At 47.6% G+C, this 121,896-nt stretch overlaps 1 protein-coding gene and 1 pseudogene across 1 annotated transcript; one reads left to right on the plus strand and one right to left on the minus strand.

The window, feature by feature from the left end:
- Nucleotides 1-71,503: 71,503 nt before the first annotated feature.
- On the plus strand, nt 71,504-117,282 carry POP5 (POP5 homolog, ribonuclease P/MRP subunit). The gene is made up of 5 exons (XM_063913113.1): nt 71,504-71,820; nt 71,905-72,047; nt 98,127-98,276; nt 116,831-116,914; nt 116,990-117,282. Exons 1-5 carry the CDS (start codon nt 71,750-71,752, stop codon nt 117,085-117,087), a joined length of 546 nt encoding a protein of 181 aa, XP_063769183.1. The 5' UTR covers nt 71,504-71,749; the 3' UTR covers nt 117,088-117,282.
- A 1,459-nt stretch (nt 117,283-118,741) lies between these two features.
- LOC134954386 (5S ribosomal RNA) lies at nt 118,742-118,860 on the minus strand (annotated as a pseudogene).
- Between the last annotated feature and the right edge of the window lie 3,036 nt (nt 118,861-121,896).

Below are 121,896 nucleotides of genomic sequence, written 5' to 3' on the forward strand. Positions count from 1 at the left end.
AGAGAGCACGTGGTAAGGGCAGAGGGAAAAAGCTGCATAACACAGCTAGTTCCCAGGAACAGAAGTCCTCCCCGGCCTCTGCAAAATCCACCGCATGACGCTGGGGCTCCCCTGAGGGAGTCATCTCCTGTGGGGGCACGTCTTCGACTGTTCAGCCACGTCTGGGTCCACTCACAGGTGGATCCATGGGCAATAGAAATAGTTTCCCAGGGTTACAAGCTGGAATTCGAATAAGTGCCTCCTCGCCGGTTTTTCAAATCGGCCCTACCGAAACAACCCCTGGAAAGGGAGATAGTGTTACATGCGATTCACAAATTGTGTCTTCAACAAGTGGTGGTAGAGGTTCCCCTGCTTCAAAGAGGGCAGGGGTACTACTCAACTCTGTTTGTGGTTCCGATGCCGGACGGTTCGGTCAGACCCATTTTAAATTTAAAATCCCTGAACCTTTACTTAAAACGGTTCAAGTTCAAAATGGAATCGCTCAGGGCGGTCATCGCCAGCCTAGAAGGGGGAGATTTTTTGGTATCTCTGGACATAAAGGATGCATACCTGCATGTCCCCATATTTCCTCCTCATCAGGCGTACCTGAGATTTGCGGTACAGGATTGTCATTACCAATTTCAGACGTTGCCGTTTGGGCTTTCCACGGCCCCGAGAATTTTCACCAAGGTAATGGCGGAAATGATGGTGCTCCTGCGCAAGCAGGGTGTCACAATTATCCCATACTTGGACGATCTCCTCATAAAAGCGAGATCACGGGAGAAGTTGCTGAACAGCATATCACTTTCACTGAATGTGTTACAGCGGCACGGTTGGATTCTCAGTATTCCAAAGTCGCAGCTGAATCCTACAACTCGTCGGCCCTTCTTGGGCATGATTCTGGACACAGACCAGAAAAGGGTTTTTCTTCCGAAGGAAAAAGCGCAGGAACTCATGACTCTAGTCATGAACCTGTTGAAACCAAAACAAGTGTCAGTACATCATTGCACTCAAGTTCTGGGAAAGATGGTGGCAACATACGAAGCTATTCCATATGGCAGATTCCATGCAAGGACCTTCCAATGGGACCTATTGGACAAATGGTCTGGGTTGCATCTGCAATTGCATCAGCGGATCATCCTGTCCCCCAGGGCCAGAGTATCTCTCCAGTGGTGGCTAAACATTGCTCACCTTCTAGAGGGCCGCAGGTTCGGCATTCAGGACTGGATCCTGGTGACCACGGACGCGACCCTCCGAGGTTGGGGAGCAGTCACACAGGGAAGAAATTTCCAAGGACTTTGGTCAAGTCAAGAGACTTGTCTTCACATCAACATCCTGGAACTAAGGGCCATATACAACGCCCTACGTCAAGCGGAGATCTTACTTCGCAATCGACCAGTTCTGATCCAGTCAGACAGCATCACCGCAGTAGCTCATGTAAACCGCCAAGGCGGCACAAAGAGCAGAGTGGCAATGGCGGAAGCCACCAGAATTCTTTGCTGGGCGGAGAATCGTGTAAGCGCTCTGTCAGCAGTGTTCATTCCGGGAGTGGACAACTGGGAAGCAGACTTCCTCAGCAGACACGATCTGCATCCGGGAGAGTGGGGACTTCATCAGGAAGTCTTCGCGCAGATTGCAAGTCGGTGGGGACTACCCCAAATAGACATGATGGCATCCCGTCTCAACAAAAAGCTACAAAAGGTATTGCGCCAGGTCAAGAGACCCTCAGGCGGTAGCTGTGGACGCCCTAGTGACACCATGGTTGTTCCAGTCGGTATATGTGTTTCCTCCTCTTCCTCTCATACCCAAGGTGTTGAGGATAATAAGAAACAGAGGAGTGAGAACAATTCTCATTGTTCCAGATTGGCCACGAAGGACCTGGTATCCGGATCTGCAAGAAATGCTCACAGAAGATCTGTGGCCTCTTCCTCTAAGGCAGGACCTGTTACAACAAGGTCCCTGTCTGTTCCAAGACTTACCGCGGCTGCGTTTAACGGCATGGCGGTTGAACGCCGGATCCTAGCGGAAAAAGGTATTCCGGATGAGGTCATTCCTATGCTAATAAAGGCTAGGAAGGACGTGACGTCTAAACATTATCACAGAATATGACGAAAATATGTTTCTTGGTGTGAGGCCAGGAATGCTCCTACGGAAGAATTCCATCTAGGCCGTTTTCTTCACTTCCTACAAAATGGAGTGAATTTGGGCCTAAAATTAGGCTCCATTAAAGTTCAGATTTTGGCCTTATCCATTTTCTTTCAAAAGTAATTGGCCTCTTTACCTGAAGTACAGACTTTTGTGAAGGGAGTACTGCATATTCAGCCTCCTTTTGTACCTCCGGTGGCGCCTTGGGACCTTAACGTGGTGTTAAGTTTCCTTAAGTCACATTGGTTTGAACCACTTAAAACAGTGGAGTTGAAATATCTCACTTGGAAGGTGGTCATGTTGTTAGCCTTGGCTTCGGCTAGGCGAGTTTCGGAATTGGCGGCTTTATCACATAAAAGCCCCTATCTGGTTTTCCATATGGATAGAGCGGAGTTGCGGGCCCGTCCTCAATTCCTACCTAAGGTGGTCTCATCCTTTCATATGAACCAACCTATTGTCCTGCCTGTGGCTACACGTGACTTGGAGGATTCCGAGTCCCTTGATGTGGTCAGGGCTTTGAAAATTTACGTGGCCAGAACAGCTAGGATCAGAAAAACAGAAGCACTGTTTGTCCTGTATGCAGCCAACAAGGTTGGCGGCCCTGCTTCAAAGAAGACTATTGCTCGCTGGATCTGTAACAGCAGGCGCATTCTACGGCAGGATTGCCGTTACCGAAATCGGTTAAGGCCCATTCCACTAGGAAGGTGGGCTCTTCTTGGGCGGCTGCCCGAGGGGTCTCGGCACTACAGCTGTGCCGAGCTGCTACTTGGTTGGGGTCAAACACCTTTGCAAAGTTCTATAAGTTTGATACCCTGGCTGAGGAGGACCTCCTGTTTGCTCAATCGGTGCTGCAGAGTCATCCGCACTCTCCCGCCTGTTTGGGAGCTTTGGTATAATCCCCATGGTCCTTACGGAGTCCCAGCATCCTCTAGGACGTTAGAGAAAATAAGATTTTAAACCTACCGGTAAATCTTTTTCTCGTAGTCCGTAGAGGATGCTGGGCGCCCGTCCCAAGTGCGGACTACTTCTGCAAGACTTGTATATAGTTATTGCTTACATAAGGGTTATGTTATAGTTTCATCGGTTTTGGGCCGATGATATGTTGTTCTTCATACTGTTAACTAGATAGTATATCACAAGTTATACGGTGTGATTGGTGTGGCTGATATGAATCTTGCCCTTGGATTACAAAAATCCTTTCCTTGTACTGTCCGTCTCCTCTGGGCACAGTTTCTCTAACTGAGGTCTGGAGGAGGGGCATAGAGGGAGGAGCCAGTGCACACCCAGAGTCAAAGTCTTTCTTAAAGTGCCCATGTCTCCTGCGGAGCCCGTCTATCCCCATGGTCCTTACGGAGTCCCAGCATCCTCTACGGACTACGAGAAAAAGATTTACCGGTAGGTTTAAAATCTTATTTTTACATTTATGTCGACATACACAACAAAAAAGAAAAGAAAAATGCTTGTTGACTTTTTTACCTGGCAACAAGAATTGGGGAAAAAATCTGCACTCTAATTTATAGACTAATCAAGTGAAATAAATCACTCACATGGACCCCAAAATCATTTTGATTTAATATACATGAATTCTGGGGGTGTTACCTAAGACAACCAATAAGTACCACATGTTAAAGAAGGAAGAGAATGGGGTTGTACTGGTAAGGTGCACAAGGAGAATTATAATTAAAATATAACTTTTATTATATCATTAAGAGCCGTATCGGTCAGCAAGGCGAAATATATGGTTAAAATGACAGATAGAATATAGAAAGATCAAGTACTCTAAGATAGAAAAGTGATAAGATTTAAAAAGTATTCCCTCCGATGAATACAGAAACTACCAACAAAGATTAATTAAATTACTAGTCCATTGACAGATGAATCTGTTGTGTGTACCTTTAAACGGATAGTAGAGCCTCAGTTAGTGGCTATTGCTAACTTTCAGCTCCCAGTGTCCTCTATAATGTAGATGTTATTATAAGATTCTTATTCTGAGTCAAATACTCAACCATAAGCTAACTTTCAGCTCCCAGTGTCCTCTATGCTGTAGATGTCGTTATGAAATTATTATCCTGAGTCAAATAATCTAACGTACACAGCTTACATGTGTCCAAAAGAACATTTAGAGTACAAATTTAAGTGTCCTGAATCAGCTATCTTTTTTCCTGGGTATTCACTCCCCGTGTCTGCACAGCTATATCAACAGTAACATAGAATCACCTCCACCATTTTAATATATGGGTAATAATTTTTTAATGCATATTTGTCACTTATTCTACAAATACTGTGTATACAGCTATTGCTGCCATTACCCCACCTTATCAGGAATGATTTATATCTGGATGGGGTTAATTGAGCCTATCTACTAATATTACAGTATATACGCAAGAGTGGGCACCTTCATTTGTGTCCAAAAAATGGGATAATCTTTTATTCCCTGACACAGATTATACGTGATTCTGGAACAATATCTAGTGTGCCTCACTTTGAAAATATAGTAAATATAGTAACTTCACGTGTTACACTTGCTATATGTAACAATAGTGTATCCACTGGAATTCATTGATAGACTCCGGTCAAATGGTATCTTACGTTCATGTAGTTGAATATAATTATCGATAGAGAGAGTGTTTGGTGTAGGTAGGCTTGTTGTACAATTTTATTGAACGTCCTATTTTTGCTGTCTAATACAGTACCCTCAATGTAACAGCCTCCCGTGAACATGAATCAATGAATAGATGGAAACAGAGGACCCCTCAAGTTTTTATAGCAGCATATGTTGATGTAATATTGATATTAATCACTTTGTGATGTAATCACATTTGCTGTTATGGGAACATAAATAGTCAAGTGATTCTAGAGGCGTTGATGGCTTGTGAAATATAAAGTGAATGGCACACATTCAATTTGCATTTATGTGTCTGTTGAAAGATGTGGGACTGTGGGACACAAAGGTAAGTATGCTATACCGGCATATATTCGCATCAATTTGGGTATTCCCGTGATTGCCGTATAGCAAAATATCAACCTTCTGTGTATATACTGGCAAGAAAATAAATCGGACACCAGAGACTATGAGAGTGAATATACTGCAGCGACACCTAGTGAATCAGCATTTGTCCGATTAACGGGCATTCCCGTTTGCCGTGCAATATTCCAACCCCCATACTCACTGAGAGGAAACAGGCTATGAAAAACAGAGGTACATATGCTGCCACGGTATGTGTTCAATTAACATACATAAAGTCAAGCATTTCCGTATTTCCGTGTAGCAAGGTATCAACCCTCTGTGCATGTGCTGAGAGAAAGAATAGTTCAGACACTGGAGACTATGAAGGTGGACATGCTGCAGCGGCACCTAGTGAATCGGCATTTGTCCGATTAACGAGTATTCCCGTTTGACGTGCAGCAGTTCAACCCCCGTGCCAATATCGAGTAGGTAGTTAATGTAAGAGCATCGGAGCGGAGAAGAAAGCCTTTCTTGGTGCAGCTGCAGCATGTCCACCTTCATAGTCTCCAGTGTCTGAACTATTCTTTCTCTCAGCACATGCACAGAGGGTTGATACCTTGCTACACGGAAATACGGAAATGCTTGACTTTATGTATGTTAATTGAACACATACCGTGGCAGCATATGTACCTCTGTTTTTCATAGCCTGTTTCCTCTCAGTGAGTATGGGGGTTGGAATACTGCACGGCAAACGGGAATGCCCGTTAATCGGACAAATGCTGATTCACTAGGTGTCACTGCAGTATATTCACTCTCATAGTCTCTGGTGTCCGATTTATTTTCTTGCCAGTATATACACAGAAGGTTGATATTTTGCTATACGGTAATCACGGGAATACCCGAATTGATGCGAATATATGCCGGTATAGCATACTTACCTTTGTGTCCCACAGTCCCACATCTTTCAACAGACACATAAATGCAATTTGAATGTGTGCCATTCACTTTATATTTCACAAGCCATCAACGCCTCTAGAATCACTTGACTATTTATGTTCCCATAACAGCAAATGTGATCACATCACAAAGTGATTAATATCAATATTACATCAACATATGCTGCTATAAAAACTTGAGGGGTCCTCTGTTTCCATCTATTCATTGATTCATGTTCACGGGAGGCTGTTACATTGAGGGTACTGTATTAGACAGCAAAAATAGGACGTTCAATAAAATTGTACAACAAGCCTACCTACACCAAACACTCTCTCTATCGATAATTATATTCAACTACATGAACGTAAGATACCATTTGACCGGAGTCTATCAATGAATTCCAGTGGATACACTATTGTTACATATAGCAAGTGTAACACGTGGAGTTACTATATTTACTATATTTTCAAAGTGAGGCACACTAGATATTGTTCCAGAATCACGTATAATCTGTGTCAGGGAATAAAAGATTATCCCATTTTTTGGACACAAATGAAGGTGCCCACTCTTGCGTATATACTGTAATATTAGTAGATAGGCTCAATCAACCCCATCCAGATATAAATCATTCCTGATAAGGTGGGGTAATGGCAGCAATAGCTGTATACACAGTATTTGTAGAATAAGTGACAAATATGCATTAATAAATTATTACCCGTATATTAAAATGGTGGAGGTGATTCTATGTTACTGTTGATATAGCTGTGCAGACACGGGGAGTGAATACCCAGGAAAAAAGATAGCTGATTCAGGACACTTAAATTTGTACTCTAAATGTTCTTTTGGACACATGTAAGCTGTGTACGTTAGATTATTTGACTCAGGATAATAATTTCATAACGACATCTACAGCATAGAGGACACTGGGAGCTGAAAGTTAGCTTATGGTTGAGTATTTGACTCAGAATAAGAATCTTATAATAACATCTACATTATAGAGGACACTGGGAGCTGAAAGTTAGCAATAGCCACTAACTGAGGCTCTACTATCCGTTTAAAGGTACACACAACAGATTCATCTGTCAATGGACTAGTAATTTAATTAATCTTTGTTGGTAGTTTCTGTATTCATCGGAGGGAATACTTTTTAAATCTTATCACTTTTCTATCTTAGAGCACTTGATCTTTCTATATTCTATCTGTCATTTTAACCATATATTTCGCCTTGCTGACCGATACGGCTCTTAATGATATAATAAAAGTTATATTTTAATTATAATTCTCCTTGTGCACCTTACCAGTACAACCCCATTCTCTTCCTTCTTTAACATGTGTGACTTTTTTACCTGTCGACTTTTAAATGTCGGTATTTTAACCTTGTCAGTATTTTAAATGTCAGTATTTTGACCTTGTCGGTATTTTGACAGTTGGTCAATTATTGTCGGAATTTGGAGCTTGTCAGTATTTTGACAGTCGGTCAATGGTTGTCGGGATTTTGACTGTCGGGATTTTGATTGTAGGGATTTCATTCTAAACCCATGCTAAAGTGGTCAGAGCAGTATGCAACTCTGAATCAGCCCTTTAATGGAGTACAAAGATGGGAGCAAAGCCAGGATTGTATTGGCAGGATTGCACCTCTACATGTAATCACAATCACAATGGCCAACATGTAATAAATGCACATATGTATCACAACACATCATACCAGCATGTGCCCCAGCACACACATTCAGGGCGAAAAAATCGAGGCGTGGCTTCACAGAGAAGCGGCGTGGTCAGTTATGCGCCCTGTAGAGTTGTGCCCCCTAGTTGCGCCATGCCCCCAGTACTGTGCCCCGTGTAGAGTTGTGCCCCTTAGTTGCGCCGCTTAAAAAAATAAGATTTTACTCACCGGTAAATCTATTTCTCGTAGTCCGTAGTGGATGCTGGGAACTCCGTAAGGACCATGGGGAATAGCGGCTCCGCAGGAGACTGGGCACAACTAAGAAAGATTTAGGACTACCTGGTGTGCACTGGCTCCTCCCTCTATGCCCCTCCTCCAGACCTCAGTTAGGATACTGTGCCCGGAAGAGCTGACACAATAAGGAAAGGATTTTGGAATCCCGGGTAAGACTCATACCAGCCACACCAATCACAACGTATAACTCGTGATACTATACCCAGTTAACAGTATGAAAAATAACTGAGCCTCTCAACAGATGGCTCTAAACAATAACCCTTTAGTTAGGCAATAACTATATACAAGCATTGCAGACAATCCGCACTTGGGATGGGCGCCCAGCATCCACTACGGACTACGAGAAATAGATTTACCGGTGAGTAAAATCTTATTTTCTCTGACGTCCTAGTGGATGCTGGGAACTCCGTAAGGACCATGGGGATTATACCAAAGCTCCCAAACGGGCGGGAGAGTGCGGATGACTCTGCAGCACCGAATGAGCAAACTCAAGGTCCTCCTCAGCCAGGGTATCAAACTTGTAGAATCTTGCAAAAGTGTTTGAACCCGACCAAGTAGCAGCTCGGCAAAGTTGTAAAGCCGAGACCCCTCGGGCAGCCGCCCAAGAAGAGCCCACTTTCCTCGTGGAATGGGCTTTTACCGATTTAGGATGCGGCAGTCCAGCCGCAGAATGTGCAAGTTGAATCGTGAAACAGATCCAGCGAGCAATAGTCTGCTTAGAAGCAGGAGCACCCAGCTTGTTGGGTGCATACAGGATAAACAGCGAGTCAGTTTTCCTGACTCCAGCCGTCCTGGAAACATATATTTTCAGGGCCCTGACTACGTCCAGCAACTTGGAGTCCTCCAAGTCCCGAGTAGCCGCAGGCACCACAATAGGTTGGTTCTCATGAAACGCTGATACCACCTTAGGAAGGAATTGGGAACGAGTCCTCAATTCCGCCCTATCCGTATGAAAAATCAGATAAGGGCTTTTACATGACAAAGCCGCCAATTCTGATACACGCCTGGCCGACGCCAGGGCCAACAGCATGACCACTTTCCACGTGAGGTATTTTAGCTCCACGGTCTTAAGTGGCTCAAACCAATGCGACTTTAGGAAATCCAACACCACGTTGAGATCCCACGGTGCCACTGGAGGCACAAACGGGGGCTGAATATGCAGCACTCCTTTAACAAAAGTCTGAACTTCAGGCAGTGAAGCCAGTTCTTTTTGGAAGAAAATGGACAGAGCCGAAATCTGGACCTTAATGGAGCCCAGTTTTAGGCCCATAGTCACTCCTGACTGCAGGAAGTGCAGAAAACGACCCAGTTGAAATTCCTCCGTTGGGGCCTTCCTGGCCTCACACCACGCAACATATTTCCGCCATATGCGGTGATAATGGTTTGCGGTCACCTCTTTCCAAGCTTTAATCAGTGTAGGAATAACTTCCTCCGGAATGCCTTTTTCTTTTAGGATCCGGTGTTCAACCGCCATGCCGTCAAACTGATAAAGCCTAATCTATATCCTATATTAAACACTCTAAAAGGTTAAAGGACACAGTACGCAATTTGCGTATGGAATACCGTAAGAGTACGCACGTAGCGTAACGAACGCTTAGCCGTGGACGAGACGCACGAGCGGCGCGTTCGCTCACGGCTTAGAGCGTAAAGGCAAGCACGCTATAGGCTGCCGACTAACGTAATGATACGCTATCAGCGTAGCGGACGCTCAAGACCACGAGGAGATCACAAGCGGCGCTGACGCTCACAGAGTTAAACCTTTATAACAATATTATAAACAATGTACTTATAATGTAAACCTTTGTGCAGTGATAAGGTGTAAATGCAACACAGTGTAACTTTGTTAGTTTAAAAGCTGTATGAGCGACTCTTACGCTCTGAGAACCCTTTAGCAATATAATAAACACTCAAATACCGGTCTAAGGGTCTAACACCTTTTAAGGGAAAAGAATGAACGTTCAATCGCAAAAAGAATACACAATACCATAAACTTCTTATGTCCATAACTATACGCACGAGCGAGTAATCCGCTTCAAACCAACACCGGAATATTGCTACTTATATTCTCTTCCGATGGATACTAAACACCACTGTGTAACCCCTGTCTGACCCTTCGTATCAAACAAAGAGGAATCTCTTTGTCCCCGAACATGCTATATTAACTAAACTTTCAGATTCTATCAAAGGGACCATGATCTACAAAATCCATTATATGACTAAAATATGTTACGATTGAGTCGCCCGCTAGACGCACACAAACTCTACCGTAAATGCCCATACCGTGCGCCTGCGAGTGCACGTGACTGCGAGTATACGCATGCACGGGAGAGCTCATGCTCGTGCAGCGGGCACACGCATGAGGTGCATATATGGCAATGTGCAGCGTGATATTTTTCTGACTTTGACAGTCCACCCTTTGGCAGTCACCAATAACTGCCACTTCCTAAAACAGTTCAAAAAGAGAAAAATATATGTCATGTATAATACATTTCTATGATTGGGTAGGGGAGAAGAGAAGAAGGTGAGAAAAAGGTATGATCTAGTGAGATAGTAGAAGTATGTATGTATGAGTCCATGTTTGAGGGGTCATGTATCATCGTGCCGTACGTGTTTTAAATCAAGCTTCGAGGCATTGCGAAGTATACATTTGAATTCCTTCTTATCCCGTGGTACGGGTCTGTGGATGGGCTGTCAAACTTTACCGAGCTCTTTTCGGCTTTTGGTTGCAACAAAATGGGGGAGCACATTTTAGTTGATGATACATGAATGGGGGGGATATGTGAGTGCTGATATCTGTGCCTGTATTCCCTATCGACTATGTGTGTCATTACCTGAAGGTTGTAGAAATGAAGATAAAGAGCAATTATGGTAAATGCAGTCATAAACTATGTGAGTTTAATATACATTTGCCGATTGAGGTCTTGTCTTGTGTCTTGTCTTGTCTCGATGTACATGTTGACTGTAGTCTCCTGATGCTTTTGCTATAAACGGTGTGCAAAAAGCTTTTTCAATGTCCATAGACTTACAAAAAATGTTGGGCTAGCGTAAAGTTAAAGTTACTAGGGATATGGGGGGTCTATGGCATAGTCCATCAGTTGTCTGTGTAAAAGGTTGTCAAATTCTTCTTCCAAGCGGATGTCTTTTTACCTTGGAGGAAAACAAAGGAGAAACGGGTGAAAGAAACGGACCGTGGAATCACATTTTCATCACAACATTGTCTCTATCGTTGGGTCATAAACCAAATCAGTCGTTGTTATTACAGTATCTTCACTTCTTAAACTCATCACTCGGGCGCTACGTTTACACTTTGTTAAAACCCGAACGCATCTAAATATCAGACCGACCAATATGATGACACCCAGAATACACAAAAGAAATTTCCCTACATCCATGATAATTCCTTGAGCCCATTCTCCTAAACCAGAGAACCAATTTCGCGGGTTCAACCATGACACCCAACCGGTCAGCTCATTTCCCACAGCAGCGAGGGTGAGGTTGTGTCTCCTGCGGAACTCCCACTTTAATTGGAGAATGTCGTCCATCTTTTTGTCTATGACCTCGACCGGGTCCTCGGTGCTATTCGTAATATAAGTGCAGCATTTTACGCCGTACTGCGTTGCCAGTGTGACACAATATCCACCCGTCACTGCCGTGAGATAATTAAGAACCATCCTATGCTGAACCAGTTCTGTTTTATAAGCTTGGAGCTCCCTTCCGGTATACCTGAATGTGTCATCATACATTTCAGTGATATTGTCTAATAAATTTGCGAGCGCAGATATATATTTATAATTTATCACTCCTCTGGCGGTACGAGTGATATCTAACGCGATTAGGAATTGAATCCCGGTGGATTCATGGATCAGGTCAGAGGCCGGATGCTCTGTTCTTTCTATTCAGGTGCCGTTTAACGATGTGCTCGTAATGAGTGTGAGTATAAGGAGCTTGGGCACTGCGGTGAATATCCTTCATTTTAGTGTGGGATACGGTCATTACCTCAGGCAGTACTTTTCCAATATAACAAAACCCTTCTGAGTTTGGGGCAAGCCACTTATACGCCTTCCTCCCGCATATGAAATATGCATCATCGGGGAGAACATATGGGACGGAGTAGGACATAACCATATTACACATTTTCCATATGAAATCTCCTAACCCTAATTCTCCCATCTGTTTAGTACACGTATCAGTTTGTACGATATGTGCACAGTATCCTGGTGATACTTCTCCAACTCTCATGATCCTACTTCCTAGGGTATACCTATATCGGAAATATTTTCCACTACCGGCTATGTGGCGTATAAGTTCTGTATCTGTAGGCATTCTATCGGCTCTGTATGAAAAGGTCATGGTTTGGTTATTCCATGACACTTCCCAATTTCCCGGCTTTCGGGGATTGGAAATGTTAAAACATACTAGGGATCTATCCACATGATATTGGTGGAGCTTCAAACTAGGAGGACTGGAGATATTAAACCTCCTGTCCACCGGCCTCCCACCACTTAGCTCAAGTACCTCCTCTATAGTTAAAGGGAATGGCACTAATCCTGATTTGCTATGGCCTTGAGGTACTTGAGAGCATACCCAACAGTCTGTCGTATTTAACACTTTACCCACTAATGAGTGATAGTCACTCAATGGATGCCGGTCCATGTGGATATTAAAACTGGACTGACATTTCTTGATGCACCCATCCTCAACTATCACAGTGTCTACAGATACAGTTCTTTTCAGTTAACATTCCTTCACAATGTTTACAAATAACATGGCTGCTAGATCGTTTCCGGTACTCGCCTTTGCTCGGTGATTGTGTTGCTATTGGAAATTTACACCTCCGTCTCAGTCATCAGAAACCCTTCTGGATCCTTTCTCGACCTCACTGGTACTCTCACCGAAACAGACTGCTCTGGTCAACATCATGGTCAACAGGAAAATCCATATCACAGTCTCTTGGGGCAAGTCCATCTTACAGGAGGAGAAAAGGAGAAATTTGTAATGGGGGTACAGAAAAACAGTTTGAGGGGGAGAGAAACTTGTTACGATAATTAGTTCTCTAGTCTTGTTGTTCTTCTTGTTCTGCTGTCATCTCAAAGGTGCTGTCTTTCAGTCTTCCAACCGAACACTCCGGTGATACAATATTTCTTCCAAACCAGCGATCTTTCTGTAAGGAGCAAAAATCTTGCATCACCATTTGTCTAACTGATGTGTGACATACCATCTTTAAAACATGAAAACATGAGTGAGAAGAGAGAAAAAAAAAAAAAGAAAAAAAGAGAGAGAACAATTCATATATATATATATTACATAAACCAACAATAAACAACAACAGGAAAAAAAACATTTTTCAAACATTTTAAAACATTGTCAGATCTGCCGTTCATCATCAGGCTGTCATATCTACATGTCCAATGGTATCCTTGCGCAGTCCCTCCCACCAGCACCTCCATACTCCACCCTTTGTATCTGGCCAGGATACATTGATGCGGGTAGGTCATGCTGGGGTTTGGTAGACTTCTGCAAAGACCAAGTAGCTATGCAATGTTTGAGTCCTGCTGATGACCGTCAGAGATGGGGGGAAAAAAAAACATTTTCAGATAAATTTACAACGTTTCACCCGGTCATTCCTGTGTCTTCAGGGAATGGCCTCCCAATTTATTAACTGTTACCTCAGGCTTACCATCAGTCCTAATGATCACCTTTCCTGACTACATATCATGGGTGTGGCCCAAAATTTCTTCCTATATGATCCCTGATTATAATTTGGTGTGTCATAACTTTGCTCATATCTTTGTCTAGGGGGTCTGACTTTATGTGGGCTGTTGCAGTTGCTGGCATAATGCCCTTCTCTTTTACAAAAATAACAAACCCTTGATTTCCTCCATGTGCCAATGGCCTTGGGTTTTGGTTGATTTGATGTCTCCTCTAATGTTTGGATGCCCATCGCCATCAACCGCTTTCCCTGTACTTCCATGATTCCTTGGATACCATGGTTATGTTGTTGTCTAGGGGGTTGATATGACTTTTGTCTACTTCTTGATCTACAATCTCTTGCAAAATGTCCCTCTTTGTGACAATGGTAACAAACTACCACATTTGACTTTCTCACAGGATTTTGGGTCTTAAGCTGGTGTGGCTTCGTTGTCAGAGCTTGTCTACTGATTGTTATTTGCTTACTGCCCTGTGACTCCAGGTGTCTTTTGATGCTCCACTCGACAACGGCTGGGAAATATTTTCCTAACTGTCGGTTGATCTGCTTAATACATTCCTGATTGTGTTCCTCCGTACAAGGTACTTCCGTGTCTAATTTACAATCAGAAATAAATTTCGCAGGGTCAACACTGGAGGGCAAACATGCCCTCAGCACTGTCCGCCAATCTTTGTTGGTGGGTTCTGTGGAGTTTCCTAGTTCTTTAATAAATCTCTGACATGCAACTAGATCTTTCCTAGGATCAGGGAATTCAGACATAATTGCTCTCAATTCCATCCGGGACCAGGGACGGCGCATTGCACTGTCCCTGGCGGGAATGATTCCCTGAGCGTCAGTCTTCCCATTGGGGACTGTGATCACCCTGACAGGACTAAATTCAATTACATCATCTTGCGTTGGTTCTACAATATGAGGTACATTTGTTTGTGCGTGATATATAACACCGTACGTACCTGTGGACACGACCTCACCTGACCCTCCGTTAGGGGGTTTGATTACTGCCTTTACCGAATTGGTCGCGTCCACCTGGATGTCTAGTAGGATGGCTACTGGAAAAGGTTCCGACATCATGCTGGGCCCACTTTCTTGCTGGTGATCCTGAGGGAAGTTTAACATGGGGTGCAACTTGCATGGGTTAATAGTTGTACATTTAACAGTATTACGATTATTCTTGTTACATTTATTACAATTGTTACTTTCAGTCTTAATACAGTTACTAAGTGCATTTTTATCGTACACCATTGTGCCATTCTCTGCAGCCATAATCCTCCCCATTGCCATGTCTCTCCTCCCAAGATGAGAGTCAGATATGTAAGTTAAATTTCTTTGCATTTCACTTTCCTGTTGCCACAATTTTAAATAGTCATAATGTCTAATACGCCTTTTTGAAGATTTAATCAGGCAAACTCTTCTCCTTAAATTCTGTAACACTTCTGGGTTAAAAGTACCTACCCGGGGAAACTTTTCCCCGTCATGCACAGTCATCCCATTCATTGCACAACTTTTCTGTGTGATGACCATATTGGTCTGATTTCTCACACATGACCTTGCCGACCTGATTGATCGGTTTCAAATCAACCAGAACCTGGGTTGATCGCCCCTTACCTGAACAAATGGCCCCCATCTCTGCAGGTGCTGCTTTCACTACCTCTGACTTCAAATCAGGGTCTTCGGCAACCCTTACAGAAAACCAAGATGTCCGGGGTAAGGCTGCGGTGGGGGTTTTGCAACGAGGTCCGCCCACTTAACTCCGCCCACGCTGGCCAATACGGCGACCAAAGTTCCCAGAGGTTCCGTACCCAACCTAGGGCACCTAAGTACATCTACTTGCTCGGGCGTGTGGGAGTGTCTTACCCTCCCCAGCAAGTGTCAGTCGCTGGAATGTCCCTGAGTGATCAGGCTACTTCCCTTAAAATAAAAAAATTACACAAATCACGTTAACAATGTGCAAGTAGCGTTCTTCTGAATTCAAGACACGCTAATGCACACAATCACATGCGGTACAATCGTATCTGCACACAAGCAACTAATCTTATGTGCGGAACGATCAGTGGAATCGAAAATTTCTGCTGCGAATTCCTTCAGCGATGAGCTTCTTTGGCCTATATGGGTCTCGCACCAACCCTCTTCGGTTGTGCTTCTCTACTTTTAGTCTGCTGTACCTGTCTGTGACCTCCTGGTCTGTGACCTCCTGGTCTGTTATGTACAGCAGACTCTACTGCTCATTAATATGTCGAGACTAACAAGGGACGCCTCCCAAGCCACCCCACGATATCACTCTCGCTGGTGTACCTCTTTCTACTGGCCTATGGTTCCCACTTCCGTAATAAAAGAGAAATCTTATATATACACACTCTTACATTCGAACACTCTTATTTCTGTACAGAATTCCTTTCATTCAGTAATAGTCTAACCCAGAAGAATTGCAACAGAGAAAGTCTTTTTCTTTTAACTTTAAACTTTTGGATTTGAGATAGATTTGTGTTATTTTCGCGTTACTTCCTTATCGCCTATTAAAATAATACTATCGTGCGGTTTGTATTATGTGGGCGTATCCGTACGTTCCGTTGCGTAATATACGCTCCGTGCGTCGACCCTTGCGTTGCGTACGCCCTGCCCTTGTAAGGACACGTGTACACAGACCAAGTACGTCCACAGTAACACACTACACGTTTATCAATGTGAATGATCTTTAACAGTAATCCTTCACCGGACACCACTCAAATCTCCCTTGTATTCTAGGCGAGATTGTGTGCGTGCCTTTTACAATTATTCCCTTAAATATTACTTTTTTATCTTTTAACTATTAATAACAACAAATGTCTCAGCACGTTTATCACTAGTGTGTGGCAATCAGGAGAATGAGGTACGGACAAATAATACTAAACAAGAAATACAGGTGTGTGTGCTTATGCGTACGTTCGCAAAACAGAAACTAAACAGGTTTTAAAAGACAATAACGTACTGTTCTTACCTTCCGGTTCCGGATTCCTTCAGCACTCCTTACTAAGCGAAGCAGACGCTTATCTGGTCAGCACTACGAGGAATATTACCTCCCGCCTTTTGCTGACCGATAATGTCTGCTGAAATTACCTAGTGCAGATATGTGAAGAGCGGGCGAGTCCCCAATTGATAAAGCCTAATCTATATCCTATATTAAACACTCTAAAAGGTTAAAGGACACAGTACGCAATTGGCGTATGGAATACCGTAAGAGTACGCATGTAGCGTAACGAACGCTTAGCCGTGGACGAGACGCACGAGCGGCATGTTCGCTCATGGCTTAGAGCGTAAAGGCAAGCACGCTATAGGCTGCCGACTAACGTAATGATACGCTATCAGCGTAGCGGACGCTCGAGACCACGAGGAGATCACAAGCGGCGCTGACGCTCACAGAGTTAAACCTTTATAACAATATTATAAACAATGTACTTATAATGTAAACCTTTGTGCAGTGATAAGGTGTAAATGCAACACAGTGTAACTTTGTTAGTTTAAAAGCTGTATGAGCGACTCTTACGCTCTGAGAACCCTTTAGCAATTTAATAAACACTCAAATACCGGTCTAAGGGTCTAACACCTTTTAAGGGAAAAGAATGAACGTTCAATCGCAAAAAGAATACACAATACAAGTTATACACTACCAAACTAACATAAAATACCTAACCGAGTTACTACACGTTAAAATATAACAAAGACACAATTACATTTAAGGGGGAAGGAGAGAGAATGGCTTACAACAAAATAGGAGATAAATATGGTTGCAGAGAACTTACGCACAAGGGGAACAATCGCAAGCGCCTTTCTGGATATCCAGCTCCCGATTATCAGTGATGAGAACCGTTGAGAAGAGTAGAGAGCTGGCCCAGATCGGCTTGTCTTTTTATACACTACACACAATACAGTACAATGGTCCCTACATTCTTATTGTTCATTGGACACAGGAATTCGTCTCTGCATTATAACAAAAGGTCATAGGTTGGTTCATACAGGTGGGCTGTGACTATTTCAAACTGCTCAGGTGGGAGGGAAACTGGGTTTCCCGCCGCATGGGTAATAAAAGTGCAAATATAGTAAATGTCCATAAACTTCTTATGTCCATAACTATACGCACGAGCGAGTAATCCGCTACCTTGACTATCACCTGCTGCGAATACAGCTTGTGAATTGCCTCCAGCACTGCCTCCCTGTCCGAGGGAGCTGTTGGCAAGGCAGATTTGAGGAAACGGCGAGGGGGAGACGTCTCGAACTCCAGCTGGTACCCCTGAGATACTACCTGTAGAATCCAGGGATCCACCCGTGAGCTAGCCCACTGGTCGCTGAAGTACTTGAGACGGGCCCCCACCGTACCTGGCTCCGCCTGTGGAGCCCCAGCGTCATGCGGTGGACTTAGAGGAAGCGGGGGAGGACTTTTGTTCCTGGGAACTGGCTGTATGCTGCAGCTTTTTCCCTCTACCTCTGCCTCTGGGCAGAAAGGACGCGCCTTTAACCCGCTTGCCTTTCTGGGACCGAAAGGACTGTACCTGATAATACGGTGCTTTCTTCGGCTGTGAAGGAACATGGGGTAAAAATGTTGATTTCCCAGCTGTCGCTGTGGAAACGAGGTCCGAGAGACCATCCCCAAACAACTCCTCACCCTTGTAAGGCAAAACTTCCATGTGCCTTTTAGAATCAGCATCACCTGTCCACTGCCGAGTCCACAATCCTCTCCTGGCAGAAATGGACATTGCGTTTATTTTAGATGCCAGCCGGCAAATATCCCTCTGTGCATCTCTCATGTATAAGACTGCGTCTTTAATATGCTCTATGGTTAGCAATATAGTGTCCCTGTCTAAGGTATCAATGTTATTTGACAGGGAATCTGACCACGCTGCTGCAGCACTGCACATCCATGCTGAAGCAATAGCTGGTCTCAGTATAATACCTGAGTGTGTATATACAGACTTCAGGATAGCCTCCTGCTTTCTATCTGCAGGCTCCTTTAGGGCGGCCGTGTCCGGAGACGGTAGTGCCACCTTTTTTGACAGACGTGTGAGCGCTTTATCCACCCTAGGGGATGTCTCCCAACGTGACCTGTCCTCTGGCGGGAAAGGGTACGCCATTAGTAACCTTTTAGAAATTACCAGTTTCTTATCGGGGGAAACCCACGCTTCTTCACACACTTCATTTAATTCATCTGATGGGGGGAAAACCACTGGAAGCTTTTTCTCCCCAAACATAATACCCTTTTTTGTGGTACCTGGGGTAATATCTGAAATGTGCAACACATTTTTAATTGCCGTAATCATGTAATGGGTGGCTCTATTGGAATGTACACTAGTGTCATCGTCGTCGACACTGGAGTCAGTATCCGTGTCGACATCTGTGTCTGCCATCTGAGGTAGTGGGCGTTTTAGGGCCCCTGATGGCTTTTGAGATGCCTGGGCAGGCACGGGCTGAGAAGCCGGCTGTCCCACATCTGCTATGTCGTCAAACCTTTTATGTAAGGAGTTGACACTGTCGCGTAATTCCTTCCACATGTCCATCCACTCAGGTGTCGACCCCGCAGGGGGTGACATCACATTTATCGGCATCTGCTCCGCCTCCACATAAGCCTCCTCATCAAACATGTCAACACAGCCGTACCGACACACCGCACACACACAGGGAATGCTCTGACTGAGGACAGGACCCCACAAAGTCCTTTGGGGAGACAGAGAGAGAGTATGCCAGCACACACCAGAGCGCTATATATACAGGGATTCACACTACCCACAGTGATTTTTCCCCTATAGCTGCTGATATTACACAGATTGCGCCTAAATTTAGTGCCCCACCCTCTCTTTTTTACCCTACGTAGTCTGGAAACTGCAGGGGAGAGCCTGGGGAGCGTCCTTCCAGCGGAGCTGTGAGGGAAAATGGCGCCAGTGTGCTGAGTGAGATAGCCCCGCCCCTTTTCCGGCGGACTTCTCCCGCTTTTTTATATGTATATCTGGCAGGGGATTTTACACATATATAGTCTTAATGACTATATTATGTGTTTATTTTGCCAGCAAGGTACTATTATTGCAGCCCAGGGCGCCGCCCCCCCCCCCCCCCAGCGCCCTGCACCCATCAGTGACCGGAGTGTGTGGTGTGCATGGGGAGCAATGGCGCACAGCTGCAGTGCTGTGCGCTACCTTGATGAAGACCGAAGTCTTCTGCCGCCGATTTCCAGGAACGTCTTCTTGCTTCTGGCTCTGTAAGGGGGACGGCGGCGCGGCTCCGGGACCGGACGACCGAGGCTGGGCCTGTGTTCGATCCCTCTGGAGCTAATGGTGTCCAGTAGCCTAGAAGCCCAAGCTAGCTGCAAGCAGGTAGGTGCGCTTCTCTCCCCTTAGTCCCTCGTAGCAGTGAGTCTGTTGCCAGCAGATCTCACTGAAAATAAAAAACCTAAATTATACTTTCTTTTGTAGGAGCTCAGGAGAGCCCCTAGTGTGCATCCAGCTCGGCCGGGCACAAAATTCTAACTGAGGTCTGGAGGAGGGGCATAGAGGGAGGAGCCAGTGCACACCAGGTAGTCCTAAATCTTTCTTAGTTGTGCCCAGTCTCCTGCGGAGCTGCTATTCCCCATGGTCCTTACGGAGTTCCCAGCATCCACTAGGACGTCAGAGAAAACAAAACAAATATATATATATATATATATATATACACACACACACACACACACACACACACACAATTTATACATATATATATATAAATACTTTCAATCCCCGCTCCTGCTTCCCGACAGCTGCTGCCATCCGTCTCCGGCCGCCAGCGCCGCTCCTCTGATCTATGGGAGAGACGTCATGACGTCTCTCCCATACCACTGCATGAGGGCAATTATGACCCCTAGTGTCTATGTGCCGCTCCCACAATGCAGTGCGGTGCGCGATGACTTCATCGCGCACTACATCTACCGAGCACCGGGGGGGTACCAGTAGCGGATCTTGCCATGTCGGCGGTGCCCCGGCAAAAATCCTGCGTGCCCGTAGCAAGATCCGCTACTGCACACATTGTAACTTGGGTCACTTTTACACAGCTTTCAGCTTCGAGACTCAGTCCGATCCCTCTTCAATTCACCTCTATTAGATTGTTCATTAATCAATGTATACATTTTTCTTTCAAGCGTATTTATTTATCAACATTTATTCATATAGTGCCCGGATATACTACTGCACATTACACATGGGGAAAAAACAGTAATAAAACAAGTCTGGGCAATAACAGACAGAGAGGTAAGATTAAGAAGGCCCTGCCCATAAGCTTACAATCTGTAGGGAAAGAGGAAAAAGTGGTTAATGGGGCTGTATGATTTCTCTACTTAAAAAAACCTTCTCAGTTTTGGTTTGAGATGGTTGTTTCAGTGTAGAAAGAGAAAACATGTAAGCTAGTGTGAAATATATAAAGGTATAGTAAATGGATAAAGTAGCTCAGGCAGTAAAAAGGATAATTTGAGGATTTAATTTGCTTGCCTGAAGAAGTGAGTTTTCAAGGAACACTTCAAGCTTTGGAGGCTAGAGGAAAGACTTATTGTATGTGGGAGGGCATTCCACAGAGTGAAACAAATCCTGTAACCAGGAATGAGAGCATGTTATAAGTGTGGATGTGAGTTGAAGCTCTTGCATACAAAGCTGTAAATAGACATTTTGGTGTCCTGTGCCAGAAAGAGAATTAGTGCCCCCCTATATTTATAATAGGGACAGTGCACGCCAAAGGCACGTGCCAAAAATATAGGGCCGCAGCTTCATGGGGAAGGTGCGTGGCCACAGAATTGTATTGTACCAATTCACATTACACCGCACAGTAGTGTCTCTTAGTCACATTACACCGTACAGTAGTACCCCTTACACACGTTATACCACAGTAAAGCCCCTTACACACATTACGCCAGGTAGAGTCCCTTACACACATTACACCAGGTAGAGTCCATTATACACATTATGCCAGGTAGAAACCGTTACACACATTATGCCAGGTAAAGCCCCTTATACACATAACACCAGATAGAGCCCCTTATACACATTATGCCAGGTAGAGCCCCTACACCTCATTTCTCCTAATTATTCATCTCCCTACAGTGAAAAGTAAGAACAAGAGAGAGACAGAGAGAAAGTGAGTGTGTGTAACTTATAGCATTAGAGACAGCAGTGCTTCAGTGTTTTTTGTCCTGGCAGTCCACTTCTCACACTGCACTGTGAGCAGCTCTGGGACCCGCTAGTCTACATCTCACAAATAAATAACACTGATAAATACACTACTCAAAAAAATAAAGGGAACACTAAAATAACACATCCTAGATCTGAATGAATGAAATATTCTTATTAAATACTTTGTTCTTTACATAGCTGAATGTGCTGACAACAAAATCACACAAAAATTATCAATGGAAATCAAATTTATTAACCCATGGAGGCCTGGATTTGGAGTCACACTCAAAATTAAAGTGGAAAAATACACTACAGGCTGATCCAACTTTGATGTAATGTCCTTAAAACAAGTCAAAATTGGGCTCAGTAGTGTGTGTGGCCTCCACGTGCCTGTATGACCTCCCTACAACGTCTAGGCATGCTCCTGATGAGGTGGCGGATGGTCTCCTGAGGGATCTCCTCCCAGACCTGGACTAAAGCATCCGCCAACTCCTGGACAGTCTGTGGTGCAACGTGGCGTTGGTGGATGGAGCGAGACATGATGTCCCAGATGTGCTCAATTGGATTCAGGTCTGGGGGAACGGGCGGGCCAGTCCATAGCATCAATGCCTTCGTCTTGCAGGAACTGCTGACACACTCCAGCCACATGAGGTCTAGCATTGTCTTACATTAGGAGGAACCCAGGTCCAACCGCACCAGCATATGGTCTCACAAGGGGTCTGAGGATCTCATCTCGGTACCTAATGGCAGTCAGGCTACCTCTGGCGAGCACACGGAGGGCTGTGCTGCCCCCAAAGAAATGCCACCCCACACCATTACTGACCCACTGCCAAATCCGGTCATGCTGGAGGATGTTGCAGGCAGCAGAACATTCTCCTTGGCATCTCCAGACTCTGTCACGTCTGTCACATGTGCTCAGTGAGAACCTGCTTTCATCTGTGAAGAGCACAGGGCGCCAGTGGTGAATTTGCCAATCTTGGTGTTCTCTGGCAAATGCCAAACGTCCTGCACGGTGTTGGGCTGTAAGCACAACCCCCACCTGTGGACGTCGGGCCCTCATACCACCCTCATGGAGTCTGTTTCTGATCATTTGAGTAGACACATGCACATTTGTGGCTTGCTGGAGGTCATTTTGCAGGGCTCTGGCAGTGCTCCTCCTTGCACAAAGGCGGCGGTAGCGGTCCTGCTGCTGGGTTGTTGCCCTCCTCCATGTCTCCTGATGTACTGGCTTGTCTCCTGGTAGTGCCTCCATGCTCTGGACACTACGCTGACAGACACAGCAAACCTTTTTGCCACAGCTCGCATTGATATGCCATCCTGGATGAGCTGCACTACCTGAGCCACTTGTGTGGGTTGCAGACTCCGTCTCATGCTACCACTAGAGTGAAAGCACCGCCAGCTTTCAAAAGTGACCAAAACATCAGCCAGAAAGCATAGGAGCTGAGAAATGGTCTGTGGTCACCACCTGCAGAACAACTCCTTTATTGGGGGTGTCTTGCTAATTGCCTATAATTTCCACCTGTTATCTATTCCATTTGCACAACAGCATGTGAAATTGATTGTCAATCAGTGTTGCTTCCAAAGTGGACAGTTTGATTTCACAGAAGTGTGATTGACTTGGAGTTACATTGTGTTGTTTAAGTGTTCCCTTTATTTTTTTGAGCAGTGTATATGATATATGCACCTGACATTCTGCATATGTTCAGAACACCCTTAGTGTGCCCAGACTCGGGCTAGAATGCCCCTTCCCTTGTCCATGTTACCTTTCCAGACACAGGCACCATAACCATCCAAGTCTGCATAGGCCTGCATCCATTTATGGTCATATACATGCAAGAAATACAGCGCAAACTGCTCCAACTCCATTGTGTTTACTTACAATGTTGTCATTTAAATCATAATAAAGTCCTGCGCAGGTATATTTTAACATATTAGTTGTCACGAAGCATAGTGTTGGAAGCAAATGCTGCAAGAAGTGAGAGAAACTATGGGGGTAATTCTGAGTTGATCGCAGCAGGATTTTTGGTAGCAGTTGGGCAAAACCTTTTGCACTGCAGGGGAGGCAGATATAACATGTGCAGAAAGAGTTAGATTTGAGTGGGTTATTTTGTTTCTGTGCAGGGTAAATACTGGCTTCTTTATTTTACACTGCAATTTAGATTGCAGATTGAACACACCACACCCAAATCTAACTCTCTCTGCACATGTTATATCTGCCTCCCCTGCAGTGCACATGGGGGGTAATTCCAAGTTGATCGCAGCAGGAAAATTTTTAGCAGTTGGGCAAAACCATGTGCACTGCAGGGGGGGCAGATATAACATTTGCAGAGAGAGTTAGATTTGGGTGGGTTATTTTGTTTCTGTGCAGGGTAAATACTGGCTGCTTTATTTTTACACTGCAATTTAGATTGCAGATTGAACTCACCACACCCAAATCTAACTCTCTCTGCACATGTTATATCTGCCTCCCCTGCAGTGCACATGGTTTTGCCCAACTGCTAAAAAATTTCCTGCTGCGATCAACTTGGAATTACCCCCATGGTTTTGCCAAATTGCTAACAAAGATCCTGCTGCGATCAACTTGGAATTACCCCCTATGAAAAAGTCATACTGATATCCGGCTCTAGGCCATGGGTTATATCAGTCTTTTTCTGCGTTCTTTCCGATGCTAGAAGTAAAGCCATTATTGCCTTTCTGAAAAGTAAACAAGAGGCTTAAAATATATATGGAGGAAGTATGGGCTTTGCTGTTAGATCAATCATTAATTCCCTGAAACAAATAACCTTTGCAAGTCATAGCTTCTTGCAAACCTAGATTTTGTTCTTTGTGAAAGTTTGCCGCCTACCAACAGTGGCTGTTTAGAATAGTCCTCACCTGGTGGTTGCTCCGAGGATTTGTAATCTTTGTAGTACTGCTGATCTCCAGTGGTGTTTAACAAAGGTACTTGTAGAAGACCATCAAATGCCTCTTAAAATTGTAGGTGAAGGGAGCCAATTTAGCAATTGCGTTAGTAGTTGCTGCCCCTCTGACTGAGACGTAAATTAAGAAGTATCTATAGCAGCATGTTTCATTGCTATTAGAATCCAGTCCTAGATTGTATTAACCTGAGCTACTTTATAGTTTTCTTGTTGCACTGATTTAATACCTGTGTGATATTATGACTCAGACTAAATAGTTTTTAACTGTTTTTTATTATGCTGAAACAATGCATAGATTTTTGGTACTCAATTAGGTTATGTTTTGTTTTGTTTTTTTGTACACAGTGCTCGTTTTTTTCTTTTTCTTTTTGAGCATCTTCAGAGCAAGTCCATTTTTTTCCTACAATCCATATATCAAGGAACAATTGTCAAGACTTGCTTTAAACCCCCTTTGGACACCTGCCTAATGGCTAACTAAGCAATTGGAGGTTTCCAATTAGATTAATTAGCCCATACTCACTCACCTTCGGCAGTGCTGTCTGTCACGATAGGCTGGCCTATTCTCCAGATATGTCAATCTGAGAATCACTGCTAGTGATTTATGGGTTACTTAAGAAACGGTAATTGCCACCACCAAAAGGGATTCAGGGTAATAACGCTTCGGTTCCGCTCACAGTATACACTTTAACAATCAGTGGTGTGGGCCTCGAAAGACCGTAGGTCTAAGAACACAGAAATCAGAACTAGAAATTAGGATTTAATATAAAGTATAAGAAAAACTTCAGAGCTTACCATTACAAAAAGTTACAAACTATATATGTTTATTTTAAAAGATACACACGGGGGTGTACTACGATGTACCGATGCTCGGGATCCCGGTGCCAGGATCCCGACCGCCGAAATGCCGGCAGCGTGGCGAGCGCAAAAGAGCCCACACTACGCGCGCCGCACTATTTATTCTCGCTCCAGGAGTGTCGTGGACATTACAAGAGGGAGAATAGTTGCCGGTATCTCAACGCCGGTATGCAGAGCACCGGGATCCATACAGGAGGGATATCGAATGCCTCCCACACACAGGTTATGGAAGATTTCAGAAAATAAAAAGATAAAAACAGAGTTAAGGGTTTACCTTTTGAATGTTCAAAGTCCTGGGGGTAAGGTCTACCCTGATAAGAGTTCCACATCTGGGCCAGGGTGGCTTCCTTAGGCAAATGACACCATCTGTAGCATTTGCCTGGTTAATATACCCATCCTGGCCTGTTCCTATTGCCCAAACATGGACATTTTCCTGTTCACAGGGCATGGGAAGGAAACACAATGTCTGGGAATTAACTACTTCCCTGGTTCCAGGTGTCATCATTTGACCCGCTCTTTAGAGTAGTGTTTCCTGACCATCAAATAGACATGACACCTTGGGACGCGTGAAAATAGGATTTTAATTACCTACCGGTAAAAAAATTTCTCGCAGTCCGTAGAGGATACTGGGGTCCACATTAGTACCATGGGGTATAGACAGGTCCACTATGAGCCATGTGCACTTTAGGAAATTGATAGTGTGGGCTGGGTCCTCCCTCTATGCCCCTTCTACCAGACTCAGTCTAGGAAACTGTGCCCGAGGAGACGGACATACTTTGACAGAAGGATATAAAAGGATAGTAGTGAGATTCCGAACCAGCACTCACAAACTAGAGGAAAGCCAAACTAACCAAACATAAAACCAGGAACAGCAACTGCTGAACCAACAATACTTAACCAAGTAACAGTGCAGGAAGAAACGAAGCACTGGGCGGGCGCCCAGTATCCTCTACGGACTATGAGAAAAGGATTTACCGGTAGGTAATTAAAATCCTATTTTCTCTTACATCCTGGTACTAATGTGGACCTCAGTATCCTCTACGGACTATGAGAAAAGGATTTACCGGTAGGTAATTAAAATCCTATTTTCTCTTACGTCCTAGAGGATACTGAGGTCCACATTAGTACCATGGGGATGTACCAAAGCTCCCAAACCGGGTGGGAGAGTGCTGAGGGTCCTGCAGAACTGATTGACCAAACTGAAGGTACTCAGAGGCCAAAGTATCGAACTTGTAGAACTTAGCAAACATGTTTGAACCTGACCAAGTAGCTGCTCGGCAGAGCTGTAAAGCCGAGACACCCCGGGCATCCGCCCAGGAAGAACCCACCGACCTAATAGAGGGCGCCTGTACAGATTTTAGACACGGCAAACCTGCAGTGGAATAAGCATGCTGGATAGTAAGCCTGATCCAGCGTGCAATAGTCTGCTTTGCAGCAGGACACCCAATCTTATTGGGATCATAGAGAACAAACAGCGAGTAAGACTTTCTGTGACGAGCTGTCCGCTTCACATAGATCTTCAAAGCCCTCACAACATCCAAGAACTTTGAAGTATCAGAGGTGTCGGCAAGCACCAGCACCACAATAGGTTGGTTGATATGAAAAGCAGACACCACCTTTGGAAGAAATTGCTAACGAGTTCTGAGTTCAGCTCTATCTTCATGAAAAATCAAATAGGGGCTTTCGCGAGACAACGCCCCAGCTCCGACACATGCCTCGCAGAAGCCAAGGCCAACAGTGTGATGGCCTTCCACGTAAGAAACTTGACGTCAACGTCCTGTAAAGGCTCAAACCAATCCGATTGCAGGAACTGCAACACCACGTTGAGATCCCAAGGTGCCGTAGGACGCACAAAGTGAGGTTGGATGTGCAGAACCCCCTTCAAGAATGTCTGAACCTCAGGAAGAGAAGCAAATTGTTTATGTAAGAAAATGGATAAGGTCGAAATCTGGACCTTTATAGAGCCCAGATGTAGGCCCACATCCACACCTGACTGCAGAAAAAGGATAAAACGCCCCAACTTAAATCCGCCGCAGGAATTTTCCTGCTCTCACACCAAGAGACGTATTTTTTCCAAATTCGGTGGTAATGTTTAGACGTTACCCCCTTTCTAGCCTGGATCAGGGTTGGAATAACCCTATCCGGGATCCCTTTCCGGGCTAGAATTTGACGCTCAACCTCCATGCCGTCAAACGCAGCTGTGGTAAGTCTTGATAGGCGAATGGCCCCTGTTGGAGAAGGTCCTCGCGAATAGGTAGAGGCCACGGATCTTCTAGGAGCATCTCCAGTAGATCCGCATACCAGGCCCTTATTGGCCAGTCCGGAGCAATGAGAATGACTTGAACCTTTTCCCTTTTTAGTCTTTTGAGAATTTTTGGGATCAATGGGAGTGGTGGAAACACATACACCATCTGGAAGACCCATGGAGACAACAGAGCATCCACCGCCACTGCTTGCGGGTCCCTTAACCTGGAACCTGCTTGAGTTTCCTGTTGAGATGAGAGGCCATCATGTCGACTTGTGGCATTCCCCACCGACGTGTCAAGCACCTGAACACCTCCGAGTGAAGGCCCCACTCTCCTGGGTGGAGGTCGTGTCTGCTGAGGAAGTTTGCTTCCCAGTTGTCTACTCCCGGAATGAAGATCGTGGACAATGCCACAGCGTGTCTTTCTGCCCAGAGGAGAATCCTTGTTACCTCTGACATTGCTGCCCTGCTCTTCGTTCTGCCTTGTCAGTTTATGTACGTTACTGCCGTCACATTGTCTGACTGAACCTGAATGGCTTGATCTTGAAGAAGATGCGATGCCTGTAGAAGGGTGTTGTACACGGCCCTTTGTTCCAGAATGTTGATTGGAAGAATGGCTTCCTGACTTGACCATTTTCCTTGGAACTGTTCCCCTTGAGTGACTGTTCCCCAACCTCTGAGGCTTGCATCTGTGGTTAGCAGAATCCAGTTTTGAATCCCGAAGTTCGGCCCTCGGTCAGGTGGGAAGTTGGAAGCCACCGCAGAAGAGAAATCCTGGCATTTGGCGACAGATGGATCCTCTGGTGCATGTGAAGATGCGATCCGGACCATTTGTCTAACAAATCCAGCAGGAAGGGCCTTGCGTGAAACCTTCCGTACTGTAGCGCCTCGTAAGCGGCTACCATCTTTCCCAGAAGGCGAATTCATAGATGCACCGAAGTCTGGGTTTGTCATAGAACATCCCGCACCATCGACTGGATGACCAACGCCTTTTCCAATGGAAGGAACACCTTCTGCGCCTCCGTCTCCAATATCATCCCCAGGAACGGAAGCCTCCGTGTTGGTTCCAGCTGAGATTCTGGTAGGTTCGAAATCCACCCGTGATCCTGGAGTAGCCGGGTTGACAGGGCAATGCTGTCCAACAACCTCTCCCTGGATGGTGCCTTTAACAGCAGATCGTCCAGGTACGGTATTATGTTCACTCACTGTTTGCGCAGGAGAAACATCATTTCTGCCATTACTTTGGTGAACACCCTCGGTGCCGTAGAGAGGCCAAATGGCAGCGCCTGGAACTGGTAGTGACAATCCTGTAATACAAACCTTAGATAAGCCTGATGAGGCAGACAAATCGGAATATGAAGGTATGCATCCTTGATAGCTAGAGACACTGAGAATTCCCCCTCCTCCAGACCTGAGATCACCGCTCTCAGAGACAACATCTTGAACTTGAACACCCGTAAGTACGGGTTCAACGACTTGAGGTTTAAAATGGGCCTTACCGAACCGTCCGGTTTCGGTACCACAAACAGGTTGGAATAATAACCTTCGTTTTGCAGTTAAAGTGGAACGGGAACAATGACCTGAGTCTGTACCAGTTTTTGAATTGCTTTCTGTAAGGTCATACTTGCTTCTTGAGAATCTGGTTGTCAGACTTGGTTTTGTCTGTGTCCCCGGAGGGGGCGCTAGTGGGTCAGTGGAGGTGGATGGGAGAAAACGAGGAGGCTGGATTATGTTTCTGCGCATGAGCGCAATGATATTTATTAAACAGATGGTTCACAAAACGGCAGCAGAAAATAACAGTAGGAAATGCAAATGTCAATTGTACAGCGTGGCAGCTGAAAGTCTATGGTAACAGAATGAATGGTGACTGATGAAATAATAACCGGTAGTGATGATAACAGATGAGTGATAATTTGGCAGAGAATATTCTGGTATGGGAACCAGAGCAGATTAAAACATGGAACCAGCAGAGATGGTGTTGTATAGCAAACCTGGTAGCAGAGGCAGGAGTCTGACTCACAGTGCAGGTGATGAGGCACTGGCAGCAAGCAAGCTGTATCACAGGTGGAGAGATGGAACACACCTGGAGTCAGTCTCTACTGCTAGGCTGAAGCACACAGAGATGGTGATGAGTGTGAAGCCTGTAGATGGAAGCAGGTATTGCTGGGGCTTGAAGTTCCACGGAGCTGTGAAAAGTAACCAGGAGTACAAAGTCTCAGGTAGAAAGCCAGGAACACGGAACAGCAGGTAGGTATCCAGGTACACGGAGGAAACAGGAACCTGATCCTTACACATGAGTCGCAGGAGTGACACAAAGTTCAGGATGCCTGCAGACTGATCCTGCAGCTTCATATATACCCCTTGTTGAACAGTCATTGGTGGAGTGAGGAAAAGTGGGTGCGGCCAAGCACCGGATTGGCCGCCGTATACTGACTGCTGGAGGCTGTCATGGCGGCGCCCATGCCGCGGCCTAGCGGGAACGCGGCGTGCTACACGCCCGCTATCACAGGAGCGCTCCCAGGCCCAGGATGGCGTCTGATGGCAGAGACGCGGATGACAGATGAACGCAGGGACCCAGGACGGAGTCCGCAGCGGCGGACAGATGTCAGCTTGGTGAGTCGATTCCTGACACTGGTAAGCCTGATTTGAAGAATCTGTGAGGTGGGAGTTCCTGAAACTCCAGTCTGTAGCCCTGGGCTATAAGATCTTTGACCCAGGGATCCTGGCATGACGTTGCCTATGTGTGACTGAAGAATCGCAAACGGGCTCCTACTTGACTGTCTTCCAGGCAGTGCGGTCCACTGTCATGCTGAAGGCTTAGAGGAAGCAGAACCGGGGTTCTTTTCCTGTGAACCTGCAGTTGCTGCTTTTCTGGGTTTACCTCTATTGCCTTTGAAGGCAGTAGAAGAACCTTTGGCCTTGTTTTTAAACTTCGCTGTCCAAAAGGACTGCAGAGTTGGAGCAGTGTAGGATTTCCTAGCCGGGGGAGCAACAGAAGGAAGGTATGTAGACTTACCCGCCGTAGCCTTGGAGATCCACGAATTCAGTTTATCTCCAAATAGGGCTTCACCTGTGAAAGGCAGGCTTTCCACGCCTTTCCTGGAATCCGCGTCCGAAGTCCACTGATGTAGGCACAAGCCCCTGCGTGCTGACACTGCCATGGCAGTGGTGCAAGCATTGAGCAAACCAATTTCCTTTATGGCCTCCACCATAAAGTTAGCATAATCCTGTATATGTTGTAGGAGTAAAATTATCTCTCCCCCCCCCCGTGGATAAGGAATCTAACCAATCAATTAGATTACTTAACCATTTTGCAATGGCCCAAGAGATCCATGTACAAGCTATAGTGGGTCTCTGGGCCACCCCCGCAGCTGTGTACAGAGATTAGAGAGTGGTCTCAATCTTGTGGTCTGCAGCATACTTCAAAGAAGCTGCCCCAAAAACAGGTAAAACTATCTTATGTGACAGCCTAGAAACCGATGCGTCAACTATCGGTGGGTTTTCCCATTTTTTCCTATCTTCCTGAGGGAATGGGAAGGATGTGAGTAACTGTTTTGGGACCTGAAACTTCTTGTCAGGATTTACCCAAGTTGCTTCAAATAGGGAATTTAATTCCTTAGATGCAGGGAAAGTAGCTGAGGATTTATTTTCACATTAAAATAAGATTCCTCTTCGTCCTCTGACACCTTAACAGGAATGTGCAGGACATCTCTAATAGCTTCTATCAGGGCCTGTATTCCCTGTAACAAAGCCTCATCCCTTCCTCCCGAGTCCACCTCACCCTCCTCTGTGTCTGATACATCATCCTCGGTATCTTGCGAATAGGACACTCAGGAGCTCAGTGTCCTGTTCGCGGAAACGGCACCATTAACCCTAGGGAGGATGGGCCGTTCCCCCTCCTAAGTCCGACAAAGCAGGCAGTCTGGTGCCAACCAGACCTGCCTGAAAACAACAAAAAGAAAATAAATGCAGAAAACTCTTCAGGAGCTTCCCAAGCATGACCGGCTCCTCTGGGCACATTTTCTAAACTGAGTCTGGTAGGAGGGGCATAGAGGGAGGAGCCAGCCCACACTATTAATTTCTTAAAGTGCCCATGGCTCTTAGTGGACCCATCTATACCCCATGGTACTAATGTGGACCCCAGTATCCCCTAGGACGTAAGAGAAATATGAAATAATTACAGGATCTCATCTCCTCCTTCCTGCTCTGGCATACTGAGTACACAGGCAACAGATCACCACCAAGTGTGAATTTCTATTTTCCATTCAGCCCCCTGCTAGTCACAACACTTATACAATACACTGGCACGTATGTTTGGCATGCAAATTGGACACAGGACATCTGGTCTGGCTCTACTGAAAATAATGGGCCATATTCACGGCCCGATTTGGGGAGAGATGTGTGCTGAGCGAACCGCTCAGCACACATCTCTCCCACTGCTCAGCACAGCGCGATGTGTGCTGAGCATTCGGGGGGAGACCGGGAGGGGGTGGGGGCACTCATTTCACCCAGCGGGTGAAATGAGCGACATGCTAGCACTTGCGACCTGCTAGCACCAGCGATAGCGATGCACGGGACGCGCATCGATATCGCTGTGGGGGTACACACGGAGAGATCACTGTTTAAAATCTAAGCAATCTAGTAATCTAGTCAGATTGCTTAGATTTAAAGCAGCGATCACTCCGTGAGTAACCCCCTTTAGTATATCAGCCACATCCTCTGCAGCTTAATTAGTTCTTACATAAATGTAAACATTCCGGCTTTCCTATAGCATACACATACAATTGGAACAATACCATTTTTGGGGGGCTGGGATCCATGAAGGAACATGACACTGTCCTTCTCCGCTTCTCTTCTTCTCAGTATCGCAGACAACAGCAGGAACGGGCACAGAAATACACTTACCTCTCACCCTGCAGCCCCTCCCCGCACGGAATACATACCATTTAATAGTCCCTTTCCGGAATTGCCGAGGGAATAGTCCTGTTTTGCTGGGATTCCAGCATCAGTATCCTGACCGATGGGATCCCGACAGCCGGCAAATTGAACGCATCCCTCCTGCACATACTACACTACACTGCCACACACCCTGCACCCCCTCCTTGCACACACTGCACTACACTACTACTCACCTGTTATGCACACCAGTGCCTGCAGGAAAGTACTGGTGTCAGGACTGTTATGCACTCCAGTGCCTGCAGGAATGTACTGGTGTTTGAACTGTTATGCAAAACAAATGGACTTACAGACAGACTGGGGAATATGACATAACGTACACAGAAGGTGATAGGTTAACAAAATACACACAAAGTGAACAGAGAAGCCCAGAGGCTAAGGAACTGGGTATCTCCCTTGTATTAGAACTGCTCAGATGGGAAAAGCAAGATGTTGTGTTTTAATACGTAGAGAACCCGAAATGCTGTTGCTAAGGGCAACAGCAAAACCCTAAAGGGTTACCAACGGGTGTGGCAGTAAACTCCTTGGTCAGAGATGGAATGATAGACACAAGGAGAGTCTCCACAATCCTAATTCTCACTTGCAGTGCACAGGTTCAGCTTACTGCCACTAAACTGACCCCTGACACCTAGCACAGTGAGACAGGATTAGACAGGCAAGTCTTAGAATACAGCCGCAAACTTGCTAAGTTCACAGAGTAGTAACAGAACCCCAGCAAGCTAAACGACTGACTCCAGTCTTACTGCTAGGTCTGGATTGGCAGAGTGTAATACCAAATCCCCAGGCCTATTTGCAGTAAGCAACAAACAAATACAAAGCTACACAGTACTGGCTAACTTTCAGAAACTGACTAACCAACAAAGATTCAGCAGCATCTGCTTACCCTGAGAAGAGGCCTTATAAAGCAGGTGCTGTCCACGCCCCACTCAGACCTCACAGACTGTGAGCACAAAAACCAGCACCGGATCCCCTGCCATGCACAGAGCCTATAACCACTGCACAGCAAAAGACCCGAACCGGAGTATCAGCTGCGCTCAGGTCACTCCGCTAGCACTTGTCTCCCGGTTGCCATGACGACGTGGCAGCACAGGGCAGGAGACCCTAACAGTACCCCCCCTCTGACGAGGGGTCAAAGAACCCCTACCACCGGGTTTATCGGGGAACTGCGAGAAGAAAGAGCGTATCAGTCTGGGGGCATGAAGATCACAACTGCGCACCCACGACCGCTCCTCCGGGCCATACCCCTTCCAGTGCACCAAAAATGACAGCCGACCCCGAACCACCTTGGAGTCAAGAATCCTTTCAACAACAAACTCCCTCTGGCCACGTATCAGAAGAGGGGAAGGTCTTCCACTGGAAGAAGGATTACTAATCGCCCGTTTTAAAAGGGAACAATGAAAGGTTTTATTGATACCCAAAGAACGGGGCAGATCTAACTGAAATGCCACCGGATTGATAACCCTGGTGATCTTATAAGGGCTGATGAACCGGGGCCTAACTTATGAGATGGCTGTCTCAACTTCAAATTCTTGGTAGACAACCAGACGAAGTCTCCTAATTTGAAGCTGCAGGGTCTTTTCCGCTTATCAAAAACCCTTTTGGTCACTAATGACACAGACACAAGGGCTTTCTTCACTTTCCGCCAAATACCTCTAAGGACCGAAACCACAGAGGAACCACCAGGCGTGGAGTCCAGGGGGTCAAAAGATTTGGCCTTAGGATGATGCCCATACACACAAAGGAATGGAGAGATCCCTGTAGCAGAGTGAGCCGCGTTGTTATAGGCAAACTCCGCCATGGACAGATGAGCAACCCAGTCAGTCTGACACTTGGAGACATAACACCTGAGGAACTGCTCCAAGGACTGGTTCACCCTTTCAGTCTGCCCATTAGACTGCGGATGGTAGCCCGACGACAAGCTGACAGAAATCTGGAGATCGGAACAAAATGCCCTCCAGAATTTGGCCACAAACTGGGATCCGCGGACAGAGACCACATCAAGTGGCAACCCGTGGAGACGCACAACATGCAGCATAAATAATTCAGACAGGCGTCTGGCCGATGGCAGCCCAACCAGTGGAACGAAGTGCGCCATCTTCGAAAACCTGTCAACGACAACCCAGATGGCTGTCATCCCCGAGGATTTGGGCAAGTCCACCACAAAATCCATTGAAATGTGGGTCCATGGCTTAGATGGGATAGAGAGTGGATGTAATGGGCCAACCGGAACCCCTCTAGGAGTCTTATTTCGGGCACAGATGTCACATGCCCGAACCCACTGATCCACATCCTTAGCCACCGAGGGCCACCACACCGCCCTAGATAGCAACTCCCGAGTTCTGGCAATACCCGGGTGACCTGCAGACTTCTTGGCATGGAATTCCAGGAACACTCGCTGTCTTAACCTAGGAGGCACAAACAAAAGACCTACCGGAAGGTCTGGAGGAGCCTGCTCCTGTGCTCTAAGGACTAATGATAAGAGGTCCTGGGTAATGCCCACTTTAATACATGATGGGGAAACAATGGGCAACGGCTCCTCGGTGGTCTCCTGGATTGGAGCAAAACTCCGCGAGAGCGCATCAGCCTTGATGTTTTTTGACCCAGGGCGATATGTTATCAAAAAATTAAAGCGAGCAAAAAACAAAGCATATCGTGCCTGCCTGGCATTGAGACGCTTCGCTGACTCTAAATATGCCAGATTCTTATGGTCAGTGAGAATTGAGACCACAAACTTAGCCCCCTCAAGCCAGTGTCTCCACTCCTCGAGTGCATCCTTAATAGCCAACAATTCCCGGTTACCCACGTCATAATTCATCTCGGCAGGTGAAAATTTACGGGAAAAGTAAGCACAGGGATGAAGGCGATTATCAGACACTCCCATCTGAGAAAGCACTGCCCCAATACCCATCTCAGAGGCATCCACCTCCACCACAAAAGGACGCTCTGGATCTGGGTGTCGCAGCACCTTGGCCGAAACAAATGCCCTTTTGAGACGGGCAAAAGCCGCTTTAGCCTCACAAGACCAGTGAGCAACATCCGCCCCTTTCTTAGTGAGTGCCACCAAGGGCGCCACTATAGACGAAAATCCAGCGATAAATCGTCTATAAAAATTCGCAAAGCCCAGGAAACGCTGAAGCGCCTTCAAACTAGTGGGCTGCACCCAATCCAGGACTGCCTGTACCTTGGAACCCTCCATTTGGAAACCTTCTGGGGAGATAATATATCCTAGAAATGCGATTTGCTGAACTTCAAATTCGCACTTCTCCAGCTTCGCCCCAAGCCGGTGGTCTCTGAGTTTCTGGAGGACTAAGCGTACATGCTTCCGATGTTCCTCCAGGGAATGGGAGAAGATTAGGATGTCATCTAAGTATACAACTAAGAATCTATCCAAATATTCCCTGAGCACATCATTCATGAAATCCTGGAAGACTGCCGGGGCATTACAGAGCCCAAAAGGCATCACCAAATATTCATAATGCCCTGAGTGGGTATTAAAGGCAGTCTTCCATTCATCCCCCTCTCTTATTCGGATTAGATTGTACGCACCGCGTAGGTCAATCTTAGAAAAAATGGTGGCAGTACGAAGCTGGTCAAACAAGACCGAAATGAGAGGCAGTGGGTATGAGTTTTTAATCGTGATACGGTTCAATTCCCTGAAGCCGATGCAGGGTCGCAACGAACCGTCCTTTTTACCCACGAAGAAGAACCCCGACCCAACTGGAGACTGTGAAGGTCTGATAAATCCCTTAGCCAAGTTCTCCTGAATGTACTCTGCCATAGCCTGAGTCTCAGGACGTGACAGGGAGTACAACCTGCTCTTGGGAAGCTTAGCATTTGGCAACAAATCAATGGCACAGTCATAGGGGCGATGGGGAGGTAAAACCTCTGCAACTTTTTTGGAGAACACGTCCGCAAAATCTGCATAACACCCTGGCAATCCTGGCAAACTTAGCTGCGAGAGCCTGACTGGAAGGCTCAAGCAACTCCTGAAACAATCAGTACCCCAACTAAGAATCTCCCCCGAGACCCAGTCAAATTGAGGATTGTGGGCCCTTAACCAGGGTAACCCCAACACCAATGGGGCAAAAGTACAGACAGTCACATAAAAGGACAATTTTTCAGAGTGTGTGGCTCCAATAAACAAAGAAATCTGGCTAGTGCAAGAGGTAATTTTACCTTGGGATAATGGTTCCCCGTTTAACCCACAAATCTCAATTTCCGATGCCAGGGGTACTAAGGGAACAGAGTGTTTCAGGGCGAATTGGCGGTCCATAAAAACCCCGTCGGCCCCACTGTCCACAAAGGCCTCAGTCTTGACAGTTTGACCGAGGATCTTCAAGGTCACCGGAATGATAAAAGTCTTCTTGGGAAATTCTGACTTCTGGCCTGACAGGATATTTCCCATCACCCTCAGGCCCTGAAGTTTTCCGGCTTTTCTGGGCATGATACTACCACATGACCTTTATTCCCACAGTACAAACACAACCCCTGCTGTCTCCTCCGCGTCTTCTCACGCGAGGAGAGGCGGGTAGCCCCAATCTGCATAGGCTCCTCTGAAAATTCCTCAGAGTCTGAGGTTCCCTTGGGAAGGAAGGAAATCTCAGTCTCCCTTTCAAGCCTATGCTCTCTCAGCCGTCTATCCACCCGGATGGATAACTGCATGAGCTGATCCAAGCTATCAGGCAAGGGATATTGTACCAGTTGGTCCTTTATCTGGTTAGAAAGACCTCTTCGGTACTGGTGTCTCAGGGCTGGGTCATTCCACTGGGTATCATGGGCCAACCTCCGAAACTCCGTACAGTAAACCTCAACTGGCCTTCGCCCTTGCTTAAGGATCGAAATCTGAGCCTCGGCTGAGGCCGTCTTGTCAGGGTCATCATACAACATGCCCAGTGCCGTAAAAAAAGCATCAACACTTTTAAGCGACGGACAGTCAGGCTGCAACCCATATGCCCAGACCTGTGGGTCTCCTTGTAGCAAGGAAATCACTATGCCCACCCGCTGAATCTCCGACCCAGAAGACTGAGGCCTAAGCCGGAAGTATAGCTTGCAGCTCTCCTTGAAACAAAAGAACTGCGAGCGATCTCCAGAAAAACGATCCGGGAGATTTACTTTCGGCTCCTTAACCCCTGCAGGTGCTGCTGCTGCGGGAGCTCCGCCAGCAGCCTGGGAGGTGTGCATTTTAATGGACAAATCATTAAATTGTCGAGTCAGGACCTGCACCTGATCGACCACCTGTTGCAACGTATTTTGAGGGGTATGCTCCATATTCCCACAAAATTTCAACAGGAGTATTAGGCTGCTGAATATGTTATGCACACCAGTGCCTGCAGGAAAGTACTGGTGTCAGGACTGTTATGCACTCCAGTGCCTGCAGGAATGTACTGGTGTTTGAACTGTTATGCAAAACAAATGGACTTACAGACAGACTGGGGAATATGACATAACGTACACAGAAGGTGATAGGTTAACAAAATACACACAAAGTGAACAGAGAAGCCCAGAGGCTAAGGAACTGGGTATCTCCCTTGTATTAGAACTGCTCAGAAGGGAAAAGCAAGATGTTGTGTTTTAATACGTAGAGAACCCGAAATGCTGTTGCTAAGGGCAACAGCAAAACCCTAAAGGGTTACCAACGGGTGTGGCAGTAAACTCCTTGGTCAGAGATGGAATGATAGACACAAGGAGAGTCTCCACAATCCTAATTCTCACTTGCAGTGCACAGGTTCAGCTTACTGCCACTAAACTGACCCCTGACACCTAGCACAGTGAGACAGGATTAGACAGGCAAGTCTTAGAATACAGCCGCAAACTTGCTAAGTTCACAGAGTAGTAACAGAACCCCAGCAAGCTAAACGACTGACTCCAGTCTTACTGCTAGGTCTGGATTGGCAGAGTGTAATACCAAATCCCCAGGCCTATTTGCAGTAAGCAACAAACAAATACAAAGCTACACAGTACTGGCTAACTTTCAGAAACTGACTAACCAACAAAGATTCAGCAGCATCTGCTTACCCTGAGAAGAGGCCTTATAAAGCAGGTGCTGTCCACGCCCCACTCAGACCTCACAGACTGTGAGCACAAAAACCAGCACCGGATCCCCTGCCATGCACAGAGCCTATAACCACTGCACAGCAAAAGACCCGAACCGGAGTATCAGCTGCGCTCAGGTCACTCCGCTAGCACTTGTCTCCCGGTTGCCATGACGACGTGGCAGCACAGGGCAGGAGACCCTAACATCACCCTGCACCCCCTTCCCGCACTTACTACCGCTCACGCTGCACACAGTAGCACTACACTACTGCTCACCCTGCACCCCCTCCCCGCACACACTGCCCTACCACTCACCCTGCACCCCCTCCCCGCACACACTGCCCTACCACTCACCCTGCACCCCCTTCCCGCACACACTACCGCTCACCCTGCATCTCCTCCCTGCACACACTAGCACTACACTACTGCTCACCCTGCACCCTCCTCCCCACACACACTGCCCTACCACTCACCCTGCATCCCCTCCCCACACACACTGCACTACCACTCATCCTGTACCCACTCCCTGCAAACACTAAAGCTGGGTACACACTGAGGGATCTGTACCCAGCTGATATGTCGGCCATCGGAACCTGGTTACACATCAGAATGATCTAATGAAGGATGGAACGATCACTGTTCTGTCCTACATTAGCATACACCATGTCGTTAGTGACCGCAGGCACCTGCATATCGGGCATATACACTTAGCGATATTCCCGATAAGTCATTCCGATTCGGACAGAATTGACATATTGGGCCAATATCATCTCAGTGTGTACCCGGCTTAAGACTACACTAAACTATCACTCATCCTGCACCTTCTCCCCGCAAACACAAAGGGCGGTATTCAAATGATATATCACGCCCAGTATCCTTTCTAAAGTGATCCCCATTATCATGCATATTGCGCCCATAGTAATCAGGTTTCGCTGTGTATAAGGTTGGGCGCCTCCCTACCCCGGGGGAAGGCAGCTGAAGTGATTATTCCACGCCCATCAACAGAAACAGAATGGGTGTGGAAGGGGGCAGAAAGAATTGAATACCGCCCTAAGACTACACTACCACTCATCCTGCTCCCCCTCCCCGCACATTCTAAGACTATACTACACTACCACTCACCCTGCACCCCCTCCCCGCACATTCTAAGACTATACTACACTACCACTCACCCTGCACCCCCTCCCCGCATATTCTAAGACTATACTACACTACCACTCATCCTGCTCCCCCCCCGCACATTCTAAGACTATACTACACTACCACTCACCCTGCACCCCCTCCCCGCACATTCTAAGACTATACTACACTACCACTCATCCTGCTCCCCCCCCCCCGCACATTCTAAGACTATACTACACTACCACTCACCCTGCACCCCCTCCCCGCACATTCTAAGACTATACTACACTACCACTCACCCTGCACCCCCTCCCTGTACACACTAAGATTACACTGCACTACCACTCACCCCACCCCCCTCCCCCCGCACACACTAAGACTACCCTACCGCTCACCCTGCACCCACTCTCCACACAAACTAAGACTACGCTACACTATCGATCACCCTGCACCCCCTTCCCACACACATTAAGACTACACTTCACTACCACTCACCCCACCCCCCCTTCCCACATACACTAAGACTACAACACTGCTCACCCTGCACCCCCTACCAACACACACAGCAATGGCAGCCTGCTTTTTTTGAGGGGGGAAAAAGACACTTTCAGAGTTGGCAAAATCAGAAAGAGTTTGTTGTGTAAGAGGCATTGGCGATTCTATAATGGGTGCAATGTGTGCGGTGCACACGGGCTCCTGCGTCCAGAGGGGCCCACACCGCACACTTTGCACACATATTTTAATACTTACCTCTCCGGAGTCCAGCATCGGGTGCTGCATCGATGCCAGACGCTACTGCGCCGTTATGAGGAGGGGCCCAACCGGAGTCTGCACAGGGGCCCCCTCCTCTGTTAAAACTCCCCTGGCAACAGGGAATCCCCCAATGTGTTTAATACTGTAGGGAATTATTTTGGAGACATGAATACATCTATGTAAAGCCCATGGCAAAATCTCAAGGGTCTCTTTGCTCAAGGCTCTGGATGGCGTGTGTGCCTCCCATTCTGTTTATTCAGGTGACAATAGTGTGGTTGACAATCTGACCAGGACTACCTTCTCCTGCATTATTTTGGCAAGTGGACAATTCAAGACTGATTACAGCATAAACAGAACTTTTACCTCAGGATAGAGACGCAGGAAAAAAGGTACACGGATTATTTAACAAAATGGAAAGTAACGAAAACTTTATCATATTTGGATAAATGAGGTTGTGGCCCTATTAAAGCTTAAGTATGGATGGAGGAAAGATACTGCATGGATCATTCGTTTTTTATTGGCCCACACAGTCACACTCTCTCTACGTGTGTAGCACCAGCCTTCGCCACTGAAGAAAACATTACATTTAGCAAATACATATAGGTTAAATATAAATATACCATGAAGTACTTGTCAGGAACACTCCAATCTTGGCCAAGGATTACCTATAAATTACTGAAAGTTATTTTTACTTTATAAACTTGGAGAGATTTATGGATAATTAAATCAACTTCCACTTTCTGAGACACATGTCCTGGGTTGCTTAATGTTTATATTGGGTATAGTTACTAAGCGGCCTCCACTTATCGGCAACTATGGCCATAGAATTTGAAAGAGCAATAATATTAAATGCAAAACACTCCTGGTATTGCACTTCATTTTATTGCCTTTTTAAATCCTGTGGCCAAATTTAGGGATGGGTATTGAAAATCGTGTTTGTTCTTGTTAAAGAATGATCTTCATTCCCGATACTACACATCTTTATTGATTCTGAAGACATGATGTATCAATAGGATTGATCCAAAAGTCACAATGTTCTCTTACCTGTTTCCTGGCATTTTTGCTGTTGCTATGCATGTGTGACGTTTTCTTTTTTTTAAAAGCACATGGTCTGACTTCCCCTAACTCCCCAACTGCGCATGTGTACAGGTAATATCGATCCTGAAGAAAATCTATTTTATTTTTCACATTATTCATTTTATTAAACATAAAGATGCTGATAACATATCGATCCAAAAGATCCCTAGCCAGAAACGCCACGAGGGCAACTTAGCTCGGGATGTAGTCAGGTGACCGGCGGTCGGGATCCTGGCGATCAGCATACCAAAGTCGGGATCCCGGCCGCCAGGATGCCGGCAGGGGGCCCAGGGCTATTCCCACTTGTGGTTGTCCACGACACCTATAGAGTGAGAATAGAACTGCGCTCGCCCCCCGCTGTCATTCTGATAGCCGGGATTCCTGCGTCGGTATGCTGACCGCCGGGATCCCGATCACCATTGATAAAGCTGAATATTTATCTTACTTAAAACCCTCTAAAAGGTGGAAGAACACAGTACGCTATTGGCGTATGGTATACCGTAAGGGTACGCACGTTGCGTAACAATCGCTTAGCCGTAGTCGAGACGCTCGAGCGTCACGTTCGCTTACGGCCAAGAGATCACAGGCAGGCATGCTATAGGCTGCCGACTAACGTAATGATACGCTATTAGCGTAGCGGACGCTCGGGACCACGAAGAGATCACCAGCGGCGCAGACGCTCACAATGTTAAACCTTTATAACTATACCATAAACAATGTACTTATACTGTAAACCCTTGTGCAGTGATAAGGTGAAAATGCAACACAGTGTAAGCTTGTTTACACTAAAGCTGTTTGAGCGATGGAGACGCTCCTACTACCCACTGCAATATAATGAACACACACAATACCGGTCTAAGGGTCTAACGCCTTTTAAGGAAATGAATGAACGTTCAAAAAGAATAATACAATACAAGTCATACACTACCAATATAACATAGACTACCTAACCAGATAACTACACATGAAATACAATAGCAGTACAATAACACTTAAGAGAAAGAGAGAGAAAGAGAAGAGAGAGAGAGAGAGATATGGCTCACAATAACAAGAAAGACAATATGATTGCGGAGAAAACTTACGCTCAAGGGAAACAATCGCATGCGCCTCTGGATATCCAGCTCCCGATTATCAGCAATGAGAACCGTTGAAGAGAATAGAGCGCTGGCCCAGATCGGCTTGTCCTTTTATACCCTACACATAGGCCCTCATTCCGAGTTGTTCGCTCGGTAAAAATCTTCGCATCGCAGCGATTTTCCGCTTAATGCGCATGCGCAATGTTCGCACTGCGACTGCGCCAAGTAAATTTGCTATGCACTTAGTAATTTTACTCACGGCTTTTTCATCGTTCTGGCGTTCGTAATGTGATTGACAGGAAATGGGTGTTACTGGGCGGAAACAGGCCGTTTTATGGGCGTGTGGGAAAAAACGCTACCGTTTCCGGAAAAAACACAGGAGTGGCCGGAGAAACGGAGGAGTGTCTGGGCGAACGCTGGGTGTGTTTGTGACGTCAAACCAGGAACGACAAGCACTGAACTGATCGCAGATGCCGAGTAAGTCTGAAGCTACTCAGAAACTGCTACGAGGTGTGTAATCGCAATATTGCGAATACATCGTTCGCAATTTTAAGATGCTAAGATTCACTCCCAGTAGGCGGCGGCTTAGCATGAGCAAATCTGCTAAAATTCACTTGCGAGCGAACAACTCGGAATGAGGGCCATAATACAGTACAATGGTCCCTATATTCTTATTGTTCATTGGGCACAGGAATTCGTCTTCGCATTATAACAAAAGGTCATAGGTTGATTCATACAGGTGGGCTGTGACTATTTCCAACTGCTCAGGTGGGTGGGAAACTAGGTTTCCCGCCGCATGGATAATAAAGTGCAAATATAGTAAAAGTCCATAAACTTCTTATGTCCATAACTATTCGCACGAGCGATTAATCCGCTTCAAACCAACACCGGAATATTGCTAATTAAATACTCTTCCGATGGATACTAAACACCACTGTATAACCCTTGTCTGACCCTTCGTATCAAACAAAGAGGGATCTCTTTGTCTATGAACATGCTACATTAACTAAACTTTCAGATTCTATCAAAGGGACCATAATCTACAAAATACATTATATGGTGAAAATATGTAACGATTGAGTCGCACGCTAGGCGCACATAAACTCTACCGTAAATGCGCATACCGTGCGCCTGCGGGTGCACGTAACAGCGGGTATGCGTACGCACGGGAGAGCGCACGCATGCGCAGCGCGGACATGTATGAGGTGCAAATATGGCAGTGTGCATCATGATATTTTTCTGACTTTGACAGTCCACCCTTTGGCAGTCAACAATAACTGCCACTTTCTAAAACATTTCAAAAAGAGAAAAATATATGTCATGTATAATACATTTCTATGATTGGGTAGGGGAGGAGAGGAGAAGGTAGGAAAAGGGTATGACCTAGTGAGATAGCAGAAGCATGTGTGTATGAATCCATGTTTTGGGGGGTCATGTATCATCGTGCCGTACGTGTTTTAAATCAAGCTTCGAGGTATTGCGAAGTATACATTTGAATTCCTTCTTATCCCGTGGTACGGGTCTGTGGATGGGCTGTCAAACTTTACCGAGCTCTCTTCGGCTTTTGGTTGCAACAAAATGGGGGAGCACATTTTAGTTGATGATACATGAATGGGGGAATATGTGAATGCTGATATCTGTGCCGGTATTCCCTATCGACTATGTGTGTGCTTTACCTGAAGGTTGTAGAGATGAAGATAAGAAACAATTATGGTAAATGCAGTGGTATTCTATGTCAGGTTAATGAACATTTGTCGGTTGAAGTCTTGTCTGGTGTCTGTTGAATGCAGTCTTCTTTGGGCTTTTGCCAAAAAGTGCGGGCAAAAAGCTTTGTCAATGTCCATAGACTTACAAAAGTGTTGGGCTAGCGTAAATTTAAAATTTCTAGGGAAACTGGGGGTCTATGGCATAGTTCATCAATTATCTGTGTACAAGGTTGTCAAAACTTCTTCTTTAATCCATCTGTTGTCTGTATACAGGATCGTCAAATTTCTCTTCCATGCGGGTCTTTTTACCTTGGAGAAAAACAAGAAACAGGTGAAAGAAACGGACCGTGGAAATCACATTTTCATCACAACATTGTCTCTATCGTTGGGTCATAAATCACATCAGTCGTTGTTATTACAGTATCTTCACTCCTTAAACTCATCACTCGGGCGCTATGTTTACACTTTGTTAAAGCCTGAACGCATCTAAATATCAAGCCAATCGATATGACAACACCCAGGATACATAGAAGGAACTTCCCTACATCCATTATGACTCCTTGAGCCCATTCTCCTAAACCAGAGAACCAATTTCGCGGGTTCAACCATGACACCCAAATGGTCAGCTCATTACCCACAGCGGCAAGGGTGAGATTGTGTTTCCTTCGGAACTCCCATTTTAATTGGAGAATGTCGTCCATCTTTTGGTCTATGACCTCGACCGGGTCCTCGGTGCTATTCGTGATATACGTGCAGCATTTTATTCCATACTGAGTTGCCAGGGTGACACAATACCCGCCCGTCACAGCTGTGAGATAATTGAGAATCATCCTATGCTGAACCAGTTCTGTTTTATAAGCTTGGAGCTCCCTTCCGGTATATCTAAAAGTGTCGTCATACATTTCAGTGATGTTGTCTAATAAATTTGCAAGCGCAGATATGTATTTATAATTTATCACTCCTCTGGCGGTACGAGTGATATCTAACGCGATTAGGAATTGAATCCCGGTGGATTCACTGATCAGGTCAGAGGCCGGATGCTCTGTTCTCTCTATCAGGTGCCGTTTAACGATGTGCTCGTAATGAGTGTGAGTATAAGGAGCTTGGGCACTGCGGTGAATATCTTTCATTTTAGTATGTGATACAGTCATTACCTCAGGCAGTACTTTTCCAATATAACACAACCCTTCTGAGTTTGGGGCAAGCCACTTATACGCCTTCCTCCCGCATATGAAATATGCATCATCGGGGAGAACATATGGGACGGAGTAGGACATAACCATATTACACATTTTCCATGTGAAATTTCCTAACCCTAATTCTCCCATCTGTCTAGTACACGTATCTGTTTGTATGATATGTGCACAGTATCCTGGTGATACCTCTCCAACTCTCATGATCCTATTTCCTAGGGCAGGGGTGTCAAACTCAAATTCATCGGGGGCCGCATCAGCAGTTTGGTCCCCATCAAAGGGCCGGTTGTATCTGTAGGTCTATCCAAAATTTACCGCTCCACCTGCCTTATATGTGCCCAGCCATCTGCCCCCTTTTAAAGTGCCCAGCCATGTGCCCCCTTTTATAGTGCCCAGCCATGTGCCCCCTTTTATAGTGCACAGGTCCCCATTTTACACATTGCGGCAGGCACAGGTCCCCATTTTACACATAGCGGCAGGTACAGGTCCCCATTTTACACATTGTGGCAGGCACAGGTCCCCATTTTACACATTGTGGCAGGCACAGGTCCCCATTTTACACATAGCGGCAGGTACAGGTCCCCATTTTACACATTGTGGCAGGCACGGGTCCCCATTTTACACATTGTGGCAGGCACAGGTCCCCATTTTACACATAGCGGCAGGTACAGGTCCCCATTTTACACATTGTGGCAGGCACAGGTCCCCATTTTACACATTGTGGCAGGCACAGGTCCCCATTTTACACATAGCGGCAGGTACAGGTCCCCATTTTACACATTGTGGCAGGCACAGGTCCCCATTTTACACATAGCGGCAGGTACAGGTCCCCATTTTACACATTGCGGCAGGCACAGGTCCCCATTTTACACATAGCGGCAGGTACAGGTCCCCATTTTACACATTGTGGCAGGCACAGGTCCCCATTTTACACATTGCGGCAGGCACAGGTCCCCATTTTACACATAGCGGCAGGTACAGGTCCCCATTTTACACATTGTGGCAGGCACAGGTCCCCATTTTACACATAGCGAGAGAAAGAGAGGAAGGGAGAGGGGCTGACTTACATTTGAAGCGGTTCTCGCCGCTCTTCAGCCGCCTCTCCCTCCTCGTCTGCGCGGCTCCCTTCTCCCTCCTCCGACGGGGTTTCGTTGAATGACGCGTTTGCGCCGTGACGTCACGACGCAATCGCGTCATTCCGCGAAACCCCGCCCCCCCCGAGCTGGGCACTCGGGAGAAGGGGGTTTCATGGCGGCGGCACCGCGGGCCATCAGACGAGGTCTGGCGGGCCGGATTTGGCCCGCGGGCCTTGTCTTTGACACCCCTGTCCTAGGGTATACCTATATCGGAAATATTTTCCACTACCGGCTATGTGGCGTATAAGTTCTGTATCTGTTGGCATTCTATCGGCTCTGTATGAAAAGGTCATGGTTTGGTTATTCCATGACACTTCCCAATTTCCCGGCTTTCGGGGATTGGAAATGTTAAAACATACTAGGGATCTATCCACATGATATTGGTGGAGCTTCAAACTAGGAGGACTGGAGATATTAAACCTCCTGTCCACCGGTCTCCCACCACTTAGCTCAAGTACCTCCCCTATAGTTAACGGGAAGGGCACTAATCCTGATTTGCTATGGCCTTGAGGTACTTGAGAGCATACCCAACAATCTGTCTGATTTAACACTTTACCCACTAAGGAGTGATAGTCACTCAATGGATGCCGGTCCATGTGGATATTAAAACTGGATTGGCATTTCTTGATACACCCATCCTCAACTACACTGTCACAGAGCCTACAGATACAGTTCTCTTCAGCTAACAATCCTTCACAATTTCTTCTATTGTCTATGCTACCAGATCGTTTTCTGATACTCGCCTTTACTCGGTGATTATGTTGTTCTTGGAAATCTACGCCTCCATCTCTGTCATCAGAACCCATTCCAGAACCTCTCTCGACCTCCATGGTACTCTCGCCGGAACAGACTGCTCTGGTCAACATCATGGTCAACAGAAAAATCCGGATCACAGTCTCTTGGGGCAAGTCCATCTTATAGGAGGAAATGGAGAAGAATGAGAAGGGGGAAAGAAATAATTGAGGGAGATGGGATGGGAAGTGGAGAAAAACAATAAAAGGGAACAGGGGATCGACAACTGCCTCCGATCTTATTATTTTCAATGCTCAGGTGCCATCTCAGTCCTCGTGAAACAGACACTCCAGTGATACAACTTCCTCTACCGTCTGTTCTTTATCACAGGACCTCTCTGGATCAGCAACCTTCTTACAATGAGATGAATGAACCCAAGTCTCTCTCTCGGCAACCTTCAATGCTGTCGTGCTAATCAATAAGACTTGGTATGGTCCTTCCCATCTGTCAATAAGGCAACCTGAGCGTAGAAAATTCCGTATCATTACATAATCCCCAGGTTCAATGTCATGACAATTACTATCTGGCAAATCAGGAATCACTAACTTCAGATTGTCATTCTGATTCCTTAGCTGTTTACTCATGTTAACCAGGTATTTTACAGTCACTTCATTGTTACACTTCAAATCATCCTGAGGGTTAATCATAACATGCGGTTGTCGACCAAACAAGATTTCAAAGGGGGACAGATTAAGAGGGGACCTGGGAGTGGTTCTGATGCTGTATAGTACAATGGGTAAAGCTTCTGGCCATGTTAATCCTGTGTCTGCCATAACTTTGCTCAATTTATTTTTAATAGTGCTGTTCACTCTTTCCACCTTTGCACTCGCCTGGGGGCGGTATGGAGTGTGCAGCTTACTATCAATTCCCATCAACTTACACATTCCTTGAAAGACATCACCTGTAAAATGGGTACCCCTATCACTTTCAATTATTCTAGGGATACCATATCTACACACAAATTCCTGCACAATTTTCTTAGCAGTAAACATAGCGGTATTTGTGGCCGCAGGAAATGCTTCGACCCAATTTGAGAATACATCTATACAAACAAGTACATATTTCAAATTTTGACAAGGGGGTAATTGTATAAAGTCAATCTGTATTACCTGAAAAGGGCCGCCTGTAGGTGGGATATGAGATGGTTCTGTTGGTATTGCCTTTCCGATATTCTTCCTCAAACAGGTAAGGCATGACATTGCTCTCTTACCTGCATGAGATGAAAATCCTGGGGCGCACCAATATGCTCTTACCAACTTACACATTCCCTCCTTGCCCAGATGAGTCAGCCCGTGTGCTGCCTCAGCTAAACATGGGAGATGTGCTCTGGGGGCCACTGGTTTACCCTGTCCATCTGTCCAGAGTCCTGAGGACTCCTGGCCATATCCTTTTGCCTTCCAGACTGCCTTTTCCTGTGTGGAACACAAATTTTGCATTTCACACAACTTCTGTGTGTTGATGGTATTAAATACCATCAGTTGTGTGGTGTCTGTCTGTCTGGGGGTACCAGCTGCTAACTTAGCAGCTTCGTCTGCTCGGCTGTTACCAAGTGATACTGGGTCCTGGCTATATGTGTGTGCTTTACACTTGATAACAGCCACTCTGTCGGGTTCCTGTATCGCTGTTAGAAGCCTTTTGATGTGAGCTGCATGCGCTATCGGTGTACCAGCTGCCGTCATGAAATTTCTGAGGCGCCATAGGGCTCCGAAATCATGGACTACCCCGAAGGCGTATCTAGAATCGGTGTAGATATTGGCTGACTTTCCGTTAGCCAATTCACATGCTCTGGTTAGGGCAACCAGTTCAGCAACCTGGGCTGAGTGAGGTGGGCCTAGCGGTTCTGCTTCTATGGTGCCTTGGTCATCTACGACTGCGTATCCAGTACACAAGTCTCCCGAGTCTGACTGTCTGTGACAACTACCGTCAGTGTAGAAAGTAAGATCTACATCTTCCAGTGGGTTGTCACTGATGTCAGGCCTTGCCGTGAAATTTTGGGTCAAATATTCCATACAATCATGTGTGTCATCCTTTGTATTAAATCCTCCTTCCCCACCACTCTCATCCTCCACCCTTTGTGCCTGTCCAGGCACACCTGGGAGATATGTTGCAGGATTTAATGCACTGCATCTCCTTATGGTGATGTTTACGGGGGCCATTAGTGCCAATTCCCATCTTGTAAACCGCGCTGATGAGACGTGCCTGGTTTGGGCAGAATTTAGCAAGGCTGACACTGCATGTGGTGTATGAATTGTGAGGTTGTGACCTAACACTACATCTTCGCTTTTTGTTACTAGCAATGCTATCGCAGCAACGCTTCGCAAGCATGTGGGGAGGGATCGCGCTACCGTGTCTAGCTGAGCGCTGTAGTATGCTACCGGCCTGCTGGCATCACCATGCTTCTGGGTTAGGACGCCTGCCGCGCAACCAGCACTTTCTGTTCCGTACAGCTCAAAGGGTTTCCCATAGTCTGGCATACCTAATGCTGGCGCCTGCGTTAGGCACTGTTTAAGTCTCTCAAATGCCATCTCGGATTCGTCTGTATGCGAAATCCGATCAGGTTTGTTTGATGAGACCATCTCCTGCAAAGGTAATGCTAGAATGGAAAAACCTGGGATCCAGTTACGGCAATACCCACACATTCCTATAAACGTTCTGATCTGTTGCTGGGTTTGTGGCAGAGTCATGTCTCTAATTGCTTGAATTCTATCAGCGGTCAGGTGTCTCAGTCCTTGTGTTAGACAGTGTCCCAGATATTTTACTTTAGGCTGGCATAATTGTAGTTTGTCTTTGGAAACCTTGTGTCCTGTGTCTGAAAGATGAAACAGGAGCTGTTTCGTATCCTTCAGGGACGCTTCCAGTGAATCTGAACACAGTAGTAAATCATCCACATACTGTATCAATATTGATCCACTCTCTGATTGGAAAGACTGTAAACAATCATGCAAAGCCTGTGAAAATATACTTGGACTGTCTATGAAACCTTGCGGTAATCGAGTCCATGTGTATTGGACTCCTCTGTATGTAAATGCAAACAAATATTGGCTGTCAGGATGCAGAGGTACCGAGAAGAAAGCGGAGCAGAGGTCAATAACAGTGAAAAATTTCGCAGTGGGAGGGATCTGCATAAGGATGACAGCTGGATTTGGCACTACGGGGAACTGACTCTCAACTATTTTGTTAATCCCCCTTAGATCCTGCACTAGCCTGTAACCCCTCCCCCCACTCTTTTTCACAGGGAAGATGGGACTATTGGCAGTGCTGGATGTTCTTACCAGAATGCCCTGTTGTAGCAAGCGCTCTATTACTGGGTAAACTCCTAACTCCACCTCTGGCTTCAGAGGGTATTGTGGGATTTTTGGAGCTATCCTACCATCTTTTACTTGCACAACTACTGGAGCTACGTTTGCCATTAATCCAGTGTCTTGTCCATCTTTAGTCCACAGTGACTCTGGTATTTGGGATGTCATTTCTTCTACCTGGGATGGATTCCTATTTAACATAACAGTGTGGGACATTAATTTTGATGGGGAGTCTAACATGTCTCGCACTTCCTGAGCGTTATTCTCAGGTATGTCTAAGAATACACCTTCAGGAGTACAATAAATGACGCACCCCATTTTACACAATAAATCTCTTCCCAGGAGATTAGTCGGTGCCGATGCCGCCAGCAAGAAGGAATGCTTGGTATGCAAAGGCCCTTCTGTAACCTCGGCTGGTTTGCTAACAGGGTAGTGCTGGACTACTCCCGTTACTCCCATGGCTGGAATTGTCTTACCAGTGGTTCTCATGCCCACTGTCGAATTTATCACTGATTTGGCCGCCCCCGTATCTACAAGAAAGTTTAATGATTTACCAGCTACATCAATTGCAATTTCGGGTTCACTTCCAAGACTTGCAATCAATTTTACTGGCTGCAGATTACAGGTGTGGCCACACCCCTATTGGGTATGGTGACCTCCCTGAATCCCGCTGGCAGCAACTACTTGAGAGGGGGTTAACTGGGCACTACCAGAGGCTTGCCAGTCTCTGTTTGGGGGATATCTTTTTGTTTCCCCTGCATGTGGCTCATAACTCCGTTTCTGCGGACCCTGATCCCAATTTCGTGTGTCATGTCGTTGTCTAGGGGGTTGATATGATATTTGTGTGTTTTTCGCTCTACAGTCTCGTGCCATGTGTCCCTGTCTATGACAAAAATAACAAGTTACCACATTTGACTTACCCACAGGGTTTGGTGATTTATACAAAGGTTGCCTTGTGGTCAGGGCCTGTATACTTACGGACATTAACTTATCACTTTGTAATTCCCTGTGTCTGGTGATATTCCGATCATGATCAACAGCTGCCTCTCTCAAAGTAGCCACCGACAGACCTCGCCAACATGGTTGCGTGGTCTGTACCCTTGTCTTTAATGCTTCTTTTAAACCATCCATTAGCACAGATACTGCTACTTCTCTATGATTTATGTTTGTTTTAATGTCTTCTATGCCTGTGTATTTAGCCATTTCTAGTAATGCCCTGTGAAAATATTCTGAAGCTGTCTCTGACTCTTTTTGTTTAATGGAGAAAATTTTGTTCCATTTAACTACAGCTGGAAAATACTCTTTTAATTGTAAATTTATTCTTTTTACATTGTCTTGGTTGTACACATCCGTAAGGGGTACATCCTGATCCAATCCACAGTCAGCTAAAAATTGAGCTGAGTCGACATTGGAGGGTAAACATGCCCTCAGCAATATCTGCCAGTCTTTGTTATTGGGCTCTACAGTGTTCCCTAGGTCTCTGATGTATTTCTGACTAGCAACTAGATCTTTTCTAGGATCAGGGAATTCAGACACTATGGTTCTTAATTCCATTCGGGAAAACGGGCTGTACATGGCAATGTTCCTGACAGGAGTGACTCCTGTAGTGTCAGTTTTCCCATTTGGCACTGCTATTACCCTAACGGGATTAAGTCTACTAACATCCTTCTGAATAGATTCTACAGCTTGTGGTGAAATGGTTTCAGCATAGTGTATGGTGCCGTACTTACCCGTTGATACGACCTCACCTGTCCCTCCGCTAGGGGCCTTTGTTACTAATCTTACGGGTTGGGCCGTGCCCACTGCTGTTTCTGATATGGTGGCTGCTAGAGAGAGCGCCGATATTGTTGTCGATTCGTCCTCTTGATCACACTCCTGGGGAAAGTTTAGAACAGGGTACAACTTGCACGGGTTAATATTTGCATTAGTTAACTTATTAACATTATCCTTAACATTTATACAGTTACTAAGTGCTTGTTTATTACACCCTAGTGCGTCATTCTCCGCAACCAATTTCTCTCCCGTTATGTAAGGTGGCGGTGGTGCCGTGGCTATCAGTTTCCTGATAGGGTTAGATCCCGCCGCCTGAGCCAATCCTCTCTGTATTTCACCTTCCTGTTGCCATAACTGTAAATAATCATAATGTTTGATCCGTCTCTTTGCTGATTTAATGAGACATATCCTTCTCCTTAGATTTAGTAACACATCTGGGCTAAAGCTGCCTACTCTTGGGAACTTCTCCCCGTCATGTACAGTCATTCTTTCCCATTCATCACATAAAACCTCTGTGTGTGAACCGTATTTTTCACACATTACATACCTTGCCGACCCGATTGGTCGGTTTACTGAATAAACCCGAACCGAGGTTGATCGCCCCCTACCCGAACAACTGGCCCCCATAACTTGCAGGTGTTGCTTTCACTACCTCTGACCTTCAATCAGGGTCTTCAGCGAACCCTTACAAAAACCAAGATGTTCAAGATAGGCCGACGGTGGCGGTTTACCGAGTACCCCACTCACTCGCCCACGCCGACCAATACGCCCACACACTGCCTTAGCGCTGGCGTACTCGACCCAGGGCCCCTGCGACCTGAACCGCTATTTACTGGAACATGTGAGGGTGATCCGCAGAGCACTTACTCTTTCCAGTAACTATTGGTTGCTGGATAGTTCCCAAGTGACTGGCGAACCTCCCTTAAAATAAAAAAAAATACACAAATCACGTTAGAATGTACAAATAGCGTTTATGACCCCTTTCGTACGCAAATGGTACTGGGTCAAATTACTAACTAATGCACACAATTACGTGCGGTACAATCGTTCAGCACATAAGCAACTAATCTTATGTGCGGAGCGACCAGTGGAATCGAAAATTGCGGCTGCGAATTCCTTCAGCCTGAGCTTTATGGCCTATATGGGTTCCGCACCAACCCTTCCTGGTGTTGTGCTCTTTACCTATTTATAGCGGACTTCCTTGTCTGCTGTACCTGGACCTCCTGGTCTGTTCTGGACCTCCTGGTCTGTGCTACAGTATGACCTCCTGGTCTGCTATACTCTAATGCTCTTTGTATATTTAACAAGGGATGCCTCCCTAGCCACCGTGCATGTCACTTACACGTATGTACCTCACGAGAACTCGAATTTCCTTTGGTTCAACCTCAAAAAATTGTAGAAACTTATATATGCAAACACTCACTCACCACATGTACACTTTACTTTTGTTTCTATTTCTATTTCTGCGCAGAAATTTCTTTCCTTTAGACCAGATGAGTCGTAAATTAGAGAAGGATCTATTAGTTTAAATTTCAGACACTAAAATTGACTTGCGCTATTTATCGCGTTGCCACCTTTTCGCCTGTTAAAATAACACTATCGTGTGATTTGAGTTACGTGGGCGTACCCAGACGCTCCGTTGCGTAATATACGCTGCGTGCGTCGGCCCTTGGGTTGCGTACGCGAGTCTCAGCCTTTTGTTAGAGACACGTGTATGCAAGGCAGATATCCACCGTAACACAATTAACACGTTTATCAATGTAGGTCAGTGGTTCCCAAACTGTGCGCCGCGGCTCCCTGGGGTGCCGCGGCGCTGTGACAGGGGTGCCGCAGCCTAGCAGCCGCTTGTCCGCTTTTTTTTTTTTTTTCACCTGTCGTGGGCGGCGCCGGGACGTGGTGTGCGGAATGTGTCCGCATGTGGCTACGGGAGGGGAGTACGGGCAGCAGGAGGAGGCAGTGCAGCCCGCTCTGTTAGCCGACGCCGGGGCTAGCGGGTGCTGGCAGTACAGTGCGCACAGTTAGGGGAGGGGTGTCGGAAGGTGAGCCGGAGGGAGAGAGTGCAGGCTGATTACCGCAGCGTGCACAGAGCAGGCGCCCGGTGGGGAGGGCGCAGGGGCAGGAAGAGAGTGCAGGCGGCAGCTGCAGCTGGGCAGTGTGGAGTTAGCCGGCGGGGGAGGGAGGAAGAGGAGAGCTGCGGCTGGCCAGTGTGGAGTTAGCCAGCGCAGAGAGGAGGGGGGGTGGGTGTTTGTGTGGGATGTGCTGTGGCTGTGCCCAAAGTTAGCCAGCTCAGGTGCTGGGGGAGTCACCCTGTGGGGAGGGGAGGTGTTATTGTGCAGTTTGTGACAGGGTGCTTTGGGGAACCTGTGACTGGAATCAGCCGGCAGGGGGTGCAGGTGTAAGCAGGTTGCAGTGGCCGAGGAGTTCCCTGGAGTGGCCGAGGAGTGCGCTGGGCAAGGGTCCTGACGGCTGATTGAAGTCCTGGCCGCTGTGACAGAGGAGCTGGCTGAGAAAGTGAGTAAAATATTAATATTAATATGTGATTCTGTATGTGAGATGCTGCATAGGGAAATCTATAGGAGGGGGTAACTTATACCTCCCTCTGAGCACTAGAGACTCTACAGTGCATGCACAGGATGCCGAAAAAATAGGCGCAGCGCCATTTTTTTGGAGTCCTGTGCATGCGCTGTAGACTCTGGCACTGTGCCAGAATCTCTAGTGCTCAGTGCGCTAGCAGCAGCGGTGGCGGCTACGGGAGAGGAGGGGCCCACATGAACACCAATGGACGCCGGAAAGGTAAGTATCGAAAAATGGGTGCAGTGTGTGCGGTGCGGCCCCCCTCTGGACCCAGGGGCCCGCACACTCTGCACCAGTGGCGGAACTAGCGAGCGGTGGGCCCAGGTGCGACAAAATGCTTTACCCCCCCATCCCATCCAAGTCCACCCCCTCACCCCTGGAGAGGATCTGGTGAGGGGAATTTGCTCAGGGCCAGGGAAATGGATACCTAGCAACAGTGCTGTAACTAGACATTTTAGCGCTGTGTGCAAGAAACGGCATCGGAGCCCCATACAATGTAAAACAGGGGCAATGCAATTACACCAGGTAGAGCCCCTTTTACACATTACGCCGGACAGATTCCCCTTTTTACACATTACGGCAGAGAGCGTCCCCTTTTTATACATTACGGCAGACAGCTTCCCCCTTTTTTACACATTACGGCAGACAGCGTCCCCTTTTTTGCACATTACGGCAGACAGACAGAATATATATAGACAGACAGATAGATAGAGAGATAGATAGAACAGATTATACTTGCAGTCTCCGCTGGCAGTCAGGCTCCTCGATGCAGGCAGTCACTGTCAGGCAGCCGCAGATCCCGGGCAGGGGAGAAGAAGGAGGAGGGAGGGAACTCAGGAGTGGAGCAGGGCACTGTAATTGGTGGAGGCGCTGCTGCAGCTGCCCCTCTCCTTCCCAGCATTCACAGCGGTGGAGGGCAGCCTATGGTGAAGGAAAGGGACAGCAGCAGCAGCGCCTCCACCAATTACAGTGCGCTGCTCCGGCTCCCTCCTCCACCTTCCCCCCTCGTGGCGCAGCGCTCCTCTCCTCGGCGGACAGCGGCATGTAAAAAAAGGGACAGTTCGGTAATTATTTCGGCTTAAGGGTGCCTTGAAAAAGTCAGGAAGACCCAAAGGGTGCCTTGGACTAAAAAAGTTTGGGAACCACTGATGTAGGTGATCCTCGATCATCTACCGAGCACCACACAAGTCTCTCCTTGTATCTTAGGCAAAGCTGTGTGCGTGCTTTACAAATTACCCCTTAAATGTATTACTTTTACTCTTTAACTACTGATAGCAACAAATCTTTCTTAGCCCGTTAACAATTGTGAAATGGCAAACAGGAGAGTGATATGAAAATACACGAATGAAAAGAAATGCAGATATATGCGTGCGTATGTACGCAAGACAGAAATAAACAATTTTAAAAGACACTAGCGTGTTGTTCTTACCTCCGGTTCCGGATTCCTTCAGCACCCTTTACTAAGCGAAGCAGACGCTTATCCAGACAGCACTACGAGGAATATGACCTCCCGCCCTTTGCTGATGGATAATGTCTGCTGAAATTACCTAGTGCAGATATGTGAAGGACGGACGAGCCGCCAATTGATAAAGCTGAATGTTTATCTTACTTAAAACCCTCTAAAAGGTGGAAGAACACAGTACGCTATTGGCGTATGGTATACCGTAAGGGTACGCACATTGCGTAACAATCGCTTAGCCGTAGTCGAGACGCTCGAGCGTCACGTTCGCTTACGGCCAAGAGATCACAGGCAGGCACGCTATAGGCTGCCGACTAACGTAATGATACGCTATTAGCGTAGCGGACGCTCGGGACCACGAAGAGATCACCAGCGGCGCAGACGCTCACAATGTTAAACCTTTATAACTATACCATAAACAATGTACTTATACTGTAAACCCTTGTGCAGTGATAAGGTGAAAATGCAACACAGTGTAAGCTTGTTTACACTAAAGCTGTTTGAGCGATGGAGACGCTCCTACTACCCACTGCAATATAATGAACACACACACAATACTGGTCTAAGGGTCTAACGCCTTTTAAGGAAATGAATGAACGTTCAAAAAGAATAATACAATACAAGTCATACACTACCAATATAACATAGACTACCTAACCAGATAACTACACATGAAATACAATAGCAGTACAATAACACTTAAGAGAAAGAGAGAGAAAGAGAAGAGAGAGAGAGAGAGATATATGGCTCACAATAACAAGAAAGACAATATGATTGCGGAGAAAACTTACGCTCAAGGGAAACAATCGCATGCGCCTCTGGATATTGTTAGGGTCTCCTGCCCTGTGCTGCCACGTCGTCATGGCAACCGGGAGACAAGTGCTAGCGGAGTAACCTGAGCGCAGCTGATACTCCGGTTCGGGTCTTTTGCTGTGCAGTGGTTATAGGCTCTGTGCACGGCAGGGGATCCGGTGCTGGTTTTTGTGCTCACAGTCTGTGAGGTCTGAGTGGGGCGTGGACAGCACCTGCTTTATAAGGCCTCTTCTCAGTTTAAGCAGATGCTGCTGAATCTTTGTTGGTTAGTCAGTTCCTGAAAGTTAGCCAGTACTGTGTAGCTTTGTATTTGTTTGTTGCTTACTGCAAATAGGCCTGGGGATTTGGTATTACACTCTGCCAATCCAGACCTAGCAGTAAGACTGGAGTCAGTCGTTTAGCTTGCTGGGGTTCTGTTACTACTCTGTGAACTTAGCAAGTTTGCGGCTGTATTCTAAGACTTGCCTGTCTAATCCTGTCTCACTGTGCTAGGTGTCAGGGGTCAGTTTAGTGGCAGTAAGCTGAACCTGTGCACTGCAAGTGAGAATTAGGATTGTGGAGACTCTCCTTGTGTCTATCATTCCATCTCTGACCAAGGAGTTTACTGCCACACCCGTTGGTAACCCTTTAGGGTTTTGCTGTTGCCCTTAGCAACAGCATTTCGGGTTCTCTACGTATTAAAACACAACATCTTGCTTTTCCCATCTGAGCATTTCTAATACAAGGGAGATACCCAGTTCCTTAGCCTCTGGGCTTCTCTGTTCACTTTGTGTGTATTTTGTTACCCTATCACCTTCTGTGTACGTTATGTCATATTTCCCAGTCTGTCTGTGAGTCCATTTGTTTTGCATACCTATCCGTTCAGACACCAGTACATTCCTGCAGGCACTGGTGTGCATAACATATTCAGCAGCCTAATACTCCTGTTGAAATTTTGTGGGAATATGGAGCATACCCCTCAAAATACGTTGCAACAGGTGGTCGATCAGGTGCAGGTCCTGACTCGACAATTTAATGATTTGTCCATTAAAATGCACACCTCCCAGGCTGCTGGCGGAGCTCCCGCAGCAGCAGCACCTGCAGGGGTTAAGGAGCCGAAAGTAAATCTCCCGGATCGTTTTTCTGGAGATCGCTCGCAGTTCTTTTGTTTCAAGGAGAGCTGCAAGCTATACTTCCGGCTTAGGCCTCAGTCTTCTGGGTCAGAGATTCAGCGGGTGGGCATAGTGATTTCCTTGCTACAAGGAGACCCACAGGTCTGGGCATATGGGTTGCAGCCTGACTGTCCGTCGCTTAAAAGTGTTGATGCTTTTTTTACGGCACTGGGCATGTTATATGATGACCCTGACAAGACGGCCTCAGCCGAGGCTCAGATTTCGATCCTTAAGCAAGGGCGAAGGCCAGTTGAGGTTTACTGTACGGAGTTTCGGAGGTTGGCCCATGATACCCAGTGGAATGACCCAGCCCTGAGACACCAGTACCGAAGAGGTCTTTCTAACCAGATAAAGGACCAACTGGTACAATATCCCTTGCCTGATAGCTTGGATCAGCTCATGCAGTTATCCATCCGGGTGGATAGACGGCTGAGAGAGCGTAGGCTTGAAAGGGAGACTGAGATTTCCTTCCTTCCCAAGGGAACCTCAGACTCTGAGGAATTTTCCGAGGAGCCTATGCAGATTGGGGCTACCCGTCTCTCCTCGCGTGAGAAGACGCGGAGGAGACAGCAGGGGTTGTGTTTGTACTGTGGGAATAAAGGTCATGTGGTAGTATCATGCCCAGAAAAGCCGGAAAACTTCAGGGCCTGAGGGTGATGGGAAATATCCTGTCAGGCCAGAAGTCAGAATTTCCCAAGAAGACTTTTATCATTCCGGTGACCTTGAAGATCCTCGGTCAAACTGTCAAGACTGAGGCCTTTGTGGACAGTGGGGCCGACGGGGTTTTTATGGACCGCCAATTCGCCCTGAAACACTCTGTTCCCTTAGTACCCTTGGCATCGGAAATTGAGATTTGTGGGTTAAACGGGGAACCATTATCCCAAGGTAAAATTACCACTTGCACTAGCCAGATTTCTTTGTTTATTGGAGCCACACACTCTGAAAAATTGTCTTTTTATGTGACTGTCTGTACTTTTGCCCCATTGGTGTTGGGGTTACCCTGGTTAAGGGCCCATAATCCTCAATTTGACTGGGTCTCTGGAGAGATTCTTAGTTGGGGTACTGATTGTTTCAGGAGTTGCTTGAGCCTTCCAGTCAGGCTCTCGCAGCTAAGTTTGCCAGGATTGCCAGGGTGTTATGCAGATTTTGCGGACGTGTTCTCCAAAAAAGTTGCAGAGGTACTACCTCCCCATCGCCCCTATGACTGTGCCATTGATTTGTTGCCAAATGCTAAGCTTCCCAAGAGCAGGTTGTACTCCCTGTCACGTCCTGAGACTCAGGCTATGGCAGAGTACATTCAGGAGAACTTGGCTAAGGGATTTATCAGACCTTCACAGTCTCCAGTTGGGTCGGGGTTCTTCTTCGTGGGTAAAAAGGACGGTTCGTTGCGACCCTGCATCGACTTCAGGGAATTGAACCGTATCACGATTAAAAACTCATACCCACTGCCTCTCATTTCGGTCTTGTTTGACCAGCTTCGTACTGCCACCATTTTTTCTAAGATTGACCTACGCGGTGCGTACAATCTAATCCGAATAAGAGAGGGGGATGAATGGAAGACTGCCTTTAATACCCACTCAGGGCATTATGAATATTTGGTGATGCCTTTTGGGCTCTGTAATGCCCCGGCAGTCTTCCAGGATTTCATGAATGATGTGCTCAGGGAATATTTGGATAGATTCTTAGTTGTATACTTAGATGACATCCTAATCTTCTCCCATTCCCTGGAGGAACATCGGAAGCATGTACGCTTAGTCCTCCAGAAACTCAGAGACCACCGGCTTGGGGCGAAGCTGGAGAAGTGCGAATTTGAAGTTCAGCAAATCGCATTTCTAGGATATATTATCTCCCCAGAAGGTTTCCAAATGGAGGGTTCCAAGGTACAGGCAGTCCTGGATTGGGTGCAGCCCACTAGTTTGAAGGCGCTTCAGCGTTTCCTGGGCTTTGCGAATTTTTATAGACGATTTATCGCTGGATTTTCGTCTATAGTGGCGCCCTTGGTGGCACTCACTAAGAAAGGGGCGGATGTTGCTCACTGGTCTTGTGAGGCTAAAGCGGCTTTTGCCCGTCTCAAAAGGGCATTTGTTTCGGCCAAGGTGCTGCGACACCCAGATCCAGAGCGTCCTTTTGTGGTGGAGGTGGATGCCTCTGAGATGGGTATTGGGGCAGTGCTTTCTCAGATGGGAGTGTCTGATAATCGCCTTCATCCCTGTGTTTACTTTTCCCGTAAATTTTCGCCTGCCGAGATGAATTATGACGTGGGTAACCGGGAATTGTTGGCTAGTAAGGATGCACTCGAGGAGTGGAGACACTGGCTTGAGGGGGCTAAGTTTGTGGTCTCAATTCTCACTGACCATAAGAATCTGGCATATTTAGAGTCAGCGAAGCGTCTCAATGCCAGGCAGGCACGATGGGCTTTGTTTTTTGCTCGCTTTAATTTTTTGATAACATATCGCCCTGGGTCAAAAAACATCAAGGCTGATGCGCTCTCGCGGAGTTTTGCTCCAATCCAGGAGACCACCGAGGAGCCGTTGCCCATTGTTTCCCCATCATGTATTAAAGTGGGCATTACCCAGGACCTCTTATCATTAGTCCTTAGAGCACAGGAGCAGGCTCCTCCAGACCTTCCGGTAGGTCTTTTGTTTGTGCCTCCTAGGTTAAGACAGCGAGTGTTCCTGGAATTCCATGCCAAGAAGTCGGCAGGTCACCCGGGTATTGCCAGAACTCGGGAGTTGCTATCTAGGGCGGTGTGGTGGCCCTCGGTGGCTAAGGATGTGGATCAGTGGGTTCGGGCATGTGACATCTGTGCCCGAAATAAGACTCCTAGAGGGGTTCCTGTTGGCCCATTACATCCACTCTCTATCCCATCTAAGCCATGGACCCACATTTCAATGGATTTTGTGGTGGACTTGCCCAAATCCTCGGGGATGACAGCCATCTGGGTTGTCGTTGACAGGTTTTCGAAGATGACGCACTTCGTTCCACTGGTTGGGCTGCCATCGGCCAGACGCCTGTCTGAATTATTTATGCTGCATGTTGTGCGTCTCCACGGGTTGCCACTTGATGTGGTCTCTGACCGCGGATCCCAGTTTGTGGCCAAATTCTGGAGGGCATTTTGTTCCGATCTCCAGATTTCTGTCAGCTTGTCGTCAGGCTACCATCCGCAGTCTAATGGGCAGACTGAAAGGGTGAACCAGTCCTTGGAGCAGTTCCTCAGGTGTTATGTCTCCAAGTGTCAGACTGACTGGGTTGCTCATCTGTCCATGGCGGAGTTTGCCTATAACAACGCGGCTCACTCTGCTACAGGGATCTCTCCCTTCCTTTGTGTGTATGGGCATCATCCTAAGGCCAATTCTTTTGACCCCCTGGACTCCACGCCTGGTGGTTCCTCTGTGGTTTCGGTCCTTAGAGGTATTTGGCGGAAAGTGAAGAAAGCCCTTGTGTCTGTGTCATTAGTGACCAAAAGGGTTTTTGATAAGCGGAAAAGACCCTGCAGCTTCAAATTAGGAGACTTCGTCTGGTTGTCTACCAAGAATTTGAAGTTGAGACAGCCATCTCATAAGTTAGGCCCCCGGTTCATCGGCCCTTATAAGATCACCAGGGTTATCAATCCGGTGGCATTTCAGTTAGATCTGCCCCGTTCTTTGGGTATCAATAAAACATTTCATTGTTCCCTTTTAAAACGGGCGATTAGCAATCCTTCTTCCAGTGGAAGACCTTCCCCTCTTCTGATACGTGGCCAGAGGGAGTTTGTTGTTGAAAGGATTCTTGACTCCAAGGTGGTTCAGGGTCGGCTGTCATTTTTGGTGCACTGGAAGGGGTATGGCCCGGAGGAGCGGTCGTGGGTGCGCAGTTGTGATCTTCATGCCCCCAGACTGATACGCTCTTTCTTCTCGCAGTTCCCCGATAAACCCGGTGGTAGGGGTTCTTTGACCCCTCGTCAGAGGGGGGGTACTGTTAGGGTCTCCTGCCCTGTGCTGCCACGTCGTCATGGCAACCGGGAGACAAGTGCTAGCGGAGTAACCTGAGCGCAGCTGATACTCCGGTTCGGGTCTTTTGCTGTGCAGTGGTTATAGGCTCTGTGCACGGCAGGGGATCCGGTGCTGGTTTTTGTGCTCACAGTCTGTGAGGTCTGAGTGGGGCGTGGACAGCACCTGCTTTATAAGGCCTCTTCTCAGTTTAAGCAGATGCTGCTGAATCTTTGTTGGTTAGTCAGTTCCTGAAAGTTAGCCAGTACTGTGTAGCTTTGTATTTGTTTGTTGCTTACTGCAAATAGGCCTGGGGATTTGGTATTACACTCTGCCAATCCAGACCTAGCAGTAAGACTGGAGTCAGTCGTTTAGCTTGCTGGGGTTCTGTTACTACTCTGTGAACTTAGCAAGTTTGCGGCTGTATTCTAAGACTTGCCTGTCTAATCCTGTCTCACTGTGCTAGGTGTCAGGGGTCAGTTTAGTGGCAGTAAGCTGAACCTGTGCACTGCAAGTGAGAATTAGGATTGTGGAGACTCTCCTTGTGTCTATCATTCCATCTCTGACCAAGGAGTTTACTGCCACACCCGTTGGTAACCCTTTAGGGTTTTGCTGTTGCCCTTAGCAACAGCATTTCGGGTTCTCTATGTATTAAAACACAACATCTTGCTTTTCCCATCTGAGCATTTCTAATACAAGGGAGATACCCAGTTCCTTAGCCTCTGGGCTTCTCTGTTCACTTTGTGTGTATTTTGTTACCCTATCACCTTCTGTGTACGTTATGTCATATTCCCCAGTCTGTCTGTGAGTCCATTTGTTTTGCATACCTATCCGTTCAGACACCAGTACATTCCTGCAGGCACTGGTGTGCATAACAGATATCCAGCTCCCGATTATCAGCAATGAGAACCGTTGAAGAGAATAGAGCGCTGGCCCAGATCGGCTTGTCCTTTTATACCCTACACATAATACAGTACAATGGTCCCTATTCTTATTGTTCATTGGACACAGGAATTCGTCTTCGCATTATAACAAAAGGTCATAGGTTGATTCATACAGGTGGGCTGTGACTATTTCCAACTGCTCAGGTGGGTGGGAAACTAGGTTTCCCGCCGCATGGATAATAAAGTGCAAATATAGTAAAAGTCCATAAACTTCTTATGTCCATAACTATTCGCACGAGCGATTAATCCGCTTCAAACCAACACCGGAATATTGCTAATTAAATACTCTTCCGATGGATACTAAACACCACTGTATAACCCTTGTCTGACCCTTCGTATCAAACAAAGAGGGATCTCTTTGTCTATGAACATGCTACATTAACTAAACTTTCAGATTCTATCAAAGGGACCATAATCTACAAAATACATTATATGGTGAAAATATGTAACGATTGAGTCGCACGCTAGGCGCACATAAACTCTACCGTAAATGCGCATACCGTGCACCTGCGGGTGCACGTAACAGCGGGTATGCGTACGCACGGGAGAGCGCACGCATGCGCAGCGCGGACATGTATGAGGTGCAAATATGGCAGTGTGCATCATAATATTTTTCTGACTTTGACACCGGTCACCCAACCCAAAAAGTGACAGAAAAGGTAAGGGTGCTGAAAGGTCAGGAGCATGCCTGACATGAAGAATACTCAGTGCTGAAGTGGTCACTGCTTTCACAAATACACCTTTTTTAGATCAACTTAAGAAAGGACCCAATAAACTTATTCTTCTGATACGGTAATAACTGGAAACCTCCTGTACATGAGCAATACATTAAGCATAATTCGCTAAGGGGAAGTTGTTACAATACCGCTAGTTGGGATCCCGGAGGTCAAAATGCCGATGCCAGGATCCCGACGAGCGGTGAAATGCCGCCGCCAGAATACCAGCACCACAGGCTTTTTCTCCTATTGTGGGTGTCCACGACACCCATAGAGGAGACTATTACCTGTGGCGAGCGCAGCAAGCCACCGTGCCCTCAAGGGGCTTACTAGCGCTCGCCCCGCTGCCGGTGTACTGGTGGCCGGGATCACGCTGTCGGTATTTCATACTAAACTCTCGCTATGAAGTGTATTTTACACTATTTAATTTCTCTGCAATACCACTGTTTATAAATACTGAAAGCTGACATATTAGAGGCAATTTATTTAGACTATAAGCTCTGACATTGATACATACTTCTAATGTATTATTATTAATTGTATTTATAACTTTGTTAATAATATATTATTTTTGTATATACTGTATTAATAATTCAGTATTTCAATCTCTTCTCCCATTAACATAGCTCCCAACTGCCCTCCCTGTTAAGGGGATTGTCACGGTTATCAGGACTTTGAGATGGACAGTTGTGACGGGTTGTTGCCGCATCACCCGTGGACAGGATCTCTGCAGACAGCATCCCGACCACAGACTGCCGGCGGGGGTGGGTGGGGTGTGAGCGCTAGGAAGCCCCTTGCGGGGGGCTTGCTGCGCTTGCCACGGGTTCTATTCCCACTCTATGGGTGTCGTGAACACCCACGAGTGGGAGTAGTCCCTTCCAGTCAGCATGCCGGCTGTCGGTACTGTGAGGGTTTGGGATGCAGGGAGAGTTACTGTGACCGTCAGTCTCCTGACCGTTGGTTACATCATAACTACACCCCGTTGTTACAAATCATGTCCATAAATGAAGCGCATACCAGAGGCTGGTGCGACTGGCATTGCAGGGCTATTATAAATGATGGTATTCTGTGAATACAGGATCATATTGTGTTAGTTTTACTATTGTATAGTTTTTATTGTTAATGTTACACTGAATATGGTAACCCTTTCCTGCATACACACCAAGTATCAGGAGGTGTATCAGATACCCTGCTATGAGTCCAGTGGTTCTTTTCTCCAATCCCCAAGTACCCGCAACAGGTCATGTTTTCCATACCTCCCAACATGTCCCTCTCCAGGAGGGACACAATGCTCTGCTTCTGGATTTTTCTTTTTAATTTAAGATAACCAGTGTTGAACAGGTTAATGGATAAGAAGGTGTTTCAGCACAGGTGATGGCAATCATAAATAAGATTTTACTCACCGGTAAATCTATTTCTCGTAGTCCGTAGTGGATGCTGGGAACTCCGTAAGGACCATGGGGAATAGCGGCTCCGCAGGAGACTGGGCACAACTAAAGAAAGCTTTAGGACTACCTGGTGTGCACTGGCTCCTCCCACTATGACCCTCCTCCAGACCTCAGTTAGGATACTGTGCCCGGAAGAGCTGACACAATAAGGAAGGATTTTGAATCCCGGGTTAGACTCATACCAGCCACACCAATCACACCGTATAACTCGTGATATTATACCCAGTTAACAGTATGAAATATAACTGAGCCTCACTAACAGATGGCTCATAACAATAACCCTTTAGTTAGGCAATAACTATATACAAGTATTGCAGACAATCCGCACTTGGGATGGGCGCCCAGCATCCACTACGGACTACGAGAAATAGATTTACCGGTGAGTAAAATCTTATTTTCTCTGACGTCCTAGTGGATGCTGGGAACTCCGTAAGGACCATGGGGATTATACCAAAGCTCCCAAACGGGCGGGAGAGTGCGGATGACTCTGCAGCACCGAATGAGCAAACTCAAGGTCCTCCTCAGCCAGGGTATCAAACTTGCAGACTTTTTCAAAATTGTTTGAACCCGACCAAGTAACAGCTCGGCAAAGTTGTAAAGCCGAGACCCCTCGGGCAGCCGCCCAAGAAGAGCCCACTTTCCTCGTGGAATGGGCTTTTACAGATTTAGGGTGCGGCAGTCCAGCCGCAGAATGTGCAAGTTGAATCGTGCTACAGATCCAGCGAGCAATAGTCTGCTTAGACGCAGGAGCACCCAGCTTGTTGGGTGCATACAGGATAAATAGCGAGTCAGTTTTCCTGACTCCAGCCGTCCTGGAAACATCTATTTTCAGGGCCCTGACTACGTCCAGTAACTTGGAGTCCTCCAAGTCCCACGTAGCCGCAGGCACCACAATAGGTTGGTTCACATGAAAAGCTGATACCACCTTAGGAAGGAATTGGGAACGAGTCCTCAATTCCGCCCTATCCATATGAAAATCAGATAAGGGCTTTTGCATGACAAAACCGCCAATTCTGATACACGCCTGGCCGACGCCAAGGCCAACCGCATGACCACTTTCCACGTGAGGTATTTTAGCTCTACGGATTTAAGTGGCTCAACCCAATGCGACTTCAGGAAATCCAACACCACGTTGAGATCCCACGGTGCCACTAGAGGCACAAACGGGGGCTGAATATGCAGCACTCCCTTAACAGAAGTCTGAACTTTAGGCAGTGAAGCCAGTTCTTTTTGGAAGAAAATGTACAGAGCCGAAATCTGGACCTTAACGTAACCCAATTTTAGGCCCGTAGTCACTCCTGACTGTAGGAAGTGCAGAAATCGACCCAGTTGAAATTCCTCCGTTGGGGCCTTCCTGGCCTCACACCAAGCAACATATTTTTGCCATATGCGGTGATAATATTTTGCGATCACATCTTTCCTAGCCTTAATCAGCGTAGGAATGACTTTCTCCGGAAAGCCTTTTTCCTTTAGGATCCGGTGTTCAACCGCCATGCCATCAAACACAGCCGTGGTAAGTCTTGGAACAGGCAGGGCCCCTGCTGCAGCAGGTCCTGTCTGAGCGGCAGAGGCCATGGGTCCCCTGAGATCATTTCTTGAAGTTCTGGGTACCAGGCTCTTCTTGGCCAATCCGGAACCACGAGTATAGTTCTTACTCTTCTCCTTCTTAGTATTCTCAATACCTTGGGTATGAGAGGCAAAGGAAGGAACACATACACCGACTGGTACACCCACGGTGTTACCAGAGTGTCCACAGCTATCGCCTGAGGGTCCCTTGACCTGGCGCAATATCTTTTTAGCTTTTTGTTGAGGTGTGACGCTATCACGTCACCTGTGGCCTTTCTCAACGGTGTACAATCATTTTGAAGACTTCTGGATGAAGTCCCCACTCTCCCGGGTGGAGGTCGTGCCTGCTGAGAAAGTCTGCTTCCCAGTTGTCCACTCCGGGAATGAACACTGCTAACACATGATTTTCCGCCCATCGGAAAATCCTTGTGGCTTCTGCCATCACCATCCTGATTCTTGTGCCCCCCTGCTGGTTTACATGGGCGACCGCCGTGATGTTGTCTGACTGGATCAGCACCGGCTGGTGTTGAAGCAGGGGTCTAGCCTGACTTAGGGCATTGTGAATGGCCCTTAGTCCCAGAATATTTATGTGTAGGGAAGTCTCCTGACTTGACCATAGTCCTTGGAAGTTTCTTCCCTGTGTGACTGCCCCCCAGCCTCGAAGGCTGGCATCCGTGGTCACCAGGACCCAGTCCTGTATGCCGAATCTGCGGCCCTCTAGAAGATGAGCACTCTGCAGCCACCACAACAGCGACACCCAGGCCCTTGGAGACAGGGTTATCAGCCGATGCATCTGAAGATGCGACCCGGACCACTTGTCCAACAGATCCCACTGGAAGATCCTTGCCTGGAACCTGCCGAATGGAATTTCTTCGTAAGAAGCTACCATCTTTCCCAGGACTCGCGTGCATTGATGCACCGACACCTGTATTTGTATTAGGAGGTCTCTGACTAGAGATGACAACTCCTTGGCCTTCTCCTCCGGGAGAAACCCTTTTTTCTTGTTCTGCATCCCGAACCATACCCAGGAACAGTAGACGCGTCGTAGGAACCAGCTGCGACTTTGGACTATTCAGAATCCAGCCGTGCTGTTGTAGCACTTCCCGAGATAGTGCTACTCCGACGAACAACTGCTCCCTGGACCTCGCCTTTATAAGGAGATCGTCCAAGTACGGGATAATTAAAACTCCCTTTTTTCGAAGGAGTATCATCATTTCGGCCATTACCTTGGTAAATACCCTCGGTGCCGTGGACAGACCAACGACAACGTCTGGAATTGGTAATAACAGTCCTGTACCACAATTTTGAGGTACTCCTGGTGAGGAGGGTAAATGGGGACATGCAGGTAAGCATCCTTGATGTCCAGTGATACCATGTAATCCCCTTCGTCCAGGCATGTAAGAACCGCCCTGAGCGATTCCATTTTGAACTTGAACCTTCGTATATAAGTGTTCAAGGATTTCAATTTTAGAATGGGTCTCACCGAACCGCCTGGTTTCGGTACCACAAACATTGTGGAATAGTAACCCCGGCCTTGTTGAAGGAGGGGTACCTTGATTATCACCTGCTGGAAGTACAGCTTGTGAATTGCCGCCAGTACTACCTCTCCTCGAGGGCAGCAGGCAAGGCTGAATTGAGGTAACGGCGAGGGGGAGTCGCCTCGAACTCCAGCTTGTATCCCTGTGATACTACTTGCAGAACCCAGGGATCCACTTGTGAGCGAGCCCACTGGTCGCTGAAGTTCCCGAGACGCGCCCCCACCGCACCTGGCTCCACCTGTGGAGCCCCAGCGTCATGCGGTGGACTCAGATGAAGCGGGGGAAGATTTTTGATCCTGGGAACTGGCTGTCAGGTGCAGCTTTTTCCCTCTTCCCTTGTCTCTGTGCAGAAAGGAAGCACCTTTGACCCGCTCGCTTTTCTGAAGCCGAAAGGACTGTACCTGATAATACGGTGCTTTCTTAGGCTGTGAGGAACCTGAGGTAAAAAAAATTTCTTCCCAGCTGTTGCTGTGGATACGAGGTCCCAGAGACCATCCCCAAACAATTCCTCACCCTCATAAGGCAGAATCTCCATGTGCCTTTTAAAGTCAGCATCACCCGTCCACTGCCGGGTCCCTAATACCCTCCTGGCAGAATGGACATTGCATTAACTTTTGGATGCCAGCCGGCAAATATCCCTCTGTGCATCCCTCATATATAAGACAACGTCTTTAATATGCTCTATGGTTAGCAAAATAGTATCCCTGTATAGGTATCAATATTATCTGACAGGGTATCAGACCACGCTGCAGCAGCACTATCCATGCTGAGGCAATTGCAGGTCTCAGTATAGTACCTGAGTGTGTATATACAGACTTCAGGATAGCCTTCTGCTTTTTAAGAGCAGGCTCCTTCAAAGTGGCCGTATCCTAAGACGGCAGTGCCACCTTTTTTGACAAACGTGTGAGCGCCTTATCCACCCTAGGGGATATCTCCCAACGTGACCTATCCTCTGGCGGGAAAGGGTACGCCATCAGTAACTTTTTAGAAATTACCAGTTTCTTATCGGGGGAACCCACGCTTCATTCACTCATCTGATGGGGGAACAAAACACTGACTGCTTTTTCTCCCCAAACATAAAACCCCTTTTTTGTGGTATTTGGGTTAATGTCAGAAATGTGTAACACATTTTTCATTGCCGAGTGCAACGGATTGTTCCTAGTGGATTGTGTATATGTCTCAACCTCGTCGACACTGGAGTCAGACTCCGTGTCGACATCTGTATCTGCCATCTGAGGTAGCGGGCGTTTTTGAGCCCCTGATGGCCTTTGAGACGCCTGGGCAGGCGCGGGCTGAGAAGCCGGCTGTCCCATAGCTGTTACGTCATCCAGCCCTTTACATAAGGAGTTGACACTGTCGGTTAATACCTTCCACTTATCCATCCACTCTGGTGTCGGCCCCACAGGGGGCGACATCACATTTATCGGCATCTGCTCCGCCTCCACGTATCCTCAAACATGTCGACACAGCCGTACCGACACACCGCACACACACAGGGAATGCTCTGACTGAGGACAGGATCCCACAAAGTCCTTTGGGGAGACAGAGAGAGAGTATGCCAGCACACACCAGAGCGCTATATAATGCAGGGATTAACACTATAACTGAGTGATTTTTCCCCCAATAGCTGCTTGTATACACAATATTGCGCCTAAATTTGGTGCCCCCCCTCTCTTTTTAACCCTTTGAGCCTGAAAACTACAGGGGAGAGCCTGGGGAGCTGTCTTCCAGCTGCACTGTGAAGAAAAAATGGCGCCAGTGTGCTGAGGGAGATAGCCCCGCCCCTTTTTCGGCAGACTTTTCTCCCGCTTTTTTTATGGATTCTGGCAGGGTATTTATCACATATATAGCCTCTGGGACTATATATTGTGATTTTTTGCCAGCCAAGGTATTCATATTGATGCTCAGGGTGCCGCCCCCCCAGCGCCCTGCACCCATCAGTGACCGGAGTGTGAGGTGTGCATGAGGAGCAATGGCGTACAGCTGTAGTGCTGTGCGCTACCTTGTTGAAGACCGAAGTCTTCTGCTGCCGATTTCCAGGACCATCTTCATGCTTCTGGCTCTGTAAGGGGGACGGCGGCGCGGCTCCGGGACCGTACGATCGAGGTCGGGTCCTGTGTTCGATCCCTCTGGAGCTAATGGTGTCCAGTAGCCTAAGAAGCCCAAACTATCTCCAGTCAGGTAGGTTCGCTTCTTCTCCCCTTAGTCCCTCGTAGCAGTGAGTCTGTTGCCAGCAGATCTCACTGAAAATAAAAAACCTAAAATATACTTTCTTTTCTAGGAGCTCAGGAGAGCCCCTAGTGTGCATCCAGCTCAGCCGGGCACAAGATTCTAACTGAGGTCTGGAGGAGGGTCATAGTGGGAGGAGCCAGTGCACACCAGGTAGTCCTAAAGCTTTCTTTAGTTGTGCCCAGTCTCCTGCGGAGCCGCTATTCCCCATGGTCCTTACGGAGTTTCCAGCATCCACTAGGACGTCAGAGAAAATTAAGAGAAAAGTCCAGGAACAGAGCATTCTGTCCCTCCTGGAGAGGGTCATGTTGGGAGGTATGCGTTTTCTGTAATTCTTTATTCAAGCACAGGTGAGTTCATCTATTTTGCTAGGTCAGCAATTACCACACCTGAGTCCACACATACAGTACTCCTGAAAATAAGACCAGCTGACGGTTCTTGAGGACTGAAGCTGAGAACCACTGCGCTGACAATTACATAACACCCATCAAAGAGTGGTTTGGCAGGATTGGTAGTTACGACTCAGTTACATGTGCCACAAGCAATATGGATGCCATGAACAGCTGAATGTGCCGGACATGACGCATGAGATCACACGCTACACATGCTCGCAGCTCTGCGCGTTCCTCGTACGTCATCATGCGGTTCAAAAATCGGTACGTACATTATGTTTTAAATTTAATAACTGTGTGTGCCGCAGTGGGCAGTGATGCCGTTACTGACGCGCTTTTCCCGTGAAGGTATTTTCTGTGTGAGTTGGTCCTGGAGGATCCCCGCTGGCGGCAGAATATCACGCATGGCACGGTCCTGCACAACGTGAGAGTCGCTGTGTCCAAGCTACACGGGGACTTCGGCGCTGCGGCATGCTCCATCTCCCTGTCAGGTCAGCACTGGGGGTGGCGGCCGCACTGCACGGGCGAGGCGGGGACACCCCCTCCCAAATACATACATAATGTACACACATGAGTACATCAGAGTTTTTCATTGTCCCGATACTGTGCTGGACGCAGCTTCCCCAGGTATGCCCTCCATTACATTCTACAGAAGTAGTCCTATAACTCCTTAGTAATGTGTCACTTTATTTTCCTATCGGTGTTTCTCTTGCCTGTGCTGCTGCGGTCTCTAAACCTCCTGTACTTTATGCAAATTCACATCTTATTCATCTATGTTTCTCTAACGTCCTAGTGGATGCTGGGGACTCCGTAAGGACCATGGGGAATAGACAGGCTCCGCAGGAGACATGGGCACTTTAAGAAAGAATTTGGATTCTGGTGTGCTCTGGCTCCTCCCTCTATGTCCCTCCTCCAGACCTCAGTTTGAATCTGTGCCCGGACAAGCTGGGTGCTGTTTAGTGAGCTCTCCTGAGCTTGCTATAAGAAAGTATTTTGTTTGGGGTTTTTTTTATTTTCACGGAGCTCTGCTGGTAACAGACTCCCTGCATCGTGGGACTGAGGGGAGAGAAGCAGCCCTACTCTCTGCAGATAGGTCCTGCTTCTTAGGCTACTGGACACCATTAGCTCCAGAGGGATCGTACACAGGATCTCACCCTTTGTCGTCCGATCCCGGAGCCGCGCCGCCGTCCCCCTCGCAGAGCCGGAAGACAGAAGCCGGGTGAAAGAAGCAAGAAGACTTAGAAATCGGCGGCAGAAGACTCCAGTCTTCACTGAGGTAGCGCACAGCACTGCAGCTGTGCGCCATTGCTCCCACACTACACCCACATACTCCGGTCACTGTAAGGGTGCAGGGCGCAGGGGGGGGGGCGCCCTTGGCAGCAATTAGAACCTCTTGGCAAAAGTTGGACATATATACAGTTGGGCACTGTATATATGTATGAGCACCCGCCATAATATTGTAACAAACGCGGGACAGAAGCCCGCCGCTGAGGGGGCGTGGCTTTTTCCTCAGCACTCACCAGCGCCATTTTTTCTCCACAGCTCCGCTGAGAGGAAGCTCCCGAGGCTCTCCCCTGCAGATACACGGTAGAAGAGGGTAAAAAAGAGAGGGGGGGGGGCACATAATTATGCGCAAAAATCATTTTCTCCGACGTCCTAGTGGATGCTGGGAACTCCGTAAGGACCATGGGGAATAGCGGCTCCGCAGGAGACTGGGCACAAATAGAAAGCTTTAGTACTACCTGGTGTGCACTGGCTCCTCCCCCTATGACCCTCCTCCAAGCCTCAGTTAGATTTTTGTGCCCGAACGAGAAGGGTGCACACTAGGGGCTCTCCTGAGCTTCTTAGTGAAAGTTTTAGTTTAGGTTTTTTATTTTCAGTGAGACCTGCTGGCAACAGGCTCACTGCATCGAGGGACTAAGGGGAGAAGAAGCGAACTCACCTGCGTGCAGAGTGGATTGGGCTTCTTGGCTACTGGACACCATTAGCTCCAGAGGGACAGCTCACAGGCCCAGCTCTGGAGCTCGGACCCGGAGCCGCGCCGCCGGCCCCCTTACAGAGCCAGAAGCAAGAAGAGTCCGGCAAATCGGCGGCAGAAGACATCCTGTCTTCCACAAGGTAGCGCACAGCACTGCAGCTGTGCGCCATTGCTTCTCAGCACACTTCACACTCCGGTCACTGAGGGTGCAGGGTGCTAGGGGGGGGGCGCCCTGAGCAGCAATAGAAACACCTTGGCTGGCTAAAAATACATCACATATAGCTCCTGGGCTATATGGATGAATTTTAACCCCTGACAGATTTTCACAAAAAAGCGGGAGAAAGGCTCCGCCCCCTTCTCGGCGGCCTATCTCCTCAGCACACAGGCGCCATTTTCCCTCACAGCTCCGCTGGAAGGACGTCTCCCTGACTCTCCCCTGCAGTCCTGCACTACAGAAACAGGGTAAAAAAGAGAGGGGGGCACTGATTGGCGGGTGATAAACAATACAGCAGCTATAAGGGAGAAACACTTATATAAGGTTGTCCCTATATCTATATATAGCGCTCTGGTGTGTGCTGGCATACTCTCCCTCTGTCTCCCCAAAGGGCTAGTGGGGTCCTGTCCTCTATCAGAGCATTCCCTGTGCGTGTGCTGTGTCGGTACGTTTGTGTCGACATGTATGAGGAGGAAAATGATGTGGAGGCGGGGCAATTGCCTATAATAGAGATGTCACCCCCTAAGGAGTCGACACCTGAGTGGATGGCTTTATGGAAGGATTTACGTGACAGTGTCAGCTCCTTACAAAAGACGGTTGATGACATGAGACAGCCGACTAATCAGCTGGTCCCTGTCCAGGCGTCTCAAAAACCATCAGGGTCTCTAAAAAGGCCGTTACCTCAGATGGTGGATACTGACGTCGACACGGATACTGACTCCAGTGTCGACGGTGAGGAGACAAACGTGACTTCCAGTAGGGCCACACGTTACATGATCACGGCAATGAGAGAGGTGTTAAACATTTCTGATACTGCAAGTACCACTAAAAAGGGTATTATGTGGGGTGTGAAAAAACTACCTGTAGTTTCTCTGACGTCCTAAGTGGATGCTGGGGACTCCGTCAGGACCATGGGGAATAGCGGCTCCGCAGGAGACAGGGCACAAAAATAAAGCTTTAGGATCAGGTGGTGTGCACTGGCTCCTCCCCCCATGACCCTCCTCCAAGCCTCAGTTAGGTTTTTGTGCCCGTCCGAGCAGGGTGCAATCTAGGTGGCTCTCCAAAAGAGCTGCTTAGAAAAAGTTTTTAGGTTTCTTATTTTCAGTGAGTCCTGCTGGCAACAGGCTCACTGCATCGAGGGACTTAGGGGAGAGAAGTTCAACTCACCTGCGTGCAGGATGGATTGGCTTCTTAGGCTACTGGACACCATTAGCTCCAGAGGGAGTCGGAACACAGGTCTCACCCTGGGGTTCGTCCCGGAGCCGCGCCGCCGACCCCCCTTGCAGATGCTGAAGATTGAAGGTCCAGAAACCGGCGGCAGAAGGCTTTTCAGTCTTCATGAAGGTAGCGCACAGCACTGCAGCTGTGCGCCATTGTTGTCACACACTTCACACCATAGGTCACGGAGGGTGCAGGGCGCTGCTGGGGGCGCCCTGGGCAGCAATGTATAATACCTTTTATGGCTAAAAAATACATCACATATAGCCCTTGAGGCTATATGGATGTATTAAACCCATGCCAGATATCTCAAACTCCGGGAGAAAAGCCAGCCGGAATAGGGGGCGGGGCTTATTATCCTCAGCACACAGCGCCATTTTCCTGCTCAGCTCCGCTGTGAGGAAGGCTCCCAGGACTCTCCCCTGCACTGCACTACAGAAACAGGGTAAAACAGAGAGGGGGGGCACTTTTTTTGGCGATATTTTATATATTTAAGCTGCTATAAGGATACAACACTTATATAAGGTTGTTCCCATATATATTATAGCGCTTGGGTGTGTGCTGGCAAACTCTCCCTCTGTCTCCCCAAAGGGCTAGTGGGGTCCTGTCTTCGATAAGAGCATTCCCTGTGTGTCTGCTGTGTGTCGGTACGTGTGTGTCGACATGTATGAGGACGATGTTGGTGTGGAGGCAGAGCAATTGCCGATAATGGTGATGTCACCCCCCAGGGAGTCGACACCGGAATGGATGGCTTTGTTTATGGAATTACGTGATAATGTCAGCACATTACAAAAATCAGTTGACGACATGAGACGGCCGGAAAACCAGTTGGTACCTGCCCAGGCGTCTCAGACACCGTCAGGGGCTGTAAAACGCCCTTTACCTCAGTCGGTCGACACAGACCCAGACACGGACACTGAATCTAGTGTCGACGGTGAAGAAACAAACGTATTTTCAAGTAGGGCCACACGTTATATGATCACGGCAATGAAGGAGGCTTTGCATATCTCTGATACTGCAAGTACCACAAAAAGGGGTATTATGTGGGGGGTGAAAAAACTACCTGTAGTTTTTCCTGAATCAGAGGAATTGAATGATGTATGTGATGAAGCGTGGGTTAACCCAGATAGAAAAGTGCTAATTTCAAAAAAGTTATTGGCATTATACCCTTTCCCGCCAGAGGTTAGGGCGCGCTGGGAAACACCCCCTAGGGTGGATAAGGCGCTCACACGCTTATCAAAACAAGTGGCGTTACCGTCTCCTGATACGGCCGCCCTCAAGGATCCAGCTGATAGGAGGCTGGAAACTACCCTAAAAAGTATATACACACATACTGGTGTTATACTGCGACCAGCCATCGCCTCAGCCTGGATGTGCAGTGCTGGGGTGGTCTGGTCGGATTCCCTGACTGAAAATATTGATACCCTGGATAGGGACAGTATTTTATTGACTATAGAGCAATTAAAGGATGCTTTTCTTTATATGCGAGATGCTCAGAGGGATATTTGCACTCTGGCATCGAGAGTAAATGCGATGTCCATATCTACCAGAAGAAGTTTATGGACGCGACAGTGGTCAGGTGATGCGGATTCTAAACGACATATGGAAGTATTGCCGTATAAAGGGGAGGAATTATTTGGCGTCGGTCTATCGGATCTGGTGGCCACGGCAACTGCCGGAAAATCCACCTTTTTACCTCAGACCCCCTCCCAACAGAAAAAGACACCGTCTTTTCAGCCGCAGTCCTTTCGGTCCTATAAGAACAAGCGGGCAAAAGGACAGTCATATCTGCCCCGGGGCAGAGGAAGGGGTAAGAGAGGACAGCAAGCAGCCCCTGCCCAGGAACAGAAGCCCTCCCAGGGTTCTGCAAAGCCCTCAGCATGACGCTGGGGCTTTACAAGCGGACTCAGGAGCGGTGGGGGGTCGACTCAAGAATTTCAGCGCACAGTGGGCTTGCTCACAGGTGGACCCCTGGATCCTGCAGGTAGTATCTCAGGGTTACAGGTTGGAATTCGAGAAGTCTCCCCCTCGCCGGTTCCTAAAGTCTGCTTTGCCAACGTCTCCCTCAGACAGGGCGACGGTATTGGAAGCCATTCACAAGCTGTTTTCTCAGCAGGTGATAGTCAAGGTACCCCTCCTACAACAAGGAAAAGGGTATTACTCCACGCTATTTGTGGTACCGAAGCCGGACGGCTCGGTAAGACCTATTCTAAATCTGAAATCTTTGAACCTGTACATACAGAAATTCAAATTCAAGATGGAGTCACTCAGAGCAGTGATAGCGAATCTGGAAGAAGGGGACTTTATGGTGTCCCTGGACATAAAGGATGCTTACCTGCATGTCCCAATTTGCCCTTCACATCAAGGGTACCTCAGGTTCGTGGTGCAAAACTGTCATTATCAGTTTCAGACGCTGCCGTTTGGATTGTCCACGGCACCTCGGGTCTTTACCAAGGTAATGGCCGAAATGATGATTCTTCTTCGAAGAAGAGGCGTATTAATTATCCCTTACTTGGACGATCTCCTGATAAGGGCAAGGTCCAGAGAACAGCTGGAGGACGGAGTAGCACTAACCCAATTAGTGCTGCAACAACACGGGTGGATTCTGAATTTTCCAAAATCTCAGTTGACACCGACAACACGTCTGCTGTTCCTGGGAATGATTCTGGACACGGTTCAGAAAAAGGTGTTTCTTCCGGAGGAGAAAGCCAAGGAGTTATCCAAACTTGTCAGGAACCTCCTAAAACCAGGAAAAGTGTCTGTGCATCAATGCACAAGAGTCCTGGGAAAGATGGTGGCTTCTTACGAAGCGATTCCATTCGGCAGATTCCACGCACAAACTTTTCAGTGGGATCTGTTGGACAAATTGTCCGGATCGCATCTGCAGATGCACCAGCGGATAACCTTATCACCAGGGACAAGGGTGTCTCTTCTGTGGTGGTTGCAGAGTGCTCATCTGTTAGAGGGCCGCAGATTCGGCATACAGGACTGGGTCCTGGTGACCACGGATGCCAGTCTGAGAGGCTGGGGAGCGGTCACACAGGGAAGAAACTTCCAGGGAGTATGGTCAAGCCTGGAGATGTCTTTTCACATAAATATACTGGAGCTAAGAGCGATTTACAATGCTCTAAGTCTGGCAAAACCCCTGCTTCAGGGTCTGCCGGTGTTGATCCAGTCGGACAACATCACGGCAGTCGCCCACGTAAACAGACAGGGCGGCACAAGAAGCAGGACAGCAATGGCAGAAGCTGCAAGGATTCTTCGCTGGGCGGAAGATAATGTGATAGCACTGTCAGCAGTGTTCATTCCGGGAGTGGACAACTGGGAAGCAGACTTCCTCAGCAGACACGATCTACACCCGGGAGAGTGGGGACTTCATCCAGAAGTCTTCCACATGATTGTGAACCGTTGGGAAAAACCAAAGGTGGATATGATGGCGTCCCGCCTCAACAAAAAACTGGACAGGTATTGCGCCAGGTCAAGAGACCCTCAGGCAATAGCTGTGGACGCTCTGGTAACACCGTGGGTGTTCCAGTCAGTGTATGTGTTCCCTCCTCTGCCTCTCATACCAAAAGTACTGAGAATTATACGGCAAAGGGGAGTAAGAACGATACTCGTGGCTCCGGATTGGCCAAGAAGAACTTGGTACCCGGAACTTCAAGAGATGCTCACGGAGGATCCGTGGCCTCTACCTCTAAGACGGGACCTGCTTCAGCAGGGACCGTGTCTATTCCAAGACTTACCGCGGCTGCGTTTGACGGCATGGCGGTTGAACGCCGAATTCTAAGGGAAAAAGGCATTCCGGAAGAGGTCATTCCTACACTGGTAAAAGCCAGGAAGGAGGTGACTGCACAACATTATCACCGCATTTGGAGAAAATATGTTGCGTGGTGTGAGGCCAGGAAGGCCCCCACGGAGGAATTTCAACTGGGTCGATTCCTACATTTCCTGCAAACAGGATTGTCTATGGGCCTCAAATTGGGGTCCATTAAGGTTCAAATTTCGGCCCTGTCGATTTTCTTCCAGAAAGAATTGGCTTCAGTTCCTGAAGTCCAGACTTTTGTAAAAGGAGTACTACATATACAGCCCCCGTTTGTGCCCCCAGTGGCACCGTGGGATCTTAATGTAGTTTTGGATTTTCTCAAATCCCATTGGTTTGAGCCACTCAAATCGGTGGAGTTGAAATATCTTACATGGAAAGTAACCATGCTACTGGCCCTGGCTTCAGCCAGGAGAGTATCAGAATTAGCGGCTTTATCATATAAGAGCCCATATCTGATTTTCCATTCGGACAGGGCAGAACTGCGGACGCGTCCTCATTTTCTGCCTAAGGTGGTGTCAGCGTTTCACCTGAACCAGCCTATTGTGGTGCCTGCGGCTACTAACGATTTGGAGGATTCCAAGTTGTTGGACGTGGTCCGGGCATATTTCAAGAACGGCTGGAGTCAGAAAGTCTGACTCGCTGTTTATATTGTATGCACCCAACAAGCTGGGTGCTCCTGCTTCTAAGCAGACGATTGCTCGTTGGATTTGTAGCACAATTCAACTTGCACATTCTGTGGCAGGCTTGCCACAACCAAAATCTGTCAAGGCCCATTCCACAAGGAAAGTGGGCTCATCCTGGGCGGCTGCCCGGGGGGTCTCGGCATTACAACTCTGCCGAGCAGCTACGTGGTCGGGGGAGAACACGTTTGTAAAATTCTACAAATTTGATACCCTGGCTAAAGAGGACCTGGAGTTCTCTCATTCGGTGCTGCAGAGTCATCCGCACTCTCCCGCCCGTTTGGGAGCTTTGGTATAATCCCCATGGTCCTGACGGAGTCCCCAGCATCCACTTAGGACGTCAGAGAAAATAAGATTTTACTTACCGATAAATCTATTTCTCGTAGTCCGTAGTGGATGCTGGGCGCCCATCCCAAGTGCGGATTGTCTGCAATACTTGTACATAGTTATTGTTACAAAAAAATCGGGTTGTTATTGTTGTGAGCCGTCTGTTCAGAGGCTCCTACGTTTGTCATACTGTTAACTGGGTTCAGATCACAAGTTGTACGGTGTGATTGGTGTGGCTGGTATGAGTCTTACCCGGGATTCAATATCCTTCCTTATTGTGTACGCTCGTCCGGGCACAGTATCCTAACTGAGGCTTGGAGGAGGGTCATGGGGGGAGGAGCCAGTGCACACCACCTGATCCTAAAGCTTTATTTTTGTGCCCTGTCTCCTGCGGAGCCGCTATTCCCCATGGTCCTGACGGAGTCCCCAGCATCCACTACGGACTACGAGAAATAGATTTATCGGTAAGTAAAATCTTATTTCTCTATCGTCCTAGTGGATGCTGGGGTTCCTGAAAGGACCATGGGGAATAGCGGCTCCGCAGGAGACAGGGCACAAAAAGTAAAGCTTTACGATCAGGTGGTGTGTACTGGCTCCTCCCCCTATGACCCTCCTCCAAGCCTCAGTTAGATTTTTGTGCCCGGCCGAGAAGGGTGCAATCTAGGTGGCTCTCCTAAAGAGCTGCTTAGAAAAGTTTAGCTTAGGTTTTTTATTTTACAGTGAGTCCTGCTGGCAACAGGATCACTGCAACGAGGGACTTAGGGGAGAAGAAGTGAACTCACCTGCGTGCAGGATGGATTGGCTTCTTGGCTACTGGACATTAGCTCCAGAGGGACGATCACAGGTACAGCCTGGATGGTCACCGGAGCCTCGCCGCCGGCCCCCTTGCAGATGCTGAAACGAGAAGAGGTCCAGAATCGGCGGCAGAAGACTCCTTAGTCTTCTTAAGGTAGCGCACAGCACTGCAGCTGTGCGCCATTTTCCTCTCAGCACACTTCACACGGCAGTCACTGAGGGTGCAGGGCGCTGGGAGGGGGGCGCCCTGGGAGGCAAATGAAAACCTATTTTGGCTAAAAATACCTCACATATAGCCTCCGGGGGCTATATGGAGATATTTAACCCCTGCCAGAATCCACTAAAGAGCGGGAGACGAGCCCGCCGAAAAAGGGGCGGGGCCTATCTCCTCAGCACACAGCGCCATTTTCCTCACACAGCTCCGCTGGTCAGGAAGGCTCCCAGGCTCTCCCCTGCACTGCACTACAGAAACAGGGTAAAACAAGAGAGGGGGGGCAAAATTGTGGCAAAATTATATTATTAAAGCAGCTATACAGGGAGCACTTATTATAAGGCTATCCCTGTCATATATAGCGCTTTTTGGTGTGTGCTGGCAAACTCTCCCTCTGTCTCCCCAAAGGGCTAGTGGGGTCCTGTCTTCTTTAAGAGCATTCCCTGTGTGTCTGCTGTGGGTCGGTACGTGTGTGTCGACATGTATGAGGACGATATTGGTGTGGAGGCGGAGCAATTGCCAAATATGGGGATGTCACCCCCTAGGGGGTCGACACCAGAATGGATGCCTTTATTTATGGAATTACGGGATAGTGTCAACACGCTAAAGCAGTCGTTTGACGACATGAGACGGCCGGACAATCAATTAGCACCTGTCCAGGCGCCTCAAACACCGTCAGGGGCTGTTAAACGCCCTTTGCCTCAGTCGGTCGACACAGACCCAGACACAGGCACTGATTCCAGTGGCGACGGTGATGAATCAACCGTATTTTCCAGTAGGGCCACACGTTATATGATTTTGGCAATGAAGGAGGCGTTACATATTGCTGATACTACAGGTACCACAAAACAGGGTATTATGTGGGGTGTGAAAAAACTACCTATAGTTTTTCCTGAATCAGATGAATTAAATGAGGTGTGTGATGAAGCGTGGGTTGCCCCCGATAAAAAAATGCTAATTTCAAAGAAGTTATTGGCTTTATACCCTTTCCCGCCAGAGGTTAGGGCGCGCTGGGAAACACCTCCTAGGGTGGACAAGGCGCTCACACGCTTATCAAAACAAGTGGCGTTACCCTCTCCTGAGACGGCCGCACTTAAAGATCCAGCAGATAGGAGGATGGAAAATATCCAAAAAAGTATATACACACATACAGGTGTTATACTACGACCAGCTATAGCGACAGCCTGGATGTGCAGTGCTGGGGTAGCTTAGTCAGAGTCCCTGATTGAAAATATTGATACCCTGGATAGGGACAATGTTTTACTGTCTTTAGAGCAAATAAAGGATGCATTTCTTTATATGCGTGATGCACAGAGGGATATTTGCACACTGGCATCACGGGTAAGTGCTATGTCCATTTCGGCCAGAAGAAGTTTATGGACGCGACAGTGGTCAGGTGATGCGGACTCAAAACGGCATATGGAAGTTTTGCCGTATAAAGGGGAGGAGTTATTTGGTGTCGGTCTATCGGATTTGGTGGCCACGGCTACAGCCGGGAAATCCACCTTTTTACCTCAAGTCACTCCCCAACAGAAAAAGACACCGACTTTTCAACCGCAGCCCTTTCGTTCCTTTAAAAACAAGAGAGCAAAGGGATATTCATATCTGCCACGAGGCAGAGGAAGGGGGAAGAGACTGCAACAGGCAGCTCCTTCCCAGGAACAGAAGCCCTCCCCCGCTTCTACAAAAGCCTCAGCATGACGCTGGGGCTTCTCAAGCGGACTCGGGGGCGGTGGGGGGTCGTCTCAAGAATTTCAGCGCGCAGTGGGCTCACTCGCAGGTAGATCCCTGGATCCTGCAGATAATATCTCAGGGGTACAGGTTGGAACTAGAGACGGATCCACCTCGCCGTTTCCTGAAGTCTGCTTTACCAACGTCCCCCTCCGACAGGGTGACGGTCTTGGAAGCCATTCACAAGCTGTACTCTCAGCAGGTGATAGTCAAGGTACCTCTTTTACAACAAGGAAAGGGGTATTATTCCACTCTATTTGTGGTACCGAAGCCGGATGGCTCGGTAAGACCTATTCTAAATCTGAAATCCTTGAACCTGTACATAAAGAAGTTCAAGTTCAAGATGGAGTCACTCAGAGCAGTGATAGCGAACCTGGAAGAAGGGGACTTTATGGTATCCTTGGACATCAAGGATGCGTATCTCCACGTTCCAATTTACCCCTCACACCAGGGGTACCTCAGGTACGTCGTACAGAACTGTCACTATCCGTTTCAGACGCTGCCGTTTGGATTGTCCACGGCACCTCGGGTCTTTACCAAGGTAATGGCCGAGATGATGATTCTTCTTCGAAGAAAAGGCGTATTAATTATCCCATACTTGGACGATCTCCTAATAAGGGCAAGGTCCAGAGAACAGCTAGAGATGGGATTAGCACTGTCTCAAGAAGTGCTAAAACAGCACGGGTGGATTCTGAATATTCCAAAATCCCAGTTAATTCCGACAACACGTCTGCTGTTCCTAGGGATGATTCTGGACACGGTTCAGAAAAAGGTTTTTCTCCCGGAGGAAAAAGCCAAGGAGTTATCCGAACTTGTCAGGAACCTCCTAAAACCAGGAAAGGTGTCTGTACATCAATGCACAAGAGTCCTGGGAAAAATGGTGGCTTCTTACGAAGCAATTCCATTCGGCAGATTCCACGCAAGAATTTTCCAGAGGGATCTGTTGGACAAATGGTCAGGGTCGCATCTTCAGATGCACCAGCGGATAACCCTGTCTCCAAGGACAAGGGTATCTCTTCTGTGGTGGTTGCAGAGTGCTCATCTATTGGAGGGCCGCAGATTCGGCATACAGGATTGGATCCTGGTGACCACGGACGCCAGCCTGAGAGGCTGGGGAGCAGTCACACAAGGAAGAAACTTCCAGGGCGTGTGGTCGAGCCTGGAAACGTCTCTTCACATAAACATTCTGGAACTAAGAGCAATCTACAATGCTCTAAGCCAGGCAGAACCTCTGCTTCAAGGAAAACCGGTGTTGATCCAGTCGGACAACATCACGGCAGTCGCCCATGTGAACAGACAGGGCGGCACAAGAAGCAGGAGTGCAATGGCAGAAGCTGCAAGGATTCTTCGCTGGGCAGAGAATCATGTGATAGCACTGTCAGCAGTGTTCATCCCGGGAGTGGACAACTGGGAAGCAGACTTCCTCAGCAGACACGACCTTCACCCGGGAGAGTGGGGTCTTCATCCAGAAGTTTTCCACATGCTGGTAACCCGTTGGGAAAGACCAATGGTGGACATGATGGCGTCTCGCCTCAACAAAAAACTGGACAGGTATTGCGCCAGGTCAAGAGATCCGCAGGCAATAGCTGTGGACGCGCTGGTAACGCCTTGGGTGTACCAGTCGGTGTATGTGTTTCCTCCTCTGCCTCTCATACCAAAAGTATTGAGAATTATACGGCAAAGAGGCGTAAGAACGATACTAGTGGTTCCGGATTGGCCAAGAAGGACTTGGTACCCGGAACTTCAAGAGATGATCACGGAAGATCCGTGGCCTCTACCTCTGAGAAGGGACTTGCTTCAGCAGGGTCCCTGTCTGTTTCAAGACTTACCGCGGCTGCGTTTGACGGCATGGCGGTTGAACGCCGGATCCTAAAGGAAAAAGGCATGCCGGAAGAAGTCATTCCTACTTTGATTAAAGCAAGGAAGGAAGTAACCGCGCAACATTATCACCGCATTTGGCGAAAATATGTTGCGTGGTGCGAGGATCGGAGTGCTCCGACGGAGGAATTTCAACTGGGTCGATTCCTACATTTCCTGCAATCAGGATTGTCTATGGGTCTCAAATTGGGATCTATTAAGGTTCAAATTTCGGCCCTGTCGATTTTCTTCCAGAAAGAATTGGCTTCAGTTCCTGAAGTCCAGACTTTTGTTAAGGGAGTGCTGCATATACAGCCCCCTGTGGTGCCTCCAGTGGCACCGTGGGATCTCAATGTTGTTTTGGACTTTCTCAAATCTCATTGGTTTGAACCACTAAAAACTGTGGATTTGAAATATCTCACATGGAAAGTGACCATGCTACTAGCCCTGGCTTCGGCCAGGAGAGTGTCAGAACTGGCAGCTTTATCTTACAAAAGCCCATATCTGATTTTCCATTCGGACAGGGCAGAACTGCGGACTCGTCCGCATTTTCTCCCTAAGGTGGTGTCGGCATTTCATCTGAACCAGCCTATTGTAGTGCCTGCGGCTACAAGCGACTTGGAGGACTCCAAGTTGTTGGACGTTGTCAGAGCTTTAAAAATATACATTTCAAGGACAGCTGGAGTCAGGAAATCTGACTCACTGTTTATACTATATGCTCCCAACAAGTTGGGCGCTCCTGCGTCTAAGCAGACTATTGCTCGCTGGATTTGTAGTACGATTCAGCTTGCACATTCTGTGGCAGGCCTGCCACAGCCAAAATCGGTAAAAGCCCACTCCACAAGGAAGGTGGGTTCTTCTTGGGCGGCTGCCCGAGGGGTCTCGGCATTACAACTCTGCCGAGCGGCTACGTGGTCGGGGGAGAACACGTTTGTAAAATTCTACAAATTTGATACCCTGGCTAAGGAGGACCTGGAGTTCTCTCATTCGGTGCTGCAGAGTCATCCGCACTCTCCCGCCCGTTTGGGAGCTTTGGTATAATCCCCATGGTCCTTTCAGGAACCCCAGCATCCACTAGGACGATAGAGAAAATAAGAATTTACTTACCGATAATTCTATTTCTCGGAGTCCGTAGTGGATGCTGGGCGCCCATCCCAAGTGCGGATTATCTGCAATAATTGTACATAGTTATTGTTACCTAATTCGGGTTATTGTTGCAGGGAGCCATCTTTCAGAGGCTCCTCTGTTATCATACTGTTAACTGGGTTTAGATCACAGGTTGTACGGTGTGATTGGTGTGGCTGGTATGAGTCTTACCCGGGATTCATAAATCCTTCCTTATTGTGTACGCTCGTCCGGGCACAGTATCCTAACTGAGGCTTGGAGGAGGGTCATAGGGGGAGGAGCCAGTACACACCACCTGATCGTAAAGCTTTACTTTTTGTGCCCTGTCTCCTGCGGAGCCGCTATTCCCCATGGTCCTTTCAGGAACCCCAGCATCCACTACGGACTCCGAGAAATAGAATTATCGGTAAGTAAATTCTTATTTTTTTCCTGAATCAGACGAATTAAATGAGGTGTGTGATGAAGCGTGGGTTTCCCCCGATAAAAAACTGATAATTTCAAAAAAGTTATTGGCATTATACCCTTTCCCGCCAGAGGTTAGGGCGCGTTGGGAAACACCCCCTAGAGTGGATAAAGCGCTCACACGCTTATCAAAACAAGTGGCGTTACCGTCTCCTGATACGGCCGCCCTCAAGGAACCAGGTGACAGAAAACTGGAGAATATCCTTAAAAGTATATACACACATACTGGTGTTATACTGCGACCAGCAATCGCCTCAGCCTGGATGTGCAGCGCTGGGGTGGCTTGGTCGGATTCCCTGACTGAAAATATTGATACCCTGGATAGGGACAGTATATTGTTGACTATAGAGCATTTAAAAGATGCATTTCTATATATGCGAGATGCACAGAGGGATATTTCCACGCTGGCATCAAGAGTGAGTGCGCTGTCCATTTCTGCCAGAAGAGGATTATGGACGCGACAGTGGTCAGGTGATGCGGACTCTAAACGGCATATGGAAATATTGCCTTATAAAGGGGAGGAGTTATTTGGGGTCGGTCTATCGGACCTGGTGGCCACGGCAACTGCTGGGAAATCCACATTTTTACCCCAGGTAACCTCTCAACATAAGAAGCCGTCTTATCCGGCTCAGTCCTTTCGTCCCCATAAGGGCAAACGGGCAAAAGGTTCCTCCTTTCTGCCCCGGGGCAGAGGAAGGGGAAAAAGACTGCAACAAGCAGCCACTTCCCAGGAACAAAAGCCCTCCCCCGCTTCTGCCAAGTCCTCAGCATGACGCTGGGGCCTTACAAGCGGACTCAGGCACGGTGGGGGCCCATCTCAAGAATTTCAGCGCGCAGTGGGCTCACTCGCAAGTGGACCCCTGGATCCTGCAAGTAGTATCCCAGGGGTACAAATTGGAGTTCGAGACGTCTCCCCCTCGCCGGTTCCTGAAGTCTGCTTTACCAACGTCTCCCTCCGACAGGGAGGCAGTATTGGAGGCAGTTCACAAGCTGTATTCCCAGCAGGTGATAATCAAAGTACCCCTCCTGCAACAAGGGAAGGGGTATTATTCCACGCTGTTTGTGGTACCGAAGCCGGACGGCTCGGTGAGACCAATTTTAAATCTGAAGTCTTTGAACACTTACATACAGAGGTTCAAATTCAAGATGGAGTCACTCAGAGCAGTGATCGCGAACCTGGAAGAGGGGGACTATATGGTGTCTCTGGACATCAAAGATGCCTACCTCCATGTCCCCATTTACCCTTCTCATCAAGGGTACCTCAGGTTTGTAATACAAAACTGTCACTATCCGTTTCAGACGCTGCCGTTTGGATTATCCACGGCACCTCGGGTCTTTACCAAGGTAATGGCCGAAATGATGATTCTTCTTCGAAGAAAAGGCGTTTTAATTATCCCTTACTTGGACGATCTCCTGATAAGAGCAAGATCCAGAGAACAGTTGGAAGTCGGTGTAGCCCTATCTCAGGTAGTGCTACGACAGCACGGCTGGATTCTAAATATCCCAAAATCGCAGCTGGTTCCGACAACACGTCTTCTGTTCCTAGGGATGATTCTGGACACAGTCCAGAAAAAGGTGTTCCTTCCGGAGGAGAAAGCCAGGGAGTTATCCGAACTGGTCAGAAACCTCCTGAAACCGGGGCAAGTCTCAGTGTATCAATGCACTGTCTTGGGAAAGATGGTAGCTTCCTACGAAGCGATTCCATTCGGCAGATTCCACGCAAGAACGTTCCAGTGGGATCTGCTGGACAAATGGTCCGGATCGCATCTTCAGATGCATCAGCGGATAACCCTGTCTCCAAGGACAAGGGTGTCCCTCCTGTGGTGGTTGCAGAGGGCTCATCTTCTAGAGGGCCGCAGATTCGGCATTCAGGACTGGGTCCTGGTGACCACGGATGCCAGCCTGAGAGGCTGGGGAGCAGTCACACAAGGAAGAAATTTCCAGGTCTTGTGGTCAAGCCTGGAGACATCACTTCACATAAATATCCTGGAGCTAAGGGCCATCCACAATGCTCTAAGCCTAGCAGACTTCCTCAGCAGGCACGACCTCCACCCGGGAGAGTGGGGACTTCACCCAGAAGTCTTCCACATGATTGTGAACCGTTGGGAAAAACCAAAGGTGGACATGATGGCGTCACGCCTCAACAAAAAACTAGACAAATATTGCGCCAGGTCACGGGACCCTCAGGCAATAGCTGTGGACGCTCTGGTAACACCGTGGGTGTACCAGTCAGTGTATGTATTCCCTCCTCTGCCTCTCATACCCAAGGTACTGAGAATCATAAGAAGGAAAGGAGTAAGGACTATACTCGTGGCTCCGGATTGGCCAAGAAGGACTTGGTACCCGGAACTTCAAGAGATGCTCACGGAGGACCCGTGGCCTCTACCTCTACGAAGGGATCTGCTCCAGCAGGGACCCTGTCTGTTCCAAGACTTACCGAGGCTGCATTTGACGGCATGGCGGTTGAACGCCGGATCCTGAAGGAAAAAGGCATTCCGGATGAAGTCATCCCTACCCTGATCAAAGCCAGGAAGGATGTAACCGTGCAGCATTATCACCGTATTTGGCGTAAATATGTTGCGTGGTGCGAGGCCAGGAAGGCCCCTACAGAGGAATTTCAACTGGGTCGTTTCCTGCATTTCCTGCAAACAGGACTGTCTATGGGCCTAAAATTAGGGTCCATTAAGGTTCAAATTTCGGCCCTGTCGATTTTCTTCCAAAAAGAACTGGCTTCAGTTCCTGAAGTTCAGACGTTTGTCAAAGGGGTGCTGCATATACAGCCTCCTTTTGTGCCTCCAGTGGCACCTTGGGATCTCAATGTGGTTTTGGGGTTCCTAAAATCACATTGGTTTGAACCACTCACCACTGTGGACTTAAAGTATCTCACATGGAAAGTGGTAATGCTATTGGCCCTGGCTTCAGCCAGGCGCGTGTCAGAATTGGCGGCTTTATCCTATAAAAGCCCTTACCTAATTTTTCATACGGACAGGGCAGAATTGAGGACTCGTCCTCAATTTCTCCCTAAGGTGGTTTCAGCGTTTCACCTGAACCAGCCTATTGTGGTACCTGCGGCTACTAGGGACTTGGAGGACTCCAAGTTACTGGACGTAGTCAGGGCCCTGAAAATATACGTTTCCAGGACGGCTGGAGTCAGAAAATCTGACTCGCTGTTTATCCTGTATGCACCCAACAAGCTGGGTGCTCCTGCTTCTAAGCAGACTATTGCTCGTTGGATTTGTAATACAATTCAGCTTGCACATTCTGTGGCAGGCCTGCCACAGCCTAAATCTGTAAAAGCCCATTCCACACGGAAAGTGGGCTCATCTTGGGCGGCCGCCCGAGGGGTCTCGGCTTTACAACTTTGCCGAGCAGCTACTTGGTCAGGGGCAAACACGTTTGCTAAATTCTACAAATTTGATACCCTGGCTGAGGAGGACCTGGAGTTCTCTCATTCGGTGCTGCAGAGTCATCCGCACTCTCCCGCCCGTTTGGGAGCTTTGGTATAATCCCCATGGTCCTTACGGAGTTCCCAGCATCCACTAGGACGTCAGAGAAAATAAGAATTTACTTACCGATAATTCTATTTCTCATAGTCCGTAGTGGATGCTGGGCGCCCATCCCAAGTGCGGATTGTCTGCAATACTTGTACATAGTTATTGTTAACTAAATCGGGTTATTGTTGTAGTGAGCCATCTTTTCTAGAGGCTCCTCTGTTTATCATACTGTTAACTGGGTTCAGATCACAAGTTGTACGGTGTGATTGGTGTGGCTGGTATGAGTCTTACCCGGGATTCAAAATCCTTCCTTATTGTGTACGCTCGTCCGGGCACAGTATCCTAACTGAGGCTTGGAGGAGGGTCATAGGGGGAGGAGCCAGTGCACACCAGGTAGTACTAAAGCTTTCTATTTGTGCCCAGTCTCCTGCGGAGCCGCTATTCCCCATGGTCCTTACGGAGTTCCCAGCATCCACTACGGACTATGAGAAATAGAATTATCGGTAAGTAAATTCTTATTATTACAGCGACTACTGGGTTAACACTAAGTTACTGTGTGATTCCTGGGTTATATAGCGCTGGGGTGTGTGCTGGCATACTCTCTCTCTGTCTCTCCAAAGGGCCTTGTGGGGGAACTGTCTTCAAAAAGAGCATTCCCTGTGTGTGTGGTGTGTCGGTACGCTTGTGTCGACATGTTTGACGAGGAAGGCTATGTGGAAACAGAGCGGGAGCAAATTAATGTGGTGTCTCCGCCGACGGCGCCGACACCTGATTGGATGGATATGTGGAAGGTTTTAAATGATAATGTTAATTCCTTGCATAAAAGGTTGGATAAAGCTGAAACCTTAGGACAGTCAGGGTCTCAGCCCATGCCTGATCCTATGTCGCAGAGGCCGTCAGGGTCTCAGAAGCGCCCACTATCCCAAATTGTTGACACAGATACCGACATGGACTCTGACTCCAGTGTCGATTACGATGATGCAAAGTTAGCCAAAATTGGCTAAATCCATCCGTTATATGATTATAGCAATTAAGGATGTGTTGCACATCACAGAGGAAACCCCAGTCCCAGACAAGAGGGTTCATATGTATGGGGAAAAAAAGGCAGGTGGTGACCTTTCCCCCTTCACACGAGCTAAATTAGTTATGTGAAAAGGCTTGGGAATCTCCAGATAAAAAACTGCAGATTTCCAAACGGATGCTTATGGCGTATCCTTTCCCGCCAACGGACAGGTTACGCTGGGAATCCTCCCCTAGGGTGGACAAAGCTTTAACACGCTTATCCAAGAGGGTAGCCCTGCCGTCACAGAATATGGCCACCCTAAAAGATGCTGCGGATAGAAAGCAAGAGGGTACCCTGAAGTCCATTTATACACATTCAGGTACCTTACTAAGGCCGGCAATTGCGTCGGCCTGGGTGTGTAGCGCTGTAGCAGCATGGACGGATACCTTATCTGAGGAACTTGATACCTTAGATAAGGATACTATATTAATGACCCTGGGGCATATAAAAGACGCTGTCCTATATATGAGAGATGCTCAAAGAGACATTAGCCTACTGGGCTCTAGAATAAATGTAATGTCGATTTCTGCCAGAAGGGTCCTGTGGACTCTGCAATGGACAGGTGATGCCGACTCAAAAAGGCACATGGAGGTTTTACCTTACAATGGTGAGGAATTGTTTGGGGAGGGTCTCTCGGACCTGGTCTCCACAGCTACTGCTGGAAAGTCAAATTTTTTTGCCATATGTTTCCTCACAACCTAAGAAAGCACCGTATTACCAAATGCAGTCCTTTCGATCACAAAAAGGCAAGAAAGTCCGAGGTGCGTCCTTTCTTGCCAGAGGCAGGGGCAGAGGAAGGAAGCTGCACAATACAGCTAGTTCCCAGGAACAGAAGTCCTCCCCGGCTTCCACTAAATCCACCGCATGACCCTGAGGCTCCACAGGCGGAGCTAGGCCCGGTGGGGGCGCATCTCCGAAATTTCAGCCACAAGTGGGTTCACTCCCAGGTGGATCCCTGGGCGATAGAGATTGTGTCTCAGGGATACAAGCTGGAATTCGAAGAGATGCCCCCTCACCGATACCTCAAATCGGCCCTGCCAGCTTCCCCCTTAGAGCGGGAAATAGTGTTAGCTGCAATTCACAAATTGTATCTTCAGCAGGTGGTGGTCAAGGTTCCCCTCCTTCAACAAGGAAAGGGTTATTATTCGACCATGTTTGTGGTACTGAAACCGGACGGTTCGGTCAGACCCATATTGAATTTAAAATCCCTGAACGTATACCTGAAAAGGTTCAAGTTCAAGATGGAATCGCTCAGAGCGGTCATCGCAAGCCTGGAAGGGGGGGGGATTTTATGGTGTCTCTGGACATAAAGGATGCATACCTTCATGTCCCCATTTATCCACCTCATCAGGCGTACCTCAGATTTGTGGTACAGGATTGTCATTACCAGTTTCAGACGTTGCCGTTTGGTCTCTCCACGGCACCGAGAATATTTACCAAGGTAATGGCGGAAATTATGGTACTCCTGCGGAAGCAAGGGGTCACAATTATCCCATACTTGGACGATCTCCTCATAAAGGCGAGGTCCAGAGAGCAGTTGCTGATCAGCGTAGCACACTCTCGGGAAGTGTTACAACAGCACGGCTGGATTCTAAATATTCCAAAGTCGCAGTTGATTCCTACGACTCGTCTGCCTTTCCTGGGCATGATTCTGGACACAGACCAGAAGAGGGTTTATCTCCCGATGGAGAAGGCTCAGGAGCTCATGACACTGGTCAGAGACCTATTAAAACCAAAACAGGTGTCGGTGCATCACTGCACGCGAGGCCTGGGAAAGATTGTGGCATCATACGAGGCCATTCCCTTCGGCAGGTTCCATGCGAGGACCTTTCAATGGGATCTGTTGGACAAGTGGTCCGGATCACATCTTCAGATGCATCGGTTGATCACCCTATCCCCCAGGGCCAGGGTGTCTCTCCTGTGGTGGCTGCAGAGTGCTCAACTTCTCGAAGGTCGCAGATTCGGCATTCAGGACTGGCTCCTGGTGACCACGGATGCAAGCCTCCGAGGGTGGGGGGCAGTCACACAGGGAAGACATTTCCAAGGGCTGTGGTCAAGTCAGGAGACTTGCCTTCACATCAACATCCTGGAACTAAGGGCCATATACAACGCCCTACGTCAAGCGGAGTCCCTGCTTCGCGACCAACCGGTTCTGATTCAGTCAGACAACATCACCGCAGTGGCTCATGTAAACCGCCAAGACGGCACAAGGAGCAGGGTGGCGATGGTAGAAGCCACCAGAATTCTTCGCTGGGCGGAGAATCACGTAAGCGCACTGTCAGCAGTGTTCATTCCGGGAGTGGACAACTGGGAAGCAGACTTCCTCAGCAGGCACGACCCCCACCCGGGAGAGTGGGGACTTCATCAAGAAGTCTTCACGCAGATTGCAAGTCGGTGGGAACTCCCACAGGTGGACATGATGGCATCCCGCCTCAACAAAAAGCTACAGAGATATTGCGCCAGGTCAAGAGACCCTCAGGCGATAGCTGTGGACGCACTGGGTGTTCCAGTCGGTCTATTTATTTCCTCCTCTTCCTCTCATACACAGGGTGCTGAGAATCATAAGAAAAAGAGGAGTGAGAACAATACTCATTGTTCCGGATTGGCCAAGAAGGACTTGGGGGTATATGCAATTGCGGTCGAATTCCCGAAATTGTCGAAAAACGGGACTTTTTCGCCCCAAAAAAAAAATAGACAATGCAATTCAGTACTTTCCGTCAAAAAAACGGACTTTAAAAATTCGACTTTTTGAAATTCGACATTTCTGCAATGGTACAATTGCAGCAATTCGCCAAAAGTATATTCAATTGAAGTTTGGAAATTCGACAACAGTGCTTTTAGACAGTAAATTTGTCATTTTCAATCCGCCACACTTTGGTGGGTGAATCTAATAAAAAAATATTTAAAACATGTTTTTTTGGGTGTTTTTTTTATTGGTAATAGCATATCTGTTTATATTAGAAGGGATTAGGTACTTGGTTTGTCTTTTTGGGAGGCACAAGTATTATTTATATATTTTTAAAAAAAAAAATATATATATATATATATATATATATATATATATATATATATATATATATATATATATATATATATATATATTTATTTTTTTTTTTTTAGATGGAATGGTAAAATCCCAGAAAAAAATGGCGTGGGGTCCCCCCTCCAAAGCATAACCAGCCTCGGGCTCTTCGAGCCGGTCCTGGTTCTAAAAATCCGGGGGGAAAATGGACAGGGGATCCCCCGTATTTTTAAAACCAGCACCGGGCTCTGCGCATGGTGCAAAAAATACGCGGGACAAAAAGAGTAGGGGTCCCCCGTATTTTTTACACCAGCATCGGGCTCCACTAGCTGGACAGATAATGCCACAGCCAGGGGTCACTTTTATACAGCGCCCTGCGGCCGTGGCATTAAATATCCAACTAGTCACCCCTGGCCGGGGTACCCTGGGGGAGTGGGGACCCTTCAATCAAGGTTTTTTCCCCCCCCCCAGCCACCCAAGGGTCAGGGGTGAAGCCCGAGGCTGTCCCCCCCCCCCCCCCCCCCCCCTCCCCATCCAAGGGCTGCGGATGAGAAAATGTAAAGAATATTGTTTTTTCCTGTAGTACTACAAGTCCCAGCTAGCCTCCCCGCAAGCTGGTACTTGGAGAACCACAAGTACCAGCATGCGGGAGAAAAACGGGCCCGCTGGTACCTGTAGTACTACTGGGGGAAAAATACCCAAATAAAAACAGGAGACACACCCCTTGAGAGTAAAACTTTATTGCACACCTGCCGACACACACATACTTACCTATGTTGACCCGCCGACTGCCACGTCTCCTGAACCGACGATCTGGGGTACCTGTGAATCAAATTATACTCCCCTCAATCCAGTGTCCAGATATAAATCCTCGTACTTGGCAAAAAAAGAAAACGAACAGCCGAACCAGCAGACTGAAAGGGGTCCCATGTTTACACATGAGACCCCTTTCCCCGAATGCCGGGACCCCATGTGACTGCTGTCACCGAGGTCCCTTCTGCCAATCAGCGAGCGCAACGTCCTGGCACCCTGCTGATTGGCTGCACGTCTGAGCTGTCAGACAGCGCCTCGCAAAGCCTCTCCATTATACTCAATGGTGGGAACTTTGCGTCAGCGGTGAGGTCACCCGCGGTCAGCGTCTGACCGCGGGTAACCCCACCGCTACCCGCAAAGTTCCCACCATTGAAAGTAATGGAGAGGCTTTGCGATGCGCTGTCTGAGGTCACACGCGCATACAGCCAATCAGGTGAGTGCAACGAAGTAGCGCTTCCTGTTTTACTCTCAAGGTGTGTGTCTCCTGTTTTTATTTGGGTATTTTTTTCTCAGTAGTACTACAGGTACCAGCGGGCCCGTTTTTCTCCCGCATGCTGGTACTTGTGGTTCTCCAAGTACCAGCTTGCGGGGGAGGCTTGCTGGGACTTGTAGTACTACAGGAAAAAACAATATTCTTTAAATTTTCTCAAGGCTATCAGCCTCCCATCCGCAGCCCTTGGATGGGGGGGGACAGCCTCGGGCTTCACCCCTGGCCCTTGGGTGGCTGGGGGGGGGGACCCCTTGATTGAAGGGGTCCCCACTCCCCCAGGGTACCCCGGCCAGGGGTGACTAGTTGGATATTTAATGCCACGGCCGCAGGGCGCTGTATAAAAGTGACCCCCGGCTGTGGCATTATCTGTCCAGCTAGTGGAGCCCGATGCTGGTGTAAAAAATACGGGGGACCCCTACTCTTTTTGTCCCCCGTATTTTTTGCACCAGGCGCAGAGCCCGGTGCTGGTTTTAAAAATACGGGGGATCCCCTGTCCATTTCCCCCCCGGATTTTTAGAACCAGGACCAGCTCGAAGAGCCCGAGGCTGGTTATGCTTTGGAGGGGGGACCCCACGCCATTTTGTTCCGGGTTTTTAAAAAAACGGAACAAATCTGTCAAATTTGCCGTTTTTCGGCAGCGGGACTGTCGAATCCGTTTTTTATTGCATATGGTCAATTTCGGCACCCACTTGCCGAAATTAGACTGTCGAATTGTGTCGAATTGAAAAACGGCCGATAATTTGCCGCGATTCGCCGCTAATTGCATATACCCCTTGGTATCCAGATCTGCAAGAGATGCTCACAGAGGACCCGTGGCCTCTGCCTCTAAGACGGGACTTGTTGCAACAGGGGCCCTGTCTGTTCCAAGACTTGCTGCGTTTGACGGCATGGCGGTTGAACGCCGGATCCTAGCAGAAAAAGGCATTCCGGATGAAGTTATTCCTACGCTGATAAAGGCTAGGAAGGACGTGACTGCTCAACATTATCACCGTATATGGCGAAAATATGTGGCTTGGTGTGAGGCCAGGAATGCCCCTACGGCGGAATTCCAGCTGGGCCGTTTCCTTCACTTCCTACAGTCGGGAGTGACTTTGTGCCTTAAATTGGGTTCCATTAAGGTTCAGATTTCGGCCTTATCCATTTTCTTTCAAAAAGAACTGGCTTCTCTGCCTGAAGTTCAGACGTTTGTAAAGGAAGTGCTGCATATTCAGCCCCCTTTTGTGCCTCCAGTGGCACCTTGGGATCTTAACGTGGTGTTGAGTTTCCTGAAATCACACTGGTTTGAACCACTCAAAACGGTGGAATTGAAATATCTCACGTGGAAGGTGGTCATGCTATTAGCCTTGGCTTCGGCCAGGCGTGTGTCAGAATTTGCGGCTTTGTCACATAAAAGCCCTTATCTGGTATTCCATGCAGATAGAGCAGAATTGCGGAGCCGCCCACAATTTCTGTCGAAAGTGGTTTTCATCCTTTCATATAAACCAACCTATTGTGGTGCCTGTGGCTACTACTGACTTGGAGGATTCCAAGTCTCTGGATGTGGTCAGGGCTTTGAAGGTTTATGTAGCCAGAACAGCTAAGGTCAGGAAAACAGAATCTTTGTTTATCCTGTATGCTTCCAACAAGCTTGGGGCGCCTGCTTCAAAGCAAACGATTGCTCGCTGGATCTGTAACACGATTCAGCAGGCTCATTCTGCGGCTGGGTTGCCGCTGCCTAAATCAGTTAAGGCCCATTCCACAAGGAAGGTGGGCTCTTCTTGGGCGGCTGCCCGAGGGGTCTCGGCATTACAGCTTTGCCGAGCGGCTACTTGGTCAGGTTCAAACACCTTTGCAAAGTTCTACAAGTTTGATACCCTGGCTGAGGAGGACCTTGTGTTTGCTCAATCGGTGCTGCAGAGTCATCCGCACTCTCCGGCCCGTTTGGGAGCTTTGGTATAATCCCCATGGTCCTTACGGAGTCCCCAGCATCCACTAGGACGTTAGAGAAAATAAGATTTTACTTACCGGTAAATCTTTTTCTCGTAGTCCGTAGTGGATGCTGGGCGCCCGTCCCAAGTGCGGACTTCTCCTGCAATGCTTGTATATAGTTATTGCTTAAATAAGGGTTATGTTATAGTTGCATCAGGGTTGATCTGATGCTCTGTTGTTCATACTGTTAACTGGGTAAAGTTATCACAGGTTATACGGTGTGATTGGTATGGCTGGTATGAGTCTTGCCCTGGATTCCAAAATCCTTTCCTTGTACTGTCAACTCTTCCGGGCACAGTTTCTCTAACTGAGGTCTGGAGGAGGGACATAGAGGGAGGAGCCAGAGCACACCAGAATCCAAATTCTTTCTAAAAGTGCCCATGTCTCCTGCGGAGCCCGTCTATTCCCCATGGTACTTACGGAGTCCCCAGCATCCACTACGGACTACGAGAAATAGATTTACCGGTAAGTAAAATCTTATTTTATGCTCTTGCTTATACTTTCTCTCCTAACTGGTTGTGGACACTGCTGTCAGCCATGTACTGTATGTGTGCTTCTCACAGGTGTGGTTCATTAGGTCAACATAGGAAAAGGTCAACATGAGTTTTACTTGGTGTTGTTTTCTTCGAAAAGTGACGGGGAACCCCATTTAGTGCACTGTGACCCCTCGCATGGCGAGCTAACTTCGGGCACGGTGCCTCGCTCTGCTACTGCTGCGCGCGGCACAGGTTACCGTTCCCAATTGTAGTCTACGTGGATCGTTAAGTATGAAAAAGATCAAAAAGTGAAACTCATGTTGACCCTTTTCCATGTCGACCTAGTGATCATGTGAACCTAATGCATGTCGACCTATTGACCGCCATCCGCTTCTCACAACTGCTCCTTTCTGACTAGCTGATCCCACTTTCCTATTGGCAGATTCACTATTGATGCACCTTGTACCCTACTGCTTCTTCTTCCCACTTTTCCCTATCAGTTCCTTTTTTCTTTCAACACCACTCCTCTCATTAGGGGCTCTCCTCCCTGCTGTGCAGCCCTCTAATTTATTAAAAGCACAATAACACTTTAATTACAATTACTGATTTACATATTTCGCTACAAAGATACATTTGCCGTGGCAATATGCAATTATATTCCTTTATTCATATGTAGTTTCCATGATGTATCTGTTAAAGGTGTTTATCATACTGAACTTAATTGGACCTTCATTCTGTAGAGAATTACATAGCATTTTAAGATTGCTCTTACTGTGGCATTATTTCATGCTTTGTAAGGGGTTACCTGTGTTTTTTGCTGCAGTGAAATACCTTAATGCATACACTGGCATAATACTGCTCCGATGCCGTAAAGCTTTTCATCAGATTCTATGGTCATCCCTTCCTTTTATCACCAGCTTAGAGAACAAGGGTCAACGATATCCGTGTTTCATCAACACGTTACATCTTGGAGGTAAGAAACCTGTACATTTGGCCTAATAATGAGATAGGACATGTATTTTTCTGCTGCGGGGTACACTGGGCTCCACAAGGATAGACATTGGGGTGTAGAGTAGGATCTTGATCCGAGGCACCAACAGGCTCAAAGCTTTGACTGTTCCCAGAATGCACAGCGCCTCCTCCTCTATAACCCCGCCTCCCTGCACAGCAGCTCAGTTTTGTAGTTGGGGCTGCAGTAAGCAGGCACTTAACAGAGGGGCTGCTCCAGGCAGCCCTAAGAAGAGCTTTTTTTTTAAGAAAAAAGTGAAGACTTCAAGGGCAGCAGTGGTGGTAAATGTCAGAAGACATTCACTGCTGCAGCTCCAGCTCTCCCCAGCGGCGCTGTACACTCCTGAGCCCTGGTTGCCGGGTAACTACAGCAGGAGGCTCCGGTTTTCTTCACGTCAGGCACACACGACGGGGGCTCTCCGGGATCGCGTGGCCGCGCTTCGGGAGGTGGTGAGTGGGTCCCGCTTGCGGGACCCGGTCTTTATCGCGATCTGGCGCGGTCAGTGGGAGGCGGGACCGCGCGCGCTGGCGGTGGACACTGTGGCAGTACAGGCGATCCCACTAGATCACCAGGGCATGGGTGCAGGTCAGGTTTTCTCTCTAAACCATTTTCAGTAGCCCACAGTACCCGGTGGTTTTGACAGCAGGGGGATAAGGCTTAGACCTGAAGCCCCTCCCCCAGCCACAGGGCGCCATTTCCCGCCCTGGAGCTGCATATCTATCTCTCCCTCACTCCCTGTCAGTGTCTGGGTGCCATTATCTCTCAGCTTCACTATTCCTGGGACTGCTTGGGCAAATCCTCCTGTGTAAAGCCGCCTGGTTGTCAGTGCTGTGACTTTACATGACACTTAACTATTCTACCCAGGGGTGTATCTAGGGGTCTGAGCGCCCCTGCCAAAGTAAGGGGCCGGCGCCCCCCTCCACACATTTGAAATAAGGTGTGAGTATTGGAAATGGGGCATTGTCTTGTTGGGGAAGGGTGTGGACACAACAGTACTTCCAATTCAAATTATGCCACACAATAGTGTCCCTTATTCACATTACACTGCACAGTGGTGTCTCGTATTCACGTTACACCATCCCTCCCCCCCCTAACCCACCTTTCCCACAGCCTGACTCTAACCCCCCCCCCCCCAGCCTCTTCAGTGGTGCCTAACCCACCCTTCCTAATCTCCCTCCCTGCAGCCTAACCCTCCCACCCTCGCAGCCTAACCCTAACCCTCCCACGCGGCTTGATAGTGGAGACTTTGGCACCAACTCGATTCGGATTTTGGCATTCTGCATCGCTATCTATGTTGGGATGCCAGCATCAGCATTCCAAGCAGTTTCGGGATGCTGGCATCAGCTTTCCGACCGCTGGGATACCAAATGCCTTAATGTCTCATAAGTCACCCCTGCCTGAACTTCCTCCTTCCCTTACTTTTACCCCCTTGCACCTCTCATGCCCTCTGTTCCTCTTTAGCCCTGTAGTTTTCACTCCCTCATTCCATCTCTCAGTCTCATCCTTGCACCTCTCGCTCCCTCCCTCTATCACCCATGTACCTCACTCCCTCCTTCCATCTCTCACATCACACCTGTACCTCACTCCCACCTTCCATCTCACACCTCTTCTTCACTCCCACCTTCCGTCTCCCATACCTGCACCTCGCTCCCACCTTCCGTCTCCCCTGCACCTCGCTCCCACCTTCCGTCTCCCCTGCACCTCGCTCCCACCTTCCGTCTCCCCTGCACCTCGCTCCCACCTTCCGTCTCCCCTGCACCTCGCTCCCACCTTCCGTCTCCCCTGCACCTCGCTCCCACCTTCCGTCTCCCCTGCACCTCGCTCCCACCTTCCGTCTCCCCTGCACCTCGCTCCCACCTTCCGTCTCCCCTGCACCTCGCTCCCACCTTCCGTCTCCCCTGCACCTCGCTCCCACCTTCCGTCTCTCACACCTCTTCTTCACTCCCACCTTCCATCTCTCACACCTCTTCTTCACTCCCACCTTCCGTCTCCCATACCTGCACATCGCTCCCACCTTCCATCTCCCCTGCACCTCACTCCCACCTTCCATCTCTTACACCTCTTCACTCCCACCTTCCATCCCCAATGCCTGTACCTTGGTCCCACCTTCTATCTCCCCTACACCTCGCTCCCACCTTCCATGTCTCGCACATGTACCTTGGTCCCAGCTTCCATCTCTCCTGCACCTCACTCCCACCTTCCATGTCTCCCACCTGTACCTTGCTCCCACCTTCTATCCCTCCTACACCTCACTCCCACCTTCCATGTCTCCCACCTGTACCTTGCTCCCACCTTCTATCTCCCCTACACCTCACTCCCACCTTCCATGTCTCCCACCTGTACCTTGCTCCCACCTTCTATCTCCCCTACACCTCACTCCCACCTTCCATGTCTCCCACCTGTACCTTGCTCCCACCTTCTATCTCCCCTACACCTCACTCCCACCTTCCATGTCTCCCACCTGTACCTTGCTCCCACCTGTACCTTGCTCCCACCTTCTATCTCCCCTACACCTCACTCCCACCTTCCATGTCTCACACCTGCACCTTGCTCCCTCAGATTATTTCCCCCTAGTACAGGGATCCCCCTTCCTCTCAGACACATTATCTCCCTTTGCACAGAATAGCCCCCTCCTCCCAATATAGAAGATTCCCCCATCCCCCTGAGACAGATCTCCCCTTATCAGCCAGTACAGCTCACACACAGAACCTTCTTCTGGTATGCGGTGTCCGCTCCATTGGCAGGTTAGGAATCACGGCGGACAGTGTCACAGTGGGAGCCGGGAAGAGATGGTACCCGCACATTGTGACTGCATAGTGCGTATTATGTGTAATTAGTCAGCAAGTGCTGGCCAGGGCTGGTTCTATATTAAATATTCTGACTGGGCAAGTGGGGGGTGCCCAACATCAGGGTGTGCCTGTGCACACATGCCACCCACCGTGTGCATGCCTATGGCCCCTCCCCATAGCAGAGCAATTAGCCCCCCGAGACCCCACTCCCCATGTGTCTTTGCCTCATGCCGTACCCCCTAATAGCAGTTTTATCAGCTGCTACTACACCCCCATGTCTCCTCCCAATAACAGTGTCATATTCCCCTGTGTCATATTACCATAGTTCTCCCCCTCATAGCAGTGTCATTACCCCCTTCCCCCACTCCCCATAGGTCTCCCACATAGCAGTGTCATTACTCCCCTCCCCCACACCTCATAGGTCTCCCGCCCCCCCCCCCCCCCCCCCCCATAGCAGTGTTATTAGCCACCTTCCTCTCCCCATACAGTAATTCCCCCGTTACCCCATCTATATCTTACCTTTGTTCTGTGATGCTGCAGTGCTGGGGCAGGTTTCTGGCTCCGCAGGATCAGTGCCTGGCTTCCTCTGCAGCTGCCATCTGGGTAGATGCTAGAATCAAGTGGGCTAAGGGACCTTTTCCCTCTGGGGGAGGAGTCGCAACACAAGGGGGAGGAGCTAGGCCAGCGGGATAGTTCCTCTACTATCCACGCCACCAACTATTACCTTTAGTAATCAGGTGGCGAGCCACCGAGCCCGAAGCGTGGCGAGCGAAGCGTGGCGAGCGAAGCGTGGCGAGCGAAGCGAGCCCGCGAGGGTATTTTTCGGGTACCCTGCTCGCCCGTAGCTCCTCCCCCTGGTGACGTGTCTCCTCCCTTAGATACGTCAGAAGGTCCCTTCTCCCACTCCGAAATAGAATCAACCCTGCCATCTGTGCTCAGCCACAGGGCAGGCAGAAAGTGAAAGTAAAGTCACTTCCTGCCTGTGTGAGCAGAGATTCGGCTCTGTGTGCTGCTGCTGCAGCCTCCGTCCTAACTCTCCTCTCTCCTCCTGGCTGGCTGCGATAACAGAGCTGACCCTAGCCTTGGGAATGGATGCCCCTGGGCATTCTACATGCCCTAAGCCAGGGCTGGCCAAACCGGTCCTCGAGATCTACCAACAGGTCATGCTTTCCAGGCCTCCAGGAGATCTGTAGGATAGTCAATTAGGAATGAATGCAGCACATCTTAATTAGTAATGACTACACCTGTGCATCAACTAGGTGGTCTGGAAAAATAAGAATTTACTCACCGGTAATTCTATTTCTCGTAGTCCGTAGTGGATGCTGGGAACTCCGTAAGGACCATGGGGAATAGCGGGCTCCGAAGGAGGCTGGGCACTCTAGAAAGATCTTAGACTACCTGGTGTGCACTGGCTCCTCCCACCATGACCCTCCTCCAAGCCTCAGTTAGGTACTGTGCCCGGACGAGCGTACACAATAAGGAAGGATTTTGAATCCCGGGTAAGACTCATACCAGCCACACCAATCACACCGTACAACTCGTGATATGAAACACAGTTAACAGTATGAAACAATAGAGCCTCTCAACAGATGGCTCAACAATAACCCGATTTAGTTAACAATAACTATGTACAAGTATTGCAGATAAACCGCACTTGGGATGGGCGCCCAGCATCCACTACGGACTACGAGAAATAGAATTACCGGTGAGTAAATTCTTATTTTCTCTAACGTCCTAGTGGATGCTGGGAACTCCGTAAGGACCATGGGGATTATACCAAAGCTCCCAAACGGGCGGGAGAGTGCGGATGACTCTGCAGCACCGAATGAGAGAACTCCAGGTCCTCCTCAGCCAGGGTATCAAATTTGTAGAATTTTGCAAACGTGTTTGCCCCTGACCAAGTAGCTGCTCGGCAAAGTTGTAAAGCCGAGACCCCTCGGGCAGCCGCCCAAGATGAGCCCACCTTCCTTGTGGAATGGGCATTGACAGATTTTGGCTGTGGCAGGCCTGCCACAGTATGTGCAAGCTGAATTGTACTACAAATCCAACGAGCAATAGTCTGCTTAGAAGCAGGAGCACCCAGCTTGTTGGGTGCATACAGGATAAACAGCGAGTCAGATTTTCTGACTCCAGCCGTCCTGGAAACATATATTTTCAGGGCCCTGACAACGTCTAGCAACTTGGAGTCCTCCAAATCCTTAGTAGCCGCAGGCACCACAATAGGCTGGTTCAGGTGAAACGCTGACACCACCTTAAGGAGAAACTGGGGACGAGTCCTCAATTCTGCCCTATCCATATGGAAAATCAGATAAGGGCTTTTACATGATAAAGCCGCCAACTCTGACACTCGCCTGGCTGAAGCCAAGGCCAATAACATGACCACTTTCCACGTGAGATATTTCAGATCCACGGTTTTTAGTGGCTCAAACCAATGTGATTTTAAGAAACTCAACATCACGTTGAGATCCCAAGGTGCCACAGGAGGCACAAATGGGGGCTGAATATGCAGCACTCCTTTCACAAATGTCTGAACTTCAGGTACTGAAGCTAGTTCTTTTTGAAAGAAAATCGACAGAGCCGAGATCTGTACCTTAATGGTGCCCAGTTTTAGGCCCATATTCACTCCTGCTTGCAGGAAATGCAGAAATCGACCTAGTTGAAATTCCTCTGTTGGGGCCTTTTTGGCCTCGCACCATGCAACATATTTCCGCCATATGCGGTGATAATGCTTTGCCGTAACATCTTTCCTGGCTTTAATAAGCGTAGGAATGACTTCCTCCGGAATGCCCTTTTCCTTCAGGATCCGGCGTTCAACCGCCATGCCGTCAAACGCAGCCGCGGTAAGTCTTGGAACAGACAGGGGCCCTGCTGCAGCAGGTCCTGTCTGAACGGCAGAGACCACGGGTCCTCTGAGATCATCTCTTGAAGTTCCGGGTACCACGCTCTTCTCGGCCAATCCGGAACCACGAGAATTGTGTTTACTCCTCGCTTTCTTATTATTCTCAATACCTTTGGTATGAGAGGTAGAGGAGGGAACACATAAACTGACCGGTACACCCACGGTGTCACTAGAGCGTCCACAGCTATCGCCTGAGGGTCTCTTGACCTGGCGCAATACTTCTCTAGTTTTTTGTTTAGGCGGGACGCCATCATGTCCACCTGTGGACGACCCCATTGATTTACAATCATTTGGAAGACTTCTGGATGAAGTCCCCACTCTCCCGGGTGGAGGTCGTGCCTGCTGAGAAAGTCTGCTTCCCAGTTGTCCACTCCCGGGATGAACACTGCTGACAGTGCTAGTACATGATTCTCCGCCCATCGGAGAATTTTTGTGGCTTCTGCCATCGTCGTCCTGCTTCTTGTGCCGCCCTGTCGATTCACATGGGCGACTGCCGTGATGTTGTCTGACTGGATCAGCACCGGCTGGTGTAGGAGCAGGGATTTTGCTTGACTTAGGGCATTGTAAATGGCCCTTAGTTCCAGAATATTCATGTGAAGGGCAGTCTCCTGACTTGACCATAGTCCTTGGAAATTTCTTCCCTTTGTGACTGCCCCCCAGCCTCGTAGGCTGGCATCCGTGGTCACCAGGACCCAGTCCTGTATGCCGAATCTGCGGCCCTCCAGAAGATGAGCACTGTGCAGCCACCACAGAAGAGACACCCTGGTTCGTGGAGACAGGGTTATTAAACGATGCATCTGAAGATGCGATCCGGACCACTTGTCCAACAGGTCCCACTGAAAAATCCTGGCATGGAACCTGCCGAATGGAATTGCTTCGTAAGAAGCTACCATCTTTCACAGGACCCGCGTGCAGTGATGCACCGATACCTGTTTTGGTTTTAGGAGGTCTCTGACTAGAGAAGACAACTCCCTGGCTTTCTCCTCCGGGAGAAACACTTTTTTCTGGGCCGTGTCCAGAATCATTCCCAGGAACATTAGACGTGTCGTGGGGACCAGCTGTGACTTTGGGATATTCAGAATCCAGCCGTGCTGGCTCAGCACTTCCTGAGAGAGTGCTACTCCCACTAACAACTGTTCCTTGGATCGTGCCTTTATTAGGAGATCGTCCAAGTATGGGATAATTAAAACTCCCTTTTTTCGAAGGAGTATCATCATTTCCGCCATAACCTTGGTAAATACCCTCGGTGCCGTGGAGAGTCCAAACGGCAGTGTCTGGAATTGGTAATGGCAGTCCTGTAGCACAAATCTGAGGTACTCCTGGTGAGAATTGTAAATGGGGACATGCAGGTAAGCATCCTTGATGTCCAGGGATACCATGTAATCCCCCTCGTCCAGGCTTGCAATAACCGCCCTGAGCGATTCCATCTTGAACTTGAATTTTTTTATGTATGTGTTCAAGGATTTCAAATTTAAAATGGGTCTCACCGAACCGTCCGGTTTCGGCACCACAAATAGTGTGGAATAGTAACCCCGGCCTTGTTGAAGTAGGGGTACCTTGTTTGAAGGATCCAGGGATCCACCTGTGAGCGGGCCCACTGATCGCTGAAATTCCTGAGGCGGGCCCCCACCGTACCTGGCTCCGCCTGTGAAGCCCCACCGTCATGCGGCGGACTTGGAAGAGGAAGCGGGGGAGGACTTTTGTTCCTGGGAACCTGCTGTTTGCTGCAGCCTTTTTCCTCTGCCTCTTGACAGAAAAGACCCTCCTTTTCCCCGCTTGTTTTTCTGGGACCGAAAGGACTGAACCTGATAAAATGGCGCCTTCTTAGGCTGTGAGGGGACATGGGGTAAAAATGCTGACTTCCCAGACGTTGCTGTGGAAACTAAGTCGGAGAGACCATCCCCAAATAATTCCTCCCCCTTATAAGGCAAGACTTCCATGTGCCTTTTGGAATCTGCATCTCCAGTCCACTGGCGAGTCCATAAGCATCTCCTAGCAGAGATAGATAATGCACTTATTTTAGATGCCAGCCGGCAGATTTCCCTCTGTGCATCTCTCATGTATAAGACTGAGTCTTTTATATGGTCAATTGTTAGCAGGATCGTGTCTCTGTCTAACGTGTCAATATTTTCTGACAGTTTATCTGACCACGCAGCGGCAGCACTGCACATCCATGCTGACGCAATAGCTGGTCTGAGTATAATGCCTGAGTGTGTATATACAGACTTCAGGATCGCCTCCTGCTTTCTATCAGCAGGTTCCTTAAGGGCGGCCGTATCCTGGGACGGTAGTGCCACCTTTTTAGACAAACGTGTGAGCGCTTTATCCACCCTCGGGGGTGTTTCCCAACGTAACCTATCCTCTGGCGGGAAAGGGAACGCCATTAGTAGCTTCTTAGGAATTACCAATTTCTTATCAGGGGAAGCCCACGCTTCTTCACACACTTCATTTAATTCATCTGACGGGGGAAAAACTACAGGTAGTTTTTTCTCCCCAAACATAATACCCTTTTTTGTGGTACCTGGATGTAAATCAGAAATATTTAACACCTCTTTCATTGCCTCAATCATGCAGTGAATGGCCTTAACGGGCATTAAATTTGACTCATCGTCGTCGACACTGGTGTCAGTATCCGTGTCGACATCTACTTGTGCCACCTGAGATAACGGGCGTTTCAGAGCCCCTGATGACTTTTGAGACACCTGGACAGGCACGAGCTGAAGACTTGGCTGTCCCACAGTCGGCATGTCGTCAAATTTTTTATGTAAGGAGTCTATACGTGCACTCATTTCCTGCCATAATACCATCCACTCAGGTGTCTGACCCCCAGGGGGTGACATCCCTGCTAAAGGCATCTGCTCCCCCTCCACATCATTATCCTCCTCAGCCGTACCGACACACTCCACACACACAGGGAATGCTCAAATAGAGGACAGGACCCACAAAAGCCCTTTGGGGGGACAGAGTAAGAGTATGCCAGCACACACCAGAGCGCTATATATATACAGGGACTAACTGAGTTATGTCCCTAATAGCTGCTTTTTATATAATATACTGTATACAGTGCCAATTTTAATGCCCCCCCTCTCTTTTCCCTCTTACTGTACTGTAGAATTGCAGGGAAGAGCCAGGGAGCTTCCTTCCAGCCGAGCTGTGAGGGAAAAATGGCGCCAGTGTGCTGAGGAGATAGGCTCCGCCCCTTTTTCGCGGCCTATTCTCCCGCTTTTTATGGGATTCTGGCAGGGGTATTTACCTCATATATAGCCCCAGGGGCTATATATTGAGGTATTTTAGCCAGCCAAGGTGTTTTTATTGCTGCCTCAGGGCGCCCCAGCGCCCTGCACCCTCAGTGACCGGAGTGTGAAGTGTGTATGAGGAGCAATGGCGCACAGCTGCAGTGCTGTGCGTTACCTTGGTGAAGACAGGATGTCTTCATGCCGCCGATTTTCCGGACCATCTTCTTGCTTCTGGCTCTGTAAGGGGGACGGCGGCGCGGCTCCGGGACCGAACATCAAGGCTGGGCCTGCGGTCGATCCCTCTGGAGCTAATGGTGTCCAGTAGCCTAAGAAGCCCAATCCGGCTGCAAGCAGGCGAGTTCGCTTCTTCTCCCCTTAGTCCCTCGCTGCAGTGAGCCTGTTGCCAGCAGGTCTCACTGAAAATAACAAATTCTAAGACTATAACTTTCTTTGAGCTCAGGAGAGCCCCTAGTGTGCATCCAACCTCGGCCGGGCACGAAATCTAACTGAGGCTTGGAGGAGGGTCATGGTGGGAGGAGCCAGTGCACACCAGGTAGTCTAAGATCTTTCTAGAGTGCCCAGCCTCCTTCGGAGCCCGCTATTCCCCATGGTCCTTACGGAGTTCCCAGCATCCACTAGGACGTTAGAGAAATATGAACTGTTGGTAGATCTCGAGGACTGGTTTGGCCAGCTCTGCCCTAAGCATTTGCCTATAATGCCTATTGGCTAGGGGCGGCTCTGGGTGAGAGTCTGTTACTGCCGGTGTCCGTCAGCACCGCACTGCACTAGTGATCAGACTAGTGTACGGCAGCACCGCACTTGTAATCAGACTCAAAAGAAACTACAGCTCCCAGCAGCCCTTGCTGCTTGAAGCTCCCAGTGCAGTGCGGTGCTGATGGACACCGGTGCCGAGTCGGCAGTAACAGACTCTCACCAAGTACAATCTGACAGTACTTCTCTTCTACCCTTTGGCCGTGAGTGGCACCGCACCGCCAGGCAGCGCCCCCTCCTTGCCTGGCGCCCCTGGCGAGTGCCATCCTGGCCAATGGGTAGATACACCCCTGATTCTACCTGCCTTTTTAGGCAGTGCTAGTTAAGAGAGAGTGCATTTGGTCAGGGTTTTCTAGTACAATTTACCCTGTGATATACATCAAGTTCTTACTGTGCAGTGTTATATCTATTGACTATATATATATATATATATATATATATATATATAGAAATGGATTCTCGTGGGAGCCAATATGCCTTTTGTATGACAATAATTAAAAGTTTTTATTGTACAGAAACAAACGATATTTATCCTAAGCGTTCGTTATTGACACAACCTTCTAAAAATTCATATAAAACAATATTACAATCTTATACATAAATTACAGTTGGATGTGAGGATTTTACAGCCAGGTGATCACAGTCAGAACTCGAAATGGATGTATCTCCAACCAGATGTTTGTGATAAGGACTTTGTTAACCAGACGTTGCAAAACCCAACGCGTTTCGTCCGTTAGGACTTCATCAGGGGTTTGGAATCAGTTCTTATAGTAGGAGTGATTACCATTGATTAGAAAGGTTTAGAATATCCAATGATTACATCCAATCACATATTCAATTCGATAAATATAATATCTAGATAGTTGGGATTCAGTGAGGTTGCACTTGTTCCTGTAAAAAGGAATAGTTTCGTTCAGGATTTGAAATTTTCCTAAGTTCTCTGTTTGGTGACATGTATAAACAGAGGTAGACTATAAGGTTCCACCATTCTTGATTGAAAATAGGGAACGTAACATCATCTAATTTCAACCAAATTTATATATATTTTTTGAAGTCTATCTAGATATTATATTTATCGAATTGAATATGTGATTGGATGTAATCATTGGATATTCTAAACCTTTCTAATCAATGGTAATCACTCCTACTATAAGAACTGATTCCAAACCCCTGATGAAGTCCTAACGGACGAAACGCGTTGGGTTTTGCAACGTCTGGTTAACAAAGTCCTTATCACAAACATCTGGTTGGAGATACATCCATTTCGAGTTCTGACTGTGATCACCTGGCTGTAAAATCCTCACATCCAACTGTAATTTATGTATAAGATTGTAATATTGTTTTATATGAATTTTTAGAAGGTTGTGTCAATAACGAACGCTTAGGATAAATATCGTTTGTTTCTGTACAATAAAAACTTTTAATTATTGTCCTACAAAAGGCATATTGGCTCCCACGAGAATCCATTTCTATTTGTAATCTACTTTTAATACCTTATCTGACAGAGGGTATTTCTTGTTGGTTTGAGACTAGAGGTATAGCGCAAGATATTAGGGTTGATTTTTTGTTATATATATATATATATATATATATATATATATATATATATATATATATATATATATATATATATATATATATCACAAATCCCGAGCGCGCTCTGTTTGATGTATAGATATAGCGGAAGTCCTTCCAAGTAGGTGTATCTTATACTATGGCTAATTGGATTTCTTGGGTTCCTGCAGTGGATAACCCCTCACCAGAAAGTCACCCAAACAAATGGCCCAAGGCCAATTAGAATAAAATATTTAATACAAAAAGAATTCATAAAAGTCTTTGACATGAGAATTTTTTTACAACAGGTTATACATGGATTTTGATAACTCTGACAGCAGAATCCAGTAGGTAGATGTAAACACTCCCTCACCTTAGCAAGGTGTGTGCTTGGCGAAGGGAGTAATACTGGAATACTGACTAATGACTGATAAGCCCAACGCGATTCATTCTGAAAACTCCTACACACATGGTTGCAGCCTGAGAAATCCTCTGGATACAATTGTGGGTCCTATGTGGGAGTTCCAGTGCTTATAGCATTTACTGACTCTGTTTCTGGATATACCAATTGATACACTATTGCACTTTTAAAAAATAGGTATTTTAACCGAGTGTACCGAACTAATCTATATGTTCAGGCGGACATAGTAAAGTCTGACCATGAAGTCAATTTTTAAAGGAATATTACCTCTTTTTTATGCAATGAGTTTAATTATCTAAAGGTTGATCATAATATTCTGTATGCAGAATTATACAGTGTATAGGTGCTCCAATACAAAAATATATTTCTGTTACCCCTGATGAAGTCAAACTGACGAAACGCGTTGGGCTTATCAGTCATTAGTCAGTATTCCAGTTAGGAAAATTACTCCCTTCGCCAAGCACACACCTTGCTAAGGTGAGGGAGTGTTTACATCTACCTACTGGATTCTGCTGTCAGAGTTATCAAAATCCATGTATAACCTGTTGTAAAAAAATTCTCATGTCAAAGACTTTTATGAATTCTTTTTGTATTAAATATTTTATTCTAATTGGCCTTGGGCCATTTGTTTGGGTGACTTTCTGGTGAGGGGTTATCCACTGCAGGAACCCAAGAAATCCAATTATCCATAGTATAAGATACACCTACTTGGAAGGACTTCCGCTATATCTATACATCAAACAGAGCGCGCTCAGGATTTGTGTTTTCTATCTTATGCTTGACTGAGATCGGAGGTCTCGCCTGTAGTGCTGCTGGTTCTGCGAGCGCAAGATAAGGATATTTTTGTATTGTATATATATATATCTATATATATATATATATATATATATATATATATATATATATATATATATATATATATATATATATATATATATATCTATATATATCTATATATATATATATATATCTATATATATATATATATATATATATATCTATATATATATCTATATATATATCTATATATATATCTATATATATATATCTATATATATATATATATCTATATATATATATCTATATATATATATATATATATATATATATATATATATAGATATATCTCTAGTCCAGTGCAGTATTATTGTTAGTAATAACCTCTGCATTGTATAAACTGTGACTATCTGTGTGTGCATTAGATAGCTGAGTGGTGTCCATTTCGTGTCTTTCACTCTACTTGCTATCCCTATATTCTATAACCTGAGGGGGCTTGGTGCGTCAGCTTTTATATTGATATAGGATTTTCACAAAGATATACTTTAATACGTATTTTTCTCTCTGATTTAGTCACCATATCTCTGCTAGTGCTGACTACACTGCGCAGGGGTTTGGGTAAGAGGTATTGTGCTGCTGCCAATTGTACTGTTACCTGATACTGCAAGTTATATCATGTCTGCTTCTGAGGGTAACGGTTCTGGAGCTGAACACACTGCCGGTGTTGCTGAAGCCACAGATCCCTATGAGGAGAATATAGCAGCTGTGGGCTCTGGTTCTGGGGGCTCCTTGCCCCCCAGTGGGACTGTGGCAACGGAGGTACATAATGACCCACCGTGGGCCGCTTTTTCCAAGCTTCTACATACGCTAGTTAATAAACTAACACCCCCTATGGGGCCCCCAATGCCGGTACAACCGTATGTGGTCCCTGCAGCTAACCCGCCGTGGGCGGACGATTTATCTGCTCAATTGAAGAAGTTGAACCAGTCCCTGACTACTAAAAAGTCTGACCATCGCTAGCCTAAGTCCAAGGGGTCCTCTAAGCGAGCGCTTGTCTCCTCACAATCCACTTCTGTCACTGACACCTCGTCTGATGAAGACGGCACTTACACTGACCCCACAGGTTCTGACTCAGATACTGCTGATGGGGAGGGTAGTTCACATGTGGATGTTCCTGATCTTTTGGAGGCTATTAAGTTAATTCTACAGATTACAGATGATCCCGAGCCATCCGTCCCTCTTAAGAAACCAGATAGGTTCAAGCGTCAGAAGGTGGTTTAAACAAGTTTTACCTCACTCTGATCACCTAGTGGATATACGTCAGGAACCCTGGGAAAACCTGGGTACGAAGTTTGTGCCTCAAAAGAAGATGCTGGCTCTCTATCCCCTCGCACTAGAGCTGTCTAAGCATTGGGAAACGCCTCCTCCAGTAGACTCACATGTGGCTAGAATGGTGGTTTCCTCAGCTCTACCTGTCACTACCGTCACGTCTCTAAAAGAGCCTACGGATAAACGTGTGGAGGGTTGTCTTAAAGCGATTTACACCCTCACGGGTGCTGCACAAAGGCCCACTATTGCAGCTACATGGGCGGCAGAGGCTATTGAAGCATGGGCCTTGGAGTTAGAAGCTGAAATCTCTTCTGACCATGCTAGACAATGCTTGTCATATATTGTCACAGCTTCTCGCTATATTAAAGAGGCGGCTTCTGATGCCGGTATCCTAGCAGCCAAGGCCTCTACTACGTCAGTCCTGGCTCGCCGGATATTGTGGCTGAGATCCTGGTCTGTGGATCTGGACTCTAGAAAAACCCTGGAGGTACTCCCTTTCAAGGGAGATATTCTGTTTGGGGAGGACTTAAATAAGATAGTGGCTGACTTGGCTACTGCCAAAACTGCCTGTCTGCCAAGTACTGCTCCTTCTGTGTCGAAGGCTAAAGGTACTTCCTTTCATCCTTCAGGTAAAGCAAAAGGTCAGGGTACAACAAGCAGGCCCGCACTTCCAAACCTGGTAAGCCAAAGCCAAAAGATCCTGGGCGGCCCGTCAGCCAGCTTCCAAGGCCGATAAGCCTGCCGCATGACGGGGCGGGCCTCCCCCTGGGGGATCCCAGGGTGGGGGCCCGGCTTCTAGGGTATACCCAGGAATGGTTGAAGACCACTTCAGATGCCTGGGTACGGGAAGTCGTCACTCGAGGTTACGCCATAGCCTTCAAAATGCGACCCCCTCATCGATTTTGCCAGACAGATGTCCCGTTGGACCAGACAAAGGCAAACATTCTGCATTCGGTGGTACAGACCCTCCTGGATACAGGAGTCGTAGTACAGGTGCCTCTTGCGCAGAGGTGCCGGGGGTACTATTCTCCGCTGTTTCTAGTCCCGAAACCGAATGGGTCCTCCCGGCCCGTTCTCAACCTCAATGCATTGAACAGGTTTGTGAAGGTTTCCAAGTTACGTATGGAAACCCTTCGCTCTATAGTTCTGGCCTTGGAACCTGGGGACTACATGGTCTCCCTGGACATACAGGATGCTTATCTGCATATTTCTATAGCAGCGTCACATCAACAATACCTGAGGTTTGCTATTGGCAACCTCCATTACCAGTTTCGGGCGTTACCTTTTGGTTTAACAACGGCTCCGCGAGTCTTCACCAAAGTTATGGCGGTGATGACGGTGGTACTCCGCCGTCAAGGGGTCAGGATACTGCCGTATCTGGACGACTTGTTAATCCTGGCAAATTCCTCAGAACTTCTCCTACGTAATCTAGATATGACGGTCCGGTTTCTACAAGCCCACGGGTGGCTCATCAACTGGAAGAAATCCTCCCTGATCCCTGCTCAGAGCATGGTGCATCTGTGAGCGCTATTGGACACTCACAACCAGAGGTTGTTCTTGTGTCAGGAGAAAGTCCTGAAGCTTCAGGACAGGATTCGTTGCTTCCTTTCTCATCCGCAAGTGTCGATACATTCAGCGATGCAGGTGCTGGGCCTCATGGTATCAGCATTCGACATGGTGGAGTATGCTCAATTCCATTATCGCCCTCTCCAGAGGCTGATTCTAGCCAAGTGGGACGGCCTGCCTCACCGGATCAGGTCTCAAATGATCTCATTGACTCCGGAGGTCCGTCTTTCGCTGCTCTGGTGGCTCCAGGACCAACAATTGTACAGGGGCCGTCCCTTCTGGATATCCAACTGGGTCCTGTTGACAACAGATGCCAGTCTAACAGGTTGGGGCGCAGTGCTGGAGCAACACTCCCTTCAGGGTCGGTGGACCAAGAAGGAGTCCCTCCTCTCAATCAACATTCTGGAATTGCGGGCAGTCTTCAATGCATTGAACCTAGCCCAGCATTTAATTCACAACCGTCCTGTTCAAGTGCAGTCGGACAACGCCACCACAGTGGCTTACATAAATCATCAATGCGGCACTCGTAGCCGTCTGGCAATGAAGGAAGTCTCACGGATTCTACATTGGGCGGAACGCCATCTACCGAGATATCGGCAATCTTCATTCCGGGAGTCCTGAATTGGGAAGCGGACTTTCTCAGTCGTCAGGACGTACATGCCGGCGAGTGGGGCCTCCATCCAGAAGTGTTTCAACTCCTAGTGGAAAAGTGGGGTCTTCCAGACGTAGATCTGATGGCGTCTCGACACAATCGCAAGGTTCCGGTCTTCGGAGCAAGGACAAGGGATCCTCAAGCAGCATTCGTGGATGCGCTGGCGGTGCCGTGGAGGTTTCGGCTGCCGTACGTGTTCCCTCCGGTGTCACTCCTGCCCAGGGTAATTCGGAAGTTCAAGCAAGAAAAAGGAATTCTGCTTCTCATAGCTCCAGCGTGGCCCAGACGGCACTGGTTCTCAGACCTGCAAGGCCTATCGTCAGAGCGTCCAATTCTACTTCTACAACGCCCAGACCTCCTCGTTCAGGGCCCCTGTGTCTACCAGGACCTAGCCCGGCTGTCTCTGACTGCGTGGCTCTTGAAGCTTCCGTCTTAAGGGCTAAAGGGTTTTCTGAGGCGGTCATTCAAACTATGTTGCGGGCCCGGAAACCGGCTTCAGCTCGGATTTACTATAGGGTCTGTCCTACGTCTGGCCTCCCTCAAGGTTCATATTTCTGCCTTGTCGGTGTGGTTTCAAAGAAAAATTGCGACCTTACCTGATGTGCATACCTTTTACTCGGGGTGTGTTGAGTATCCAACCTCCCTATGTCCTGCCTGTGGCTCCTTGGGACTTGTCGGTGGTTTTGGAGGCGTTACAAGAGTCTCCGTTTGAACCTCTTGGTTCAGCTGATCTTAAGTGGCTTTCCCTTAAGGTGGTGTTTCTGCTGGCTATTGCTTCAGCTAGAAGAGTGTCGGATTTGGGTGCCTTGTCCTGTAGTTCCCCATATCTGATATTTCACTGTGACCGGGCGGTTCTTAGGACTCGTCCCGGATATTTACCTAAGGTGGTTTCCTCGTTCCACCTTAACCAGGAGATTGTGGTCCCGGCACTTGTTTCTCCTGATCTGTCTCCCAAAGAGAAGTCTTTGTATGTGGTACGGGCTCTCTGTATCTATGTGAGGAGAACTGCTTCCATTAGGACATCTGATTCTCTCTTTGTACTGTTTGGATTTCACAAACGGGGCTGGCCTGTTCACAAGCAGACTTTGGCCAGATGGATTAGAATGGTGATTGCATGTGCTTATGTGAGGGCTGGTCTGTCGGCTCCTGCTCACATTACGGCCCATTCTACTCGGTCTGTTGGACCTTCTTGGGCGGCCTGCCATGGTGCGACCCTTGAACAATTGTGCAAGGCGGCTACGTGGTCCTCTGTGAACACGTTCATAAGGTTCTATGCCTTCGATACTGCCGCTTCCCAGGATGCTTCCTTTGGACGCCGGGTTCTTGTGCCTGTTACAGTGCGTCCCCTCCCATAAGAAACTGCTTTAGGACATCCCCAATGTCTATCCTTGTGGAGCCCAGTGTACCCCGCAGCAGAAAACGAGATTTATGGTAAGAACTTACCTTTGTTAAATCTCTTTCTGCGAGTTACACTGGGCTCCACAAGGCGCCCACCCTGACGCACTTAGCTTCTTTGGGTTGGTATGGCATTAGCCGCTGACACTTTTCTTGTCGTGAGAGTGTAGTGTATGTGGCTACTAACCGTTGTCTCTCTTCCTGCTACTGCATTGGGCTGGTTAACTAAAAACTGAGCTCCTGTGCAGGGAGGCAGGGTTATAGAGGAGGCGGGGTTATAGAGTAGGTGGCGCTGTGCATTCTGGGAACGGTCAAAGCTTTGAGCCTGTTGGTGCCTCGGATCAAGATCCTACTCTACTCCCCAATGTCTATCCTTGTGGAGCCCAGTGTACCTCACAGAAAGATTTAACAAAGCTAAGTTCTTACCATAAATCTCGTTATATTTAGCAAGGCAGTGAATGTGAACTGTGTATTTTGTAAAACTGGTTGATTTAAAGAGAAGCATAAATTCATATTGCATTCGAACCCTTCACTGTTCTCAGTCTGCCTGCCAAAACCAAGTCACCTCTATTTAGCTTTATTATTTTTCCTTTATATAATACCCTATTAGGGGGTCTATGTACTAAGCCTTGTAGAGAGAGGTATGTGCCAACCAACTATCTCCTGTCATTTTTCAAACACAGCCTGGCAGTTAGGAGGAGATTGGCTGGTACTTTATTCCCACTCGCTTTCTCTCTCCAAGACTTAGTACATAGACTCCATACTTTGTAATTCACTTTATTAAATAAATCCCCTGATCCACATCAAGAGTGTACAACAGAAGTCTATGAACATGACCTCATACACTATCCTATACAAAATCAAAGGTACTTCCGAGGTATCGCCTACCATGCTACACTTTGTTGTCAGCCAGACCCCACCACATTGTGTACCTACGTACACAATGGTGTTGTGTATGCGTCGCCAGCAGCCATTCAACAGCATCTGAGAGGAATTCCCTTGTTGCTGATTATACCCACTACAGCAACATAGGGGCGAAGTTCACTCCTCACCAATATCAAAAGCAATTTATTTCAGTAATGTGTAATGTATTAGTAGAGGATGGCTGACCTATTGTAATCTCTTATAGGCACTATACGTACATGCCAAAAAAAGCTTATTGAGTACAACAGAAAACAGTTGGGGATATTACTGAAAAACTGTACAAATACTGGTAAGTATAGAGTTCTGTATTTTAGGTACCCGCATGTATGTTCGTTCATACCACTAATATGTGCTTCTGTTACAGAGGAGAAAGCGGCTATCCGTCAGTCTCTAACCAGCTGTTCCTTGCATAATATTGAAGAACCAGAATTTATGACTGTCAAGGAAGAGGAGATGGAATAACAGTTTCTTGACAAGAACAGTGTTTTGATTTTTTTTTTTTTTTTTGCTTATTTATTTAACATTTGGTAATTAGGGGAGTGGTTTATTAAGGTGGCTGATACATTTTTGCAGACCTGCTGTGGATTATGCACCTTACCTATTTTCTATAATATACCTAGCATCCAAATAAATGTGTACCCTCTCCCCAGTACGAAAGGCATAATTATTTCTACATTTTCATATTCTTAGGAATTCTGTAACCACCGCATTTTCTGACATCTAGCACACTTAACTGTATTAGGAATATAAAATTGTATGCAAAATACAATTTTTCTGTCAGCCACTAGGGGACACTGGCACAAGTTCAAAACTGGGGTGATGATGGTGGCTTACAGGGAGCTGGCACTTTAAATAAACTAAGAAGTGAAACAGGCTCCGTCTTCCCCCTCTATACCCCATCATCCCTCAGTTTTGAATTTGTGCCAAGGGAGCCGGTCACTGCTGACTGAGCTCCAGCTCCGTTAGAATCTATTCTGTTTTATTTTATTATATCTTATGGATGTTGGCGAGTAAGTCTCTTTAAGCCTCAGGTCCCTTAGCCACTTAATTAGAGAAGTGGGGTCCGGGTTGAGTACAGCGTTTGTAAGAGAGACACTGTCTGTACGTACGGCCGCGTCCTCCTGAGGCTCCGGAAGGGTGAGTGCATCACCCCAATACAGCGCAGCATTCAGCGCACACATATAGCGGCCATCCCCCCTGCAGCTTCCCCTTCACTATAGGTCCGCTCAGCGGACAGTAGCATGCTCTCTGCTCAGCCCCGCTGACCACGAACAGCGGGAGATAGCCGCGTTGCAGTCTCTCTGATCAAGCAGCGGTGCGGTCTCCTGCTGACCGTGCGCACTGGGGGAAATCAGTGGGGCCATGGCGCGGTCTGCCGCTGACCGTGCACATGGAGGAATCTTCTAGAAAGACAACGGGCGATCTGGCACAGGATTGATCAAATTGTGATAGTGGATTAAAGAAAGAGAGACCAAAGTTGGACAGTATGTTACCCATATATATATATATATGTTATGCTGTCCTAGTTGGTGGTGCACCCAGAGCCAGAAAGTACGTAAACTTGCAAATGGGAGAAAACAGAAGGCTCTTGTGTGGGCGCACTCTTAGAAAGAAAATAAGTAATATATGACAATTTTATAGAATGCTTAAAACATAACTTTTATTAACCTTATTACAACGCAAATACCCTTCCCAAAGATCTATCGCTGAAAATACAGATTTGAAAATATATTAAAAATGTTCTGGTCTCTTTGTTGCAAAGAGTATTTGGAAAGGTTGTAGACATTGATTAGTCATACCCCCATTTCCCCTGACCAGTACAGGATTTCTGTATTGATGGAACCAAAGGATGGTCAAGACACAGTTATATATAAGAAAAAGCCCATGGGCTGTAGATAACTAGAGTGGTGATCAGCAGTCACAACTCTAGGAATTGTACACCTGAATTACATACAAATGTCATAATTTGAGAAAAATTTCATAAGATTTTTGGGCACCATGAAGTCAGTAAGAGAAACTGCTGATATTGTAAACACTGTGATGAAAGAATTGCAGGATAGAATTAGTGGTGATACTGCTGTTGGTGTGTTTTTATCACATAACTGAGGAAAATCCTGCTCTACAACACCAGGTATTCGCAGGCAGTCTCCTTTCCTGATACTGACCTGGCCCGACGCTGTTTAGCTTCCAAGATCAGACGAGATCGGGCGCTGACAGCGTGGTATGGTAGTAGAGAATTATGTGTACACCAATGAGAGTGCACCTATATAAGAAATGTGAAATTTCAAGAGAACAAAGAAGAAAATAGAAAATAAGAAAAAGAATGGTGAAAATATGTGGATCTGCTTTTCACGTTAGACCCGGTTCCAAAATTCCCACTGTTGTGGTACAATGTTCCGGGAATCGTGAATGAGAGTCCACGAAATTAGTGATGATAGGATATATTAACCGGTTAGTTGGATAATGTATATATTTATGCTGTTCACTTTGACAGAATCAAGCAGACCTTTTAGCTGCTGCACACATTGAAATTATTGCAAACTCTGTATGCCAAGTATAATGAGAGGATAATCCAGTAGGACATAGGAAATATACTAGAAGCAGGTTCTCACAATATTAGATGGAATGCAAATAAGGGCACAGTTGAGTCTATTGTGGAATGTAGATAATTAAAGCCTTTGGTATGTGAATTTCACAGAGCACCAGGCATGAAACACATACAGAAAAGGGGAGAGAGTAGTCCCTATAAAGAAGATACAATTATCACAGAATTGCAAGTGTTTACTAAAAGAAATAGAAGATCAAATCATAGATGCCAAACAATTATGAAAAGTATGTAATAAGTTAGTGGTAATTAGTAATGAAATTATTAATTTCTCAGACCTGGCGTCAATTAAGAAAAGTACTAGATACTTGATTCATATGCTGAGGAGGCCCCTCAACAACACTCTATACACATTAGAAATGACATGTGTGATAAAGGAGACACATTAGTATGAATCTCCTGGAAGTGTTGCTATCTATGGCAGGAAGCCACAAGATAGTGGGGGCTTACGGTTCACCGATAAATAGAGCCAAGGAAACCGAGCAGGTGTAATAGGCTGATGCCAGGATGGAACTGTGTAAACGAGACCGCTTGCAGAAAACGCGTTTCACCCTTAGGCTTGTTCACTTCCGGGTTCCGTGTGGTCCGATGGGGGGGAACAGGCTTTTGTAGCAGCGGAGAATAGAGATTAGCCAATCAGAACGTATTAACTAGCTTAGTGTTACCGCTCGAGTCCGCGGTTGCTTGGAGACGGAGGTTAGGACGAAAAACGGAAACCTGATTAGTGGATGAAGTCTCGCGGGATTGCGGACGCCATCTTAGATAGGGGAATCAGAAAATTAGACTTAGGGCAAGCTCAGGACATCACGGGATTGGTGTACTGCTCGAGGGCATCACGGGATTGGTGTGCTACTCGAGATGCATAGAAGAGTGTAGAAAATTGTTATATATATAAATGTCAATGGGGGCGCAGAAAATAGGAGATGGGTCTGGATGGTATATGACTAGGCAGATATGATAATTAAACAATATACTGGGCCGGAATGAAAAAAGAGAAGTGTGTTATTAGAGGCTGGTGACGCCATGTTGGTTAGGGGAAAATCTGTGGGCAAATGAGGTATAAATCGTGATTTGGGGAAAATAGTGTTGGAGATGAAGTAAGCAGGTTGGAATCTTATAATATGTGAGTGTTTAGAAGTGATAAGGAGTGATTATTATGCCGGGGTAGTTGGAAGGGATGAAAATGGAAGGATGGGGGATGCTATGAAATTGGTAACGTGGTGAAAATGGGGAGGGCGAGTGAAAAAAAGTGACGAGATGACAATGTCCCAAATTAGGGAAGGAAAAAAGGAAGGAGTGTGGGAAGGATGAAAAATGGTGAAAATTATATAGGAGGAATGGGGAAACAATGAAAGGGGGGGAGGAAAACAGGAGGGGGTAGGGTGGGAGGGGGTGGAAAAGGGGAGGGAGTTGGATGAGGTGTGGGGGGGGAAGGTTTTGGGAGGAGGAACGCGAGGTCATAGGTTAAAAGAAATGGGGATATGAAAACTGGAATTATAGGGGGTGGGTGGTACAATTGAGCTGGGTCAGGGGAACTGATATGGAAAGGAAGTCGGTGAAGTGATATCTGAAGGGGAAAAAAAGAAAAGAAGTATAAAAATGCGTGAGAGGGATTAAATAGTGTTCACCTGAGTGGTGACATCACTGAAAAGGTGCATCTATGGACTTGGGAAGATGAATGAAAAATGGGAAATTAAGTTTAGGAAGACCTGTGAAAAAGGTGAAAATATTAGGAAAACTGGATGTGCAATTCTGAGAATATGAATGTGACGTGGGAAGGGGGTGAGGGTTAGTTATACTAAATATTCTGTTTTCTCCCATTTGCAAGTTCACATGGAGGAATCAGCAGGGTCTCCATGCACAGCGGCGCGTTTTCCCGCTGACAAGACATTACAAAGGGGGGACAGAGCTGCTGTGGCTCTATATAGTATCTGTAAGATAACAATGCTACAGAAAAGGTAAAAATCCTTATGGGCGCTTCTTGTCTATCGTTGGCTGCCTTCTAAATTCAAGATTGGACCTATCCCGAAAAAGATCCAAGAATTTGGACAGAAAAAAGTGATTTGTGGACTAGATGGCGCTAACGTTCATGCAAGAGAAGAAAGTAAGGCAGTCTTACTTTCCTCTCATACCAGCAATTGCCCTGCTGACATTCTCATCCACCTTCCTCCAAACCAGTTTGTTTTCAGGCGGTTAAGAAGTCTACTAGGTGCCTCGAGGATTGTTCCAAGTATGTTTCAAGGTCACTGCAATTTTTTCTAATTCGAATAAATTGGGAATAAGGAATTGCATTTTTCCACCTAGTGTTCCATCAAGGACCCGGACACAGAGCCTTTCCGGTCAACTATTGGGATATACAGAGCATAGCTAAGTACTCCTATTCCCTCACATTTTCCACTCTTGCATGAACGTTAGTGCCATCTAGTCCACAAATCACTTTTTTCTATCTGTAAGATAAGTATGCAGAGACCGCAGGGAGGGCTCATTAAATGTCAGTGCACCCCGCTGACTGTACACACAGCACAGCTTCACAGCGCATTAGACAGGCGCTTCCATTAAGTTTATTACCATTCAAAATGGCGCTTCATAGGACCATTTGCAATGGATGCAAGTAAGGGGGAGGGAGGGGGGGGGGGGGCGGAGTTGGCAGGCTCTCTGTCTGTCAT

This window comes from Pseudophryne corroboree, chromosome 1 (assembly GCF_028390025.1).
Source record: "Pseudophryne corroboree isolate aPseCor3 chromosome 1, aPseCor3.hap2, whole genome shotgun sequence".
Lineage (NCBI taxonomy): Eukaryota > Metazoa > Chordata > Amphibia > Anura > Myobatrachidae > Pseudophryne > Pseudophryne corroboree.

What these genes read in the sequence shown, in the direction of transcription:
- POP5 (XM_063913113.1), top strand. Translation starts at nt 71,750, where the DNA reads ATGAGATCACACGCTACACATGCTCGCAGCTCTGCGCGTTCCTCGTAC. An exon ending in ATGCTCCATCTCCCTGTCAG is followed by an intron (nt 72,048 to 98,126) that starts GTCAGCACTGGG and finishes TTTTTGCTGCAG; the next exon opens with TGAAATACCTTAATGCATAC. An exon ending in CAACACGTTACATCTTGGAG is followed by an intron (nt 98,277 to 116,830) that starts GTAAGAAACCTG and finishes AATCTCTTATAG; the next exon opens with GCACTATACGTACATGCCAA.